Raw genomic sequence first — 144,179 nt, 5'->3', positions numbered from 1 at the left:
GTACTTTGCTCGAGTCTTGATTGATGTGGATCTTGCAGGTGACTTACCACCTTCTTTGATGGTTGAGCGGGAAACTCATTGTTTTCCGATTGAAGTGGTCTATGAGAATGTGTGCACTCATTGTGGGAGGGTTGGCCACATGGTTGACCAATGCAGGTTCTTGAAGAGCTCTAACAAAGAGCAAAATGCTCAAGAACAAAAGGTTGTTAAAAAGCCTTCTCGCATTGGGCGTCAAGAGTATCGTCCCAAGACGGCTGTAAACAATGTTTCTGAGCAAAATTTGGACACTACCCCTCAGGTGCAACACTCCCCTGAGGTTGCAAACCATGATCAGATTACTAAATTTGCAGAAGATGTTCTCACTGAGGCCGTTGACCAGGAACTGGATTGCATTGCAGATCTGGTCATTAATGAACCCATAGTCAACAGGAAGCCTGAAAGTTGTAAAGGCAACATGACTCCTCTTATCAATAAGAATAAATTTGCCATCCTTGCAAGCAAGGAAACTGAAGCAGTGGTTGACATTATTCCTAATGAATTTGCTCCAGTTGTTGGAACAACTATTTTGGCAGACCCTACGGTTCATATTACTGATGAGGATGATGAAGTTGACAGTGATAATGAAATGTGTGATGAAGAGGTGAACTCCAATATGGAGCAAAACACTTACAGTGCCCAACCAACCAACCCCCTTTCTTCACATAGTGCTCAGAGTTGGCATGATATGGTGGAAGAGGAAAATCTGATTGATCTGGTAGATTTACCTACGGGTGCTCCCCCAGGATTTGAACATGTTGCAACTTTAGCCAAGGATGTCTCATTAATTACTGGTCAAGGAGTTAATGAAAATACAGAAAATGGTTTCACACCGGTTCTCTCTAAGTCTCAACAGAAAAAACAAAGACGACAAGCTACTCAAGCTCTTGCTCGTGAAACTCCTTATCCAAAGAGGGACAGAACAAAGAATAAAAAGTACAATCAATGAAGGTTCTTTATTGGAATATTAGGGGAATAGGAAACAATGACTCCCAATCCGAGCTTTCTAATATTTGCCATATTCACAAACCAGATCTTGTTTGCATTGCTGAGCCAAAGATAAAGTTCACCTCAATTTCAGCAGTTTTTTGGTTTTCTTTGAATTTGGATCTTGTTACAACTAATGATTGTGGAGCGGCTCTTCCAAATCTTTGGCTGTTGAAGGGTTTTCATATTCCTAATCCGACGATTATTTCCAACTCTGAACAGCAGGTTACAATTCAGGTTCCTTTTGATAATGATCCCAGTCAACTTTCTTTTGTATATGCTTCTACCTCTTATATCAAACGCAGGGATTTATGGCAAGATCTTAATGCTCTTCGTCCTCAAACGTCTATCCCATGGATGGTAATTGGGGACTTCAATGCTGTGTTAGGATCCCACGAAAAATCAGGAGGCCCATCTCCTTCTCGCCTCTCCTGTGCTGATTTTCAAAGTATGTCAGATACTTGTGATTTTGTTCATCTAGATACTTCCGGTTTGTTCTTTACTTGGTCAAATGGTTGGAGCACCCGTGGACATGTTGAGCTTCGTTTGGACAGATGTCTTTGTGATACCACTTGGTTTGAAGCTTGGCCTTTTACTAGTTGTGTTGCTCTTCCCCGTGTTGTTTCTGATCATTCTCCATTGATTTTCTCTGCTTCAAAACTCTCCCCAAGTGGTCCCAAGCCTTTCAGGTTTCAGTCTATGTGGTTGCAGCATCCAAATTTTCATGCAGTAGTGTCTAATTGTTGGAATTCCTTTCAACTTTGTGGCTGCCCAATGTTTGTTATAACTTTGCAGAAATTAAAGGCTTTGAAACATTGTTTGCGTGATTGGAACAAGGCGGTTTTCGGTAACGTCCATCAAAAGGTTGCTGCTGCTCGTGAAAATTTAGTCAACATTCAACAAGATATCGCGACCCGTGGCATGACTGATCAAAGGTTTGAGGATGAGATTGCTGCAAAGTCTGCAGTCTTAGATGCTCTGAGGACGCAAGAAACTTATTGGAAAGATAGAGCTCGGGTTAAGTGGCTTACTGATGGGGATCGAAGTACATCTTTTTTCCATACTTATGCCAAGGTTCGTGCAGCCAAGAGTCAAATGTCTTCTATCCGTGTGGGGGAGAGGATACTTACTGACCCTTCAGACATTGCAGCACATACTGTGGCTTTTTATCAGAATCTCTATGATATTTCCTCCCCTTCTACAAATGTGGATGAGGTTTGTTCAGTTATTCCATCTCTAGTGACAGACGATGAAAATGTGGTGCTATCTGCAATTCCTACATCAGAGGAAATTAGAAGTGCAGTTTTTTCTATGGATGGTTCTAGTGCTCCTGGGCCTGATGGTTTTTCAGGGTCTTTTTATCAAGCTTGTTGGGATATTGTTGGTTCTGATGTGGTGGAATGTGTTCGTCAATTTTTTCTTCAAAACTGGATCCTCCCCAACATGAATTGCAATTTTTTAGTTCTCATTCCAAAAGTCCCAAATGCTCAGCTTATTACTCAGTTTCGCCCAATTGCCTTAGCCAATTTTCTCTTCAAGATTATACCTAAGATTTTGGCTTCTCGCTTGGGGTCTATTGCTACACGTATAATTTCTCCTCAGCAATCAGCTTTTTTGCCTGGTAGGCGAATTAATCATTGTATTGGATGGTTTCGGAATGCTTTAACTTATTGGACCGAAAGGCTTATGGTGGAAATGTGGGAATCAAAGTGGATATAGAAAAGGCGTTTGACACTCTAAATTGGGATTTTCTGCTCCGAGTTTTAAGTAATTTTGGGTTCTCTCCCACTTTCACTAGTTGGGCAGCTCTATTCTTCACTCAGCAAGACTATCTCTTTTAATCAATGGCTCTCCTCAAGGTTTCTTTACGTGTTCTCGTGGTGTTAGACAAGGAGATCCTCTTTCTCCACTTTTATTCTGTCTTGCAGAGGAGGCTCTTAGCCGGTGCCTTCACTTACTTCTCCAAACCCGTCAATTGAAGCCAATATCTTTTCCCAGGAAATGCACTGCACCGTCCCATGTGTTATATGTAGATGACCTCATGGTGTTTTGTCGTGGGGACAAAAACTCTCTTAAACGGCTGCGTGGGTTTTTTGACCGTTATAGTGCAGCTTCAGGGCAATTCATTAATGCGGAGAAAAGTACTTTCTATCTTGGAGCTAGGTCTCGTCACAGGAAAGGTACAGTTCAACGTATATTGGGTTTTCATGCAGGGCGCCTACCTTTTATTTATCTGGGAGTTCCTATTTTTTGTGGAAAACCCCGCAGCTGCCATCTCCAAATTATTGCCGATAGAGCTAAGTCAAGGTTAATGGGTTGGCAGGGGAGGCTTCTTTCTATGGCTAGGCATACTCAACTTGTGCAATCTGTTTTTCAAAGTATGCTTCTTCATAGTTTTTCAGTGTATCAATGGCCTGCATACCTTGTGAAGAAGTTATCTACATGGGCGCGTAATTTTATATGGTCTGGAAATATTGAGACTCGGAAAATTGTCACTGTTACTTGGACTCAAGTTTGTGCTCCGAAAAAAGAGGGCGGGGTTGGTATTCGTGACCTGACAACTCTTAATTCTGCGGCTGTTTTAAGGTTTGCATGGAACTCTTTCACTTCTTTGAACCAATGGGGTGATTATATGCGAACTCGTTACCCTATATTATCTAGTTACAAAGTGAGCTACCGCAAATCCTCAATCTGGCCAGGTTTCCGCTCTATTGCTCTTCATATCACCCACAATTGTCGTTGGATCATTGGAGATGGTCGTTCAGTGTCCTTTTGGAAAGATAAATGGCTTCAAGATCCAATTTTGGAAATGTTGGGTTTTTTCGACTGGTCAGGATTCAGTGATCTACGTGTGGCAGATTTCATCTCAAATCATTCTTGGCAGTTTCCCTCTTTTTTCCAAGATACCTTTCCAGACTTGTACAGAAAAATTTTAGATATTTGTCTCCCTTTAGACACAGAACCTGATATGCTCATTTGGGAGTCTACAGCCTCTCGAGAGTTATCTTTCACTGATTCTTATAACTTGCTTAGACGACACTTTATTTTGAGAGACTGGGCTTCTACTATTTGGCATTCCTTCATTCCTCCACGATTTTCTTTCTTGGCTTGGAGGATTCTCTTAGATCGCTTACCCACTGATGATAGGCTGAAAAGAGGTGGGATTCCGATTGTGTCCATCTGCCAATTATGCAACAGTTCGGCAGAGTCAGCTTTACACTTATTTTTACACTGTCCTTTCTCCCAACATCTTTAGGGATGGCTGGCAACTCAGTTTGGAACCTCATTTCCTGCTTATGACTCACTGTTGGATTTTTGGGTTGGCTTTTGTCACAAGGGTTTTTCCCCTCAGCTTTATAATTTGTGGTTGGCAGCTGGATTGCTTACTTTCATGGAAATTTGGAAGGCGCGTAATAAACTCAGGTTTGATAATCGTTCTCCTATTTTTTCTACACTGTGTTGTTCAATTATGGCATGGATTCGGCAATTTGGTTCTCTTGTTCCTAGCTACTATAAAGGCGTCCTTGATTCCTGACTTCTTTCTTCCCTTGGGGTGTGCCCCAAGCCCCGTAAAGCGCCCAAGATTCAACGTGTCCTATGGCATCCCCCCCTCCCTCCTTGGGTTAAAGTTAACACTGATGGTCTGGCGAAAGGTAATCCTGGTCCTGCAGCTTGTGGAGGAGTTTTTCGCGATGCTTCTGGGGTTTATTTAGGGAGTTTTTGCCAACCTCTGGGTTGCAATTCTTCCTTTTATGCTGAACTTTATGCTGTTATTGTGTCTATTGAAGTTGCTTTCACTAGAGGTTGGACTACTCTGTGGTTGGAAAGTGATTCTATTAGTGTATTAGCAGCTCTCTCCTCCAATTCTTTCTCTCCTCCATGAGACTTGAGAGTTAGATGGCAAAACTGCCTGAAGAACATTCAGCAAATGCAATTTCGTAGAACTCATATTTTTAGGGAAGGGAATGCAGCAGCAGATAAGATGGCAAACTTAGGTGTTTCAAAACACTCATTTACCTGGTATCCTAGCCCTCCTGCAGAGCTTCACAGGTACTTGCAGGCTGATTTTTTGGGACTCCCAAATTATCGCTTCACAGGTTGCTGAGACGATTCTGTTGGTCTGTCTTTCTTGCCCGCACCTTCTCAGAGGCTTTTATTCCCAGGAAGTCGTGCGCAAAGTTAGCTTCATAAGCATCTACATGCAGGCACAAGCGAAATTCTGGCATATTTCGAGTGTCAAGTTTTCACTTATGTGACTGATTTTTTCTTCTTTTAGATTTGTTCTTGAGGGGGAAGTTTCCCTCTTTCGCTGTTAATTTTGTTTACTCTTGGACGATGTATTTTTCTTCTTTATTATTAATAAATTGAGTTGGGGGACGAGCGGTGGGTTCCCAGAGTGGGGCAGACCCTTCACCTTCGGGTTTGAGGGTGGGACAAGTGCCCTGCATTGTCTGTCTCCGAGGAACTAATATCGCCTAATCCCTTTCTCCTTAAAAAAAAAAAAAAAAAATGCTGTAACTCTTATGCTGGCTGCTAATCCATCTACAGTTTAGATTAACTCAAATGACTATTACAGTGTCACAACTCTCTTGTGTGTTTAGGGATAAATATTGAACCTTTTTGGCTGTTTGCTTGCTTATTGACAGATTCTTCAAAACTTTGAGGATATTTTGCGAAAGAACCAGTTTTATTTAGAGGACAAGAGCAAGCTGAAGAATGCTCTTTCTGGGTTGGAGCAATGCTTGTTACTGCTTCCATTTAACAAGAAAGAAGTTGGCTCATGTGAACAGGTACTTTTTGTTCTCTCAAATTTTGAATACTACCTTCTTTGGTCAATGAATACTGCACATTTTCTTTTATGTTTTGGTAAACTGTGTGCATCTTGCACCGCTTGTTGTCTTGTATGGTGTCATTTCTTCATTCCATGTTACTTCTGAAACTTCTGCTGCCATGCTTTGTTGTTATTAGTGTTGCTGATTTGCTATCCTCACCATTGTTGATCATCATCCTACAAAATTTTCACCAATGAATTCTATATCTATTGATGCTTTACTCTCTCTTACTTTAAATCATGTCTTCCTGTTATGAGAAGTGGGGAAGCTTTATGCTTGTAACAAAAATTTCACCAATTGATCCCTTGTGCTTAGCCCAAGAGGTGAGGGAGGCTGGGCTAATATGTTAGGGTTAGGATAGGTTAAGGGTTGGACCTGAGGTCCTTCCAATATAACTAGTTTTAAAAGTTATACATTTGACTCTCATGATCGAAAAAATTTACATAGCACCTAAAACATGCTCATAAATTGTTTGAGTCTTAATATGTGCTACTTTTGAATGCATTTGGTTTGCAACTAAGCCGAACCTGTAAAGAGGTTTATTGTGATAGAAACTTTTTATTGTAAAGTTAATACTTAATTGACCAAAAAAAAAAATTAATACTGAAAATTGAAGGGCTGGTAGGTATGCATCCAATTTTTCAGGTACATCATTATCTAATCATTTATTTTAAAAGGTGTTGATCATGGTCCAGACATGATACCATGAGAAATAAGATTGTTCAAACATGTCAAAAAAATTTCTTATGTCCATATGCAAATACAAAAAACAGGTGAAAGTTTTGAAATTGTCTTTTATACTCGTTATGTTTATGTCATGCTTTATATTATGCTGATTTCATATCAGACTTCTAAAGCTGGATGAACAATTTGCATTGGGAAAGGGTCTTTGAATTGTGCTTAATGAATTAAGCTTACAACTGTTTCCTTTGTCATGCAAACGGCTTTCTAGTACAGTAATACTTGACTTTTTACTTGATAGAATGATGCTGGACAAGGGATGCTGCATGCTTTTGACCCTGATGTACCTGCAGAATCTGCTGGTATGTCAAATACTTGTGCCTTGTATCTATATAGTGTTATTGATAATGTTGTGCTGATGATTCCCTTCGTCTAGTGTATGGATCAATATGCACTTAGTAGCTGAAATGCTTGATCTTTCAGATGAAGTACTTTATATATATGATATTAGTAGTCTCATAGTCTGCGACTCTGATTTCCTTAGTTTCTGATGCCTTGCATTTGGTACAGTTTCTTACAAGATGAGAAATTACAATTCACTGTGATATTATTATCTATAGTTTGTTCCTTAGTCCTTACATTCTGTTAGTAAGTTTAATTTGTGGGACAAGGCATTCAACTTCTGAGCTCCATTTTATTTCATGTGTTCTGTTTACATTCTATTGGCCTATCATCCTCTCTCTTTCTTTATGTAGGGTTTTCTCTCATCATCCCAAAACTAAAAGACCTTGCGCCAGTTCTAGTCAATTGTTTCCAAGATTTTATTCCTGCAGTACAGACCGGTGCACATCTTGATGTGCAATCATTTGATTGTATGGTGTCTATACTTCACAGTATAAATCATGCAGTCCGGTTCTTTGTTTATATGATTGATGAGGGTACGTCAGAATCACGACCTTCTCATGGGGAGCTTGATGTGGCTATGTTGGGTGGAACTATCTCCTTGACGCTGATGAAGAAGTTACTTGTTCTGTTTCCCCTGAACATGAGAAATCAACTTTCTGAGAAGGTAAAACATGAAGTACTTCTTAGATCTCATCGTTTAACTTGCCTACTTTTTGCAAGTCTCTTGGTTGGTTCAGTGTCACATTCTTTTGAATCTGTTGTATAATCAGTGATGGCCTTCCTGTTTTTAATGGTATTAAAAATCTATAATATCCTCAATATTTCTGTGCTGAGCTACAATGATTGTCTGAATTGTTTGCTATCTAATTTTCTCAAAATTGATATGTTGAGATATATTTAACAATACAGCTGTATATTCTCACCCTCAGTGTTTCCATTAAAACATCAACCTTTAATATTTCATATTGTAAAAGTTGGGACAACTATATTACTAGTGGTATAGCATATTCTCTGTTTGACATGTGTACGTTTTAATTCATCTGTGTTATTTCTTGTATCTCTTGCAATTTCTATATTGTATTTTTGATTCCTACTATTCAGTTCATTTGTATCAAAAGTTCAAAACATGTTGAGGTTTTAGTCGAAGGTTGTAGCATGTTTCCAGAAGTCTTGTATTATGCTGTGGGAGTATTATATTTGGCCAACACCTTGGCAACTCTCATTTTGTTGAGACCTGTTTACAGGAAAAATTTTATAGGATTTGTGCTGTAATATTCTTCTCTGTAGCTCATCTCCCTCTTCGTGAGGAATCTCTATTTCTCTTTACTAGATATTTATTGATTGTTCTTTCTCTGTTGCAACTTAAATAAGTTCTTTTCTGTTTCTCATTGGCAGGATGATGTTACATATTTTGTCCTGGACAGTGTGATGACAGAAATATTTCTGCACTTAAGCAAATGGATCTGCCCTCCCGGTGTTATGTTGGAGAAATTTTTAGAATTTCTAGAGAATGCGCTGCTTGGAAAGGTTTGATCTTGCTCTGTAAAATTTGATATTAATTACAAAATTGCATGCTCTTGGAAAGTTAGGTCTGTTCATTGTACTGGAACCATTTCTTGAAGATACTGATTAATGTGCAATAATCAGATACATCTGTAGTTTAAATTACTAGCATTTTACTCTTCTTCAATCTTTACAGTAATGTGAAAGAGGGAACCCTATGGTGGTACATGTAGCAATATTCATTGTGTTGTACAAGTCACAATTTGCTTGTTTTGTTGTTTCAGTACAATGAGCTCGTGCATTAGCAATGAAATCTTTTCTAATGACAATGTGACAAATTGATCTCATTTTATTAGCCACAATTATCTGTACTTGTGCAATGTATATGAATAGTGTCAAATGGAGCCCCTTAGACCTAAGGACATCTCTCTCCCTTTAAGTACAAGGATGTGTGGGTCAGGTTTGTGCATACAAATAATGGTTTGGTGCTTGTCTAATTTGCCTGACAAAAGCCAACTAAATATGCATGCTGTGTATGATATAGTAATGCAATTGATAGATAGTTATTTTCAAGATCCAAGTTTCAACGTAAAATTATTGTTCTACAATTGCTTCAATAGTTTTATTTATAGAAGATGCATATAGTGTAATTAGTATATCTGGTAGGCAGTAAGGTAAAATGATTACACTGTTTTTGTATTGAGTTATTCTATTGTTATTATTCTAAATGGCTTTTAAATAATTGGGAATTTGTTTGCAGATTTGTAGTGATAGACGCTCTGGTAAAGCAATCCAGGAGAAGCATATAATTTCACTTCTTCCTTTTGTACCGAAACTTGTTTCGCAAGTGGCAAATGACTGGAAGTCTGGTCTTCTTCAGGTGACCTGTCTCATTAGACTATATTATGTTAAACGGATTCCTTTTCTTCACAATTTTTTTTACTTTGATTGTGTTGTTATTTTAGTTTTTGGTTTCAGACAATCAGAGTTTCCTAAGTTGCACATACAATGGTGAAAATTTGAAGTGATGTTAATGAATCATCCTTGGTTGCAGGCTTTTACTAAGGCATTCAAGGATTGCAATCCTGTGTCATCTTTAAAATTAGCTTGTCTTTCCACAATGGAGGAGATGGTTGTTCCTGTAAGCCTTCTATACCTTTCCTTGAATTTCTGCAAGCTTTCTTTTAGTATATTAGATAGAATTTCTAATGCACCAGAAGAAATAAATCAGTCTTTTTTTTCTTCTTCTTTTTTTCTCTGTCCCTCTTTTCTACTCTAAAATTGATTTTGATATTTATTTTTCTTACGAACCGTAGAGACAAGGCATGCTGTACCTGGATCCAAGGGATCCCGAGATATTAAACTTTCAGATTGCCTGGATAAGAGAGCTTCCCATGTTGCTAATCCTGCTGGGTGATAAGAACACGTCCCACTCCCAGGTGAGTATTTAACCTTGTGAAAGAATTACCAGTGAAGCAGTTAGGAACAAATAATTGATTTTTGACAATGTTAAATGCCTGATCTTCAAACAAAAAAAAAAGAAAAAAGTCCTGCTCTGAATCAAATGCTTTTGCAGGTTGTGTTACACCTTTTACTTCGGCTGGGACAGTGTGCTTTCATGAACTATTCCTTTGCATTGGAATATGACAACATGCAATTCTCACTGCAAGAATTTTTCTGCATATATCAAGATGATGGTAAATAAACCATTCCATTAATATTAATCATCCATTCGCTGACAATTAGGCCTCTTATGGTACTCTGTTTCATTCTTGTAGGAAATATAATATATGGTCCTTTTGTAAGGCTGCCCAGAGAATCTCAGGAACTCTCTCTTTGTTGCCTTCGTTATATCTCTAATTTGGATTTGCATATGTTGAGGTCAATAGCTTATTGTTGCCTATGTAAGTTTTTCATCTGCCTCAGTTTGATTCTGGATGGTTTATCAGCTTAGGCTTTGTTATGCTGTAATCAGCTTTTATTTAATGTTGCTTAAAGCTCTTTGGTATTTTCATGCATGGTGCAAATAATTGTGTCCACTTAATATGCAAATTATTCTTGCCTTATTAACATATGGAGGAACCTTTGACATTAATGGATTGACACTCAATTCTCTCAAAAACTTATGGAGGAACCTTGTGTTTCTAATTTGGATACACTTGGGTAGTACTGGTAGTAGTACCAAATACATTCCTCAGTGCATGGGATTTTTATTGGGTGATAGAGCTATCTTTTGCAGCAAGAATAAGGAAAAGCCCTATCTGCTTTAATTTCTGAATTTGAAAGATGACATTCTTTTTTAGGGTAGTACTGGTAGTAGTACCAAATACATTCCTCTGTGCATGGGATTTTTATTGGGTGATAGAGCTATCTTTTGCAGCAAGAATCAGGAAAAGCCCTATCTGCTTTAATTTCTGAATTTGAAAGATGACGTTCTTTTTGAAAATCTAATGTGAAAGTAAAACATCATTTCAAAAATCTTTCTTCATCACTTTTCTGGACCTTTCATGGAAGAATGAAGGTATTTCCTTTCAACTGGAAAAAGTGATGTGTCTTTCAAGTCTTGATGTTACTATCAGTATATTATGTATGATATTTGGTGATAGTGTGTGTAAGATACGATTACGCATTTAAAGGGTAATTGTCTTATATGCTAAAACTATGGAGGAATTATGTGTTCTCTTTTATGCTTTCCAGCAGATATGAACACTGTTGAAGTACAGAGAGGTACTGGCAATATTGGAATACTTTTTGTAATACTTTCTTTCATACCTATCCATATCAGGTCCAGAATTGGAACAGTATGTAATAATTCGAGTCATAGAGATCCTGCATTCAGCTTATAAATCTGGACATATTCAAATTGCGGATCACATTAGTTTCTTCATCACTTTGCTCTCCCGCTTCAGAGTTTTGCCAGGTATCTCTAATAGAAGTTCTTCTTTTGCCTATTTATGTTATGCATATGATTAGCAGACACCAGTCTATTTTTACAGCTTTCATCTCAACTATTTTCAATTATCTATTAGCAATATGGTTATTTGTCTATGTACCAGTTAAATTGTATATGTAAGACATTGTTAACCATTTAGAGCACTACTTTAGAACAAGTATGTCTTGCTCCAAGATTTGGAGAAGGAATTTTGAACTTATGTGTATGGTTTTGAACTGTGTTCTTCTGATTGTCAAAATATCTGATGCCTTAATGTTAATTACTGTGCAACCTACATGCCTGATATATGGAAAAACTAGTTGGTTTCTAAACCTATATGGGTTTTATCTTTGCAGAAAATGTTAATGCTGTTATGGAGAGAGATGTGAATATCTCAAATCGGGGGACTTTTAAATCAATCACTGGCATTGTTTGCTCGTGTCTGTTACAGATGGGCGATAGTTCTCTTGTTTTTAAAATACTAGAAAAAATGGTACTAGATCAAATGGTGAGTTGATGTACATCAATCGCTGGCATTGTTTGCTTGTGTCTGTCACTAATTTGTACATCAATGTCCTTTTAATTTGTTTTTCCTCATTTCTTGACTCTGTTTTGTATTTTTGCTTCAGTTGCAAAACCTTCCGCTAGACAATGTCTGTGCTATGCTTAGGATGCTTATTGCACTGGACTCTGAAGAGACAATAATTTCTGAACAAGCTTTTGTAAGCTTAGTCAAAATCCTTCCGCGATATCTTATTGACATTGTGCATGTAAGTTTCTTTTTTTGTTAAGTGTACACTCCCCTCCCCGTAAGGGTAGAAATAAAACTTGCTTATTTGTATTAATACTTGGTTTTGTGGCATGTGTCACTTATAGGGTTGCAAATATTATTGAATCTCTTATTATTTGCTTTCTCATTAAACGCTCCTTTATCTACATCACAGTGTTCCATGAAAGGAAATAACAAGCATGCACATAGATGACTCTTTACTTTAAAAAGAAATATGTTAATGTTGAAGGATATCGACATAATGTGTGCCTCTACAAACTAGGGTTTAGAGTTGTAATAGGAAAGTACCCTAGGTATACTAATTGTATTCTGATTCTGTTACCTTTTGTGTACTCTGTAAACTCCCTATATAAAGGGCTCCTATTATCAATAATAAACACAATTCTATTCTCCTACAACACGTTATCAGCACGAGTTCTAACCCTAACTTCAGAAGAAAAAAAAACCCTAGAACTTCTTCACTGCCGCCAACCCAAAAACAAAAAAAAGAAAGAGAAAAGCAAAAAAAAAAAGAGGAGAGGTCGACTAACAGCAGCGCCCCCGTGCCCACGTCGAACTGCACCAGCAGCCCAGCCTCCTGCGCAGCCTCCCTGCATCTTGCAACCCGCACACCACTGCTGCCCCAGCCCTCCTCCGATCAGCACACCGCCTGCTTCCCTGCACCCATACCACCGGCGAAACTGCAGCAGCAAGCTCACTGCAGCAGCCCTCCTCCGCATAGCCCAGCAGCCCTCCGCCCTGCCCAGCAGCCCCGGCCTCCTATCTGCAGCAGCCCAAGCCTCCCTGCCTCAGCTTTTCAGCTTTCCTGCCGAGCAGTCCAGCTGCCTCGCACACTCGCAGCCGCCGGCAGCACCGACCGATCTCGACCCGCCTGCAGCAGCCCACTCCAGCAGCCTACACCTCCGCGTCCCCCATCTGCAAACGTCCCATCGCTGCAGCCCAGAAGAAGAAGACGCAGTAGATAACAGAGGAAAGGAAGTAAGAAGGAAGACCAGAAAGAAGAAGAAGAAGAACAGAGGAAAGAAGGAAGAAGAAGACCGAAAAAAAAAGGAGAGGGACCCGGCCCCGAAAAAAAAGAAAAAAAAAGAAGAGAAGGGCTGGGCCCGAAAAAAAAAAAAAAAGGGGGAGGAAGAAGAAAAAAGAAGGGAGAAGGGCAGCTCACCAACTGCCAATTTTCCGACCAGATTCCAGCAATTCTAATTTAGCTACACGCCTGCATCAACACGCGCGTGTATAAAGAATTGTGAAGCAAAACTTCAAATTATCAAGTAAGTTTTTACGATTAAAGTTCCTGCTTTCTTGTATTTAAATTCCTTTTATTTTCTGTATAATATTGGAATATATGTTGCCAAATGATTATGAGTACTTAACGAAGCGGAATTGTGGGGATTCACGCTTAACGAACTAAGAGTGTTCGTATGAACTAAGAGTGTTCATAATTAAACGAACTAAGAGTGTTCGTGTGAACTAAGAGCGTTCACAATGCTTGGACTAAGAGCGTCCGTAAGCATCAAATTGTGACCATATTAAACATCATTGTTGGTCTAATCCAAAAGAGATTCTTGGAAAATGATTTCTTGGTAGTATAGCTCGGGAATCTTATTATTTTAGTTTTCGTGGAAGTTTAGCTCCGAAACTAATATATCTTCTCTTCTTATTTTCAGGATGTCGAATGAACCTAGACTCGACTTTCCCATGCTTGACTCAACAGGCTCGGATTACCACAGTTGGGTAACCGATGTTGAGAACCATCTCACTTCAAAGGGAATTTTACCCATAATCCAGGCACCTAACCCGGATCTTATGTTCAACCGAACATCTACAAAGCATGCTCAAGCAGTTATCTTGATGCGACGCCATATGGACAAGGCACTCAGATTGGAGTATATGTCGATCAAGGATGCAAGAGAGCTATGGGTAGCGCTAGAAGAGCGCTTTGGCAATGTCCAAGATTCCCTCCTCCCTGACTTGAAGGTTCAATGGAACAATCTGCGCTTTGCTGACTTCAAGTCTGTTGCTGAATATAATTCAGAAGCTCTTCGCATACAGTCCATGTTGAGGTTTTGTGGACAACCTGTCACAGAGCAAGAGCTAATTGAGAAAACTCTCTCCACCTTCCCCGTTTCAGCCATTGTGGTATCAAAGCAATACCGTACTGAAGTCAATGCTGGACGGATCACGAGGTTCCATCAGCTTATTAATATTATATCTGTAGCTGAGAAACATGATAACATACTCGTGAGGAATTATAATTCAAGGCCCATTGGAACTAAGAGCGTTCATGAGGCGAATTATAATGCACCCAAAGGAGGGCGCAAGGAGCGGTACCCTAAGAATGGGGGACATGAGGGACGTTTGGGCCCATATAACCTCCCTAACCAGGAAGGAAACCGCAAGTTTGGTGCGGATACACGTGGTGGTAATGCCACACGTGGGAGAGGGGGTCGTGGTATCCCTAGCCGTAATGGTGGCTCAATGGGTTGTGGTGGTGGCACCAACCCTCCTAGGGAACGCCCGCAACGTGCACAACGTGCACCTCAATTAAAGGGAGGCAACCGCAATGATGAGTGTCATCGATGTAGATCAATTGAGCATTGGTTCAAGCAATGCAAGGCAAGCGAGGAACTAGCTGCAAGCTACAGGGCATATAGAGACCTGAGAGAGCAAGAAGTGTACCTTGCAGAAGAAGAAGAAGATGGTGGAGATGTCAATCTCACCATAGAGGACTTCAAAGCTGAAGATGAAATGCACATGGATGCAACAGACTTTGATTAGATTAGTCCTTTTTATTTTTCCAAGAACTTTTGTAATGGCAATTTGCCTTAGTCAATAAATGACAATTGTCTTAAACTCTTTCTTATGTGGCGGACCCAATAAAATGTGATGTCTAGGAAAGTCATTGAGATTATTGGTACTTAAGAGAGTCTTGCTCCACCAACATCTCTCTCTACTTTCCTGGTCATATTTGATTGGAGTTACCAAATGGATAGAGTGACTACAATGTGTCTTACTTTGATTTTATTTTGGATTAGACTCTGGAAACTTTGATGTAATCATTGGCTATTAATAAAGTGTCAATTCTTTTACTTAATGTCTTGGACATACCTTAATTCGAACTTTATAGAGCCAATGGTTTTCATGTGGAAACACATTATAAGAATGGACAGAGTTCCTTTGCATCACCTCTAATGACTACGGACATAAACGAGTATTAGAGAAACTTATGTGTCGCTCTAGTGGGTTGTATGCAACCACTATTTGAGTTATTGAATCCAACTATGTCATGAGAGACGACTTATGGGATTTCGACACATATAGGCTTTGACATGATGATCTATGTATTAAAGACTTTACACGGACATCCATTTTCAGAACGAAGAAAAGTAGGAACCAAGAATTGGTTCGAGGAGCTGCACATGCGCCTCATGGCGCCATGATTGTGCAAAGATAGGCCATACATGGCCTGTGCCGCCTACCCCCTGCGGCAAATACATGGCATTGACGCCATAAACTCCTCTATCTACTTCTCAAGTCTATTGTGACACTATGGCTTCACCAAAACCTTTATTGGTTGATTATAAAGCCCATATTTCGTTCTGTAAAGCCTGTTATTTAGGATTGAGACCATCCTATGCAAAGGAGATGAGGAAATAATTCCATTCTCACAAAGAATCTACGGGAATTCTATGGATTTGATCAACTAACTTGCGGACCATATAGATGTTTTATGGTATTAGTTGATATGCAAACACGATGGTCACGTGTTGTGCCATTATCCACTCGTAATGCTGCTTATACTACACTCCTAGCACATAACATATGGCTACGGGCTCACTACCCAGATCATCCCATTCAGTCAATTTGACTTGATAATGCTAGAGAGTTTACATCGACAGTTTTCGATGACTATTGCATATCATTGGGTATTGATATCAAGTATCATATTTCTATGTACACACCCAATTGGTCTCGCGGAAAAGCCACCATTAAACGACTACAATGGTAGCCCAGACATTGGTAATGCGCACCAATATTTCCGCTTGGGTTATGCAATATCGCATGCAGCTATGCTAATTCGTCTACGACTCATAGCAGCCACTCAACTTTTATTTGCGTTACAGCTAGTGACTGGGTTCGAGTTTAATATCTCGTATTTATGCATATTTGAGTGTGCGGTTCATGTGCCAATTGCGTCGCCACAGCGCATCAACATTAGTCATTGCAACGAATGCATATATATATTTGTTGGACATGAGTCTCCAACTATAAGTCCGCTATGTAGAACCCTTGACAGGCGATCTCTATTTCGCTGGATTTGGGAATTGTCACTTTGATGAGACAGTCTTCCCGTCGTTAGGGGGAGATTAGAACGTCAATGTTCAACAGGAACGACAGGAATTGTCGTGGTCTGTCCCCACTATGTCTCATCTTGATCCCCTAAAAGTGACGAGATCACATATACCTGCTGCAAACATGCCTGCAAGGATTGATGTCCCCACAAGAGGACATGGTGCCACCCAGAGAAGATGGGTACTGCACCACTACCATGGATGGTAGTATGGTGACGCCACAAAGGTGGCATAATGGCGTCATAGGCCATGGGTTCCGCTAGAGAGAGTAGGAGACCCATAGGTTCGATGGATTCTCGCCCTAAGAAGAGAGCGAGTTTGGCACAACTTGATCCATTGATCATTGATACTCATAATCTGTCTCATGAGAATATTTTGGATTGTGGTTATGTCCAAGAGACATCGTTGGGGGACGCCTCAATGTTAGAACCAATTCCTAAGAATATAGAGATCTCTATGAACTACACTAGTGTACATGAGGACGTAGAATTATTGAGACCAATGACATCGAACCTTACTCCGTTGAAGAATGCCAACGTAGAGAAAATTGGCCTAAATGGAAAGATGCGATCCAGGTTGAATTGGATTCACTAACGAAGAGGAATGATTTAGGGCCTGAGATGCCAACACCTCCTAACATAAAACCTATTGACATTAATAGGTCTTCGTTAGATAGTGTGATGAGAAAAAGAGATGGCAATCTCACCTTATGGCGCAAGGTTTCTCACAACGCCCTGGAATCGACTACGAGAAGACATATTCTCTCGTAATGGATGTCATTGCACTCCACTACCTTGTCAGTTTGGTAGTTTCCAAATAACTGAACATGCAGCTTACGAATGTGGTCACTACGTATCTCTATGGGGATCTAGATACGGAATATAATGAAGGTTCTTGTGGACTTTATTTACCCAAGTCAAGTGGCTCTCGACCACGGAGCGCATTTGCAACGAGATTGAAATGCTCACTAAAATGACTACTTGATTGGGAAGGGATATGATGAACTATGCCCACGCGTTTCCATGACAAGTTCCGGATTTGCAATTGTCGCGGTTTATGTTGATAAACATAATTGGAACCCTTGAGAAGTAAGGGAAACCGCTGAATACCTGAAATCCGAGTTTGAGAGTAAGGACCTTGGGAGAACACGGTTCTATCTAGATTCAGAACTTGTATACCGTGTCAATAGACATTTTTGATAAAGTCAAGGATGCACCATGGTCGTCCGCAGTCTTGGCCCTAAAAGGGATCCGTTTCGTCCCAGGGATGATGACGAAGACGTGTTAATAGCAGAAGTGCTTACTTATGTACAATAGGCGCATTATTGTACTTAGCACAATACAAGACCGGACACCTCAATTATTATGAACTTGTTGGCTAGATATAGCCCCGCGCCAACGCAACACCATTTAGATTGGTATAAAGACAATCTTTCGATACTTGAGAGGTACGATTGATATGGGCTTGTTCTATCTCTACAGAGAAAAGAGATGACGGAAGTATGGGATCGGACCCCACAAGGCAAAATGCCACCTTCCGTGCTCCTCCTCCCCTCCATCGAAATGACAACAAGCATTTCTAAATATTGAAATGAACCAAATCCGATCAGAGGATAATGTAGCGGACTTATTTACTAAGTCGTTACCAAAATCCACTTTCGAGAAACATGTAAAGAGCATCGGATTGAGAAAGTTATCCGAACTCCCATGATTGTAGCAATCAGGGGGAGATATTGACATCAGGGGGAGGCATGATGTCTACATGTTCGATCTCGAAGAGTGAAGGACGTGTTGTGCTCTTTTTGTCCTTCGACCAAGGTTATTTTTGTCCCACGGGGTTTTTCTTACCTGGCAAGGTTTTTAACGAGGCAACAATCAAAGCGTCATCACCAAGTTTGAGCGGCACAAGGGGGAGTGTTGAAGGATATCGACATAATGTGTGCCTCTACAAACTAGGGTTTAGAGTTGTAATAGGAAAGTACCCTAGGTATACTAATTGTATTCTGATTCTGTTACCTTTTGTGTACTCTGTAAACTCCCTATATAAAGGGCTCCTATTATCAATAATAAACACAATTCTATTCTCCTACAACATGTTAATGGTATCATTCATTTTTTCCCTTTGATCAAGTTTAGCATTATAGTTTGAGTCTAGTTTCATATCCATATCATTTATTTCTTTATTTTATTAAGAAACAAGATGCTGTTAATAAAATGGAATCGTGCAACATAGAACCAGATGTCCACTTAAGGGAGAAAAATTGTCCTAACTACCTAGAAAACAGAATCAAGGATTTATGTTGTACTTGATTCTAAAAAGATATCAAGACAAACCGTTTAGGAACCACAGCAATGTAATATGAAAAGACAGCAGGATATGAACTCTCACTAAACTAAGACAACACTGATACCCAAAGAGGAGCTGAGAAGAACCCAAAAGATGACGGGCACAATTGTTATTAGATAGTTGTCATTTTGATGATGTATTTGTTGCAGCATGTGGTGCTGACTTATTTCTATATGTTTTTTAATGTAACGTGCTACATGTTGTGCCTTCATGCATACTTCTCCTTTCTATATAATGTTAGGTCCTCTACCTTGTTGAGGTCATAATACTTTCAGTTTTTTGCCTTCTGATGCAGTGCATTGCTGAAGATGATGGGAAGGCCTCTGGTTCCCTTTCCTCGAGTGCATGCTGTTATTATCTTGTTCCTTGCTTTTTCTTATTTGTTAAAAGTCACAGACTTCTGGGTCTTGTGTCGAAGATGTTGGGGTCATGGATAAATGAAAGTTTGTCAATTTTACCTTGCGATCATACCCACTATGAAACAGACATTTCAAGCAGGGTAGAAGCAATCGTTTCAGTTCTTCTCTTGTTGCATAAGGATGACAAAATTTGGCAAATTATGTCTTCATTCAAGGCAGAGATTGACTGTATTTTGCAAAGCATCGTCTCTATACAGGTATTTGAGTTTCCACCCTTGACATAACTTATATGTTCGAATAGTCTTGACAATTTCTTTTTGGCACATCAGAAAGCAGATCCTCAAATATCAAAATTTCCAAATATTATATAGAATGGAAATAAGGGAGCCCTTCTAATGAGGACCACTATAATGGGGATTAGTTGAGGATGTGATGTGATGTGCTCATATTTATGTATATGTTGCACACATAGATGAAGGGATTCAATCCCTAATTGTTGTGTGTCTATCATGTTGAGATCTTTAATATCTGTTTGTGCAGTCCTCAGAGGAAATCAGCGTGACCCTTCAAGAAAAGCACAAATTGAAATGTGCACATGATAGACTAGAGAACGCCACAAGTGCATTGCATGCTGAGATGCAGTCAGTCTAGAAGGACTGCTAGACTGATGTTGTATACGTCCCAAGGTTCCGGAGAAATTTAGTATCCTTGAGCCAGCTAGACTCCAAGGGCTGCAGGGTTTCATCAGCAGGGGGAGCTATGAAAATATCACGTGGCTGCATGGTCCTAATGAAGGGAGAAAAGTGTGGAAGTATGTTCCGTCTGATAGGAAAAACTCAGACCTCGAAGGTTGAAGGGAAACGGTGTGCACGAGGATGCAGGTACCTGAAGCGGGTCTCGTTTGCGAGCATAGCAGAGACTCCAGTGACAAGTTTCCAAGTTTCAGACGATGGTGAGAGGGTAAATCCTGCTAGGGAAGGGGTCAAGTCGAGGTCCCTCTTCAGAGCCAACAGGTGATCGTTGCCTCGGGGCAGTTACACATGGTATTAGCCGACTGAATCAGGGGAGCTAGGACCAAATGCAATTGACTCTGATTATGTGTAACTGCACAACTAGAAGGCCAATAGAATGCTTGTGGGTATAACAAGTTGTGTCTCGGATTGAGATGACTTCAAGGATTGAAGTAGTGATGCGGAGCTCTCCGTCTAAGTCGGGAGGGGGAGATTGTTAGATATGTCCCTCCTTACAAAAGGAAAGCATGTGGGAGATTGATGGGCCAGCTGCAAAAGGAAAAAGCAAAGTGGCTGGAAAACATGCAGAAAACAGGGGAAAGACATGGAAAGTGAAAGCATGAAGGAAAAAGGAAAAGTGGAAAGTGAAAGCATGCAACTATTCCTTTGTTCCTAATCTTTCTCTTGGAGCGGGAGAGAGAGAGAACTGCTGAGCTTGATATATATATATATATATATATATATTCCCCATATCGGCAACATTGAGGTTAGAGGGCAGAAGCACAAAGAGAGTAAGGAGAGAGCAGAAACAATTTCTTTGTGAGCAACTCAGGTCTTCGTGTATAGAAGAAAAAGTGAGTTGTGTGAATGGCTCTTGGGGTAGAGTAATCTTCTAGGTTGAGAGAGGGTGTACAAGGGGTATCCGATTGGATATAAGGGCTCGAGTTGGGTATAAACTTGAGTGCTCGAATTGTGTATAAATTTGAGCGGTGTAATCTTGTCCTTGTGTAAATCTCTCATTAGTGAAGGTGAAACTCTCCGAGGACGTAGGCAAGGATATTGGCCGAACCTCGTTAAATCTTGCTGTCTTCTTGGCTTGCTTATTTCTTATTTCCATCTCTACTAGTAGTACTTGCGTGACGGGGGATTAATTTCCTAACAGTATTTGGTTGCTTTCTTATTCTTTTTCCATCACAGGAAAAGTTTCTGCATGGGATTTGTCCTTGAGCACTCTCAGTTGGCATTCTCTCCACTAACATCGGCAGGAAACGCATTGGTATCAAATTATATTGGCAATGGACATTTCTTGGTGTACAACACAAACAATGTCGTCTCATAACACAGATAAATGGTTGTAGTTGTTCTGTAGGCTGAGTTTTTTTTTTTTGTTTTCCTTCTTTTCGAGGAAGATCTACCCACACTCCAGATCCTAATTATTTTATAACTCAAAATTTTTCAGACACTTGTTAAATTAAAAAAGTTAATAAAATGTCTGTTCTCCAAGTTTTCATTCTCACTTATTTCAGTCTCTTCTGCAACACTAGTTTATCTAGTTCGTCCCTTAAGTTGTTAATTTTTCTTTAAAAATTAGTTATAATCACTCTTCAAGCACTTGAGTGGATTTCTTACATAAAATGATAAAATGATGGATCAACTGTATCCAAGGTTTCAAATTTAGGTTTCGGTTTAAATTTCGGTACTTCAAAATTAAGGAAATTTCAGAGAAAATTTCGGTTAAAAATAAAGAAATCAAATTAATTGCATTTATAAAATGATATTTTTGAATGAAACTTTTATATAGACTAAACTAACCTATAATAAATCTATTTACAATGTAACATCTCTAAAATTATACATTTATAATAGAATTATGATATTTTATATGGACGAGTAATTAACTAGTACTGTACTGATAGGAGCATTTTAATGCGACATTTTAATAATTATTTCCTCATATTTTACTTAGTTATTTCCTTAAATAAATAAATTTTAATATAATTTTTATTTTCTAGGTACCTTGGAATAAATGGAGCTGAAATGAAGAAATGGAGTTTTCCTGGTCCGACTAGGAATCCCAGTCAACGCAGGAATCCTGATGAGGCTAGGAAACCCGAAGGCATTAGGAGACCACATGATGACGTGGGAGATATTATGGGGAATTAAAGCTGATTTTGCCATGGGAAATTATGGAGTTAATGTCAAAAATCAAGAGATGATCAAGGATAATGATGCCATGGAGAGATTTAAGGGAGAAAAAGTCCAAAACAAGTCCAGATTCATTCCTATTTTCACTCAAGAGTATTTTGGCCGAAAATTAAGAGAAAAATCAGATTAAATCTTGGGAAAATCAGCAATAATATATTTGGAAAGATTATGGATTTATTTTGGAGCTTTTTGATTGGTTGAGTGACATGGCAGAGCTGACATGGCATTCTGTGATTGGTCGAAGCTGTGTGGCATGATTGGATAGTTATTTGAGGAGATAAATCAGAAAATAATCATGCAATTAATTCAAAAATAATCTCCCTAAATCAAGGTGTTAAATTGGAGGTTTCTTATTGGTTGGATGACATAGCAGAGCTGACGTGGCGTTCTCTGATTGGCTAATGCTGTGTGGATAAATCTTGAAGACTTGGAGACTAAGTTGCCATCCTCCTATAAATAGGAGCATTCTCTACACAATTCTACACACCATAACACCATCACACAACAACACCACCACAACAAACACCTCTTCATTCAGAAAATTCTCTCCATCCTCTAAAGCAAGCCACGGAGTTCAAGCAAGGCCAAAGGGAGAAGAAGGAGCCGTGACCTATTCCTCCACCATCCACCATTGAAGACTTGCTTTCAAGCTTCAAGGATCACAACGAAAATCATCCATCCTCATCTTCCATCCACGGTTTAATTCGACCTCTACTTTGTAACCTTTGCTTTGAATTTCGTTGGTTTTGTTTTAGTTGACATTCATGATTGAACAAAATTATTATTTCTGGAATTTTTATGATTAAATGAGAATTTCGACTCTTATATTGTAATTCGAGAGTTGCTTATGTGAGTTTGTTTAATTAAATTTGCTTTATAGATATCTTTTGTATTTTAATCTTATGTGGTTCGAAACACTTAGGGTTTTGATATGAATGGTGCTAGGATTAAGAACATGAAATCAACTTTTTGTTTTGTGTAACTTGAATCGAAGTAGTAAAGGTTTTGGACAAAAATCGAATTTAATTAAAGAGGATTGCAATTAGGTGGACTTTTTCATACTAAGTTGCACACTTGAGTTGATAGCCCTTCTATGTGTGTAATGCGTTAAACATGTCATGATTGATTAGCTTTCTAGGGCTTGATTACATGTTTGATAGGATTAATCTTTGTGCTTTCACTTAGGTTAATTAGCATTGAAAAGTAAAAAATGGGAAATTATTTGCTTTCGAATATTTCACATGATCAACTCCTTTCTCATGACTTAGATGAACAATATTAGGGTTTAATCGAATTTGATCATAGTTTCGGTTTTGATCTTTGTTTCTCTCATTCCATTCTTGTAATTATGTTTTTGTGTTTTAATTATTTTCTTAACTTAGTTTATTTTCGAAACCAAAATCAAAAATCCCCCTTTTTCGTGAATATGTATATACTTTGTTTTATTTTTGTAAATAATATACTTTGTGTTTTTATTAATTGTTTAATTGTCCTACATTGACAGGTGTACCCTCAATCTCCGGAATAGAACGATCCCTATTTGCTTATACTACTAATGATATTTTTAAGGTTAAATTATGCGCTTGCTTTTACCGCATCATGTACTAGGTTGTTAAACTAGTGTTTTTATCTGTGTATTGATAATGTGTTGTATATTGATAATGTAAATATGATTTACGTTTTTTAATAATTAGAAAATTACAAGGAGGTGGGGCGGGGCACGTAAAACCAAAACCCCATGAATGAAAATGAACGAGTACAACAAAAGGAATATAAAAGCTACTATGATGTGGTTCGATGTAGCTAGTTGAACTGCTTTCATTTAATATCATACAATACTGCTCCCAAGTACATGAATTTTGGAAATGATTTTCATACTTCATCACATGGTTATTGTATGTGTACGTGTTGTTCCCTTTCCACATGCAATCCATATATCGGATATTGTGGAATTACCTAATATGATGTTACAGTGTATGAAGCATACAATATTTGAGACGCAGCAAAAAGGAAATCATGTTACGGTTGGAGCATTCAACTAACCTTTTTGTTGTATTCAACTTGATTGCAAAAAAAAAAAATCAAAATCAAAATTTTATATTTTCTCTATACAAGTATGAAGTAAAAATTCATTGTAGGTGACATAAAAATTTAACAGAAATTTTAGAGAAATTTCGGACAAAATTTCGGTGTGAATTTTTAAATATATATTGTGTGTGTAGATATTTCAGAAATTAAGAATTTCGTGGAAATGTACGGAAAATTTCGGGAAACATCTGACGGAAATGATATAGCATATGAATTTCGTTTCGGTACTTCAAAATTACAGAAATTACTGAAATTTCGGAGAAATTTAAAACCTTGACTGTATCAAAGATTTTCTGACCTCCTCAAAATAATGGAAAGCCTGTTGGGGGCATTGTTTCTTGTAGCATCGGCCGGCAAGATCCGGTCTTTAGCTTATTGTCTCCAGAGAATATTCTCTTATGGGTGCAGCTATTGTCACCCTACCATTTTCTTTGTTCATCCTATTTGCTCATTACACCCTACATTTTAATTTTAATTATTAAATTTATTGATTTAACCCATTTCTCTTTCCAAAAATATCCTTATATGACATATCTAATTAAAAAATAAATATTTTTAGTGAAACTCTCTCATTTAATTTATACTCATAAAAAAATTAAAATTTATTAAAGTTTCCTAATAAAATCATAATCTGATTTACTCCCATTTTTTTAATTTTTTCTTTCAATTTCAATGTTCTCTATTTCAATCTATGTAAAAAGATTAGTAAATTTACAACTATGATCAATGAAGAATAGATTGATTTTTTTTTGAAGAAGAGATTGATTTTTTTTTTCTTCGTGTTTTAAATTTTTACTTTCGGTGTTCACAAAAAATATTGCAAAGATTTTGATGAAGTTAAAGGTAATGGTTTTGTGAATTGAATAACGAATTAACGATGAGGATGCAACGAAAAGACAAAAAAATAGTAATAAATTCAAATTTGGGTGGAGAAGATAAAGATTAATGTTATCCAATGAAAAATTAAGTAACAAACATTTAATTAATTACTTATATATTTATTTTTTCTTACATATTTGGATTTTAGAAAATTAGTGTACTTATTAATTATTTTACACTTGGGTAATAGTATTTCAATAATTCAAATGTTTGTAGGGTGAACTAAGAAAATGGTAGGGTGGCAATAGCCGCACCCTTCTCTTATTCTATTCATACCATAATCAATGATATTTTTTTTTTACTACATTCCACTTACTACACTGTAATTTTGAGATATAATCACTTCAATCCCTGACTTCTAATTTAAACAAAATGATCCATGCACTCTCAATTATCACCTAAAGGTCCAATTTGTTTAGTCTCTGTCCAAATTGGCCGTTAACTCGCTGATGTGGCAACTCCATCCACGCCAAATCAGCTCGATGGGGCTTATTTTAATGGTGAAATTTCTATTAGAAAAATACATAGTAGCACCGGACAAAAGTTGGAAAAACAAAAAACCCAACTTTTGTAAGTTTCATACAAATAAGGACACGGAGCCCAGGCTCAAGAGGAATGAAGCAGACCTACTCTCTAATCTTTCATGCACAATTATGACTCAAAATAATTTTTTATTAAAATTATCGCGATGCCACTGTGTGGTACGCTAACTCCAATATAAGACCCCTTTCCCTACTTGACTCTCTCTGTCTCCCTCAATTTCAGTTGATTGGCCCCGTAAATCGACTTCATTTTTAACGCAGAGCTTGGGAAGCTTTGCCCTTTCAATTGGCGCTGGTGAAGAAGCTCAGTTCAACTACTCCGACGACCACCTAGGGTTTCAGCGAGTGCTATGACCTTAATTCGGATTCAGTTTGATCTGTCGAAAATAGCTTCGGAGGATGTGAAACTAAGAGAAACGGCAGTCTCGGCAATCGTGAATCTAGCCGAAGAGGCTAAGTTAGCGACTAGCGAGAGAGGGCGTTGTCAAGCACCCAGCCTCGCTGTTCTCAACGTCTGCAAGTCTCTCATCATCGACGATGTTGCCAGTGGAGTGTGAATTCTCAGCGATTCTCATCGACCACCGAAATTGCCTTCCACCTCGACTCCAAGACCAAAATCGCCTTCCACCTCCCTCGCTGCTCAACCCTCATCTTCCGCAGTTCCGCTCGAAATGATGCCGCATCACTGCTCGTCCGACTGGGGCAGGCATTCAAAGACAGTGTCTATTTGGTACCGTTCCCCTTCTCTTTTTTCTTTTTTTTCGGTTGATATTTTTACAAAACGAAAGTTGTGTTCCAATAATTATGATGTTTATTTTAAATTTGATCATCGTCTTCCTCACAGATGATGTGCACCATCTTCTGGTAATTTCAATCTTCTTAACCATTATTCTCCAGTTTTGGTTCCCTTACTATTCTTGTTAATTTAATTAATCGATTCTAATTTTTTGTTTCAAGGATCAATTAAAAGAAGCATGGAAGAAGGGGAAGCGCAATACATACTCCACTATCCTCCCCAAACGGAGAGCTCAGCCCAAGAGAGTACAACACGGCGTATTGTTTTATTGTATTAGGGAGGAGAGGTTGATTTGGATGTGTTTCGATCTCTAGTATTGATATTTGAGACAAGCTAAGGTACTTGTGGGTATCTCATACACTCATTTACAACTATTTGAACAAAAAATTACAATTATTTGAACCAAAATTACAACATTGAGAACAAAAGTTACCATATTCATTTACACTATTTACATATAGTTAAACAAAAATTACAACATTGAGAACAAAAGTTATCAAATTCATTTACACTATCTACATATAGTTAAAAAAAAATTACAACATTGATAACGAATTTGTTCAAAAGCTTGCAACAATGTCGTAAGAGGTGTAATTACTATTATTAGAACTAAGATTACACAAAATAGGACTCAACATTACCACTCTGACAACAAATTTGTTGTCAATTTTGTAAATGTGGGTATGAGATACCCACAAGTACACTAGAATTTCCCTTGATATTTTTGGTGCTTTTGGTTAGCCCTTTATTCTGCCTTGTGTATGAGCATGAACTACAATTCATTGATCTTGTTTAAAATGTGATCTTAATGGAAAGTCCCAAAGCAGCAGCAGAACTAACTTTCTTCTCATCTCTATCTCAAACTAGTAGCAGAGCTAACCTTCATCTCAAAGTAGTTGTAGCTAACCTCGATCTTCAAGTAATAGTAAAAACTTGTCATTTCTTATCCAAGTCTAAAGACATTAGTAGAGATAATCTTCATCTCATCTCCATCTCAAAGCAGTAGCAGTCTTCATCTCATCTCCATTTTCTGTTCAATGCTTGGCATTTGGACCAGAGACTCTGCTTCAGAATCTCGCCACAAGCTCGAAGCTGTATCCGACAGTGCTGGAGCCGCCGCGCTCCATCCACGCCTCGTGGCAGTCCCACGGCTTCCGCATGCCATCATCGAGCCTAAGAATCAGCCACACACTGCGAGCTGGGAGAGGCCACTAACAATGTCACCATCCATCTGAGGATGAGTTTATTCATGTTCTAAGCTAAACCTTCATGTTCTGATTCGATCCTATCAATTGTTGTGTTGGATTTGGGGGAATGAGTGTTCCTTGTGTAAATTACTCCTAATCGAAGTAATTAATTAAATATGTTCATCGGAAGCTAACCATTTTCATATATGTGAATTACTCAGTATAGTGTTCTTATATATGATTATGTAGTTTTTGATGATATATATGATTATGTAGTTACTAGGCATCAATGAGTTTGAGGTCTTGATGATTCAAATCAGGAGGAAGAAGAAGGAAAAAAGAAAATAACTTTTAAGGGTAAATCAATTTTTTTGCTCTCATTTAGTGCCTCATGTGCGTTACACGTGGTCAAGTTAACAACTTTGTGACGAAAATTGGCCACAGGTATGAGTTCAGGTATCATGTTGATAATATTGTATGTTTAAGTTATAATTGAAAGTCCTCTAAGTGTCCAGAAACTGTTAGTATCACATTAATAACATTGTAAGTTGAGGTATCATATTGAAAGTCCGCTAAGTGTCCAGACACTGTTAGTGAAAAAAACAAAAAAAATAATAAATATTTAGTTATTCATGTTTGAAAGTTACAATTATAAATATGTTATTAACCGTTTGACACATGACAACAAAATAACAGTTTGTCTTTGTGTGTAGAAGTTTGTCATTATAAGCATGATTTGAAATTTTTGTGAATGTAGTAGCAAAATAATCATTTGTCAAGGGTTTCTTTGTAGTTTACTAAACTCTTATTACAACCCTGACTTCCTCGCTATTTTTCCTTTTTATTTTTTTATTTTTTTTATTTCCCCTTTAATTGAGATGCTTATTACACCAGAAAAAGTGAAAAAACAATTTTCTGGGCCATTTATTTTTTTGAAGGATTGGACATTGGAAGATCAAATTATTCTGGCAAAGAGATTGAGATGGACACTGGGCAAAAGAATGAGAGATCAATGGGAAATGAAAGAAAAAGAAGTAAGATGTCATGGTGGTGTTGATGTTTCGATTATTTGGAAGCATTACAAACTGAACAAAAACTAATAAAACCCAACAATTAAAGCATGAACAAGAACATTCATCTCTCTTTCTGGGTTCTCTGGAATCCCAAAATCTTCGCTCATAATAAGACGGTTCTAGGTTCACCATCTTAAAACCTTCACTAAACCTCAGTTTTCTTACTCATCCAGTCATCCCTCTATCCAATCCCAATCGCTTGCATCTCTCATTGTCCCAAACTCACTCTCACTCTCACCTTTGCGGCCTCCATCCCTCTTCAATTCTCAAAACCATACTAAACTCATCCGCTGTCCGATCTCGCGAGTATGCAAATACAATAATAAACCAAACTTACTTGATATATGGAATATAAAACTTACGCTAACAAATTTGTACGTCGGATCATATCTTATTCTCTTCCTCATTATTACATGAATGTGGTAGGGGGTTTTAGGTCGAACCATCAACGCCATAAATTTCAACGATGCATGTTCCTTGAGCATTCTAGGCTTGTCTGCTCTGAATACACAAGCAAGCAGAACAAGATCGAGATGAAAATTTGTTAGGAAATCACATTGAATATATATATATATATATATATATATATATAGGTTTGGAAACTGGGCATGGAATCGATAGGAGTGAGTATTTTGACCTCTTTTTTCTTTCACCTTATTGTTGTGTACCTTCGCCATTCGTTTTGAACAAGTTACCAAAAGTGGGATTCAAATGTTTTGTGACCAAAATGGAATTTAAATATTTAGCAACAAAAATGTAACACTAATCAAAATTTAATAATAAAATTTGTCCAAGATTTACTTGTTCTCCAAGAATTTTCTAATGGAGTTGGGAGCTATTCACACTGTGTGTGGGGCCTACATACACAGGGACGGTGTAGATTTAAAGACCCATAACCTAAATTAAATTCATAACTGGAGTGGAGCGCAAGAGCTTCTTCTTCTTTTTGTGTTTACGGTGTTGTTCTCTGTAGCAATATCAGAGCTTCACTTCAAGGTTAGAACTTTTTACAGTTTGATAATTTTTTTATCAGATTGTTTTATTCTTAAATATTTTTTTTCTTCTGTTTCGCTATTTCATACTATTAGTGTTTGGGCGTTTGGCTATCTTCTCTTATGTATATATGAATTTGTGTCTACTCTTTTCTGGAATATTGGGTTGTTTCGAGGGGTTTGATTAGTTATTAGTAATTGATTCTTAGATTATAGAGGTTTGGCTAATTTTTTGAGTTGTTTTTGTTGTTGTTGTGTGAGGTGTAGAGATATAAATGGAAGGCTCTAAAAATGCGTCAAAGAAGAAGCAAAAGCGCGGTATCGACTTCAAGGTAATGAGCTATTTGTGAATGAGTTTACTATGCACTGAAAACTCAACATTTGAATCCTGTGTTTTTTTTCTGTTTGTTATGTGTTTTATTTTGTTGTTTGCAGAAAATAAAGCGAAAGATTGGCAGAAAATTGCCACCGGCACAGAATGCTACAAATACTGAAATTAAATCTAAAGGTATTGACTTTATCCGTTTTTGGATTATATATATAAAGCTATTGTTTGTTGTAAATGTTCTGTTACTACATCAAAGGGAACATTCTGTCGTCTTTTTGACATACATATTATTAATCATGGTGGAAGTCGCTGAAATTTTGGCCGTTGTTTTCTCTACTTGAAAGTAAGATAGATGTTATCCACCAGAATCAATGTTGCTCCTGAATTTTTAGTTCAAGTTCTTGTGGTGAACAAGTATCTGGAATTAAGTATTAAATATGGGTGATTTATGATCAGCAATTGTCCTCCCCGAGCAGAGTGTGGCATCAGAGAAGGCAGGATTAGCAGTGAACAAGAAAGGCTTGATTTTGAATGAGTTTCTTCAACAAACATCTCATTACAGCTCAAAAATCCGTAAAGGTATTTCTCTATTATTTAAAGATTTCATTTTGAAAACATTAACGGTACCTTGTAAAGTATGCTCCTTAGTTCAAAAATCTTCAACAGTGTCCTTATTATCTGCCATTTGGAATCAAGAAGGGAATAATAAAGTAAGGTTGAGAAACCAACGGTGGTAATGTACAACATAAGTTTCAATTGAGTTTTCTTTTCAGCAGCCAAAGAAAGGGTAAAACAAATTTAATGCATGTGATTAACACCTGTATATGCCTAATTTTGGTGGTTAAGATTTTCTCTGCATTTGGGAGTCAATTTTTGCAATGTTTGGATATAGACCACAGACATAAATCTATGATTGCAACCTCTTTTTTTTATTTTATCATAAAGTCACATAGATCGTTGATTATATTATTCTGCACATTCATTTTGTATTTACTGTGTTTAATTTGAATAAGTTATTTTCTTTCCAATACTTATGTCTTTAGGAAGTATATCTGCCACATTTTTATTCTATTGTATCTACTTTTGATTCTAACATTCTAAGTTTTATCTCTTTCTGTAGACTCATTGTTGGGAATTAAGGATTCATTCCTTAAGCATCCAGAAGAGTTGAGGTCGCATAAGTACGCTGTTATTGAAAAACTGCGTGAACGCATTGGTGATGATGATAGACTAGTTCGAGAAACGCTGTATCAACTTTTCAAGTCAGTGATTTTCCCTGGATTTAAGGAGGTAATTTTATGGTTTTCTAGTTTTATGAATGTTTATAAGAAGTAGGTACTAATGTGTTCTACATAAAATATATAAATGTGAAAGAAAGGCAGTTATATTTGATTGTTCCCAACTGAGAAACTTTTGGGTGGTTAGTTATGCTATTTCCTCTTAGTCGTTTCAAAATATATTCATCAACTCATTGTAAGTTTCATCCAATCATTGCCATGTACAACATGTGGCTAAAATTCTACATGGTGGAGCAATAGGTATCTTGTATAATCAAAGCCAGTTCTTCGCTCGGGTGACTTTCTTTCTTATGAGGCCTATTCTTTTGTCTTTCTTTTCTTTTTCTGATTATTATGAATCTTCATACTGTAAACACCAACTTAATAGTTCAAAACATATACATCTCCTTTTGTTGCACATATGGATTGTCTTTTTTTATTTATCATCATCATTTTATCGTTAGAATTGTTGGATTTAACTGACACTTTTTGTTCCTTTTTTTTTCTTGTCCAGGATAATCAAGAGCTTTTTGTTTCCTTGATGATGGCCTATATATTTAATTCAATGACACATTTAGCAATTGATGTTCGACTGATGGCTTTTAAATTTTTGGAGCTTGGTGTTGAGGTTTCGATTAATTGGATGCATTACAAACTGAACAAAAACCAATAAAACCCAACAATAAAAGCATGAACAAGAACATTCATCTCTCTTTTCTGGTTCTCTGGAATCCCAAAATCTTCGCTCATATCATAATAAGACGGTTCTAGGTTCACCATCTTAAAACCGTCACTAAACCTCAGTTTTCTTATTCATCCAGTCATCCCTCCATCCAATCCCAATCGCTTGCTTCTCTCATTGTCCCAAACTCACTCTCACTCTCACCTTTGCGGCCTCCATCCCTCTTCAATTCTCAAAACCATACTAAACTCATCCGCTGTCCGATCTCGCGAGTATGCAAATACAATACTAAACCAAACTTACTTGATATATGAAATATAAAACTTACGCTAACAAATTTGTACGTCGGATCATATCTTATTCTCTTCCTCATTATTACATGAATGTGGTAGGGGGTTTTAGGTCGAACCATCAACGCCATAAATTTCAACGTTGCATGTTCCTTGAGCATTCTAGGCTTGTCTGCTCTGAATACACAAGCAAGCATAACAAGATCGAGATGAAAATTTGTTAAGAAATCACATTGAATATATATATATATATATATAGGTTTGGAAACTGGGCATGGAATCGATTGGAGTGGGTATTTTGACCTCTTTTTTCTTTCACCTTATTGTTGTGTACGAGGCCATTCGTTTTGAAAAAGTTACCAAAAGTGGGATTCAAATGTTTTGTGACCAAAATGGAATTTAAATATTTAGCAACAAAAATGTAACACTAATCAAAATTTAATAATAAAATTTGTCCAAGATTTACTTGTTCTCCAAGAATTTTCTAATGGAGTTGGGAGCTATTCACACTGTGTGTGGGGCCTACATACACAGGGACGGTGTAGATTTAAAAACCCATAACCTAAATTAAATTCATAACTGGAGTGGAGCGCAAGAGCTTCTTCTTTTTCTTGTGTTTACGGTGTTGTTCTCTGTAGCAATATCAGAGCTTCACTTCAAGGTTAGAAATAGGGCTGGGCATTTTAGCCCGAAAACCCGCAAACCCTAACCGGCCCGTCAAAGCCCGACCTGAACGGGCCGGGCCCAATTTTTTTTTAACCAAACGGTTCGGGCCCGGGCCTTGACTTTCAAACAAACGGTTCGGGCGGGGCCTTGTCTTTAAAAACTGTCAAAGCCCGTTGAGCCCGCCATAGATTAAAGGGAACATATGTTCATGTATTATTGGTCCTTATATTAGGCTCAAAATGCTTATCATAGGATCATACACACAGGATTCTAATCTTCACTCAAATACCTAAATCTAATCTTCAGCCTTCATTTCTTTATTTTCTTCTTGGATTAAATTAAGTTTATCCTCCTGAGGTTTTGGAGTAATTTCATGTTAGTCTCTGTCCTTTCAATTTACTCATTTTATCTCCCAAGGTTTCCAATTTCAATCATCCGTGTCCAATTTCAACTATTCCGTCCAATTTGGACCGTTAAGTCTGACTTTTGAGGGCTAAAATGGTCATTTCAGAACAAAAAAATAATTTTTTTTCCTTTATTTATTTTTTTCATTAAATTTTTTTTTTTCAAAAATTTTATTTTATTTTATTATTTTTTCTGTTTTTTTCATTTAATTTTTTTTCTATATTTTTTTATTTATATAAATAATAAATTTTGTCTTCAACCTATACACAATAAGTTATAATAGGTTTATAAAAATAAAAATATACTCTAGGTGGTTGAAAGCCGCTCGATGATATATGATATTTATGATATATATCCGATAAAGAGAAGAATTTTAGGATATATCCCCAATAAAGTGAAGAAATGTCTGTGTAAAAAATAATTTACAGATAAAGTGTAAAATAGTGAAGAAATAAATTCTTTTCATTAAATTTTTTTTTCTATCTTTTTTTTTCATTTAATTTTTTTATCTTTTTTTTTTATATATATAAATTTTATTTTCAACCTATACACCACAAGTTATAATAGGTTTATAAAAACAAAAATATACTCTAGGTGGTTGAAAGCCGCTCGATGATCTACGATATTTATGATATATCTCCGATAAAAGGAAGAATTTTAGGATATATTCCCAATAAAGGTAAGAAATGTTTGTGTAAAAAATAAAAAAATAAAAAAATAAAAAACAGAAAAAATATATATAAAAAAAAAAACAGAGAAAAAAATATAAAATAAAAAACGAAAAAAAATAAAAAATTTCCTTTTTTTTTGTCTTGAAATGACCATTTTAGCCCTAAAAAGTGAGACTTAACGTCTAAATTGGACGGAATGGACACGGCTGATTGAAATTGGAAAGCTTGGGGGGTAAACTGATTAAATTGAAAGGACATGGACTAACATGAAATTACCTCCAAACCTAGGAGGATAAACTGAATTTAATCATTTCTTCTTTCTACACAAAATGACCTAAGAGGAATGCTAGCTACCTTCCCCTTCTACCTTTCCCTTTCAACCTTCCCTACTCAACCAATGACACGTGGATTCCACAACCACTTTAAACTCAATATTTATTACATTGAATAACTAATTCTATTTTTTCCATGTCTACCCTTTACAATCTTTTTACATATATTTTATAACTTTTCGCTGGGTTTTTTGTTTCCTTTTCTGAGTTTATAAAACATGAATCGATAATTTTTGTTTTTCCAAAGAATCCTAGTACCAACTCACAATAAAATTTCCATAAAAAAAAAAATTAAACTCCCAAATTGCGCCCCAAACTGTTTTGTTCTCTCCCTCTCTCTTAATTTTCTATAGTTTCCTATCAATTTCGTTTTTAGTTCTCCATTTCATAATAAGAGTTTTTAATTTGTCCTTTGTTGAAATATTTATCTGGTTTGATTTTGCACTTTTGCTTGATCCTTCTATTCTTCTCAGAGTTTAGTTTAGTTATTTTTTCTTTTCAATTTTTTAAAAACAATTCGTTGTCGATTTTGTTCATATTTTATATTCAGCCCATAGTTTGCAAAAGATATCTCCCCCACCAAATAAATGAAATTGAACGAAGATTAAAAAATGGGAATGGATTTCAGAGTGGATGCTAGAGAAATGGAAAGAGATAAAGAAAGATTTGATTGGACGAAGATTAAAAAAGGGGAATGAATTTCAGAATGGATGCTAGAGAAATAGAAAGAAATAAAGAAAGATTTGAGAGAAAGGGAAGATAGGTGTGAGGAAGTTTGACCTAGATGAACTCAGAAAGAAAAAACCACAACCCAGATTCTCAAAATAACAATTAAAAAATACCAAATTAATTAAAAAAAAAGAAATGAAAAAGAAATTAAACATCCTACAAAGTCAAAGTAAAATATAGAAAGAAAAAAAATATGAGACATTTATTAGAAGGGCAAACAAGAAAAAACTAGAATTAGTTATTTAATGTAATAAATATTAAGTTATTTAAAGTGGTCGTGGAATCCTCACTTTTATGGATCCTCCTGTCCACGCTACCCAAGCTTTTTTTGATGATCTTGCTACTGTAACTAGAACTAGGAGAACTGTTTCTTCTTAGCCTTTTCTGTTTTCGTTTGGGCCTTTTAGGTCCCGCTTGTAACCCAAAAAAAAAAGACTCTAAAGAGAGGCCGCCTCCTTCTCCAGTTCTCTCTCTCTCTCTCATATCACCCATCACGAATAGCAGCCTGACCTGGACAGCCTAGCCGCGCCGCCTGGGTCTCCTCCATCTCCTCCTTCTTTCTCGGTTTCTCCCTCTCGGGCTCTCCAATTCTCCTTTTTTTCTCCGCCGAACGACCTCCGCAAAATCCGACAGCTTCGATCTCCAAGCTCGTCGATCCGGCTCAGAGGCTTCTTACCTACATCGCCGACCACTCTGAGGCTACTCTTGTTAAGGTTTGTATTTTCTGCCCTCCTTGGAACGGCTTTGATTGCTCTTTCTTTTCTGCCCTCCTTATTTATACTGATGTATTGTACATTTGTCAGGGTAAGGCAGATGATCAACTAAATTGGAGATTGATTCAAAATGAGAAGCTCGTGAGGTTGAGGGAAAAGCTCCGGCGTAGTAAAGAACAACTTGTGCAAGGTTCTAGTTTGATATTAGTCATTTTCTATTTTTCTTCTCTTTTTATGGATTTGTTATATTGATTGAGTGAGAGTTACAGGGAAGGCTAAGACTGAGAAGACATCCTAGGATATAAAAGTCTAGTATGGGGTGCTTGAATCGGCCCTCTCTATGGTGCAACACAGTAAACTTGTATTTCATTCCATTATTCAATCTTTGAGATATAGGCTGACTTATAACTTTTTGTATTTGCAGCTAGAAAAAAATCGTGCTGAACAACTGGAGAATTGTATGTCTTGTTCTTGACTTCTTGTATTTGAATTTGGACTTTGTGTCGACTTGCATGTCAAATTGCAGCTTGAACTTTGGATATGGATAATTGGACAGTGTTTTGAACTTAAGATGTTGAAATGAATGAAATCTGGATTATATATATGGGCAGATAGCAAAGTATAAAGCTAGTATTTAGGCCCGAAAGAAAACGGGCCGGTCCCTGTTGGTGCCAAAACGGGCTTCAGGCCCGAACCGTAAAAAACTGGCCGTCCGGGTCGAGTGAAATTTTAGTTGGACCCGGCCCGTGCCCAGCCCTAGTTAGAACTTTTTACAGTTTGATAATTTTTTTTTCAGATTGTTTTTTTTTAATATTTTTTTTTCTTCTGTTTCGCTATTTCATACTATTAATGTTTGGGTGTTTGGCTATCTTCTCTTATGTATATATGAATTTGTGTCTATTCTTTTCTGGAATGTTGGGTTGTTTCGAGGGGTTTGATTAGTTATTAGTAATTGATACTTTGATTATAGAGGTTTGGCTAATTTTTTGTGTTGTTGTTGTTGTGTGAGGTGTAGAGATATAAATGGCAGGCTCTAAAAATGCGTCAAAGAAGAAGCAAAAGCGCGGTATCGACTTCAAGGTAATGAGCTATTTGTGAATGAGTTTACTATGCACTGCAAACTCAACATTTGAATCCTGTGTTTTTTCTATTTGTTATGTGTTTTATTTTGTTGTTTGCAGAAAATAAAGCGAAAGATTGGCAGAAAATTGCCACCGGCACAGAATGCTACAAATACTGAAATTAAATCTAAAGGTATTGACTTTATCCGTTTTTGGATTATATATATAAAGCTATTGTTTGTTGTAAATGTTCTATTACTACATCAAAGGGAACATTCTATCGTCTTTTTAACATACATATTATTAATCATGGTGGAAGTGGCTGAAATTTTGGCCGTTGTTTTCTCTACTTGAAAGTTAGATAGATGTTATCCGCCAGAATCAATGTTGCTCCTGAATTTTTAGTTCAAGTTCTTGTGGTGAACCAGCATCTGGAATTAAGTACTAAATATGAGTGATTTATGATCAGCAATTGTTCTCCCCGAGCAGAGTGTGGCATCAGAGAAGGCAGGATTAGCAGTGAACAAGAAAGGCTTGACTTTGAAAGAGCTTCTTCAACAAACATCTCATTACAGCTCAAAAGTCCGTAAAGGTATTTCTCTATTATTTAAAGATTTCATTTTGAAAACATTAACGGTACCTTGTAAAGTATGCTCCTTAGTTCAAAAAGCTTCAACAGTGTCCTTATTATCTGTCATTTGGAATCAAGAAGGGAATAATAAAGTAAGGTTGAGAAACCAACAGTGGTAATGTACACCATAAGTTTCAATTGAGTTTTCTTTTCAGCAGCCAAAGAAAGGGTAAAACAAATTTTATGCATATGGATTAACACCTGTATATGCGTAATTTTGGTGGTTAAGATTTTCTCTACATTTGGGAGTCAATTTTTGCAATGTTTGGATATAGACCACAGACATAAATCTATGATTGCAACCTCTTTTTTTTTTTAATCATAAAGTCACCTAGATCGTTGATTATATTATTCTGCACATTCATTTTGTATTTACTGTGTTCAATTTGAATAAGTTATTTTCTTTCCAATACTTGTGTCTTTAGGAAGTATATCTGCCACATTTTTCTTCTATTGTATCTACTTTTGATTCTAACATTCTAAGTTTTATCTCTTTCTGTAGACTCATTGTTGGGAATTAAGGATTTATTCCTTAAGCATCCAGAAGAGTTGAGGTCGCATAAGTACACTGTTATTGAAAAACTGCGTGAACGCATTGGTGATGATGATAGACTAGTTCGAGAAACGTTGTATCAACTTTTCAAGTCAGTGATTTTCCCTGGATTTAAGGAGGTAATTTTATGGTTTTCTAGTTTTTATGAATGTTTATAAGAAGTAGGTACCAATGTGTTCTACATAAAATATATAAATGTGAAAGAAAGGCAGTTATATTTGATTCTTCCCAACTGAAAAACTTTTGGGTGGTTAGTTATGCTATTTCCTCTTAGTCGTTTCAAAATATATTCATCAACTCATTGTAAGTTTCATCCAATCATTGCCATGTACAACATGTGGCTAAAATTCTACATGGTGGAGCAATAGGTATCTTGTATAATCAAAGCCAGTTCTTAGCTCGGGTGACTTTCTTTCTTATGAGGCTTATTCTTTTGTCTTTCTTTTCTTTTTCTGATTATTATGAATCTTCATACTGTAAACAACAACTTAATAGTTCAAAACATATACAGCTCCTTTTGTTGCACATATGGATTGTCTTTTTTTATTTATCATCATCATTTTATCGTTAGAATTGTTGGATTTAACTGACACTTTTTGTTCCTTTTTTCTTCTTGTTCAGGATAATCAAGAGCTTTTTGTTTCCTTGATGATGGCATATATATTTAATTCAATGACACATTTAGCAATTGATGTTCGACTGATGGCTTTCAAATTTTTGGAGCTTGTTATCCAGTACTATCCACCTTCCTTTCTCTTGTATGCTGAAAAGGTATCTAAGATTCTACTGTGAAATGTTTTGTGTCATTCTTTTATTAAGATTTTTGCTGGATGTGTTATTTGGAAGTATGCAATTTGAGGATTACTGTTCATGTTTTGGTTATTGACCGTAAATTGTTATATGTTTTCTTGCTCTCATGCTTATATATTTTTTTTCGTGGGATGGAATTTTGGTATATTCTCACCTGTGACAACATTTTTGTTTAGATCATCATGTTTTGAAATAGCACACCATTTCCTGCTAAATATTAATAGAAATAAACGGTGTAACTTTTGGGGCTACGATACTATATGTAAGGTGTTGCAGAATGAAGCCTTATTGTAAAACTATTCAGTTTTTTCAAGGCTCCAGTGGTATGACGTCTGTTTCTAATTCCCAGCCGTTTCTCCTTGGGTTTCATTTGTTTTCGTTTTGCTCCATAAGAGTAGGTTACTGGATTTTGGTAATAGATGTAGGTGTTTAGGTCGTTATTCGAGGTAGAAATGGTGTCGAACTTATTGAAACAAATACTTTTTTGGCATTCCTCATACTCAAAAGGATCGAGTCTTTATCTTCATATGGTATCTTTATCTTTTACTTCAATGTTTCTTTCTTTATTTTCCCCCTGTTTTTAGTCGCTACATGCTGTAACTCTTATGATGGCTGCTAATCCATCTACAGTTTAGATGAACTCAAATGACTATTACAGTGTCACAACTCTCTTGTGTGTTTAGGGATAACTATTGAAACTTTTTGGCTGTTTGCTTGCTTATTGACAGATTCTTCAAAACTTTGAGGATATTTTGCGAAAGAACCAGTTTTATTTAGAGGACAAGAGCAAGCTGAAGAATGCTCTTTCTGGGTTGGAGCAATGCTTGTTACTGCTTCCATGTAACAAGAAAGAAGTTGGCTCATGTGAACAGGTACTTTTTGTTCTCTCAAATTTTGAATACTACCTTCTTTGGTCAATGAATACTGCACGTTTTCTTTTATGTTTTGGTAAACTGTGTGCATCTTGCACCGCTTGTTGTCTTGTATGGTGGCATTTCTTCATTCCATGTTACTTTTGAAACTTCTGCTGCCATGCTTTGTTGTTATTAGTGAAACTTCTGAGTCACCATTGCTGATCATCATCCTACAAAATTTTCACCAATGAATTCTATATCTATTGATGCTTTACTCTCTCTTACTTTAAATCATGGCTTCCTGTTATGAGAAGTGGGGAAGCTTTATGCTTGTAACAAAAATTTCACCAATTGATCCCTTGTGCTTAACCCAAGAGGTGAGGGAGGGTGAGGGATAGGTTAAGGGTTGGACCTGAGGCCCTTCCAATATAACTAGTTTTAAAAGTTATACATTTGACTCTCATGATCGCGAAAATTTACATAGCACCTAAAACATGCTCCTAAATTGTTTGAGTCTTAATATGTGCTACTTTTGAATGCATTTGGTTTGCAACTAAGGCGAACCTGTAAAGAAAAGGGTCTATTGTGATAGAAACTTTTTATTGTAAAGTTAATACTTAATTGACCGAAAAAAAAATTAATACTGAAAATTGAAGGGCTGGTAGGTATGCATCCAATTTTTCAGGTAAATCATTATCTAATCATTTATTTTAAAAGGTGTTGATCATGGTCCAGACATGATACCATGAGAAATAAGATTGTTCAAACATGTCAAAAAAATTTCTTATGTCCATATGCAAATACAAAAAACAGGTGAAAGTTTTGAAATTGTCTTTTATACTCATTATGTTTATGTCATGCTTTATATTATGCTGATTTCAGATCAGACTTCTAAAGCTGGATGAACAATTTGCATTGGGAAAGGGTCTTTGAATTGTGCTTAATGAATTGAGCTTACAACTGTTTCCTTTGTCATGCAAACGGCTTTCTAGTACAGTAATACTTGGCTTTTTACTTGATAGAATGATGCTAGACAAGGGATGCTGCATGCTTTTGACCCTGATGTGCCTGCAGAATCTGCTGGTATGTCAAATACTTGTGCCTTGTATCTATATAGTGTTATTGATAATGTTGTGCTGATGATTCCCTTCGTCTAGTGTATAGATCAATATGCACTTAGTAGCTGAAATGCTTGATCTTTCAGATGAAGTACTTTATATATATGATATTAGTAGTCTCATAGTCTGCGACTCTGATTTCCTTAGTTTCTGATGCCTTGCATTTGGTACTGTTTCTTACAAGATGAGAAATCACATTTCACTGTGATATTATTATCTATAGTTTGTTCCTTAGTCCTTACATTCTGTTAGTAAGTTCAATTTGTGGGACAAGGCATTCAACTTCTGAGCTCCATTTTATTTCATATGTGTTCTGTTTACCTTCTATTGGCCTATCATCCTCTCTCTTTCTTTCTGTAGGGTTTTCTCTCCTCATCCCAAAACTAAAAGACCTTGTGCCAGTTCTAGTCAATTGTTTCCAAGATTTTATTCCTGCAGTACAGATTGGTGCACATCTTGATGCGCAATCATTTGATTGTATGGTGTCTATACTTCACAGTATAAATCATGCAGTCCGGTTCTTTGTTTATATGATTGATGAGGGTACGTCAGAATCACGACCTTCTCATGGGGAGCTTGATGTGGCTATGTTGGGTGGAACTATCTCCATGACGCTGATGAAGAAGTTACTTGTTCTGTTTCCCCTGAACATGAGAAATCAACTTTCTGAGAAGGTAAAACAAGAAGTACTTCTTAGATCTCATCGTTTAACTTGCCTACTTTTTGCAAGAGTCTCTTGGTTGGTTCTGTGTCACTTTCTTTTGAATCTGTTGTATAATAAGTGATGGCCTTCCTGTTTTTAGTGGTATTAAAAATCTATAATATCCTCAATATTTCTGTGCTGAGCTACAATGATTTTCTGAATTGTTTGCTATCTAATTTTCTCAAAATTGATATGTTGAGATATATTTAACAATACAGCTGTATATTCTCACCCTCAGTGTTTCCATTAACATCAACCTTTAATATTTCATATTGTAAAAGTTGGGACAACTATATTACTAGTGGTATAGCATATTCTCTGTTTGACATGTGTACGTTTTAATTCATCTGTGTTATTTCTTGTATCTCTTGCAATTTCTATGTTGTATTTTTGATTCCTACTATTCAGTTCATTTGTATCAAAAGTTCAAAACATGTTGAGGTTTTAGTTGAAGGTTGTAGCATGTTTCCAGAAGTCTTGTATTATGCCATGGGAGTATTATATTTGGCCAACACCTTGGCAACTCTCATTTTGTTGAGAGCTGTTTACAGGAAGAATTTTATAGGATTTGTGCTGTAATATTCTTCTGTAGCTCTTCTCCCTCTTTGTGAGGAATCTCTATTTCTCTTTACTAGATATTTATTGATTGTTCTTTCTCTGTTGCAACTTTAATCAGTTCTTTTCTGTTTCTCATTGGCAGGATGATGTTAAATATTTTGTCCTGGACAGTGTGATGACAGAAATATTTCTGCACTTAAGCAAATGGATCTGCCCTCCCGGTGTTCTGTTGGAGAAATTTTTAGAATTTCTAAAGAATGCGCTGCTTGGAAAGGTTTGATCTTGCTCTGTAAAATTTGATATTAATTACAAAATTGCATGCTCTTGGAAAGTTAGGTCTGTTCATTGTACTGGAACAATTTCTTGAAGATACTGATTAATGTGCAATAATCAGATACATCTGTAGTTTAAATTACTAGCATTTTACTCTTCTTCAATCTTTACAGTAATGTGAAAGAGGGAACCCTATGGTGATACATGTAGCAATATTCATTGTGTTGTACAAGTCACAATTTGCTTGTTTTGTTGTTTCAGTACAATGAGCTCGTGCATCAGCAATGAAATCTTTTCTAATGACAATGTGACAAATTGATCTCATTTTATTAGCCACAATTATCTGTACTTGTGCAATGTATATGAATAGTGTCAAATGGAGCCCTTTAGACCTAAGGACATCTCTCTCCCTTTAAGTACAAGGATGTGTGGGTCAGGTTTGTGCATACAAATAATGGTTTGGTGCTTGTCTAATTTGCCTGACAAAAGCCAACTAAATATGCATGCTGTGTTTGATATAGTAACGCAATTGATAAATAGTTATTTTCAAGATCCAAGTTTCGACGTAAAATTATTGTTCTACAATTGCTTCAATAGTTTTATTTATAAAAGATGCATATAGTGTAATTAGTATATCTGGTAGGCAGTAAGGTAAAATGATTACACTGTTTTTGTATTGAGTTATTCTATTGTTATTATTCTAAATGGCTTTTAAATAATTGGGAATTTGTTTGCAGATTTGTAGTGATAGACGCTCTGGTAAAGCAATCCAGGAGAAGCATTTAATTTCACTTCTTCCTTTTGTACCGAAACTTGTTTCGCAAGTGGCAAATGACTGGAAGTCTCGTCTTCTTCAGGTGACCCGTCTCATTAGACTATATTATGTTAAACGGATTCCTTTTCTTCACAATTTTTTTTACTTTGATTGTGTTCTTATTTTAGTTTTTGGTCTCAGACAATTAGAGTTTCCTAAGTTGCACATACGATGGTGAAAATTTGAAGTGATGTTAATGAATCATCCTTGGTTGCAGGCTTTTACTAAGGCATTCAAGGATTGCAATCCTGTGTCATCTTTAAAATTAGCTTGTCTTTCCACAATGGAGGAGATGGTTGTTCCTGTAAGCCATACCCTTTCCTTGAATTTCTGCAAGCTTTCTTTTAGTATATCAGATAGAATTTCTAATGCACCAGAAGAAATAAATCAGTCTTTTCCTTCTTCTTTTTCTCTCTCCCTCATTTCTACTTTAAAATTGATTTTGATATTTATTTTTCTTACGAACCGTAGAGACAAGGCATGCTGTACCTGGATCCAAGGGATCCCGAGATATTATACTTTCAGATTGCCTGGATAAGAGAGCTTCCCATGTTGCTAATCCTGCTGGGTGATAAGAACACGTCCCACTCCCAGGTGAGTATTTAACCTTGTGAAAGAATTACCAGTGAAGCAGTTAGGAACAAATAATTGATTTTTGACAATGTTAAATGCCTGATCTTCAAAAAAAAAAAAAAAAAGTCCTGCTCTGAATCAAATGCTTTTGCAGGTTGTGTTACACCTTTTACTTCGCCTGGGACAGCGTGCTTTCATGAACTATTCCTTTGCATTGGAATATGACAACATGCAATTCTCACTGCAAGAATTTTTCTGCATATATCAAGATGATGGTAAATAAACCATTCAATTGATATTAATCATCCATTCGCTGACAATTAGGCCTCTTATGGGTACTCTGTTTCATTCTTGTAGGAAATATAATATATGGTCCTTTTGTAAGGCTGCCCAGAGAATCTCAGGAACTCTCTCTTTGTTGCCTTCGTTATATCTCTAATTTGGATTTGCATATGTTGAGGTCAATAGCTTATTGTTGCCTATGTAAGTTTTTCATCTGCCTCAGTTTGATTCTGGATGGTTTATCAGCTTAGGCTTTGTTATGCTGTAATCAGCTTTTATTTAATGTTGCTTAAAGCTCTTTGGTATTTTCATGCATGGTGCAAATAATTTTGTCCACTTAATATGCAAATTATTCTTTTGCCTCATTAACTTATGGAGGAACCTTTGATATTAATGGATTGACACCCAATTCTCTCAAAAACTTATGGAGGAACCTTGTGTTTCTAATTTGGATACACTTGGGTAGTACTGGTAGTAGTACCAAATACATTCCTCAGTGCATGGGATTTTTATTGGGTGATAGAGCTATCTTTTGCAGCAAGAATCAGGAAAAGCCCTATCTACTTTAATTTCTGAATTTGAAAGATGACGTTCTTTTTGAAAATCTAATGTGAAAGTAAAACATCATTTCAAAAATCTTTCTTCATCACTTTTCTGGACCTTTCATGGCAGAATGAAGGTATTTCCTTTCAACTGGAAAAAGTGATGTGTCTTTCAAGTCTTGATGTTACTATCAGTATATTATGTATGGTATTTGGTGAAAGTATAGTGTGTGTAAGATACGATTACGCATTTAAAGGGTAATTGTCTTATATGCTAAAACTATGGAGGAATTATATGTGTTCTCTTTTATGTTTTCCGGCAGATATGAACACTGTTGAAGTACAGAGAGGTACTGGCAATTTTGGAATACTTTTTTGTAATACTTTCTTTCTTACCTATCCATATCAGGTCCAGAATTGGAACAGTGTGTAATAATTCGAGTCATAGAGATCCTGCATTCAGCTTATAAATCTGGACATATTCAAATTGCGGATCACATTAGTTTCTTCATCACCTTGCTCTCCCGCTTCAAAGTTTTGCCAGGTATCTCTAATATAAGTTCTTCTTTTGCCTATTTATGTTATGCATATGATTAGCATACACCAGTCTATTTTTACAGCTTTCATCTCAACTATTTTCAATTATCTATTAGCAATATGCTTATTTGTCTATTTACCAGTTACATTGTATATGTAAGACATTGTTAACCATTTAGAGCACTGCTTCAGAACAAGTATGTCTTGCTCAAAGATTTGGAGAAGGAATTTTGAACTTATGTGTATGGTTTTGAACTGTGTTCTTCTGATTGTCAAAATATCTGATGCCTTAATGTTAATTACTGTGCAACATACATGCCTGATGTATGGAAAAACTAGTTGGTTTCTAAACCTATATGGGTTTTATCTTTGCAGAAAATGTTAATGCTGTTATGGAGAGAGATGTGAATATCTCAAATCGGGGGACTTTTAAATCAATCACTGGCATTGTTTGCTCGTGTCTGTCACAGATGGGCGATAGTTCTCTTGTTTTTAAAATACTAGAAAAAATGGTACTGGATCAAATGGTGAGTTGATGTACATCAATCACTGGCATTGTTTGCTCGTGTCTGTCACTAATTTGTACATCAATGTCCTTTTAATTTGTTTTTCCTCATTTGTTGACTCTGGTTGGCAGTTTGTTCAAAAGTTATGCTTTTCTTGTTGACTCTGGTTTGTATTTTTGCTTCAGTTGCAAAACCTTCCGCTAGACAATATCTGTGCTATGCTTAGGATGCTTATTGCACTGGACTCTGAAGAGACAATAATTTCTGAACAAGCTTTTGTAAGCTTAGTCAAAATCGTTCCGCGATATCTTATTGACATTGTGCATGTAAGTTTCTTTTTTTGTTAAGTGTACACTCCCCTCCCCCGTAAGGGAAGAAACAAAACTTGCTTATTTGTATTAATACTTGGTTTTGTGGCATGTGTCACTTAAAGGGTTGCAAAATCTCTTATTATTTGCTTTCTCATTAAACGCTCCTTTATCTACATGACACTGTTCCATGAAAGGAAGTAACAAGCATGCACATAGATGACTCTTTACTTTAAAAAGAAATATGTTAATGGTATCTTTCATTTTTTCCCTTTGATCAAGTTTATGTCAGATTAAGCTAGCGTTATAGTTGTTGTTTAGTTTCATATCCATATCATTTATTTCTTTATTTTGATAAGAAACAAGATGCTGTTAATAAAATGGAATTGTGCAACATAGAACCAGATGTCCACTTAAGGGAGAAAAATTGTCCTAACTACCTAGAAAACAGAATCAAGGATTTATGTTGTACTTGATTCTAAAAAGATATCAAGACAAACCGTTTAGGAACCACAGCAATGTAATCTGAAAAGACAGCAGGATATGAACTCTCACTAAACTAGGACAACACTGATACCCAAAGAGGAGCTGAGAAGAACCCAAAAGATGACAGGCACAATTGTTATTAAATAGTTGTCAATTTGATGATGTATTTGTTGCAGCATGTGGTGCTGACTTATTTCTATATGTTTTTTAATGTAACGTGCTACATGTTGTGCCATCATGCATACTTCTCCTTTCTATATAATGTTAGGTCCTTTGGCTTGATTTTCTTAGGTCCTCTGGCTTGTTGAGGTCATAATACTTTCAGTTTTTTGCCTTCTGATGCAGTGCATTGCTGAAGATGATGGGAAGGCCTCTGGTTCCCTTTCCTCGAGTGCATGCTGTTATTATCTTGTTCCTTGCTTTTTCTTATTTGTTAAAAGTCACAGACTTCTGGGTCTTGTGTTGAAGACGTTGGGGTCATGGATAAATGAAAGTTTGTCAATTTTACCTTGCGATCATACCCACTATGAAACAGACATTTCAAGCAGGGTAGAAACAATCGTTTCAGTTCTTCTCTTGTTGCCTAAGGATGACAAAATTTGGCAAGTTATGTCTTCATTCAAGGCAGAGATTGACTGTATTTTGCAAAGCATCATCTCTATACAGGTATTTGAGTTTCCACCCTTGACATAGCTTATATGTTCGAATAGTCTTGACAATTTCTTTTTGGCACATCTGAAAGCGGATCCTCAAATATCAAAATTTCCAAATATTATATAGAATGGAAATAAGGAGCCCTTCTAATGAGGACCACTATACTGAGGACTAGTTGAGGATGTGATGTGATGTGCTCATACTTATGTACATGTTGCACATGATGAAGGGATTCAATCCCTAATTGTTGTGTTTCTATCATGTTGAGATCTTTAATATCTGTTTGTGCAGTCCTCAGAGGAAATCAGCATGACCCTTCAAGAAAAGCACAAATTGAAATGTGCGCATGATAGACTAGAGAACGCCACAAGTGCATTGCATGCTGAGATGCAGTCAGTCTAGAAGGATGTCCCTACCCCCAAGTACCTGACTGTGAGTCTTCTATTTCATCACCATCTTCAATTTTCTCACGCTTGTTGAAATTCATTTTGTTATTTAATTAGTTCATTTTGGAATTTAATGATTAGGAAATTGGAAGAGAACAGATGGTAAATATCCTCCTGAGAGTAGTTGGGAAGTGGCTATGGTCGTTTCAATCTGCGTCAATGATTCAGCTTAGCTACTTACTTGAAGCCACGGAACGGGTGCATGTCTCCGGGATGCACTTGTCTTCCTCACTAGTGGAAGAACAGCATACACACCTAGCAAAGTTTTGGGGTTGAGAGTATGAGGCTAAATCAGAGCCTCAAATCTCATTGTGCAGTTATGGTGGGTGTCAAATTTTGTCGTAGAACAGCTTGAAACAGACTTATAGTTGTCAAATTTTGTCGTAATATACCTCTCTAAAGACTCCTTGGGAGCTTTTGGTCGGAACATTTTGTATCAGTTTTGTTTTAATTAGCTCCAAAGATAACAAATAACAAAATCAATGTATCAGAAATACCAATCTGTCAGTAGATATCAGCTTACCGACTAGTATTTGGGTCTAGTAGTAATGCATTCCTCTTCAACAATGTTGGTGGAGGTCCCAAGCTTGACTCCCTCCCCCTCTGATGTGTGGTTTGCCATGAAAGAGCGAACAAATGGAGGTGGTTCAACTGGTAACAAACGCAGAGTGACTTGGGAAACTTTAATGTTTCTATCTACTATGCAGAGTATGAGTAGATGCAGGATTTTGGGTAAACAAAGTTGAGTTTTGGGTTAATCACCTGAAATAACCGTCTTTAGATAAAATAACCAAAAGTTAGTTAGATCACCCAATTTTTTTGATCAAATAACAACTCTCATATAATAACTAGTCTATTGTGAGTAGAATTCACGATCTCTCACTTACCGAAGAAGAAGAGACCACTCAATGTGATACAGTTAAGTGCTCTGAAATTTCCTCGTTTATGAACTAAAGATACATTAAAGTATGGTAACGAAATGGGGATGAAGAAAATGCCCAGGACCATGACCCGACCCGCTAAAAATTGAAAGGCTGGGCGGGAAAGTTAATTAAATTGTCTGCCCAAAAAAATTTGGGCGCCAATTCAAAGTAAGCGACTAAATAATGCGTATAACCCAAAATTCCAAATTCCTCTCGTCCATTCATTGATGCGATGCAATCAAAGATCAGTGCCTTCTTCAAACCCTCTTCTTCTTCTTCTTCTGTTTCACCCAAACCAGCAGACCCACCTCCCATTTTCGACGACGACGGCCAGGAATTGAGCATCTGGGAAAAGAAGCAACACCAACAATTCTCCACCTACAAGCGAAGAGCTCCAAACCCACCAAGGTATCTTCTTCACCCACTTTTCATTTCATCTTTAATCGTTATTTGTGTACTTGGGCTTGGTGTTACTTTGAATTCGGATATTTAGAATATTGGGTTTAATGTAGTTTCTTAGATTTCCCTTTTGTATTCGTAATCAGAAGTGAAAATTTTACTGACCCTTTTTGTTATTTTGTGTATGAAAGGGGTGGGAGTGAGTGTAGTTGGGATAACCAGTTGGCAAAGACACCCATTTCGGATGTCGACTCTCCCAAGCCTGAATCGACAGTATTGGGAAAGACAGTGACCAAGAACAAGAAGAGAAGCTATGCTCAGTACCATCTAGACTTGGGTCAGTCTGACTTTCTTCTGCACACTTGTTCCGCATGTGGCGTCATGTATGTGACTGGAGATGAAGAGGATGAGAAGGCTCACAAGGGATTTCACAATGACTATACCCGCGGAATACAATTCAAGGTGCAAATGCTATGAGTTGTGTGTGTTTGCATTAGATTTTTTAGGTTCATTTGGGTGCTTGTTATGTCGAGTTGCTGACTGAGTTTTGCAGGGTTGGTGCAATGAGAGGGTTGTTCATTCGCTTAAAGTGGGAGGAGGTCGGATTCTTTTGGTGTTGGATGGTGATCCTCCTGCTCAGAGGAACAAGGTTCAAATTCTTGTTGTTGATCTAATGTGGAGGATGATTTACAATTGTTAGTACCTTGGATAAGTGGGATAGCACAAAGGAAGCTCAACAATTAGCTTAATAGGACTAGTATTTTATTGTGGCAGGTTGAGAAAGTTGTGACAATGATGGAGACTGAGCTTGGCAGTGGGTGGATTCTGCCCAAGTTGTTTAAGGTGACTATCAATCACTCTTACTTGGTCCTATTAGAAACATGCTAGCAGGGTTTTTGTTACACCAAATGGCTTAGAATTCTTGAAGTACTATTCATTTCTGTGTTAGTTGTTGAAATTTGAATATTCAAGACTTGTTCTTGAACGATTACAAAAGCAGTCATGACCTGTGATTTAAAGCAATGCAAATTGCTATGTTTCCTAAATACTTGTGCTTTCCTCCGCCATGTCATTTGAGTCTTTGGGTTTTTTTTTTTTTGGCGTATTATGCATTTATATTCTTGCAATTTATAGTTGGTAAACCATCTTTTCTGACAGTTTTAGTGGATAAAGAATGGTTTTGTATCTCTTTTTCTCTATGTGGCATGATTTTGTAGATATCATCTCCATTACAATTTTGTCTCAACCTTTTGTTTGCAGGTGTATCTGTTTGTTTTGTCCGCAAGAATTGTAGGCTGTCTGGTTGCCGAACCTATAACAAAAGCACACAAAGTCCTATCTTGTGCAGTTGATGGAAGCTCAAGTTTTGCTAGTACGGCAACAAAGAAAACAAAGTTAACTACTCTCCAGTTTGGGGAAATCAAATTTCACAGGGAAGTCATTAGAAAAGCCCCTTCTGCTCCTGAACCATTGAATGAGTGTTTCACTGGTGCTATCCTTTGTGAAAAGGAAGCAGTACCCGCTGTCTGTGGCATTAGAGCCATTTGGGTCACTCCAGCTAACAGAAGAAAACACATAGCCACCCACTTATTGGATGCCCTGAGGTAACTTAAACACTCCAAGTCCTTGATTTTAATTCTCTTATGTGCTCTTTTGGAGGGACTTTTTTATTTATTTTCTTTTCTGATTCCCATCAATTGTATGATATCTCAAACTCCCAAGGAACAAGGTCCTTGGGAACTAGGATATGTTATATTTTTCTCTTCTGCAAGACTGCAATACTGGTGGTATATGAGTCCATCTCTGCCCTTTACAACACTAAACTAAAAGATTGATTTACTCTCTTGATGCATTTTTCATTAGCATTTGGTTGCTTTCTTATTCTTTTTCCATCACAGGAAAAGTTTCTGCATGGGATTTGTCCTTGAGCACTCTCAGTTGGCATTCTCTCCACTAACATCGGCTGGAAACGCATTGGTATCAAATTATATTGGCAGTGGACATTTCTTGGTGTACAACACAAACAATGTGGTCTCATAAAACACAGATAAACGGTAGTAGTTGTTCTGTAGGCTGAGTTTTTTTTTTTCTTTCTTTTTGAGGAAGATCTACCCACACTCCAGATCCTAATTATTTTATAACTCAAAATTTTTCAGACACTTTGTTAAATTAAAAAAGTTAATAAAATGCCTGTTCTCCAAGTTTTCATTCTCACTTATTTCAGTCTCTTCTGCAACACTAGTTTATCTAGTTCGTCCCCTCAGTTGTTAATTTTTCTTTAAAAATTAGTTATAATCAGTCTTCAAGCACTTGAGTGGATTTCTTACATAAAATGATAAAATGATGGATCAACCGTATCAAAGATTTTCTGACCTCAAAATAATGGAAAGCCTGTTGGGGCCATTGTTTCTTGTAGCATCGGCCGGCAAGATCCGGTCTTTTGCTTATTGTCTCCGGAGAATATTCTCTTACTCATACCATAATCAATGATTTTTTTTTTTTTTTTTCCTACATTCCACTTACTACACTGTAATTTTGAGATTTAATTACTTCAATCCTTGACTTCTAATTTAATCAAAATGATCCTTGTCTCAATTATCACCCAAGGTCCAATTTGTTTAGTCTCTATCCAAATTGGCCGTTAACTAGTTGATGTGGCAACTCCATCCACGCCAAATCAACTCGATGGGGCTTATTTTAATGGTGAAATTTCTATTAGGAAAATGCATAGTAGCACTTGACAAAAGTTGAAAAATTCAAAAAGAGTTCTTGACCCAAAGTACTAAAATAGATTAAAACTATCACACTTACCCTATCAACAAAATTTTATTCTCACTAACATAATTAAATGTAAAATGATAATTTTACCCTCTATATAATTAAAGAATTACAAATGCCTCTCTCTCTCTCTCTCTCTCTCTTGGCCAGTGCACCGCCTTTAGCTCCGGTCTCTAGTCTAGATGGTTGGCGGCGAGACAAGGACGTCGATGGAGGTGATACATCGGCGAAGGTGTAGATCCACGACGACCTCAAATGCCGCTTCGTCATTTCCCAGCAAAACGAAGCAGAATCGCGTGGAGACGACGGCCAAGCGTTTATGGTCGACAAGCTCTGCAGGCTCCTAGTTGAGGATCTCCGGCGCGAGGTCCGCCGTTGCGACGTTTCGATTGTGTAAAAAATCATCATCCCTCTTTGTATTGAGATCTGACTGTGGGACGTCGTCGTTTCAATGGTCTTGGAGATCTGATTGTGGGACGTCATAGTTTCAATGGTCTTGGAGATCTGAGAGTGTGGGTTTGTATGTGTCTTTTGTGTATTACAAGTCGTTGGAGCTAAAGGTGAAGAGGATGGAGGAGGAGGACATAGACCAAAGCTTGAAGGCTGCGGAGGAGGAGCAGTCGGCTCAAGCCTCGTCTCTTTTTCTACATGTGTAGGGCTCATAGTTGCTAGTTCAATTCGTTTTGATTACTGAGTCTTCTATTGATTGAAGGATCTGTAGTACAAGCTATGCTCGTGGCTGGTGATCATCTTCTGTGCTCAATCACTGATCAATATGAAGAGCATTGAAAACGACCTCAACCAGATATCTATGGTCATGATAGTTTAGCATTTTCTACCTTTATTTGTGATTTAATGATAATCACTTCAAGTTGACTAATGAGAATGAAAGAAAAAAAGACAAAAAAAAAATTTATTGGGTGGCAATAGACGTTTTGAGTTGATGTAATCTCCTTGTTTTTTTTCTTTTTTTTTTCTTTATGTAATCAAAGTTTTATTTGTCTAAATTTAGGGAGATTAGTTTTCATTCTAGCGACTGAAAGTCCTATTAGGGGGCAATACATGGTTGATAGTCGTCTATTAGGGGGCAATAGACGTCTATTGGGGGACAATATATGTCTATTTGGGCAATAAACCCTTTCCGGTGAGATTTTCAGAAAATTTGGTGGGCGGCGGCTAGTGACAGGAATCCGGCAGTCAGTGACCGAAATCCGGCTATCGGTGACAAAAATCCGACAGTCGATGACCAAAATCCGGCGATCGGTGACCGGAATCCGGCGAAAGTTGGTAGATTTTTGCGGCTGGTGACCTGGCTCCTGTGAAGTCTCCTATGGTTTCTCTCTCTAAGTAACATAGGGGTAAGGGTAAAATGATATTAAAAAAAAAAAAATCTTAATGGGGTATTAGGGAAGACCTCTTTAGAGTGTTTTGGGTAAGAGGAAATTAAAAAAACTTAATTGGGTAAGTGGAAAAAAAATCTCTAGAAATGAGGTAAATGGACAAAAACCCAACTTTTGTAAGTTTCATACAAATAAGGACACGGAACCCAGGCTCAAGAGGAATGAAGTAGACCTAATCTCTTATCTTTCATGCACAATTACGACTTAAAATAATTTTTTGTTAAAATTATCGCGATGCCACTGTGCGGTACGCTAACTCCAAAATAGGGGTTTTATTCCCTTTCCCTACTTGACTCTCTCTGTCTCCCTCCTTAGCTATTTTAGAGAGCATGTTTAGCTTTTTATCTATTTTAGGAGCTGCACCAGACTCCTAAGTGGCTCTCCATTATAACTTTTAGCTATCTCGCTCCTAAATATAGAGAACGAGATGAGGCTCTCTATTACTTTTGAGTTATTTTGTATAAATTATAAATATATTTAAACTATTTAATCTTCATTTAAAAAGTAATATAAATTCAAAATTAGCTAAAATAGAGAGTATTGATATAGACGTATTTCTAAATTGGCTAGCTAAAATGACTTTTTAGCTATTTTGACTAAAATTTGATTCAAAAATGGCTAGCATTGCTAAAGATGCTCTTAATACCCAATTATGTTTTTTTGTTTTGTTTTTTTTAGACTATTTTAACCTCACCCCTTTGGTACATAGAGAGAGAGAGAGCTCTATAGAGAAAATGGAAGGGAGAGAAGTCATAGGAGACTTCGCCGGAGTCCAGTCACCGGCCGCCGGATTTTGGATATCGGTTGCCATATTCCAGCTACTGGTTGCCGGAGTCCTATTCCCGGCCGCCACCCACCGAACTTCTCTAAAAACCTCATCGGAGGTCCACAAAGAGGTCGTTGGAGATCTCACAGGTCGCCGCGCAATAAACCTCTATTATCCCCCAATAGACATCTATTGCTCCCCAATAGAACTTTCGGTCATTGGAATATAAACTAATCTCTCTAAATTTAGACAAATAAAACTTTGATTAAAAAAAACGAGGAGATTACATCAATTCAAAACTTCTATTGCTCCCCCCCCCCCACCCCCAATAGACCTTTAACAAACCAATATTGCCGCCCAATAGCCCTTTATTGCTCCCCAATAATTTTTTTTTTTCCTTCAAGGCCGTCTGCCCTTATTTTACTAAAAAAGAAAAAGAAAAGAATAAATTGTAGAAAGAAAACAAGACAAAATAGATGATGGAATTCTTTTAAAGCTTTGCATGTATAGAATATGACTAAATTGTAGAAAACTTTTTTTCTTTCATTCTCCTATAGTTTACTATAAAAAATAAAAAATTGATTTGGCCACTGAAAAAATACTCTGGGCACCAAATTAGAGCAAACACAGAAAGAGTACCGACTTAGAATTATGGAGACAACCTCCCCCATCTGTAGCCGATCTGCAGAAAAAACATTCTCGTGAAATTCGAATCTCACAAGGATCCGAGCCTCCTTGTTCCCAAAAAAGGAAGAGAACATTTTCGTGAACAAAATGCCCATTGTTGTGTCGAATTGTTCTTAGGGTATCAATGAGATCAAACGTTAAGGGTCTGAGATCGGATCTTGAACACCGCATTGGTCATAGCAGTACTCCCATGCTCGATCGAACACTGATTGGAAGCCAGATCTCGCCGTGAAAGGTCGCTGGAGCCCGAGGTTGAAACAACGGCGTTTGGAGAGCCCTAGGCTGTACTCGACGCAGTTGGAGGTAGCCGGCCATGTCACCGTGAAATTTTCTTCGGCCCTGGAGAGAGAGAGAGAGAGAGAGAGAGAGAGAGAGAGAGAGAGAGAGAGAGAGAGAGAGAGAGAGAGAGAGATGGCATGCATGTGATTCATTAATTAGTTTGAAGGCGAAGTTGTCATTTTACTTGAATTTGGGTGAGTGGGAATGAAAATCTATTGTTGGGGTAAGTGAGATAATTTTAGCTTATTTTGGTGCTTTGGGTCAATGACCCTTTATTTTATTTGGTTGTTAATCTCCTTTCGGCTTCAATAGTTGGGCTTGATAAATAAATGGAGACAAAAGCCAAAATTTTACTCTCAGAATGCCCCATTTTTTCTTTTTGCACGAGCTCAAAGTGTGGGAAGGAAAAACATCCTTGATCAAATTACTCAACAAAGAATTCCATAGCAAATCAGGTTTTATTTGCACAAGGATAAATTGATATTGTATTCCCCATTCAAATGAGAACAATACTATAACAAAGTTAAGGGTTAATTAGACACATAAATTAATAATTTTTTATTCGATAGGTTGATTTTTTTTTTTTTTAGTAGAAGAATGATCTTTATTGATAAGGACTTCGCTTGAGTTACAGTCCAAGGCTAGTACATCGAGGATACATTCAGGGGGATGATCCCTCCAAACATGACTATCATTGTCATCAAAAGCAAGACTAGCCAACCTGTGTGCCACCATATTGCAGGTCCTAGGAGCAAAACAAATCTGTAGCTCTGGTTTGGATTGTAATATAACTCGAATGTCAGCCATGATTGCTGCATACGGTAAAAGATCCCATCTGGGATTGTTGAGGTCCAATGTAGCCTCAAGGCAATCGGTTTCAATTATAGCTGGTTGTCCAGGAAAGGCACACATCAATTTTAATCCCTCATTGACAGCTAGCAACTCCACCTGTTTAGCACTTTCCACATATTGAACTGGTAGTGTAAATGAAGCTTTGAAATTGCCTTGTGAATCTCTTAAGACTCCACTAAGTCCTCCCTTGGTTTGATGTGGTAGAAAACTACCATCAACATTGAGTTTCCAATTACCTTTGGTGTCCGGCTGCCACTTGTGCTTGCGTCTTGAATCTTTGGTTGGTTGGGTTGCTGATCTTGCTTTCCGAAAATCTTCCAACTAGGACAGTGCAGCAAACATCATTTCATTATGTGATTGAGAAGTACCATGCCAGAGCATGTTGTTTCGGTTCTTCCAAATAGCCCAAAGAATCATAAGGAGTTTGTCAAAGACATCTTGTTGTAGAGTGGTTGCCATGTCTAACATCCATGCCTTAAAATCCATTTTCGGTGCCATATGCTGCTAGAAATTAAAAGGTGGTGCAGAGAGAATAGCTTGAGCTGAAGGACACTTACAGAAGATGTGAGTTATGTCTTCAAACTTGGTCGGACAGAGGAGGCAACTAGTGTCCCCAGTAAAGCCTTTGTGAAGAAGAGCAGCTTTTGTGGACAGCAGATTGTTGCAAGCCCTCCACTCAATTATTTCAACTTTACCCAAGATTTTTGACTTCTAGAGTCTCTTCCAGAGAGGTTTGAAAGGGTCTCCTTGTGATGTGGAGGCCATGGTTGTACTCAGGACATGTTCTCTTGCTATCCAATAAGCGGACTTGACAGAATAGAACCCCTTGTTTTCTGGTTTCCAGTAAACTCTATCTTCACTTGTTCTTGCACTTAGAGGAATATACATAACTTTCTCAGCAATGTTACCTGGGAAGATTGAATGCACAACATCATACTTCCACATTTTGGTGCCTGCATCAATTAAATCTGAGACCATTTCCACTTCTGTATTGCTAGGCCTATGAATTTGTTATTGAGGACAATCCGGTATCCATTTGTCTATCCAAACATGTGTCATACTGCCATCTCCAATTCGCCAATGCACACCTACATTTAGAATTAATCAACTTTGCAAGATGCTTCTCCAAGAGAAAGAAGGGGCTTCTCCCAACTCAGCTTCCCAAAAGGAAGAATTGGGATAATATCTAGCTTTGTATAGCCGAGCAATAAGAGATGTGGGATTCGAGATTAATCTCCATCCTTGCTTGGCCAACATTGCTAAATTGTATGCATGCAGATTCTTAAAACCCATTCTACCTTCATTTTTTGTGAGGCATAATCTCTCCTAACTCCTCCAATGAATTTTCTTTTTTTCCTCTGTGTCACCCCAAAAAAACAAGGCACATAATTGATGTATATCATCACAAAGCCCTTTAGGCAGCAAGTAACAATTCATGGCATATAATGGCATAGTTTGAGCAACAGCTTTGATTAGAATTTCTTTACCTGCATTGCTGAGAATTTTGGATTTCCAACTTATAAGCTTTTTTGACAATCTCTCTTTGATGTACTCAAATTTTGCAGTCTTTGATCTACCGACCCTTAGAGGAAGGCCAAGGTACCTGTCATGCTCCTGAACACATGTGACATTAAGAATGGAGGCTAATTCTTGCTGTTTGCTAGCATGAACATTTTTGCTAAACACCACACTCCTTTTTTGAAAATTAACCATCTGTCCAGAGGCTCTTTCGTAGACATTCAGTATTCTTCGGAAGTGAGTGCATTCCTCAACATTAGCAGAGCCAAAGAGGAGGGAGTCATTAACAAATAACAGATGATGCAAAGTAGGAGCTTCTGGACACATTTTTAGTCCAGAGATTATATTGGAAGAAGCTGCCTTGGATATAAGTGCTGACAGTCCTTCTGAACACAAAATGAAGAGATATGGTGACAAAGGGTCACCTTGTCTTATTCCCCTGGTGGGAGAGATTACTGGTGTAGGCTCTCATTGAATTTAAATTGAGTAATGAACTGAAACAACACACTTCATGATCATGTTTATCCACCGAGGCAAAAAAAATTTGTTAGAATGGCCTGCAGAAAATCCCACTCTAGCCTGTTATAGGCTTTACTGATATTAAGTTTGAGGGAGAAAAAAGCTGATTCTTGATTTCGAAGCTTGTGCATGAAATGTGCAGCTTCTATGGCTACAAGAGTATTGTCTGAGATTAAACGTCCAGGTACATACATACTTTGTAGAGGAGATATGATCTCAGGTAACCAACACTTTAATCTATTTGCTACTACCTTAGAACAGATTCTGCAAATAACGTTACACAAAGCAATTGATCAAAAGTGCATGGCCACTTTCGGGTCTTTTATCTTCGGAATCAAACATAAGTGTGTATAATTTGATTCATCCCACATTTCCCCACTAGTAAGGAAACTTCTGACAGCAGTACAAACATCAAAACTTACCACACTCCAATACTTCTGATAGAAGAAAGGTGTCATGCGATCCGGCCCTGGACTCTTAGATGGGTGCATTTGAAAAACTGCTTTTTTGATTTCATCATCAGTGTAGGGTTTGGTGAGTTGTTCATTCATAAAAGGAGTTACCTTGACTGGTGTAGCATTCATAACTTCTTGTAGGGCTCTTGGATCAGTGCCTTCGGTGGAGAAGACTTGTGTGAAATACTTCATGAGAAGACGTTGGATTTCAGAAGGATCAAATTGCCAAACACCATGCTCATCCTCCAAACCACGTATGGTATTTTGACTTCTTCTATTGCTAGCTCTCCTATGAAAAAAAGCAGAGTTCCTGTCCCCATCCTTGAGCCAAATTGCCCTAGACCTCTGGCGCCAATACTTTTCTTGTAATGCAAGTACACTGCTTTGCTTCACATGGAGAGTTCGTTGTTCCTCATATTGCTCAGGAGAGTAAGGCTGCTTCATGAGATCAAACAACTTCTCCTGAATCACCCTCAATTCCCTTTTTTGCTAATCAAATTCAGTTTGGTGCCATCGTAATAATCATTTGCCTGCTTGTTTGATTTTGTAGCCCAGTTGTCTGAGTGCATTGCCTGTAGTTGTTGAAGCCCACTCTTGTTGTATAATAGCATTGCAATCTTCATTACCATACCATATTTCTTCAAACCTGAAGCGACGAGCAACTCGTCGATGCAAGTTGTTTTCTGCGTTCACCTCTATGAGGAGAGGACAATGATCAGATTCAATAGGACTCATGGTAATGACTCTGTTGAAGGGAAAACGAGCTCTCCATAGTGGTGATTGAAAGCCCCGGTCTAATCTTTCTTTTGTAAATTTATTGCTCCATGTAAATCTACACCCTGTAAAGCCCATGTCTATAAGTTCAGATTGAGCCATGGTGCGGCGGAACCTTGCCATTGCTGCTGTAGATCTCAGTCGGCAGCCTGACTTATCAGCAGAGGACATAACCTCATTATAATCACCAGCCATGAGCCATGCTAATTGACAATCCTCCCTAGCAAGCTGTTGGATCAACTGCTAGGTATATTCCCTCTGTCCTCGATCTGCCCAGCCGTATAAACCAGTGAATCTCCAAAGTTCTTCACCTGGTTTTCTAATCACAGCATCAATGTGATGCGCTGAAGCAGAACGTAGATCAACATGTGTTTCATTATTCCAAATTAGGGCTACACCTTGTGATCCCTCCTGACAATCGAAATAGATGTTATCATGAAAACCAATACGGTGTGTGAGCGAGTTAATCAACTCCTTTCTTGCTAGGGTTTCCGAGAGGAAAATGAGACATGGTTTTTTGGCGTGGACGAGATCAATGAGGGCTTGTTGTGTCTTAGTGTTCATAATACCCCTGCAGTTACATACAAGGATGCTGCCTTGGAGCATTTTGAATTTGTTGCTCGCTTTTTGGGCGGCATTGGTGGTACCACACAGAGCAGAACGCTCGACGGCACTTAAGGTTTTTTGATAGGTTGATTTCTTGATCTTGATGAATCGTGAGATAAATTTTTTGGACTAAATCCTGCTTACTATCCTGTACTTTTTGGGGATAATTACTTCAGTCCCTCAACTTTGATCTAACTTCAGCAAATGATCCCTACACTCTCAATTTTCACCCAATAAGTCCAATCTGTTAGGCCTTCGTACAAATTGGCCGTTAACTAGCTTACGTGGCAAATTCATCCACGCCAAATCAGTTTGGTAGGGCCATTTAGATGGGAAAAATACTTTAATTGTCCATTCTTCCAAATCAGGTCCGTTCAAGTATATTTTTTTGTTATTAGAAAAAATGTTGACAATAAATATTAAGGACTGAAATCACCTAATAGGTGTTGGATCACTTGCACTGCCGATACACAGAAAATTTTTCCTATACACATGGGTTAAAGAACATGAACAATTGTTGACATTTTTTTTCTCTTCTGTTGGTGAAAGCATCTCCACTACAGGAGGAATAAAAAAAGAAATAAAAAGAGAGATAAAAAGATAAAGGATGATAAGAGAGGAAGTCAGGGTTGTAAAGGGAATTTTACCATTAAAATATGCCTCACCGAGCTAATTTGGTGTGGAAGAAAAAATCTTAACAGTTACATCCAATTAGAAACTACACGAAAGTTGCCCCTTTTTTATGGGGTTTTACCCATCACAGAGATGCACATAGAAACAGAGCGAACTTTTCGGGGCTACCCATTTTTTTCAGAAGGAGTACATTCAGCAATCTGCTTAGATTTGCTATGTTAGCTAGTTAACAGCCAATTTGGATGTAGACCTAACAGATCAAACCTATTGGATGAGAACTAAGAATGCAAAGATCATTTTGATGAAATTAAAAGTCGAGGGACTGAATTGATTAGACCCAAAAAGTATAAGATAGTAAGCATTATTTAGTCCAATTTTTTTTTTCTTTATGATTTTATCAATTATTTGATAATTATTAAACTTAGCCTCAGTAGATTTTTCATTACTGTTTGGGTGAGTACGAATATTGTTCTAAGCTTTATAATGAGCGAGAATATCAAACCACATGTGTTGAGCAATGGTGTTTTCTGCGAAATTACTAATTTTTTTCTCTTTGCCATCTTGAATAGATTATGAGTTAGTAATCAAAAATATGATGAGACAACAATGTTCTAAAAATCCCTTTAGGCGGCCACCTAGGTCTCACATAGGCACTAGGTGGTGGGCAACCGTCTCAATTAGTCTGGGCACCGCCTAGGCGGCCTAAGTTTAAAAAAATCGAAAAAATATTTATTTCATTTTGTCAAATACTTCAAAATAACTTCTTCTTCTTTTTTTAATTAAAGAGTTCATATCATTAATATGACCCTGAATCATGGGCAAAGAATAGTATAAGGAAGACTACTCTATTTAGACAATGGTAGCGCAGAGTAGTCTATGCTAACAAAATCAACTCGCCTCATAGGCAATCTATTCTATCTGACTCTAAACGCCGAGCACGCCATTATGGTACGTTAAAGCCAAATACTTCTACAAAGACTTATAGAGAATGTTCTACTAGCATAGACATTATTTTAAATAAAACAACTAAACAACTACAAGCTCCTTCCTTTTAGAAGGGTCAGATCTTTCGATAGGCCCTAAGAACCCAAACCTGAGACCAAACCCAACATCCCAGTCCCAGGGACGAGCAAAAACAAGAGAAAAAGCCCTAGACTGCTTCTGCCAACCCATTGCCACTGCTGCCAAGTTTTTCGGTGGTCGGCCCTTCCAGCACAACATCAACACCACCTTGCCTCTGTAACCAAGCCCAGATCAACAGCCTAAGATGATCAGCGTTGGATCTGATTGAAACTAATTCCACATCACAGAAATGATCTGCTGACAACACAGACCCCGAATCCCGACTGCTATTGCCCAAGACAACCGCAATTCGCAAACACCTCTATCTAAGAGCCCTGCAAGCACCAATCACCCGGATCCCTGAGCTCCGCTGTCGAAACCACTGCAGACAAACTAGCCAAATCGAATTCTCAAACAAAACACCAATCAAAATAGACCATTTAGATTGAAAAACCTATTGAGCCCACCGTAATCGCTCCCTCCTGCGAGGAAGAAAGGACCAAGACGGGTCCTCTGTACTCTAGGAAAAGGCTGCCACGGTCACTGGCTACTAGACAAAACCCTAGCAAAGAGAGTTGGCTAGTCTGGATAGGTTTTATACAGTTAAAATAACTTTTTATTTTTAAGTGTTCATTATATGCTTAACCTTTTACTATATCTTCAATCAATTATACTACTAATTAAGTATAGTTTTTTATTTTCTTTTAATTGCACTTATTTATATGTTAAATAATAAATAAAATTAAAATAAACAACTGCCTAGGCACTAGCCTAAGCCCCACCTAGGTTTCTAGGCACTAATAAGCACCTCCTCACCCCCTGTCTATTGCCTAGTGATTTTTTAAACACTGCGAGACACAATTGCAAGTGTTGGTTTTTCCACTGAAATATTTTCTTGTATTGTTTAGTTCATGTCATTTTTCATGATGTTTTGTGCAGTTGATTGAGTTCACTTGATTTTTCATTATCATGTTTCATTATGCTTTGTTAGGTTTGATGCTTTACAAGGTGTTATTCACTAGGCTTGACCCTCTGTTGGGTGTATTTCAATCCCCTTATAATAATGAAATACAATTTCACATGGTTGTTAAATTGAATACTCACATTATGGTCGAGGTTCAAGGGATCGATTTGTTTATTTTAGTTTTTCTTGCACTTAATTTACCAAGTTAGTTCATCATATTGCAAAACACAATATAAGTCACTTGTAGTAGTAAAAATTTCATGAGTTAGAGGTAATTTAAAATGCCGGAAGAACCTTGAAGTCATTTTTCTTAGCGGGATGGGCAACTTTCCATCCACCACCTCTCTGACTTCAACAGATTGGGCTGTTGGAAAATTTAATATTAAGTTATTTATTTTCCATAATTTGTGGATGAATAATTTAATGAAAATGTGTGAAGTTGAATAAATGTAAAAGACTATGCAATGAGAAGTCATGGCTGTCCTCAAAATATAACTTTTGGTGAAAAGTCATTTCTCCTCCAAAAGTCATCTTACATCTATAAAACACTTACTACATCATCTTGTGAAAATAACTTTTTAATTCATCTTTCCTCCTCTCCTTTACATACGAGTCTTTCCTAATATCTTGAAAACCAATTAAGTCTTTTCAAGAGAGAGTTCATACATAGCCTAAGTTCACTGTTCTTGAGGTTTGGAGTGCTACTACCACAAGAAAAATATAGTTGTACGAAAAGATTTTATGCGTATACCTTAAAATGTAGGGTGTGTGGCTAAATGAATTTTAGTCAACACAAGTAGTGAGTCTTGACCAATTGACTTGACATGATAACAACAACTCTCCAATGAAATAAGTTCATATATTGAATTTGATTTGCAGTATAATTATAGACAAATTAGTGGGCCCAATTATTTGAATCAAAGTTTAACTAGAGAGTAAGTTGATTATCGAATGGAATGAGATATAAGCCTAAAACATAAAGTTGCCATCATGGATACCCAACCTAGTTGATTGGAGATCTCAAGATCTAGGTTCAAAGGGACAACTAAATAGTGGATGACTTTGGAGTAGCATTGTGGAGATAAATCTCCTACCCATATCCTATGATGAAACAATGCATAATCTATTAGGGTAAGCTTTGCTTTTAATGGTTCCTATACCTTGATTTTTCAAGTGGGGTATTGAAGGATACTCTTCATAGGAAGCCACCTATATGAGTGCGAAATGAGGCTGTTTCTATGAGAATTTTGAAGGCTGAATTCTCTAAAGCACTCATGAATACCGAGTGTTGTCCATGGCCGGAAGGACAAAACCGTAGAACTATATGTGTACGAAAAGATATTTTGTGAATACTATTGTCTTGGTTTACATAAATGGCTTAATAGTTCAAGACATCACGTTCACTAAGTAGCTAGCAAATCTGATGGTATTTCACTAAGGAAGGTTCAAAGCCAAAAGCTAACTATCCCGATGCGATATCATTTAAACCGAACTCTCTCATATGTCCGCGCATACCATCCTTTGAAAGTTTCCTCTGTAACTAATTACTTCATCCATGTGGGGGATTGTTGGAAAATTTAATATTAAGTTATTTATTTTCCATAAATAGTGGATGAATAATTTCATGAAAAGATGTGAAGTTGAATAAATGTAAATGACTATGCAATGAGAAGTCATGACTGTTCACAAAATATAACTTTTGGTGAAAAGTCATATTTCTTCCAAAAGTCACCTTACATCTATAAAACACTTGCTACGCTACATCATATTCTGAAAATAACTTTTCAATTCATATTTCCTCCTCTCCTTTACATATGAGTCTTTCCTAATATCTTGAAAACCAATCAAGTCTTTTCAAGAGAGAGTTCATACACAATCTAAGTTCGCTGTTCTTGAGGTTTGGAGTGCTACTACCACAAAAAGAAGGCCGTTGTATCCTGGGATACGTTTGCCTTCAAAACCTTTAAGCACCGTTGAGGAGGCAATTTCGTCTTAAGGACATAGAACCAGTTCTAGACTCGACCAAATTTATTTAAGATTTTTTCTAACTTCTATTGATTTGCTTTGATTTGAATTTGCTTTCTACCTTTTACGTGATCTGCATAAGTGATCTATTAATTTCTTATTAAAATAGCAATTAGATCATATTTTTGCCAACATGGGCAACGATTTCTTTGGCGTCTTAACTAGTGCCTTATTTATTGCCTCGACTGTGGCAGCTGAAGTAACCATTGGTGTTGTATCCAACACTTTTAAAATACAAGCTCTCATAGCTACTCTCTTTCCATTCACTTGGATTTCTTTAAAAAGTCTTCAACCATAGAGATGTCTGCAGCAATCACCTTCGTGGTGTTTTGAATAACAAAATTCATATTTGATATTTCAGAGTCTATGGTAATTATTTGCTCCATCTTAAAGGTTGTTCTTTGGTCCTCCTTGTGCCTCAATCTGAGGTGCTAGGGCTTGATTTATGTCAGTTTGTTGTGGTCTTCAGTGACATGATTGGTTGGGTGGAATACCAAAAGATAAGAAGAGACACACGCCAGTCCGAAGATTGTAGAGGCCTAAGGCGTACAATCATGATGTAATATATATATTTTTTTGATATGACCCAAGAAAAACAGAAACTAGGTTGCCAAAAAAAAGAATAAAAGAAACTTGGATGCAAAAGGTCAGTGGTAGGATTCAAACGCTGCTAAAATGGCCCATTGTAGATAGTGTTGCCACTGCTCCACCTCAAAGCAGTTTTAACTTTTGTACAAATTATGTATATATATAAATTCAGATCTCCGAGATCTATCGGAAGCCGGTAGCCTGAGACGGCTGCCTCCAAGGGCTGGCTCTAAAGAGAAACAAAGTTGAAAGATGAAGTGAGAATTTAGAAGACGAGAGAAATGTCTATAGAAGATGAAGTGAGGAATGATAAGGTGAAGAGAGAACCAGAAGCAAGGCTCAACATCAAAATTTTAAAACCAAAACCTATGCAACCAATTTTAAACAGTTATAAAAGTAAGTATTTGTCAAGTGAATGACGTGATCGAGAAACTTTTTCAATACAGAGGCGTGAGAATGAGCCTCCCAACCCATTTATCAAATTAAAAAAAAAAAAAAAATATATATATATATATTTTTCACGTGATTGAGAAAATTTTCCAACACACAGATGCGTTAAATACCCTCAAACCTCTCTGGAAACTATTTATTTGACCTAGTCTTAAACAGCCAAAATAAATAAATAAATGAAGGAAAAAAAGAAAAAGGAAAAAAGATTATATTGCAGGTATGAGCCTGATGATGACTTTTTATGTTTCGAGTCTCCTGGCTGCGAACACGTAATAATTGCGGAACAGTAAAAATTTAGAGTGAAAATGTCAACCGAACACAAAATAGGGAAGGCAGAGACGAAGACGACCGACTGTCTTTCCTGGGTTTCGGGGGTATATACACTCAGACTCACTCCCCTACACCTCTCTCTCTCTCTGCCCTTCCTTTCCTTACACACTGTAACCCTGAAACCCTAAAACACACTGTAAACCCAAACCAATGCTACTATTCCTCCTAATCACAAAATTGGGGCTTCAGCACACCAGGTTAGAGCTTCAATTCCTTTATTTTTCAATGCTTCCTTAGATCCCTTTTGTTTGTTTTACCAGCATTTTGTGTTGTTGAGCTGAAACCCCAAGTGAACGTTACGTTGATTTTGGAAACGGCAATCATGTTTCCGGCTATTGTTTTCGGTAATTGGTTAGGCTCAGGTGGTAGAATGATCTATTTCTAGTCTTAGTTTTGGATCAAAACTGAGGAAAAAAAAAGAAGAAGAGGTAATTGTTCTGTGGCTGCCAAACTTTACCAATAGTTAACTGAAAACTAAAGAGCTATGCTGAAAGGGTTTCTTTGTTAATGATTGAAGAGATTAGGAATCACTCTTAACACGATTACCTTGTAGACAATCAGTTAGTCCTTGGTTCTGTATCTGGGAAATGTTTGCTTACGTGTTTTTAATATGATAAATATTTTCAGTTGATCCAGCTTGTTTTACAATCGCTTTCGCTCGGATAAACATGTGGAACTCTTTCTAGTCAGCCCAGAGAGGACAATACAGTTGTTCATACCGTTCGGCAAACTGTCATGGACACTGAAGTTTTGGCAGATGTTGAAGCGGAAGACAGGGAACGTCACGGGACGGTAGACTCTGAATCTGATAAAGGTGTAAAGCAAAATGTAAATGATAGTTTTGCAGGGAGAGAAATAATTGTACAGGATGAGGATGGGAATGCTAAACCATATGTGGGAATGGAGTTCGAATCAGAGGATGCTGCCAAGGCTCTCTATGAGGCGTATGCTAGGTGTGCTGGTTTTAGCACCCATGTTGGTCAGTTTAGTCGTAACAAGCCTGATGGACCAATAGTGACATGGGAATTTGCATGTTCACGAGAGGTGTTCAAAAGAAAGAATGTTGAAAGTTGCAATGCTATGCTACGCGTAGAGAGAAAAGATGCAAACACTTGGGTTGCCACTAAGTTTATTGAGGACCACAACCATTCGATGGAAAGTCCAAATAAAGTCCATTACCTTCGACCGCGTAGACACTTTGCAGGTGCTACAAAGAATACAGCTGAGACTTTGGATGTCACTTCTGATGCTTATGTCTCTATGGATGGGAATCCTGTCCCTTATGAACCAAATCGTGGAGGTAGGAGCGTCTCTCCTGTTGAACAAAATCGCCCTGCAAGGAATTTTGGGCCTACTAACTATACAAGGCCTTCTAGCCGGAAGAGAACGCTTGGAAGAGACGCTCAAAATCTTCTAAACTATTTCAAGAAGATGCAGGCTGAAAATCCTGGATTTTATTATGCTATACAGCTTGATGATGACAACCGCATGACTAATGTTTTCTGGACTGATGCGAGATCGAGGACCGCTTACAACTACTTTGGAGATGCTGTAATATTTGATACAATGTATCGACCAAATCAGTACCAGGTGCCGTTTGCTCCTTTTACCGGTGTAAATCATCATGGCCAGATGGTATTGTTTGGCTGTGCATTACTTCTAGATGAGTCTGAGTCTTCCTTTACTTGGCTGTTTAAGACATGGCTTTCTGCAATGAATGATCGACCTCCTATTTCTATAACTACCGACCAAGATAGAGCAATACAAGTGGCAGTAGCGCAGGTATTCCCAGATGCGCGCCACTGTATATGCAAGTGGCACATTTTAAGAGAAGGCCAAGAAAGATTGGCTCATATATATCTTTCTAATCCTTCCTTTTATGGAGAGCTGTATAGCTGCATCAACTTTTCAGAGACAATTGAGGATTTTGAATCGTCATGGGTGTCCATTCTTGATAGATATGACCTTCGGAGAAATGATTGGCTGCAGGCAGTGTATAATGCTCGAAAGCAGTGGGCCCCAGTTTATTTTCGTGGGACTTTCTTTGCTGCAATTTCCTCAAATCAAGGAGTTAGATCTTTCTTTGATGGCTATGTGAATCAACAGACTAGTGTACCTCTGTTCTTTAAGCAGTATGAAAGGGCTCTGGAGCATGCATTAGAAAAAGAAATAGAAGCAGATTATGATACAATTTGCACCACACCAGTACTGAAGACACCATCACCAATGGAACAACAGGCAGCTAGCTTGTATACAAAAAAAGTATTTTCCAAGTTTCAGGAGGAATTAGTTGAAACTTTTGTCTATACTGCAAATAAGATAGATGGAGATGGGCTTGCCAGTAAATACAGGGTTGCGAAGTATGAACATGATGACAAGGCTTATATAGTCGAACTAAATGTCTCAGAGATGAAAGCAAGCTGCAGCTGTCAAATGTTTGAATATGCTGGCATCCTCTGTAGACATATTTTGACTGTCTTCACGGTCACCAATGTTCTTACCCTTCCATCACATTACATATTGAAGCGATGGACAAGGAATGCCAAATCTTGGGTTGGAGTAGATGAACAGATCTCAGATCCGCAAGGTGTTGAGATACTCACTGTGCGGTTCAACAATTTATGTCAGGAAGCCATTAAATATGCGGAAGAAGGGGCAGTTGCTGTAGAGACTTACAATGCAGCAATGATTGCTCTACGAGACAGTGGGAAAAAGATTGCTGATTTGAAGAAAAATGTTGCTAAAGTTGCACCTCCTAGCTCTCAGGGTAGTGGAAGTATTCAGGAAGAAAATATGAAAAAAGCTTCTTTGCCATTTGGTGAATTGGTCCCCCCATTGTGGCCTTGGCAAGAAGCATTGCCACATCGCTTTAATCTTAATGATGTCGGAGTTCCTGTTTCTGATATAAATCAGCCTAGCATGGCGGGCTCTATTCAACCCGATGGTGGGCATCCTGATAATACGGTATGAGGATTGGAGGTTTGGTGGTATCCCTATTACCATTTACTTTGGGCATGCATTTTCTTGTACCTGAGCTTTAGAGATTGCTTATTTAGAGTTTTTTTTCTCTAAATTGTTCTGTTGATTGATTTGACTTTCGATTTGTAGGTGGTTTATACTTGCTTCAAGTCCATGACATGGGTCATAGAAAATAAGAATTCAACATCAGCTGGAAAAGTTGCTGTTATTAACTTGAAGGTATACCACGTCTTTCCGTGAAGGTGGACAAGTGGTTTTTACTTTCCTGTTCTGCATCGGAGCTTTCTTAATTTAGACTTGAGGATATATTAAAATCTTTCTAATCTCATGATACCCTTATCATGATGCGAAATGCGTCTTCAGTTTGGAAGTGATTTATCGTCATCTATAACCTATTATATATAAATCAAGTTTCTGCATATTCTTTATGGACAAAATGATAATCATTCTTTAATAAATTTTCAAGTGATTAATTATTTAATAATTTCTGAGTTTCGATAACTGGCATCTGTAGCCAGACACTAGCCCTTGTCATGTACCCTAGAGGAAAAATGGTCCTCGAAGGGACCGGAAAAAAAAAAAAAAATCATGGTGACAGGTTGCTATTGTATTGTTGGTATTCTTGTCTTGCTGTTATAATGTTCGTTTTTGTCTGCTGCAGCTGCAAGATTATCGCAAGAACCCGGCAGGAGAAACAGATGTACAATTTAGGGTAACCAGGGTTACACTAGAGCCTATGTTAAGATCGATGGCCTACATTGGTCAGCAACTTTCTGCACCAGCCAACAGAGTTGCTGTTATCAATCTCAAGGTATGCCACTCAGATTTTTCTCAGGAATTTTATATGCCTAAATCTTTTCACTTTCTGTTTTCCTTGTCTTAATGTAAATGTTAAATTAATTGGTTTTTGCCTTAATTTTGTTATTGTACTTGGCATCAAGACTTGTATAGCAAAATTTTCTGATCAGTAGACAGGTCTGAAATTAAGAGAATTGTGCTGTCTACAGTTAATGTAGTTTGGAAAGAGTTTAGAACTGAAGGCTTACGGCTTAATGGGCCAGGTTTAAGGGATATGCTGGCAAAGGGAAATATGGACTGTCAAGCAAAAGGAAATATGGAGTGCCAGGTTTAAAGTTGACAAAGTTAATTAGCAGGAATTGTCTGGCCTGTGGCCTGCGTATTTTGGGCCTATAGAATGACTTACCCTTGGGAAATGTTAGGGGATTTTGGTTTAAAGGTTGTAGAAAAGTATGCTTTTTAAATGAAGGTTGAAATATTATGTTTAGGGAGTTGTGCTGGGGCAGTGAAAAATGTCTTGAGAATTGTGTCTCCTATTGTTCTTGAAATTTTTTATGCTAATTAATGGTCAGTAAATTTGGGGTCTTAGAGTATGATTTGTAGAAGTTCATGCAACTTGATAACAAGGAGTAAGAATGAATGCAAAGAAATTTAAAGAACACAGCAGCATTAATGCCTCCTAGGTAATTCATACTGAAGAATATAGACTACCACGTTAAGGTTCAAGTTGTTTTCTCCCGGTCACCTGGTGATCTAGAAATTCATGGTCCCTAACATTGGAGTTAATATCATGGGTTGAGATTAATTGTTTAATGCACTTAAATACTATCATTTAATCTCAACCCTAATGTTAAAATCAAAAGGGCAGGTTACCATGAATTTTTGGTAACCAGAGGGATACATTTCCGATGAAGATTCTGTATAGGGCCTAATGTTCCTGCTGACTGAGAGGATGTACTTGGATGATGGGAAGAAGTTTAGAGTTAGATTCTTCTTTCTGGGCTCTGTTCGTATCATTTTTTATCCTGAAATGACGAGGTGTTGGTGTAGACGTTCCATTCGCTGTAGTAAAATTTGAGAATTAAAGGGAGGCTTTTGGTTACTAGATATAGGGAGGTGGTTAAAATAGTGGATCAGCTTCTATTCATTGTTCAGGTCCCTGGTAAAGATGGGTTTATATTCTATCTGAAGGGGACGTAACACGATTGGATTGAAACAGTGAGGTTATTTACAACTTTTTTATGGACTAAATGGAAATTGCGGAAATTTGTAGAAGTGGCACATGAGCCGGGCCTATTTTGAAAACTTAGAGGTACAAATTGACTAAGATGAACACAAGGGGGGAGAGGGGCAATTGAAAAATTCTCTATTCCAATGAGGGTATTTCGGGTATTAATCTTAAAGAAATTTTTTAGATACAAGTAATACAGGTACAATGCACCACAGGTCCGCCTAAAGATCACTCGACGAAACAATAACAGAAGAAATAGATATTAATGGACTACCAGAAACAGCTTCGATAACCAGGCAAATAAAGCCAAAATAAACTGAAGCTTCCCAGTGCACTTTTTTCACCAAAATGACCCAAAAGATTTTTATTTCACCACAATTTCATAAAACATTAGCTTTTCAATCATCTAAAGGATATATATATATATATATATATATATATATAATTTTTTTTTTTTGAAAGGTCTAAAGGATAATAGTGTAGTCTCAAAAAGAAGTATTATAGTTCTCAATTAATGGAGAAGCACGTGAATGAGGAATCACATAAAAGTCTTGTGTGGTTGTACCATAACTTCAAGGGGACAAAGCAATAGAGAGGTGCAAGAGGTGGTGTAAAAATCCCAATTGTTTAGAAATTTCTCTTTTTAGAATGAAATTTATGTATTTATTTATTTTTTCCCCAGGTGCATAGTGTTTTCAGACACCTCTTGCACTTGTGAGGGGATAAGTGCATTTAAACTTAGGCAATATCACAAGTATTTTACTCTCCCATGAGCAATAGTTCAGGTTAGTATGTATACTTCTGTCAGTACTGTAGCCTTCCATGGAATGGAAACAGGAATGAGCGGGTAGATAGTCAATTTAAGGGCTACAGTAGGATTTGCAGACAAAGTATCTGATGGAGTTGAGTTTCCAAGACCTGCTAGCTACTCTGGTAAAGTGACATGTTCAATTGGAGACAAAAGAGAAGAGAATTGAATGGCTCCAGGTTGTTTATGGCTCATGATATTATGGGAAACTTTAAACAGACGGGTTGCTAATCCTCAGCAAGGGGTTAAAAAATCAACATGCAGGTCATCAAAAGATATCTCTAATGGTTACTCTTCATTCTTAGCCTGCTGGAAATCTTTATTGGAAAATGAGGAGAGGTTGAGGTCTTGAGGATAGTTGGTTGGAGGAAGATTTGATGCAATTGTTGTTTCCTATGCAATTGCTACCTTGGTTGCACCAGGTATTAAAAGATAAACATGGCACAGGATTTGTGGATTCTTTGTTACCTTTTTAGGCATAAAGTTGAAATGTCGGTTTTAGAAGAACTCTGAATAACTTGGACACAAATGAGCTTTGCTCTGTTGCCAGGGTAGTTGAGATGGCCAAACCTCCTTTGTACAAGGGCAGAGAGAAGGGCCTGGAAGTCAGAAGGTTCAGGGATGTTCTTTGGAAAGTCATATTGCACGTTAACTGTTTCCCTATTTGTTGTAGCATGTAATTTAGGATATTCGAGGACACTTGCTTTGTTCTTTTGATTATACAGGGGTTTTTCTTCAATAATAAAAAGGAAAGTTGAAAGTCATGCATGTTTCTGGAAATTGAATTCTCAATCCAAAGGAAAGAAAGATAATGCGAACTGATTGGCTTGCGATAAAATCCTAGTTTTCTCAATTATTCTTTCATGTTTATCTACTATGGCACTATTTATATCCATAGTTTCAATATGAAATGAGGAGGTTTTTCAAAAGTTGAACAAAAGGATTTTTTTCCCAACTTAGGGATCTCATGTGTTCAACTTTCATCATATTTCTATAGTGCTGTTTTATGGTTTCTTTTTTATTTTTTAATTTCAACTTTCAAATGTTATATCTACATAATTGTGGTTTCTCAGCTTCAAGATACAAATACAACATCTGGAGAAACAGAAGTCAAGTTTCAAGTGTCCAGAGATACACTAGATTCCATGTTGAGATCAATGGCTTACATCCGTGAACAACTATGACATGTAAGACACTATCTTCAGTAATACGTAGGATATTATATGTTGTCATGATTGAATACCTTACTTATATGCAGTCTACTTTTTCTTTCATCTGAGGAGCCATTCTGTCCACTTTGCCCTCAAATTTCTGAACTGAGTTCCTATGTAATTGTTTTGCTTATTTGTATAGTGGACGTTGTTGTTCCTGTGATGCTACTTCGTTGATAACATACACAGAATTAAGAAAAGCGGAGATGACACAATAACTTGGATGAGAAGTACACCAGAACCAAATCACACCTTCAAACTAAAAGTGAAAAAATCCCATGCATTTCAATAATCTTCTCAAAGTATCAATCACAGTTAACTGCTCTAAAGGGTATATCTCTGAAATAGCTTTAATTAAGATGCTCATCTGCAACATGGTTCTGTATGATGTACAAAGCACATTTAATAATTCTGTGGACTGGACTCAAGGTTATCTTACACACATGGGTTCCACTTCTCTGTTTTAGCTTAGTGATGCTCAGTGATAGAGTGAGAGTTGAATGGTGACTGTTACATGGAGAAAATTCAGTCATCGGGCTCTCTTAGTTTGTTAGCAGTAGATTTGTTATTGAGAGAACATGTTATACACTTGATTCTTGTATATAACTTCTATTTTATTTAAGAAAATTAGTTTCACTAACAACGAGTTGAATGGCCGTCTTCTGCTCTTCAACTCCAGTTGACTACTATTCTGCCACCTCAAGATTTTCCCTAGTTTAATGTCATGCCTTCAATGAATAAAAAATAACCATGATTTGAACAAATGGTCCGAATTTATTGCATTTCAAACGTAACACTCAGGAAGCGTGTTAGATTGGGTTATTACTCATGGAAAGGTAACAACTACCTGTGACATGGTTCCGAGGAGAAAACTGGGTCTTGTCCTTCCCCTTGTCGATGTGTAATGGTTGTGATGTTGAAGCATTGGTCATACCAATGTCCGGTTGCATTAGCTCTGTTCAAATCGCAGGGAGTTTTACTCTCTGGGTTTTGTGGCCATGTTGTGAGATACACGCTTTTTGGACAGAAGCATTGTAATAGCTTTATATGGGTCATTTGGTTGGAGAGAAAAGAATCCGTGAAAATGTGAGGGGGCCGAAGCTTTTGTGGTAAAGGATTCAATCATGGGCATCAGTTTCCGCAGAATTCAGAAATTGTTTCTACTGAAATTGCAATGCTCCTGTGGTTTTAGCTCTTTGAAGTCTGCATGCTATCTGTGGATTGATTTTGAGATGTAAAGTAGAACATACAGGTAGCAAAGTTGGTGGACATCTTGTCCTCTACGTTGTACTTTGTATATCCAATCTTGTCCTCTACGTTGGACTTGGTAAAAGTATGTTTCATTTCTGTGTTTTCAAAATCAATCTGAAACTAAAAGCTTTAAACGCCTATGTTAGTCTCTATATCCAGGTCCCTATTTTATTTTTTTTTTTGGTTGCAATATATCCAATGTTTTTGTTTTTTTGATGCAAAAAGAAAGCACAGAAAACAAATCTATCTTGCAGATCAAAGTATTTTGACATCAGCCACCAAAGCTTTGATTCTCCAAGGAATAGTAACTTTCTCCAAAAGACAGTCGATTTTAAATTTTAGTAACTTAAAATCATCTTCCACCCAAGTTTGAGAGAAATTATAAAATTGAGTAGTATGGAGAGCTTCTCTTGGAGTAGTTGCTTCAGCCACAAGAACATTGGCATTTGCAGTTCTTTTTGAAGCTACAAATATAGGAAGTCCAGCTGTATTTCTGAAAACCAAACCTATGGAAGCAGATCCAGCTTTAATAGAGCCATCAAAATTAATTTTGATCTTGTCTTGATAAGAAGGTTCCCACTTAATCTGAAAGCATTTAGAGACTCATATTTCTTAGGATTAACATTCCAGTAGTTTGCTCCCAAAGTAGCAGCCAGTTTTGAGTAGGGGAATGAGCCAACTGTTGGAAGATCAACTTATTCTTAGAAGGGTTATTATCACAAATGGTACCTGAACTATACCTCAATCTTATCGATGGTACCTGAACTTCAATTTTGATCACAACCAGTACCCGAACTTTTCGATTTCATTTTAAATGGTACCTAGAGCCACCTTCGGTCAATATTCCGACTAAAAACAGTATGTGAGGCGATCATAGTGATGATTTTTGATGATTTTAAGGGTTGCGATCATATATAATGATGATTTTTTGGTAATAGACTTGCCTTGAACTTGAATTTTTTTTTTTTTTTTTTTTTTTAGATTTGGCTTTTTTGGCTTGAATAGTGACCGAAGGTGGCCTTAGGTACCATTTAAAATGAAGTCGAAAAATTCGGGTACTGGTTGTGATCAAAATTGAAGTTCAGGTACCATCGATAAAATAGATGATAAGTTCAGGTACTATTTGTGATAATAACCCTTCTTAGAATGTCAAATGGTCCGAGAGATGACTAAGATCTGAGCAATAGATTTTTGAGATATATTTGGATTCTGAAACAAGGAAAGAAAGCGTCATTCCAAGCCAGAGGATTTGGAAGATTAGTAGCTAAAGACCAAACAGAATAAGCAAAGGAGCACTGCATAAAAAGATGATTAGAAGATTCAATAAAATTATGACAAAAAAGACACATAAAAGAAATATTATGGTTATAAAGAGATAATTTATCTTTAGCGAGTCTAGTCTCAAGTTTTTGTCTTAGAAAGATCCAAGCAAAAATTTTAATTTTAGGAGAAATATTGAGTTTCCACATTTTTTTTTCCAAAGTTTTCTTTGGAATGAGCTTGGGCATGCTGATCTAATAACCAAGAAGCACTCTTAATAGAAAACTTATTTGATCCAGAGGGACCCCAAATGAACTTGATCATCTGGAATATTATGAACGGGTAAGAATAGATAAAAGTTTCAGAACAATATCCATAGGAAGAACTTGTAAAAGTTCTTCTTTATTCCATTGAAAGTTTTGAATGAAATGAGTTACCTTTAGATTCCAATTAAGATTCTATCTATTATATTCGGGCATAATAAGATAAAGAGGGAAGGATAGAACCCAATTAAACGTCCAATAATATATCATCCCCATTAGGTAGTTCTCATGCCTTCTAAAATGGACTCTCTAGAATCAAGAATACCTTTACAAGCAAGAGAATTGGTTGATCCTTTATCCACATTCAGTAAATGAGCATAATACTTAGCAGAAACTAACTTAATATCCACCAATTATGGGGTTTAGTCAAAACTTTCCGAGCTAATTTAGCCAAGGTTGCCTGATTAAACCAAGCTGCTAGTCTAATACCCAAACCACCTAGAGATTTAGGTAAACAAGCTTGAGTCCAAGCCACAGGGGTAGACTTAGAAGCCCAGAAAAAAAAATTACATTGATTATCCAAGGCTGAGGTTATTTTCTTACGGCATGTGAAACAGGATAAAACATGGTTAGGCATACCAGATAAATTAACTTTGATTAAAGTAAGCTTACCACCTCTGGACGACGTTTTTGCTCTCCAACCAGCCTTTTTTTTTCCCTGCATTTTCAAAAGAAGATTACAAGTATTAATTTAGAAGGAAGAGAACATGGCAATTATTTTATGGAAGAATTTTTATTTAATTTCTTCTCTTATTTCAATATCATGATTACAAAAAACTTATATAGACATGTTAAGAACTTTCAAGAGCTTGACTTCCACACATAATTATTCTAACATTAAACAAACAATCAGCTACCTGCACGATTATAATAGTAGTAGCTAATTATTTTGCAACTCAAAAGACAATAACTGACAGCAACCTTATTCTTAGAAGGGAAAATTTCACAAATGTTCACTCAACTATGACTCATTCGACACTTTGGTCACTGAAGTTTCAAATATATCACTTTGGTCACTCAACTATTACACTGTCAATCACTTAAGTCACTTTGTTAATTTTTTTCATTAAAAAAAAAATACTCTTTGGGTGACTTAAGTGATTGACAGTGTAATAGTTGAGTGACCAAAGTGATATATTTGAAACTTCAGTGACAAAAGTGTCGAATGAGTCATAGTTGAGTGACCAATTGTGGAATTCTCCCAGTTAGAAAAACCAAGAGTGCTAATTTGGTTTAATTAACCAACAATGCCTCCCTTAAACCAAATTTTGTTTTCACACCCAATCTTGCAACATCTCTCTTGAAGACTTATCCACCAAGAGCCTTTGTATAATCTCAGCCATCTGATCATCTGTCTTGCAATACTTCAGCTTAATAACTCCTTCATTCACCAGCTCCCTTAAAAAAATGATACCGCATAGGAATGTGCTTTGTCCTCCCATGAAACATTGGATCTTTTGCAACCGAAATTTTGGAACTATTGTCAAAAAAAAATGTTGGTGGAGTTCTTTGCTTATGCTGCAAACTTTCCAGAATAACTCTCAGCCAAAGAACTTGACATCCTGCATAAGCACCAGCAATCTATTATACTTCGGTTGTAGAGAGAGCAACAATTGGTTGTTTTCTTGAACTCCATGAAATTGAACCACTTCTAAGACTAAAAACATAACCTCAAGTGCTTTTGTTGTAATTAATACTTCCTGCTGTCAGTATAGCCAACAAGATTCATTGGAACATTAGCTTGATAGAATATACCATTGTCAATGGTTCCAATAACATAATGGATAATTCTTTTTGCATCCTCCCAATGATTAGCATATGGTTTCTCCATGAATTTGCTCACTAAACTAACTACATACATGATATCTGGCCTTGTCGTTGTTAAGTACATCATATTCCCACCAAACTCAAACATTGTGGAGTTCATAGACTTTCCTTCACCATTTTTGCTTAGTTTTAATCATGTAATGAATTGTGTTGCTACTGAATTTGCATGCTTGATTTGAGCGTTTTTCATTCGCCTATCGCATAACAATCAACACGGTCATCAAAGATGGGAAGTATTTACGTCCCGATTCATCGTATCTCGGGATTACGAGCTAGCTAATAATCCAATGGCTCTAGGTCACTAAAAATCATTTGCACAAACAAATAAAAATAGAAAAAAAAATGGCTAAAGAAGGCACCAAGTCTCATTTAAGCTTGACTTTGCATCACACAAAGTCACATAGACGGCCTTGCATTGAGCAAGTCCTAGATAGGGCCTTGAAACCCACAAAAGTGCTTGTAATGCTCATGCCGACATGGATTTACAAATAAATGTAGTGGGAAAGTCACTATGCTTTTGGATTTTCATAATTCAAAAAATAAGCTAACTAACTATGACATAAAAAAGATAGATAGAAGGATGTGATGCATCACATCAAGGGTCACCATGGAATTCAAAGTTCTCCACACAAATCCAAATTCATATGGAATGATGATGATTAAATCAAAAGATGCTTCAAGGATTTCCATTTAGCATTAGGAGGTCGAACAGAAAACTAAATTGATTGTCATAAAATAGTAGTCAAACCCTAAGAAACAAAAAGAAGAAGAAATACTTCGATTTTGTCTACCCTATAATAGTCATAAATCTCATGCCTTGTTAAGGTCATAAGTGCTTAATACTAAATACTTTACGTTATGACAATCGATTGTAACACACTCTAGCAATCATTACAACAAATAATAAGGCCGAAAAGAGTACTTGTGATAACAATTACCCTACCCAATAATTCTGAATACTATTATGACAATCAAGGGTAATAATACTCAAAATTGGGTGATTGGAGAACCAAAATCTAAAGAAATCCAAATGGAAATAGAGATATGCAATGAGCAAATTCCACCATACTACTGCCATAACTTAAAATAAAATATAAATTCCCGAATTCAATATTCCAATTCCAACACACCGAACATAGATTAAGGAGGGAAAATCCTAAACCACACATCTATAGTGAGGAAGTTAAAGTAGGAGTACACAAATCATATGAATAAATATCAACTTTATTAATTCCTCATCAATCCATACAAAACTAAACTTGGGTTTAAAACCATGAGAGCTCACACACAAATCTATATCAATACACATCAACCAACACCATAAATGATAGGAGCATAAAATGTGACATTTATAATGTTTGAACCCTATATTTTGCTAAGTTATTTCCTTTAACTTGATCAATTTAACTTAGTTAGTGTTTTACAGGTAAAATGGAGTCTCAAAGTCTAAAAATATCTAAGGAAAGCACAAGTGGCGCAGAAATGAAGAAATGGAAGTTCTCCCAGTTTGACTAGGAAAAGAAATCCCAGTTGGAGTAAGAGTCTGAAGCTGACTTGGACTAGGAGTTCTACTTGAACAAGGAAACCCAATTCTACTAAGATAAGGAAACCTAGTGTGACAAGGAGTTCCTGTTGGATAAGGATTACTCAAGAAGGTTCTGGAAGAGTGTAGAAGCATCTCGGGAAAGAAGTTTGTATTCAACTAGGAAACCTGATTACATATGGAGTTCTACTTGCACTAGGAGTCCTGTGGAAGCTAGGAGACGTCATGGAAGATTCAAGAAGCATCAAGAAGTGGCGTGAGAGTCATGTGCAATGCATATGCAGTGCAAACACCAAGTAGACACGGATTTGGAATCAAAAGGAAGAATGGATTTCTGATTGGAAAAGGATTGAGCAATGCCATGATTTTCTAGAGTCTTCCACATGATTCTTGACGTCAACTCTTCAACAAGGGCAAGAAGGACACGGATTAGAGATTGTGATGCCACTTTGATGATGTGGAATTATTTTATTGATCGAGGTATGTGTCAACCAATCAAAAAATTAGAAGGAAATCCCGAATAAACACAAACTAGGAGAATCCAATTGGGAACGTATTGGGAGAAGCCTTGGACTTCCCCCTATATATACTTAGTGTATTTGACGTTCCAAGGTTACATTCTTTTCTCCACAATTTCTGTTTCTCACTTGTTCTCTCTAGTTTTCAAGTTTTTCACAATCTTCAAGGAGCTTTGCTGTGACCATCCACCTTCCTTGTCGTGATCGTCACTTGTGCACCACCTTGGAGCTGCTTTGGATCTTTGGGACGTGATCAAGGGTTGTTCATACCACCTCTTCCATGTATTTTTCACTGTTTAGTCTTTTTGTAGTTAGAAAATCTGCTTTGGAATTTCTGTTGTGCAAAACCGAAATTATGAGTTGACAATATGATTTTTGGATTCAATTTTGATGTTCTTTTCAATGTTTGATGTGTTTATGTGTTCTTGATCTTGGTAAGTTGCCAAAACTATGGAATAATAATAATCTGATTTTGTGTGAACGCATGTTAACTATTCTCTTGGTTCGAAACATAGGAATACTTGCATGTAATTGGCTAGTAATTAGGTTTTATGCTTTGTAAACCCTACTTCAATAAAGTAGCTTTGAGTCAAAATCAGATTATGCATGTGATGAATTGACTTGCTTTGAGTGCTTGGATTTGCATGTTTATCAACTCTTTCTTGGACTTAATGATTTGAAAACTGATTTTCAATGCAATTGCTTTGATTGTGTGATGTCTACTTTTCGAAATATATTGTCTTGGTGCTTTGCTAATTCAATTGATTAAAGAAAGAAAGTTTAAAGGGACATTGGGTGCTTAGATCTTTGTTTCTTGGTTGATAGTTTTCCATGGTAACTAATAAAGATTAAAGGATGCATGAATGGATTGATCAGGAATTGTTCTTGATGAATTTTTTTTCAAAGATTCTTCTTTTTCCACTTATGTATATAAAAATATTTTCAATCTTTGGGAGAATAGTCACTTTGGTCACTCAACTATGACTTATTCGACACTTTGGTCACTCAAGTATCACACTGTCATTCACAAAAGTCAATTTGTTGTGAGAAAAAATGCCCCTTGGGTGACTTTTGTGAATGACAGTGTAATACTTGAGTGACCAAAGTGATATATTTGAAACTTGAGTGACCAAAGTGTCGAATGAGTCATAGTTGAGTGACCATTTATGAAATTCTCCTTCAATCTTTTTATTATTTCTGAAAATTTCGAGTTTTGATCTTAAACCACACCCCCCCTGTTTACGGTTTTGTGTTTTTGTACATGTGTAAATTGATTTAGGTTTTCTAGTATACACGTTAACATAAATAATTAAGTATATAATATGAAAATAATGTAAAGAAATCGTAAATAATAGTTTGGGAATTAATCTATTGCCGAAAATTAACTTGGTGTTCTGTAGGAATTGTTTTGGTGGTTTTTAGGGATGTGTTGTGTGTTTTTAGGGATTTTGTTTCCTACTTGTATTTGGTTTTCTAATTAGTGTATGACTAGTAATCCTTGCTATATATGGATTCGTAATGTGACTATAACTTGTAAAATGTATATAAGTAAGAGTAGGATTTCCAAAACCCATTCTAACTTGTATTTTTCTCTCTAATTATGAATTGTATGTCTATATAAGTGTTGTATTTTGTTGCTTTTATATCCTTTGCTCTCTACTTTCATGTGAATGTGTATGATTTTCTCTCTAATTTCGTATATTGCATGTAAGTATCTTCAATCCCCGGTTTGAACGATCCCTGCTTATTCTATACTAACAATGTTTCTTTTCAGGTATGGGATTCAGGGTACACCTATAATTGCATAAACAAATAAAGAATTAATATAAGTATAAAATATTATTTACAAAAATAAAACAAAGAAAAGAGATAAGAACAATAACAAAACTAACCAATTCTTTCTCAATGAAATAGTAGCTAGTTGATAAAAATTAAAAAATCAATATGAAGTTGAATTCATTCTTCATGGTTACTGTCTGAATCTTCCTCATCCGAAACTTTGTCTGGCTCTTGCTTATTCTTATTCTCTAAAAATGCAAATTAAGATAAAAGTATTAAAAACTATAAATTGTCGACCTCCCAAAGCTTCAAACCACATCTCAAATAATCATAAAAATGTTGCCTCTGTCTCATCTTGTAAAAGGGCATATCCAAATTGTATGGATTGGAAGTGATGGTTTACTCTAGTAAATGGGGCAAATGGCATGTCATACTTTTTTGTCCGATATGTTACATCAAATGTCACTACATCACCAAAATACTGATACGTTATCCTTAATCTAGAATCCACCCAAAAAAAATGTAGTAGCTCTACCATCTTTATCACGCTGGATAGCATAAAAGAATTGTGGATTTTCTGCTTGCTTTTTCGTAAAGTAATTAAGGATTGATTGTGCATCTTCATATAACAACTCTTTGTGCCTCATGTTCCTCAAATGATTATAACAGTCCCTATTATAGAAACCAATATTGTGAGCACCACCAAACATTGATGGAAATTTACTGATTTGTAAATTTTCTTTATGAAAAGCTTATGTTTATTTTTTGGGCTAAATACTGGTTACTACCCTGTAGTTTGGGTTTGAAATCAATTCAGTCTCCAAACTTCTAATTTCATCAAAAACACCCCTGCATTATTATTTCTCATCCAATAGATCATTCCATCAGTAGCCCGTGAATTGAGACGTTAACTCATTGACGTAGCATGTCAAGTCAAGTCAGCTCCTATGGGTCCTGCATACAAGGAAAAATCTCCAAATTAGCGCTGGCTCACTTTTCCACTTAATTTCACCCAAAAAAAAAATAGCACAGCACTAGCTATTTGCAAATTGTATTGTCTTATTAGCTTGGTCTCGTCATTTTTCTCTCGGGGCATTGAAGCTTAGACCTCCTTTCTCTTATGCTATGTGATAAAGCTCAGACCAAGTTAAAGAACTTATTCTTTTGACAAAGACTAAATTAAAGAAATCAGAAGATGAAAAATTTGGCTCTGGTACTTACTATATGATAATTTTTTTTCTTTAAGTGAGATTAATTTGAACTGGAAAGTGGCTTGTTATAAGAGAATAGGGAAGAAAAGAACTTTCTTTCGACATAACATTACAGAGGAAGAGAGAAGAAAGAAGATTGTTCAACAAACAAGAAAATCTAAGTCCCAATTACACTTAAATCATAAACATGACATAAAAAGAGTAATATATAACTCCATAGTTATCCATCTGGACCCTTAGTTTCAACTAAAGAAATCTCAGACCCAAATTTCGTTACTAGGGCAAGTTTATTGAATACCATAAACTTCACAACCAATTCTATGCCTACACCCTAAGTTGAGTTGTTTTTAATACTATGTCGACAACAAAAACAAGATAAGTATGTACCTGTATTCTTGTTGTAAGTATTGTTTAGTTCCAACAAGCTAAATAATTGAGATAATAGAGATGAGAGCCTAGAGTTGGAGAAGACGTTCTTCTTTCAGCGTCGAGTGTTTGTTCTTCTGCTTTTTTTTTTCCTTTCTTTCTTTTGATCACGTATGTTAATACCTCTTATATAATATGCTAATACTACCAATAAAACAAGACTAATTGCCAAATACTCACCAGCGGGGGCCTACGGGGACCACCGCGATGTGACCGCTCAGGTTTACCCATCCCCAGCGTGGACACACTCCAAGGAGAGCATGCCTCTCCCACATATGAAATGAACAGGACTCAACGTCTCCCAGCGCCTATGTAAGGTCAAAAACCTTCCACAACAGGTAAGTTCTCTAATCTAATTCTTCTCTCAATATTGTCAGCCTTTACTGAATTAAGCATTGGAGAGTTTTAGGCCAGCAAACCCGGTTTCACTTTGACTTTTGTTGTGTTGGACTAGACAAACCCGAGAAGAGGAAAACTCGAGACTAGACAAACCCGTGATTCCAGACTCCGTCAACAACTAGCTCTTGGAGGACCACGGAAACAGCTTACGTACTGTACTGTTCTTGGAAGTTTAATCTAATTATAATTTTTGACTAAAAACATATAATGCCATGTCATTATCTACATTACTTGTTGTTGTGTTGACATCTTTCAAACAACAAATCTAGACCATTGAACATTTTTAAATCTAATGGCTCACAAGATGTGTAAAAAGTTGTGTAGAATATGATGTACTATGATCCGGACCCAAGTTGTATATATCATACTGAGAGCAATTCGTGCTCTAGACAAGTTCGTGGGTTAGACAAGTTTGCTGCAACATTCAAACCTTTAGGGGAATTGTTGGAAATTTGTAGTTTAAACTTAAATTTAGTTGTTATATTTTTTTTGTACTGATCTATTGATGAGTCATGGCCTTTGAAGTTTACTTTAGGAATTATCATTTTATTAGCACAAGTTTTTTTTAAATTATTTATTAAATCATATGTCCAAAATTATTACTGTAAAATTCATATTGTAGTTTATGAGTGCATTAATCTTTATTTTTATATCAAAAGTTTATGAATGCTTGACAAGGGAAAGAAAAAAAACAATTCATAATAAGAAGAAAAATGTTCAAACTAACAGTATTGGCTTGTGTTATATCATAATTTACATATATATGCATTTCCCTAAATATTGAATTTAACTTATTTTTTAGTCTATTTTTGATGTCACTACATTATTTTTTTATTTATCTAGGAATATTGCAAGGGTGATAGAAACATCCATTTTGGGCTTGAAGTGAAGAATTGGAGCTAGGAAGAATGACAGTCAATTGTGGAGCAAAATGTTAAATTCTAAATTTCGGCTAACCACCACAAATGGTGGCCCACCACCACTCTTGGTGGTAACATGTATTTTTCAGCTATTTTCATGGAGGAGCAAGGAGGAGGAGTAAAATTGTACTTTTTTTTCCTTGAATTTGGAATTTGTTACCACTTAAACTGTGACGACTTTTAAATTTATAATTTTAAAATCAAAAGTTATTATTGAGAAATTTTTATCAAATTTTAAAGCTCTTGAAAAATATTTGAATTTTGAAGTTAGTCAAATTTTATTTTTTGAGGTTGAAAGTGAAAAGTAAAGGTCTCCACGAGTTAGCAGCATTTTTCAGATTCCTAAGCTATTTTTAATGTTTTTTTGAAATTTGGAGAGAAATTAAATAAGTTTGCACATGTGGCGCGTCACTATTGGTAACTGCTTACTTGGGGACCAAGAACAGCAGCTGCACATGGTGCAAGCGTGTGTAGGAGATGCTTGACATGTGTTAGGTAATGGTTAAGGAGAACACGACACATGACATCCACTTGTCAGTTTTATGTTAATAGCTTGATATATGTTCCTGTTTGGATCTCTCTCTCTCTCTCTCTCTCTCTCTCTCTCTCTCTCTCTCTCTCTCTCTCTCTCTCTCTCTCTCTCTCTCTCTCTCTCTCGTAATCCTTCTCCTTCCTGTATCTCTCGATCTCTCAATCATGAACAAGGTAGTAGATCCAAAATCCATGCAGATCCCCCACTATCGATTTTGGATCTGCTCCGATGGTGAAGTTTCTGCTGGAGCATCAATCTTAATCGAGTTTGGATCTGCTCCGATGGTGAAGTTTCTACTGGAGCATCTGGAGAAATCGATTTTCGATCTGCTCCGACGGTGAAGTTTCGGCTGGAACATCAGTCTTAATTGAGTTTGGATCTGCTCCGATGGTGAAGTTTCTGCTGGAGGATCTGGAGAAATCTGGGTGTGGGATATTAGACGGGTCTTGCTGGGCCGTTCATTGCGAGAAGAAGATTGCTGGAGTATACACCCGCCGCGGATGGGTACTATACATTTTACCTTTTCTCTTTGTTTTGACTACTTTGTGTTGAAATTGGAATGATTTTGATTATTACAAATGTGACAAACTTCACTTTGTAGTTGAGGAATGAACTAAAGTCATTCCTAGGATGAGTGTTTACGTCATTTGGGTTGCTCTCTAGCTCTTTTAATTATCTCCTTTTGTGTCTGTAAGGGTGTGTTCTGTGGCCCTCATCATGCTTGTAGCGAGGTGTGAGTCAAATAGAACATGACAACCACTGAGATTTGTTCAGAGTTTGTCATCCTTGAAATTGATTGTAGGTTCTGTAGAAATCTTATGGTAAGGACCTTCTTCTCATCTTTCTTTTTCTTCTTTTAAATCTGTGTAATCTGTTGTGTTCATTAAGTGAAGAGCGAAGATCGGAGGTCTAGAAACATCTATTCGATCTTCAGCATCACAGCTCCATGCAATCATCGATCTACCCATGAAAGGTAATCATCAATCATTTGGTCTTCCCTTTTAATCTTCGTCACTGGACTGGCTTGAGGCAGGCGAACAACAGGGGCTAGCAAGAGTAATTGCTTTCGAATTTTTTTTTCCAGTTTTTTCTAATCGACTGAAGCTTTTGGATTGTTATTTTTTTGTGGATTTGTGGTTTAAATCATAATTTTTTTTTCAGGTCTTCGAATTTGCGGTTTATCGATTTCCCAATCTTCAAACTTTGTTCTTTAGCACCATTTTGACCGTTCATTCATCAAGGAGAGTTTCAAATTGGATTGGGCTTTGTAGAAACAAATTGACTAAGGTATATACATACAACACTTCTCCTTAATCTATATTAGTTGTGTTAATTTGTGCAGGATGAAGTTTTTGTTGTGTTTTTCTTTTGTTAATTGATTCTTATTTGATTCAGTTGTTCATGCGTGGAATTTGGTTTTGTTGTGTAGTCTGTGCTTTAGGTTTTTGGCATCATTTAATGTGAATCTGGAGGTCATGGTGAGGAATGAAGATATGGTTATCGTCTTTCTCTGTAATTTGGGAACATATCTCAAGGCGACTGACCTTCATCATCAATTTCCCTCCAACCATTCTTCAAGGTTTGTTTGATTTTTTTTTATGAACATTTTTTTTATTGTTTTGATTTTTGTATGGTACTGGGTTTGGGGGGTTTTTGCTTAATCTACAAATATGGAACTGAGTTTTACATTTTCCGAAATTTTTGTTAAAGTTTGGATTTTTATCAATATGAATTGTTTGAATTGGTTTTGGGTAGGATTTTGATTTTGAAATTGATACTGTGCTCATACTTATCTGTCTCTCTACCACACTTCGATTTTTGGCGATGTTTATCTTTGGTTATTATTCTGTGCATATTATTACAATAGACCTATCCAATTTTTCTGTGCCTTTTGTAGTTCTTGCACATTTGATTTCATTTCATGTTTTGGTGTACTCCTTTCCCCATTTCAGTTTTCTTCAATTGTGAGGAACTATTTGTGATTGAAAGAACACTTTTTTACCATCTGCGAACTGTAATTACAGGAAGGTTACTAAACAAAATTGTTAGCGGGCTGGATACTTAACATATTGTTTGCAGAGAAAAATAGAGGTATGCATAACCCATTATCCAAAACCTTTATCAATCTGCACACAAATGGTGACTTTTGTTATTTGCCCAGGTTGGAGAGTTTGTCTCAAACACAAGTTTTATATGTCTGTTTTTTGCATCTGAACACCATAGAATGATATTCTAAGAACATGCCAACCACTGGGTTTTGCATGCTAAAGCTTTCAAATTTGTTTTTCTTCTGCTCTTCTTCATGTTCTTCTTTCTGCTTCTTTCATTAAATAAAAACTAGAAAGAAAGCAAATAGATGACAAAAAGTCACAAACCAAAACCTTTACCAATGTGCACACAAATGGTGACTATTCCGAAGAATGATATACTAACATGACAACCACTGGGATTTCGGATGCTAAAATAGTAAGGTATGAGCCACTTGAAAATAGAAGATCGAGCATTCCTTTTGGTTTTGGTAGGTTTAATACCTACGCAGTTGTAGTCGAAAAAATTAATTGTACCGATCTCAAAATTTTCAGTGAAGTTGCAGACTTTGGTTGGCTAAACATGGTAGGTATTCAACCCTTCATGTAAGATCAAGGAAATGGTCAGTGTTTTAGTAGATTCAAGCGGCTTCATACCTTCCTGTTTCCAGTTGAACAAAGCTTGCTCGGAATTCCTGGGGATGAATGTTCATAGACAATTAGCCTCTCATTTCCCTTTAATCAATAATCTGCAAGTCCAACCAAGTGGCGGACTGTAGTAAGCATTACAATCAGATGCTATATTATTGTTCTTCAGGTTTACGTGTAATTTAATCTTTACGTGTTTATTGGATTCTATGTAATTGTGATGGTTTGCTACTACATCCCATTCTGGAATTCAGGTTTTCCTAATAAAAATGGCCGGGAATGTGATTTTGTTTCATACTTTCGCATAAATCTAATACAGGAGAATCTGGGCCCAGAGAATGTTCATTCTTGCTTTGTTAGTCATGAATCAGTTTGAGGGACGGTCTCAAACCGACTATGACATTCTCTGTGCTTTATCGTGTGTAGAGGAGTAGCATTATAACAGTGAAACTATAGTATTTGTCTGTCAACTAACTGTTGAAATTAGTTAATTTTTGATGTGATTTTATTCATGGTTTAATATTTGATCAAATGGGTCTTCAGGAATTGAGTTGTGGGAGTTCAGTATTTGTCTATATTGAGTGTAGTGTTTGATTTGGTTGAGATTATCTAAATTTGGCTAATCGCGGATAAAGGCTTGAGGTTTTGTTTTCAACTTGAACTGTTATGCAAGTTTGATCAAATGGATTGTGGAAGGTGATTGTGATACTACTTGCTTTGTTTTGCTATTTGTTCATAATTCATATAGAATATTTGATTTGCTTGAGGTTTTGTAAATTTGGAAAATTGAAACAACAAATCCCGCGGCAAAGCGCGGGTACCATTGCTAGTGGAACATAAGTAGAGCAAATGAACTGTAAAGACATTTTGGTTGAGTTTTTACTTTATACTGTTTGGTACTTTGGTTTAATATGCAGCTGATTTGCTATAAATGGGAGAAAATGATGGATTAATTTTATGATTTTGTTCTTCTGCATTTGCAGGGGTCCATTCAGATGCAATTATCATGATCGAAACAGAAAGAGGAAGACTTTGAGAAATACAAAGGTAAGGCATGCTTATGCAGATTTCCAATTAAAGTTTGAGTCCTTGAATTGAAGATTTAGTATTTTTTTTTAATTTTCAGGTCTGGAAGATTTGGAATTTATATAAAGGGGTTCAAACCAAGTGAGTCTTCTCTGACCTGTATCTTTGGTTTAATTTGGTTTGTTAGATAAGTTGCCAGATTGATGCAGAGACAATGAGTTTGGGTACAAGTACAATGGCCAGCAGTGACTAAGTGAGTTCTTATCTTTGATATTTCTCTCCTTCATGATTGATATAACTTTTAGTTATCTTTTGAACTTCTCGGAGAAGAAGAAGAAGAGAGAGATGGAGGGAAACAAGAGGCAGAGAAGAGAGAGGTAGAATTTTTACATTGAAGCTGCTCAGATCCCATCATTTGTTTACATATAATTCTGTGACCTTTTTTCTTTAGGTGCCACATGTTGTGTGCAAGTGATTGGGGGTGTTCAGAGTTTGGTTTTTCATTTAATTAGTTGCTGTCTTCTTTTCTTCTTTGTTTTGGAAAAATGATGTGGCTTTGCTGAATGCTTATGGTGGAATGCTTATTTACTGTTAGTATTCTTAATAATTCATGCTCATGGTGCAACCTGCGATATTAATTATTGGAATTGGGTTATGGTGTAACATTGAAAAAGGGTGATATGCAAAGCCATACATGATATATCAAATTTTTTTTTTTTTTGATGTCTTAGGTTCCGGATGCAACTAGTGACCATGAAATTCGGAGGGAGTCTGTAGGAGAAGAAGGGAATCCAGATTCAAGCAGTGATAGAGCAATAGATTGAGTTTCAATATGTTATTGCATATTTTTGTTAAGTGTTACTCTTGGTTGTCTTCATTAGGTACTTGGTTTTGGGCATAACTTAATTTGTACTTCTTCTAATTACCTATACTGATAGTGCAACAACTTAATTACATTGCAATGAAATAGATGAGTTAATGAACAATATGTGTTGTGTATTAATATTTTTATCCCATTTTTGGATATTGCAACAATACAAGTTTTGTTAAAAAAAAAAAAAAACAGGTTGGCTACAAGCATCGGTGAATTGCCGTAGCCAAGAATATATTTCTATATAACACCACACCGAAGCTATGGCAACGAGACCGTAGCAAAATTTGCTATTGAAAAATTGGCGGGAAGCAAATTAATTTGGCAGCAAAAAAAATTGGCGGGAAACAAATTTGGTAGGAAACAAATGTTGGCGAGAAGTAGTATAATTATCTTAATATTAATTATGCTGCGACGGAAATTTGCCGTAGTATATTTTGTAATAGCGACGACATTAGGGGTAGCATGAAACCATCGCAGAGTAAGTGTCGCAAAGCTATCTGCCGTCGCAAAAGTGGTCTGCGATGGCATTTTGCCTTGGCTAAAGATATTGGCGACGCCACCAACGGCGTCAGAAGCTTTGCCGTAGCAGAGCCGTCACAAATGCTTTTTTGCGACGGCAAAACAGTTTTTAGCTACGGCAGGGTGCCGTGGCGATTGCAATTTTTTTTTGTAGTGCACGATTGTCAGAAATAAGGAAGGGGGATCTCGGGAAAACTTTTTATGATTGGATATTGATTTTATGTGCTTCGTGTATATGTTATTCTGGTTAATATTATTTTGAATGATTTCTTTGATAATATTTGAATTACATGTACTGAATGTATGTTAATCAATGTAACTATGCATGTTTCATGGAGGTGGTTATTCATCAACTGTAAAGGAGTTGGGGGAAAACTATGGTTATTTGGTGATTGTGGGAATTATCTTTTGTGTAGTTAGGTCTGAACATTGTAAGGATCAAGCTCAAGCATGCTCGTGTGCACAATTAGGTTTATAATATCGGCGGTATAATTGTCGATATATTTGGGTGACTTGGGCTTGGAGATCAATGTTTCGGACAAGATGACTAGCAAAAGAGTTTGAGGGATCTGATTGAGTTAGGGGGTTAATTTATATGTTTGTATATTCAAGTCACAGTTGCACAACTGTAAAGTACATGGTATGAGACGTGTAGACTTGCTTATTCTGATATATGAATTAACTGGTATATAAATGGAGTTGGATTGCATCATTGTTTTATATGCATATTATAATTGAAATACATGATTATGTTATCTTTGGTCAATCATCCATGAGGTGATTTTATGTCCCCATTGAGCAGCTGGTTGAACTCACCCCTTAACAGATTTTGCAGGTGTGGAATCAAGATACTAGAGCAAGAAGTTCAGATATGTATATAATGTCAAATGGTTTGGGAAACTTGTGTTTTCTTTATGTTTATTTGAAATAACGAATGAGTAGTAGTGTACTACGTATGATAGAAATTATGTAATATATGTTTCTATTGGAATTTTGAAATCTTATTATCTAGTTGTTAGTTTACGATTAATTTATTTTTTTTGTCACATTTTGGTTATAGAAAGTTTAGTTCTATAATCAAGATGTGATTCACACCTTAACTCGAGATTATAATATTAATCTGAGTCAGGGCGTGACACAAACATTCTTCCTCCATGCTTCTTACAATGTTATAGCTGCTCTCTTTTGCATAATATCCATACTCCATAACCTCCATCACCACCACCACAACTACCATCTTCCACCACCACAAACTCCATCTCCACCACCACCACTACTCCATCACTACAACTTAAAGTTAGCCAAAGAAGCATCATATCTTTATCACCCTTTCATTCATCATCAACAAGAAATTTATCATCCATCCATCTATCAAGGAGGATTCTAGAAGCATTTAAGGATGAAAACAAAGAAGGATCTAGCCATTGATTAGTCAAGTTTCAACTAGTTCATTCTCTTCTTCACTCTTTAATTTACCATGATGTATTTTATAGATTTGATGCTAATTTGTATGATAATGAGTGAGTAGTTACTTTGCTAGATCTAGGGTTGAAAGCCTTAGCCAATCTTGTATGGATTGATCCTTTCACTAGTTAAGTACTACACCGAAGAGGGGTTACTTGATATCACAAAAGAAGCATGTCTCTTGTCATACCCAAGAGGGATGGAAGAAGAGAAATTGGTTAATTATTTTAGCATCATTTATATTGAAATTTATCAATACTTGCAAGGGATGTTAGTGGTAGACAATCTAAATCTTAACGTTCATCCATTAGATCACTAGTTTAGTTTAGAGTAATTTAGTTTACATTTGAGCATCTAGTTGTTTACAATTCAAAACTATCTTCAAAAACCAAAATAAAATCACTACTCTATATTGCACATACTCACCACAAGCTTAGATTTCATTGTGATTCTAGGTTTGTGATTGTACATTTGCATATTCTAGCTCTCCTTAAATTCACACCATAGCTAGTGAAAAGAATCCAATCCTCGTGGGTTCGACAACCTTTCTTAAATCCCTTAGTATTATTTGTACTCCTTATACTTAAGGGTGGCTATTTGGCCTGAAATTTTTTTTGCCGCCATTGTCGGGGATATACGGTTTAGGGTTTTAGGCGCTTTTTCCTGGGATTAGAGTAAAATCCGATTCCTAGCTCTGTTTGCCTTTGGAGAAGCTAGAAGTTTCACTTTTCTTTTGTAATGTGCTGTTTTTAAAGTTTTTTTCTTTTTATTTTTATTTATAGTTACTAGTCCTTTGGGAAGCTATAGGTACATATATAATTTTTTTGAACCATGGATGAATGAAACTAAGGATGAAATGATCCAAGGGATTTTGAGCACAAAGCTGTCATGGTGAACTTTATCAACAATTGGAGCCTTACACCCAAAGTCACATATTTTTCAACCATATTTGTGCCTTGTGTGGATCTCCACAACACTCACCTCTTGAGTGTGTTTTGATATTTGAGTACCCGAAATTCATGCAAGAGTATGAGTACGAATTGAGCATGCATCAAGAAACTATGGCATCCCAAGAAAATCCTCAAGAAGAAGAAAAAGATGAGTCTCTAAGATCTCTACTTCAAAAAATCATTGCCAAGATGAAAGCTTCCAATGTAAGAATGGAGGAAGGGATTGATCAACTCAAACTTCATTATGCATTAGAGCAATCATGTACCACCTTGCAAGAGCCACAAGTTTTCCTTGATCAAGTGAAGTCAATCTCAAATGAAGAATTGTATATTGAGCATCATGAGCAAGAGTTCCTTGTTCAAGTTTGAGATGATAATGTAGATATACAAGATCAACCACTTGGTTATGGAAGCCGTCATGACAGGACCCGCCCCGGATTTCACACTGAAATCCGAGGTGGCCTTACAGGGTCCACCTCAGAGATAACTCTACCGAGAATTGGCCGAGTCACCCCTAAAGTGGACTACCCAAAACATTAACCCACAATAGAACAGAGCCAAACGAAGAAGTGCTGAAGCTATTCGTCAACTAAGCCTCGAACCATGTACGCCCGACCTCAACTAATAACGCCTGCAAACTGGGCATTAGAAACCGAAAGGCTCAGGGGAAAATAGACGAAAAACGTTAGCGTGAGTGAACAAAAATAAACAATTTAAAAGAAAAAGGATTTCATACTTTCCCACATTTATTCTCTTAAAAATCTGATGCATGCAACAATAAGAAAACACATTTAGCTTTAAATCCAAGAATTTCAAAACGATAAACTGACTAGCCTCGCTAGTCACAACATTCGAAAAATATATCGTAAAACCGAAATCTTGTTTCTCAAGAAGATAAGACCAGTCCTACTAGTCAAGCAACGATAAGATATGGGGAAGAAGTATCACCATACTAAAGAAGGGAGCCTCCCATGCTCGGGTCGGAGTGTCCCATGCTCTGCTCAACTCACCCGCTAACACATAGTAAGCGGGGAGGAGTACTAATAAGGCTCGACTACACCTACGTGAGGAGGAGAACTAAATGATGACCCAGGTATGGTGGGTAAAAACTATTCAAATCCAGTAAATCTACAAGGCTTCCCCATAAGTCCCTCAAATAAAAAAAATAAAAAAAAACAAAAAAAAACACGGGTACGATTCCCAACTGTACCCAGAAATTTTCGTAAAAAGTCACATAAATCAACACGCTAAACGAATAATTAGATCAATCGTTTCCTCAACAAAAATTCCATTTTCGAAAATCCTTCAAAATTATCAAATCAACGAATAAAAATACAATATTTAAATCTGGAAACAATTCATTCTCGAAATCACTTTATAATATTTCATAAATCTCATAACCCAATCAAATCCGAAATCACTTCATAATCCGAAAATCAAAATCACTGCCGATAGCAAATCATCATATGCTCAAAATATAAAAGATGTTAATTAAATAAAGCATTACTTTAGAGAAATAAATGCATGCATCAATATTCAAAATCAAACGTCCACTCACAGTACTGGTTGGCGACCACGCAAACGAGTTCCTTCGTCAAGCGGTAGCTCTATATATCGTCCTGTACACAAGTACACTTCCATAAACGACAATTCGAATAAATAATTACGAACCTCAACGAAACCTGAAAATCCTTATCTCCATTACTTCTCAGATTCAACCCAAATCACACCCATAACACCAATTCTTCGATTTACATATTCCACAATGAAAACGAGGGAAATCCGACGGCCGGATTTCCCACAATTCAATCACAAAACTCCAAACTTTGGAAAATCACAAACAATTCCAAACTCCTCCAAAATTCACCAAACTTCACATACAAAGCTCTACAACATTTATAGGATTTAATGGGCTAAAAACTACAATCAAAACACTGCCCTACACGCTGCAGCCGCAGCCGCAGCCACCGCCACCAGCTCCGATGGCCACCAAACTTTGGTAGAAGCACCTACTCAACAGACCCAACAACTTTCTCAATTGAGACAAAGTCAAAAACTGAGTAGAAGTACCTCAACAGTTAAGGAGAAGGTTGAACACGATTAGTGAATAGTGACCCAAAATTTCAAACCTTCAATTCTTCCTTCTCGTGTCAAATCGTTGTAAAAGGTGCAAGGAGCATCATCTACGTCCCAAGGCGCTTCCAAAGGACTAAGGTTTGTCGTCTGTAGTGGCCAGAATCGGGAGAAACCGGCATTGACCTCAATCTGCTACAGTGACCATCCTCTTCTTCTCATTGCTACACCTTCTACAGTTCAAATTAAGCTATCAAAACAACCCAGAAATGAAGAGAAGGAAGAGAGCTTTCCAACGATATCTTATACGTCAAAATCCGTCGCCGGATGAAGGAGTTATGGCCGGAAGATGGTGAAGAGGTCGGAGAGGAAGAGAGAATCGGGGAGAGAGGAGAGAGAGCTCGGTAAGTTTCCGAAAATGAAAACTTACCACAGTAACTCGGCTATTTATAGACAAATTATCATGAACAGTAACTTTACCTTTTCGCTTATAACTTTCGCATACGAACTCAGATTTTTACGTACCACATATGCACGCACTCGGTTTAGCTTCCTATACAACTTTCATGAAGAACATTCTCTCAAATTTTATTCCAAACAAAAAGTCAACTTTTAGGGCCACTAAAAGTATCGAAACAACGTAAAAAGTGAAAGTAGTTGTCGTTTACAGTCCAAATGACTAGTAGACGGGTAAATTGAGATACGGGACGTTACATGTCAAATGAGCAAAGAAGAAATGAAGTCCAGCATTGATGGTTTTGTGCATTTTTGTGAAGCAAGGGGGCTTGTTGTCAAAGATAATCTTGAAGAAGATGAAGAACACTTTGAGGACAAAGATGCAACAATTGAAGCCATGCACCATGATCCCTCCACCAATGAGTTCAAAACTATTCAAGGTGAAGAAAATTCTTCCATGCATTGTCATGAAGAAGTGTTGAAGAATCAAGGATTTTCCTTCCTCCACCATCAAAGGAGCCCCCTCAAGAACTTCCCAAGGAGCAAGATAGAATATTGAACACTCATGTTCACAGTGAGAGTATTGAGATCAAGGTATTTTTACCTCTCAATCCACCATATAAAACTCAATACTTCTGTGATGAAGTGAATGATTGGAAAGAAAGTGGTACACTTGTTCACAACCTTCCACCTCACTAGATCTCACATATCTCTACCACCTACTCCTTTTCCAAGCATCAAGTCCGCATCAACTTTGAAGAAGAAGTTAAGAAGGATACTTGAAAGATCCATTACAAAGAAGAGGAAGATCAGAAGAAAGTTAGCCACACCTTTGGTCAAAAATTGGAGAGATCATGGATTGCTTTTGTTCTTGCCTCTATAACAAATCAAGAAGTCCTTTGACTCTAAATAAAACGGTGGTCTTGCACAAGAATTATCCTCTCTAACAAGTGGTGGTAACCTGAACAGCTAGAAGTCCTAAAAAATAAAGCCCTACTTGGAGGCCAAGCATGAATAAAAAGTCTTTGAATAAGAGAAGAAGATGAAGAAGAAGGATGTCATTTTTGATGCAACACCAAAGTTATGAGCTTGGACTGCAAGGCTTTGATGCCTTGATTGTTGGTGACTTATGAAGAGTAATATGGTCTTCAAGCGGGAGCTTTTCTAACTGTTGCATTTAGTTTGTGTTTTGTGTTTACTCATTTTGTTTTTGTAATTGTGTTAATTTATTTTTGTTTTGTGCTTTTGTACTTTGTGCTTACTTGTTTTGTTTTAGTATTTATGTTCAGTTGTGTAGTTTTACTCATCCATGCTTGAATGTTTCATTGAGAAACTTTTAAGAGCATCATTTTAACATTGAGGATAATGTTAGATTTAAGCGTAAGGGAAGGAAACCTTCGTTTTATATTTTAAGTTATATTTTGGTCCAAAACCTTTATAGTGCCTAAAATTTAAAAATTTGCTAGTTTGGATCATTCTTGTGTTTTTAGTTGTTTATTGTGTTTAGTTAGTGCCTTCCAATACCAATAATGAGATTGAACTTGAAAATGGGCTAGAAAGAATGTTTGGGTCTTATGAGCTTTATGTTTTCAAAATAAATCATTATGGATCAAGTGTTTGATCTCATTTATACCTATATTTTTCATATCAATATATTGAAGCCAGAGTAGCATGGTAAGACTTGTGGAACTTGAGCTTAATTGAAGTGCATGTATTGTTCTAAGCACTAATTTCTTCATGAGTAAATATCTCATTTGCTTTGTATCTCTAGAACTTGCTCCATATCTTTCAAAACTCTTTGTCTCAATTTTACATCTTGGAAATAATCTAGGTAATGGGGAATCCACCATGGGCAAATGAATATGTTCCAAAAGATTGAATATCATTAGATTGTCATTTTGAGCCTCTGTGTAATTAGCCTTTCAATTCTTCACACCATAAATCTCTACCCTCTTTTTTTTTTTTTTTTTTTACGAAATGAAATCTCTATCCTCTTACCCTTCTAAGTTTTCTTAATCAGTGCACAATCAAAAACCCCATCAATGTAGTAAGAGTAAGTAGGGTATCGTTCTAAGCTGTGGATTGGGGGTTGTAAACTCCTGCAAAAGACATTAGTTAAATTAACGTATATAAACATGGTATCTAAAAAATTTACTAGAAAATAGGGGGAGTTTAAAGAGTTTGTGTTCTAATTTAACTAATAAATATTATACAAGTGACCAAATCAAATCATGAATCAAATAGATAAAGATGGATGGAAGACGTAGAGATGAAATTAACTACTCACTAACACGTTAACGAGGCATCAAGTCATCAATCACGAATCAAATATGCCATAGCAAGAAATCAATCAAGAGTAGAGATGAATGCATACAAAGTCCTTATTACTTCCTTTAATTAAATTAACTAGATGAATGCACCATAGTTAACCCTATTAAACATGCAATGCACACTTAACGCAATAAGCACATAGAAAGTTTTATTGATTTAAGAAGAATACACAAGTTAGAACACTAATCAAGCATGTAAATCTCTTTATTGATATACCTAAGGAACTAAAGGTTTTTCACTTAGCAATTAAGATCTAGAACGCTAGCATATCTTAATTTGAAATCAATCATGCAATCAATTCCTATAGTTGATTATCTATGTCATGAGAAAGAAGTTGACCATATGAAACGTTAGTAAGCAAATGATTTCCCATATTTTACTTTCCTTGAATAATTAATCTAAGTGAAAGCACCTAAATTAATCTTATTGAACATGCAATTATAGTCTAGAGAGCTAGCTAATCAAGAATACATTCAATGCATGAAGAACAAAGGAAGGATGTCAACCAAAGTGCACAACCTAGTATAAGAAAGATTATCTATTTACAATCCTCCTTAATTGATTTCGACCTTTGTCTAAAGCTTTTACTACTTATGAAATAGGTTCACAAAATTATCAAGTGGTTAACCTAAATCTAGCTCCTAAGTTGGCCACCAAAACACACACACACACACACACACACACACATATATAATTTTTCTGTAATCTAAAATCAATTAAGCAATTTCACATAAGCAACATAAAAACCAACTATAAAGAAATCGTAAGTTTTATTCAAGCATAGAGACGGGTTTTAAACTTTTCCCTTAACGTTATATGTTAACTAGAATCCATAACCCAACGAATCAAACCAAAGAAAAACTAAAAGTTTACAAGGAATATCTCACCGCGAAGGATGAATGATGAACTTGTAGACGTTGAAGCTTGAAGATCTTGAAAGCAAGGCTCCTCAAGAGCTACGGCAAAAGGTGGAAGGATGGCAACTAGGGTTACTCACGGCTTCTTCTTCTTCTCCTCTTTGCTTGAAGACGCATAACTAGAAGACTAGAGAATGAAACTGATTTATTGTGTGTGAAAAGAATGAAAGAATTGATGAGACTTGACATTAGAATGGTGTATATTTATAGGGTACGGCAAGCCTTAGTCTGAAAGTCTTTTGGATTCTTCTTTTGATTTCTAGGAATTATCTGATTGATCCACACAGCTCCAACCAATCAGATAAATCCATGTAAGCTTTTCTGCGTGGTCCAACCAATGAGGATCTTCTAAAATTAAGTAGATTTGTACCATGAGTCTTTAAAGAAGATAATATTGCCAAATTTATAGAGATATTTTCTTATTTAAACTCCTAAAATTCTGCCAAATAGGGGTGTGAGCAACAAGCAACATATCTAGACATGATTCCATCCTTTCTGCATGTTGTAATCTCTTAAAACTCTTCAAGGATGGCGTCAAACCCTTATATAAGTCTCTAGGACATCACATGTGCAATATTATTTGAAATATGAAGCATAAATTTGTCTATGGGCTTCCCGATGTGATTTGGCCTCAAAACAGAAATTCCTGTCAAAAGTTAGTTTCACCCGCAGCTTGACCTTCCTGTACTAAATCAGCCATAACTTCTTTTAGAAAAATTATATTGATAAGCCATAAAAAGCTCTAGAAACTAGATATTTGAGGCTTTCCAAAAACATAAAGAACATCATCTAGCTCGTCCTGAGCTGCTCTTAATGCTCTGTCAAAGTTGACTGACTTGCAGAGGCAGATTTCTTGATTTAGCCTTTCATGTTTCTTTACTCTTAGTGCTCTCAGGTTTCCTAGCCTCATTAGAAATCCTTCTGTCTTCAGGACTCCTAGTCAAACTTCACATGAAATGTTCTTGAACCTTTCGGAAAATTCTTTTTCTTTCCTAGTTTAACTGGGACTCCTTGTGTCATTAGGATTCATTTTCCTGATAGGAGTAGGTTTTCTAGTCCAACTAGGACTCTGCATTTTTCGACATTTTTCTTCATTTCTCCAAACATGTTTCCTATTTGACCCAGAATTTCTACTTTGACTGGTATTCCTAGTCGAACCAGGAATTTTTGGCTGGACCAGGAATATTCCATTTCTTAATTTTTGCTCATTTCTGCGTCCCTTGTGCCTTGCATTTCCAACGTCCCACATCCTTCTCATATGTCTTTAAGCGCATTTCCTTGTCATTTTCTCTGATGTACCTAGAAAATATAAACTAAATTAAAAATGATTAAGTAAAGGAAATAACTAAGCAAAATATGGGGAGTTAACTATTAAAACGTCGCATTAATATGCTCCTATCAAATGCCCCACACTTAGCTTTTGCTAGTCCCATAGCAAAATCAAAACAAAGAAACTAAAAACAAAGACTCAAACTCAATGAAAATTTAAAGAAACAGAAAACAAAAACGTTACAACATACAATGACTCTATTGCCCTTCAACATTTTGTCTAAAAAATCTCATACCTTCAAGACACAAAGAGTAGCACTAAACTAAGAATCAATATTTAAATATTCGAGAGTTAATTCATATATATAATTCACATATAAATAAGTACGACTTGGTTGTAACAATGGTGATGGGGTGGAGCTCAGCATGTCTCAAACAAGTATGATTCATATCCTCATAAGGTATATCCACTATTTCTTCTCTCAGATCAAGGTATATTCACTATTTGTATCATTATTCAAGGACTCATCACCAAAGACCATGATCATCGATCTCCTCTGCCACTAGAATCGGACCATCATTCTCAAACGGTGTCGTATCAAGCAATAACTCATCCTTTGAGAACATCAATTCCATATCAAAAAAGACAAACTCCTCATCATCAACCAATAACTCATCAGCAAAAAAGATTAAATCCAGATCATTACGCATCAACTCATCCATGAGAACATCTCAAGTTGAATTTGAGCCCTCTTCTTCTTCTTATCAAGACCCAGTTTTTGCTTTTTGAAAGACTTGGTCTTTCTCACACTACTCCGCACTAGTCTCATCCTTGTTGAATCTGCAATTTCAAAGTGAAATTACGGAGGATACAAGTTAGGGCCATTGAATCTAAAGAGAAGGTTGCCTCATTTGCCATCTCATGTATGTTTGATAACTAGTAGTAGCCATTAACCAAACCTTTGGCATTGTGCTTGAGAATGAGGTGCTTTAATAATCTTAAATTTCTGAAACTAAGTGCTCAACTAGGCTATACCCACCAAAGGCTTCAAATCTCTCGCACCCAAAACAACAGGTTTGATTAACCCAAGAACACTGGCAGTTCCATCAGAAAAAGAACAGAATAGAGAGAGAGAGAGAGAGAGAGAGAGAGAGGAGAGAGTAGATTGAGCAGCGAATGAAGAGAAGAAAAATATAATAATAAATGATTAGAAAATACAATTATTCTTCGATCTGAGAAGCCACCACATTGGCGCCACTCATTACTTGGAACGCGGATCTCACCATGATTCATGGATTTCATGAGGTGATTCATCTGAGCACTGGGTCCAGATTGAAGGAAGAGAAGAACAGTAGGAAAAAGAAAAAAAATAGTAAAAATGCTTAGAAAAAAAAAAAGGGTTAAGACATGAAGAGACGAAAATACCCCTCATTATATGCCACATGGCACGCATCGTAACGGAGCTAACAGCTCCAGATACAAAATTGGGTCGGGGTAAGAATTTTAGATACCAATCTGATATTTTTTAAATTTGAGGCACGAAAGTTTAGAATGGCCGAAATGTGGGACACTGTTGGGGTTATTTTCCCTTCTAAATATGCAAAACCTTTGGAAATATATCTTGATTGATCTTTGAATAATTTTAACAAGATATAGAGAAGGTGTGTATTAACAAGCTTCCATATATTGGTATCATTTAGTAAAGCCCTCAATCATTCTTGCTGAGAGATGTTGCCTATCAAAGTATTAATTTGAACTCAGATTCGGCTCATCACCGAAGGAAAAACACAACATTAATTTATTCTGTGGTGGCTCTTCATTGTTATGCCATGGAGTGTCGTGCATGATCAAAGAAAGGAAGGTCCTTGTTGCAAAATCCAATTGTTTTCTACGGTGGCTCGTTCTAAATTTCTAGCAATCATATATAAAACATCAATTAGGGTTGGAAATGGTAAAGAATAAAAATACTAATGGCTGATATAGTAATTTTAACTATATTATATGACAAGTAGATAAATTGATGTAACAATATTTGATGATATGAAATGTCACATTCATACTCAGTTGTGTAGTTACCGTTATTACATAAAAATCTTTAAATAAGCTTTCTCATCCAGATTATTTGTATAAGGAAGCAGTTAGAGTTAAAACTTTATAAGTAATAAAATTACAAAGATTTTAACTTTTCTGTCTCTAAAATAGAGATTTTGTAAGAAATTAATGGAGATACTCTAAATAAGAACACACGAATCGCTTGAAGTGTAGCTTGACAATTTGACATATTCCTAAAAATGAATCGATGATGAAAAAGTAGCAAGGAAGACCAGTCTCAATAGTAAGAAGTACAATGTTAGTTTGTTACTGTTGTGTTTTACCAAGAAATGACAATTATTTACTTGTTTTTTTATGACTCGCCTAACTCTGACCGCAACCAATCTGTTCCTGGTTTTTCATGCTCTGTCTTTTCTTTTTCCGGATGCCTAACATGAAAGACTAAATGCCCCAACTTTACGTACAAAAGCTCCTTTGAAAAGAAAAGAACGGACTCGAAAAGAGCCTCATCTACTGTCTAGTCAAACGTCAACTGACAAACACTTTCATGTGGTTCTCATTTGGCCACTAATTCCAGTCCAATCCAATATATTGAACCCTGCAAAATATCAAAGGCAATGGCTTGTAGTGAAGAGGAGTGGAGTAGAGGGGGAGGGGCCAGAGCAAGTTCATTTGTCTGCGTGCACTGAATTTCAGGCCAGCCGCCCATTTTGGCGGTATGGCACGACAAAGAGAAAGAGAGAGAGAGGCACTGACCAGTCAGTCATCACTTGCTTTGTCTATAGTGCAGAGAGCATATTCTGCACATATTAACTGAACTGGTTCCAAGTTTTATCGTACCAAAGCAACAAGAATCTGTGGCCAATAGTGATATTACTGCATGCAGCGTTTTATTCGGTGAAGGCTTTACCATTTTTTTCACCCCCCATATTCTTTTCACCTCTTGTGTCCGATCTTCTAACCAGCACTCACGCTCCTCAATAGGGTGGAGGGTCTCATATATATATATATATATATATATATATGTCATCTCTGTTCTCACCAGATTAACGGTGAAATAGAGTAGGGCATGCAAGAAACATGGTAGAAATTATCACAGAATAGCGGGCAGAAAGAATATCCTTGGAGATGGAAAAAGAACCGTTGAAACCAAAAAACCAAGACATGATGAAAGAAAGCATCATATAAATAAATGTCTCTGTATATAAATAACACAACAATAATACCTGGTTGCCAATATTGACCTTGGGAACCGGAAAATGCCTCTAACAAAAGCACTGATTGCCAATCAGCTAGGTTGGGATTTTCCGGTCCTTTTTATTGGCCTACTTAACCAACTATACTGAACAATAAACTTGCTGTGACACACCCCCCAATTTCTTAGGATCTAACAAGTCCGGGGACATATATAACTATATAAGAACTAAGTAACTAAAACCTTAACAGAAAGATAAAGAAATACTGTGTATAGAAGATGAACCGTTTCCCCCCATAATATACAGACTCATCCATATATTGGAGAAGCCGACATAAAACTTGTTCAGATGTACCAAAACGATGATGCAGCATCTTGCTTCAGCAGTGAGTTACCAACATTATAGTCCGGCGATGCCAAGCTAAACTGAGATCCAGATCCAAATCTCAAGTCAGGAATAACATCATTCGGATTGTTACCAAAGGCAGAATCAAATACCTTGCACTGATCAAACTGAACTTCAGGCGATGGGAAAACTTGTTGAAGCATGGGCATCGGTGTTGGTTCAGGCACATTGTTACGATCCATAACCATCCCTTGACCATAGAAGTTATCATTCACTGGATACTGAAATTTTGCCTGCTGGTGGTTGTGGTCTTGTACAGCATTGAGGTTGCCAGGATTCGGGCTGTGCTGAGTATTGCTATCATAGGATGACATAAGCTCGGATATCATTTTCTGCCCATCATCTGCAAGTCCAAGTCCTGAAACATTGTAAGGGCTTGTCTGGTTCACCTGTTGTATAACTGCTGGCTTAGCTTGAGCAACTGGTAGAGGGAAGCCTGCAGGTTTGTCATTGTCAAGCAAGTTTGGCATTGCAAACACTGGTGAAAAATTATTCCTGTATGGGCAACTCATCTGATGATTGTTTCTAGCAGTAATGTCACAAAAGCCCCCAATGCGATAATCACTATATGGGCATTGCAGGAATTCACAGGTGTAAACCTTCTGATTAAGCATCATTTGTGGCTCTTCAGCCTGCTGCTGCTTCCTCTTCTTACCAAAATCCGAGTTGGTCTCAATAAGCTCTCCCTTAATCTGAGGTCTTTGTCCAATACTTCCCATATTGAAGTGATTCAGAAGAGGTTTGCAATCCTCAACTTCAACATTCTGTTCATCATCATCAACCCCTTCAACATCATAGTCACTGGTACCACTGATTACGAAAGATCCGCTCCCACCAGCAGATAAAGGTGGACACTTATCAGGGAACATCTTCCTGGCCATAACTTCCTCCTGGTGTATAATGGCCAGCCATGTGGCACTTTCCTTAGCAGTCATTTTGTCCTGCAAACATTTCGACTGACGAACAAGCTTGCGGATCTTGTTAATATCAGGTGACATGTGCTTTATCACAGCTGTGAGAACACTGACCTTCCATGCCTTCTTCAGATCATGAGGCTTCTTGTATGGGGGAGGTCCCTGATTGGCCAAGTTCAATTGAGGCCACCATTCCTCATTACCAGTTGGCCACCATGGTGGGGAAACACCCTTCTCCAATGGGAAACGCCTTTGGGGTGGGTCACAGTGCTGCATCAGGGCTGACAAAAGTGAACCAAGAGTGGTGTCCTGGAGCTCCTGCAGGGTGTGTGGAGTGGATGCCACTGAAATGCAGTCTTCCATCAAACCAGGGATTGAATTATCTGCCTGATATTTGGAAATGGCAGCTGGGCCATTACGATCAAATCTTACTTTGTCCTTCCACCATTCTCGAAGATTGTCAGAGGCACCACTCACTGGTTTTCCTTTTTCAGGTATAATCCCATAAACAAAACCCTGAGCTTTACAAACTTCCATCATTTTCAGCATATATTTCAGGATTCCATCTTGTGCCCGTGACATCTTCTTCCTCCGAGCTTGTTCCTGTGATTGGCGCTGCCTTGCATTGTCAGCTCCTTCCTTTCCCTTATTTTGTTCTCTAAGCCGCCTCAATAGAATCCGATCTCTCCACATCCTCCTTTCGAGCTCATCAACATCCATTTCTTCATCACTATAATCCTCCTCTACAGTTGCCTCTGGTTCTTGCTCTAGAACCACCTCACCTACGCCAGCAGCAGCTGAAAGGAAATCAAGATTTCCACAGAAACCCATTTCCTCAAACATCCCCATTTCGCGACGACCGAAAGAACAACCCTGATTATATAATTTTATAGTAATCTGTTACTTAGATGCCGTCCCTGTCAACCTCTTACAATCAATTTCAATCTTGCACACAGTTACCCCAAGAAGTAAACGAATTGTATTTGTTCTGCAGATGAAATAAATTACAAACAAGTCAGTTAAACAAACAATTATCACAAATGACATCAGATACAGTGAACTACCAATAATAGCTCTGGTTCAATGAAAGAAAAAACTAGGGAGAGTATGTAATTCCATAAATATAATTAATCAGAACACGAAAGTAATTGATTCAATAAGTAGAAACTCCGTAAGCATTCACACAGACCACAAATTAAAACCAAAAAAAGAAAGAAACATATACAATCCAATAAGGAAAAGGAAAGCAGAACAGATCTCACTGTTTTTAAATCTAACATGCACACGAAAAAAGAAAAATAGCGCGGCATGCAAACCAGTAGTAAAGATGAGTTTCACAAACAAGTAAAGGACCCAAAATATCCAACAGCAAGACAGACAGCAGGAAATAATTACAGTAGACACCAAATTTGAGCAGCAAGTAAATACCCTCCAATATTATTAGCAGAAATTATAGAACCATGGTTACCCAGATCCATTATTATCCGGATCGATTCATTTTCTTTCACAAAAAAGTGCTATGATTGAGTACAAAACATTCCTAAGTTATCAGATTTCTCGGCTTACACAAGCTGCAATATAGCTTATAACGCAGGTTACAGCAAATTTTCCAGCTATCTAAGCAACATAAATTCAATCGTTAATTTTTTTTTTTGTCATCATTTAATATAAAACCTGAAATTCAGGGTAAGTCTGCAAAAACGTCTTTTGGATCAAATATCTGTTCAAATCCAAATCTATAGAGAGACAAATAACGAAAACGAAAGAGATCAAACTCAAAACAAAAAAAAACTTAATAATAATAACAATGAAGCAGACGAACCAAAACCAAACAACAACAAACGAGAAACAATACACATAGGACTCACAGAAGAACAAAACAGTAGTTACATATAAATGACTCACAAAGATCAACCCTCAAAATCCATCAAAGAAAATATTCACATAGCATGTAAAAAAGAATATGTATTTATTATTAATTAATGGTGTAGACATGAGGAATATCAAATGAATTAAACGAGAAGAAAATGAAGGTACCAGATTGATAATGAAGCCACTAAAGCTCCTGACAGCAGTCTCTGATTGCTCCTCTCTTCTTTGCTCACAGAGAGATACAGAGATACAGAGAGAGAGATGAAAGGACAGTTCTTTTTAGTGGGTTTTCTTTTTCTTTTCTTAATGGAAGGACGAAGAACAAGAAAAAGAAGAGAGAGAGAGAGACGGGGGTGACTGCAGGGACAAAGCTAGGTGGAACAAAGCTACTACAGTATCCAAATTTCTTCTCTTTAGAGAAAGAGAGAGAGAGAGAGAGATGCAGAGAGAGACAGGGGGAGAGGGTTGGACTTATTATTTAACCAGGTCTCTGGTTACGTTTTTAACCGTGGTTGAGGCGTGGGACCTTTCGTTTTGGATATGGGAGACTTTTATAGGCGTTGGGTTTCTCCTCTGTGTGTTTGCTCACACCCAAGCCCTTGGTGCTTTCACCAAACACCCTATTCAACATTTTCCCTTATAAGAGAAAAATACACCGAAACACATTTAAGACACTTCGAGATACTATTTTTTTTGAATCAATCTTTTTTGTTCTATGTGGCGCTCCTATCTTACAGAGCGATGACAGTGTGAGATTTTATCACATACCAACAAGTTCTATTTCTTTTTCGTTAAAGTCTGATATGGTACATAAAAAAAAATTTAAATTAATAAAATACCGACATCAAATTTATATTTAAAACGCATGGCTTACGTGTACTGAGTTTATTGAATTTATCATTTAAGATTGTTCGGTAATAGTAATGGTAAGAACTAATGATGGAACCAATGCACACGCAAAGAAAAAGTAACCTCAGAATGAAGTAATAACTTAAATAGTTGCACAAGATTACGTATAGTTCCTTAAACATTCGGTTCTATTTTCAAAAGAGAAATTAAAAATTAATTTGTGACTTAAATTGCATATATCCAATTTAAGGAGTCCATTGAAAACAAAAAAACATAAAGTCTGAGATATTGTTGCTTGAATTAGCTATTTGTAATTAGGGCTTTTGGTTGGTGGACAACGCCGTTTGGTCTTAAGAAATGAAGCACCTGAATTTCGTAGAAGGAGGCCAAATGGCTAATTTACATTATTACTATAAAAACGAATATTAAATCATAAATGGCGTTGTTATTAATTACCATAATACTCTTTGCTGACTTTCCATTTCCTAAAATTGGGGTTAAATCAGGCATAAAAGACAACAAATTTGGTTGTATATTGTGATAGCATAGTGCATTAAAAATGGGAAGACTGAGCCCTTCATATTTGGACAAGTAATGGAAGCACATGGTGTAATTGTAAATTAATATATAGATAAATATCCATCCATCTATCTATCTCTATCATATTTGTCATCATCACCACCATAAAGTTTGTGCACATGTGACTTACCTACATCATCACATAAGTCTGGACAAAAGTTCGGCAAAAGTTTCCAACTCTACTTTCTTTTCATTGGTTGGTTTTATAGCACTTTTTTTTTTCTATTGTAAAACTTTTTTTTTTTTTTGGGTCACTTTTTAACATCTTAGGGAGGTGTATTGTATTTGGATTTGTACAGACTTTTTTTAAATGACAGACTTTTTGAAAAGTCCACAGACTCTTTAGAAAGTTGATAGACTGTTATGGATTTCTTAAAACCATTGATTTTAGCAATAGACTTTTATCGATTCATGAAAATCTATATACTTTATTATGAATGACTTCTACAGATTTCCTAGGATGTACAAAATATATTAAAAAAAAAAAAACAAAAACAAAAGACAAAAAAATAAAACAAATGCAGCTCAAACACAAAACAAAATAATAACTAGTTGTCTCTTCAATGCTCAAGTATCTTATAATAGAAATTGACTCAAATAAATGATTGTTAGTCTGTCTAGCGAGTTTGTTCTCATTCCTAATCTCCCAACAACATAAATATACAATATAGATCACTTGATGTTTATGTTAATTATTCTCATCAATTTTATTTTCGCCGATTAACAAATATTGTAGCAATATTGGTCAATGTCTTAATCTATAATCAATCAATTGAAATTCAATTGTTCAACCTTTTTTTGAACCATAATATAAATTCAAATTAATGAGAATAATTAATTAATAAGATAAAATTTAGTATGGTTCAAGGTCTTTGGTGTAGACCACAATATTTGAGTTTTAGGGTTTCATAAATCATTTTTATTGCTATTAAGGTTCGAAGTATCACAACTGGAAAAAAAAAACAAAAATCACATTCAACAACTACAATGAACATGTTGGGTATCAAAAAAAGGTTGATATCATAAAAGATTAGAATAAAGACAAAAAATTAAGAAAGAGAGATGATAAAGGACAAACTTCTTTGTGCTTAGAGAGAAGAACTTTGATAGAATTTTTTTTTTTTAAGAAGAAATTTTGATAGACTTTTTGAAATCTTTGGTCTAGAGGCTGGAAAATTATTGTAATTTGGTATGTATAGTTAACACTACAAAGTCCATGATTATCCATAATTTTCTAATTCCATAAGTATGAATGATATTTTGAATACCTCTGTACTTTTATTCATTTTTAAAAGTCCTAATTGAATACCCCTAGATTTTGGTGGAATTTATGAAGTCTTTAAAAATCCTAATTGAATACCTCAAGACTTTCATGGATTGTTAAAAGTCTATATTGAATACACCCAGACTTCTAAATTCCATAGATTTATTTAAAAGTTCCATTAATTCCATATACAATACACCCCCTTAGAGCAACTCCAACAGCTTCCTTATAATTTTTGTATTATAGAGAAGCAAAAGTCAAACCTTTAGCCTATTTTTCTTCTCCAACTCCAACAAATTCCCTAATTTACAGTAATCTATAAAATCTCCATATTCTTCTTTAAAATTTTGGAGTTTGCTGTAAATATAGGGAATTTGGTTTTCTCTCTCCTCACTTTCCCTAAAATAGAGATAGTTATAGGGAATCTGTTGGAGTAAAAGATGCTTATTTTTCCCTAAAGTAGAGAAAAATCAAAATATAGGGAATCTGTTGGAGTTGCTCTTAGTAGGGAAAAAGAAATTATCTGGAAGATTTAACATTTATTGAGATGCTGTACTTTTATAATTGTTACCTTTTGTATTTTAATGTTCAGATTCTTTTTCTTTTTTTTCTACAAGAACTATGAAATTTATTATTCACATAAAGCTGTTTGTCATACCAAAATTATGTCAAATAAATTTATTTGACCTACGTACCAATCACTCTAGAAAATTTAGTGCTCTACTAACACATTTACTCACTTGGCATGCATATAAAAATTTAAAAAATAAAATTAATAAGTTTTCTAGCTCTTACTAAAACAAATAAATTTATATACTTTTGGAATATTTATAATTTATTGAAATACTGTACTTTTAAATTTGTTCCCTTTTGTATTTTAATGTTTGATTTTTTTTTCTTCAAGTACTATGATAAATTTGATCTACCTACCAATCACTCTAGTAAATCTACTACGGTTCGTCCACGGAGGGTGAGTCAGGGCCTAAGATAAGACTGAAAGGCGTAGTCGATGGACAACAAGTGAATATTCCTGTACTACCCCTTGTTGGTCCCGAGGGACGGAGGAGGCTAGATTAGCCGAAAGATGGTTATCTTAGCATGTGCATGAAAATTAAGAAAAAAATATTAATTTTCTAGCGCTTACTAAAACAAATCGAAATACAAGTGTACTATACATTAAAAAAAAAAATTTGAATCAATTGACAACTCTTTATTAATTAGGAGAAAACTCCTTCTCAATTACATCCAGAATAAAAACCGGGGAAACAGACACCCAAGTAACATCTTGAGAAAAAGAATGAGCATAATTAGCTAATTTATGGGCTACAGACTACAGTATTAGCCTGACGATAAGCATGAGTAAAATAAGAACTCGGGATCTAAAGGAAATCACAGATAATACCATCATACACACGACCCAAGGAGAAAGTATGGGGGATGACGCTCTAGTTGACTGCTTGAACAAATACCAAAGAATCCGTCTCAAAGATGACCGGAGAGAGTCCTTGCTCTAAAGCATGTGAGACTGTCACCCTCCCCGCCAATGCCTCAACCTGTTCTGCTGAGAAGACATTACGAATTGTTCTGTAGAACCCACCAAAACAAGCACCTGAAGAGTCTAATGATCACTCCAATTATTTAGTAGAGTTATCAAAGGAACCATCCATATTAATTTTCAACCAACCATCAGAATGAGCTTTCCAGCCTTGCAGTCATCCCACCCCCACACCCCGTTATGGGGTTCGATTATGAAAACGATAGTCACAAAATCAGGCATTCAATCCAAAAACCAAATTAATCTCTTATTGTAGTACTCTTACCATCCAAAACCCGCAAATTACGGCCCTCCAAACTCCCCAAATAAAATACACAAGCAGAGTCCAAGAGTGTTCAGGAAGATTATTCAAACAAAAAAGAAGCCTATCACCCAAAGTTAAAGCCATGCTATCCACACCCTAACACGCACCAAGGGCTTGATGCGTTCTGAACACTTCATGTGTAAAAGGGTAGCTTTTACACAGGTGTTCCACACTCTCCCCCACCCCCCCCCCCCCCATCACAGAGAACATAAGAAGTATTATCCAAGACCACAAACTTCTCAGCTAAATGAGTCTTGATTGGCAAAATATTGTGCAAAATCTTCCAGATACAAACCGTGGCAGAGGCTGGCATCTTCATTTTCCACAGTTTCTTCCATAGTGTTGCAGGGACATTCACATACCGCTCTTGCAGTTCATGAAACCCCTAAACCAGCATTCTATAAGCACTCTTAACTGTGAATTTCCCCTTAGAATCATAAAACCATACCCTCCTATCCTCCACATTCCTCAAACTCAAAGGAATAGAAAGAATGAAAGAACTATCTTCAGCTTGAAAAATCTGATTGACCAAATTGACATCTCATTGCTTGTTAATAATTAAATTATTAACCTGATGCACCTAAGGATATAGCGGAGCTGCAATAGGAAGAAAAGAATGAGCTCATGGTATTTAAGGATCAAAACAAATAGAAATATCTAAACTTAAACCCACCTGCCAGCAAACACCCTCACGTAACATACTCATAACCTCAAAAATGCTCATCTAAGAATAGGATGGGGAACTATGAGCCTGAGCGTCCTACAAGGATGATGTAGGAAAATACTTTGCCTTGTAAATCCTGTCAATCAGAGATTCTGGATTGTGTAACACTCTCCATCCTTGTTTTGCAAGTATTGCCAAATAGAAAGCACGGAGATTACGGAAACCTAAACCCTCTTCCTGCTTAAGTTTACAAAGGGACTCCTAATCCTTCAGATGGATCATGTTTTTATCTTCTTTACTGCCCCACCAGAATCTAGCATAAATCTTCTGAAGATCATCATAGAATTTTTGGGTAAGCAGAAAATAACTCATAGCATAAGTGGAAAGTGATTGGGCCACTACCCTAATCAATATATCCTTACTAGCCCCATTCCCCAATCGCTCCTTCAAATACTGAAAAGTAGCTGTACGTTCCCACCAAACATAGGTAGGAAGACTTAAGGTATTTCTTGTCGCATTCCACAACACCAATGCCCAATAACTCAGCCAATTCCTCCTATTCTGTCAAGGTAACATTTTCACTAAAAGTGACAGAATTTTTGTGAAAATTGACCTGTCCGTTTAATCTCCAAACAAGCCTGACTAGATGCCTTCGCATAGAGAAGACTATCATCAGTGAAAAGTAAATGATTAAGTGCAGGAGCATTCTCACAAACTGAGATCCCTGGTAATCGCCTAGTGCTAGCACTCCGAAGAAACAATGCAGATAAACCTTTGACCCCCAACAGAAACAGATAAGGTGATAATGGATCACCTTGTCTCAGTTCTCTATAAGGGATTACATTTCCCTGAGTTTCCATTACACTACGAAAGCATACATGAGCGTCAAGATGCATTGAATAATCATATCAATCCAACTCTATGCAAAACCCATACGCTGCATGACTTTCCTCATAAAAGACCATTCCATACGATTATAAGCCTTATTCAAATCTAGTTTAACTGCCATAATTTGTCACTTACCCTCTTATTATGTATAAAATGTGCCACTTCATTAGCAACCAAAGTATTATCCATAATAAGCCTGCCTGGAATAAAAGCACTCTGGTATGGAGATATAATATTCGAGAGAATCTCCTTAAGTCTACTAGGAATAACCTTAGAACAAATCTTATACAATGCATTGCAAAGTGTAATAGGTTGCAAATTAGGCATATGCTCTAGACTATCCACCTTAGGAATGAGACAAATATGAGTGAAATTTATCTATATGAGGAGCTAATCTGAATGGAGGAAGTTGAGCACTACCTCAGTAATATTTGATCTAATGGACTCCCAATAATGCTGGAAAAAAAAAAGGAGGCATCTCATCAGTCCCCGGGGACTTAGTGGGGTACATCTGAACAAGGCCAATTTCACCTCCTCCTCACTATAAGGATGAGAGAGCTCAATATTCATGGCAAGTGTCACACAAGGCTGGATAGCCTCCAAAGTCTCATCCAGAGCTTCTAGGTCAACCTCAAAAGCAGTGAACATCTCCTCAAAATAATCAGAAACAATCTCTTCCAAACCTTGATCATCTTCCTTCCGATTACCCTCCTTATCAAACAAACTCATTATGGAATTCTTTCTTTTTCTACTAGTTGCACGACAGTGGAAGAAGCTTGTGTTCCTGTCACCTTCTTTCAATCAAATTACCTTCGTAATCTATTTCTAATATGACTATTCCTATGAAAGAAGACTTTGTAGGAGGCATACCAACCACTGCTTTTCCTCCTGCAACTCCTGACTGCTAGGTAAACCCAAAAGGACTTCCAATCTACCTTGTATAGCTGTCATCTCCTGTTGTCGGCATCCAAATATCTCCCTTTGCCAATGCTCAAGACCTATGCTCATATTTTGTATTTGGACTAAATATTGTTTAGTCCTTGAGTTTTTAACCATAAAACACTTCAGTCCCTGGCCTTCTAATTTCACACGTTTAGTCCCTATGCTTCAAAATTTCAGATCAATAGGTCCTTGCCATCTAAAAGTCGCGGCGAAATGTCTATTATGCCCTCAGTTTTTTTTAAATTAATTAAATTTTTTTTTTGAAAAAGAATTTTTTTCCCTTTCTTTCTTTCTATTTGAAAAAATAAAAAGAAGAAAAAAAAAATAAAAAAACAGAAAGGAATAAATTTATCATATCGTCAATATATCGCTCCGTCTTCGAGTGAAACCGGACCTGGACATTTTCATTCCAGAGCAAAGCAAGACCTCCAGAATGACCTATAGTCTCAGTACTCAGTACAAATTAGACGAAGTGAAACCCAGATCACTGTGCAGGTTGGCAGTGCATTCCTTTGATCGGATCTTAGTTTCGCACAAAAATAACATCGATGGTCGATGTAGGGCGATCAAACCCTTCAGTGCCCTTCGAGTGTTGCCATTACTGATTCCTCTACAATTCCAGCTAAGAAGATTCATCTGAATATTAGAGAATTTGCTAGAAAGATGGTCGTGAAATCCCTTTCCCCAACCCTAGCAGATGGCTCTAGGTTTTTAACAAAAATATGCAAAATTATAGAAAGGCAACAATATGAATAAAGCTTAAATTCAAAATTGGGTGGGTTATGGATATATGATCCGAACACCAACCCTCACGTTAAAAAGTAATCAAGTTTTTTCATTTCTTGAGAGACTTAATTAGGCGGTGGTGGCTTGGTAGTGGAATTTTCATGCCTTTATAGTTTATTTTTGCATATCTTTTTTGATATATATATATATATATATATATATATATATATATATATATTAGATCCTATCCAGAGTGAGGCCTCGCTCTAAAATTAAAGTGCGAGGTTGGAGTTTAGGATCACTTTTCGGTCTCATATCCACATCTCAACCGTTCAGCTTTTAGGTACTAATGTATAGATCATCTCTGCAAAATTTCAGCCAAATTAATGATCTTTAAGATATCTAACTCGCTTAAACCAATGGAAGAACTAAATTTGTCCAACCTAAACCGTACTAGCTTTAAGGCAGTTGTAAACGCCTTAACGACCATCAATTTGACTGAAATTTTGCAAAGATGATCTATACATTAGTACCTAAAAACTAAACAGTTGAGATGTGGATATGAGACCGAAAAGTGACCCTAAACTCCAACCTCGCACTTTAATTTCAGAGCGAGGCCACACTCTGGATAGGATCTATATATATATATATATATATATATTAACTGAAGAACTTAACTTGTATTATATCATAAACGATAGCTACAATCGTTAATAAGGACATCCTTATTAGTAGGAGCTAAACTTAACCTAATAGGGTAATGTGAAATCCTAATGTATATAGAACAAATCATAAGTTGTCAAAATATTTGTTCTAGTACATATTTGAAGCTCACTTCTTGAAAATAAAATAATAATGCAATTACAAGTTGTTGTAGATTATCCTCATCCCAGAAAATCAGATGTGCTGCTCACCAATGCACGTAATTGTGGTGCTCACCAATACACACAATTATGGTGCTCAAAATACATTAGTTCAATTGAGACTCACAGAAACAAAAAAAGAGTATATAAACACCATCAGTTTGCAGGAAAAACTAAAATATCATAAACACAACACTACAGGAAAATATGTCATTTACGGTCCCGCTGGAGAAGACGAGGAGGGAAAACTGGGCGGTAGGGATAGGGTTGCGAGTGGAGGAGGAGGAGAAGCGGCAATGGTTTTAGGGTTTCGGGAGCGGAGGAGATTTTGAGAGGGAGAGAGTAAGCCTTCTATCTCTTTCTTTTTCATTCGAGAGGGAAGTTTAATATTTGGCCAAAAAAATTGGCTCTTTTGCAGAATCACGGCATTCAGAACAGCACGTGCACGCTGCACGCCTTTAATGAAAACAATATCACAAATCTAATGGCGCGCATACTGCGCACACCGTAAAAAATGTAATTGAAATGCATCATCCACGACGTGCTTTTATTATTTGTCGTATATAATACTCATTCACGACGCGCATGCACACCGTAAATATCGCGTCGTGAATGATCACTTTTCTTGTAGTGCAAAAAAAGAATTTAATCCATTTTTGATACCCAACCACCACTATGCAGTTGGCCTCCATATGAAATAAGTATCCTTCATTATTAGGCTAACCCGAAAATTGCAAGTAGAAGAAAGTTATCTCCAAACTTAAGCAAATGGATTTGGGTCATTCCTTTGGGATCCCAGATATAGAGCGTTAGAGAATATTAGCCTAATTGAGGTTGAGGCCCAAATCTGAACTTGCATACAACAAACTTATAGAACCTGATAAAGTGACTATCTGAGTTCATAACATACATTCCCAATAAATTTATCCCAGTTCTAGTTCTCTTCTACTCCAAAGCAACTCTCTATAATGAAAACTTGCAAAGGGTTATACCAGAACATTACAAGTGGATCACCCCGAACAAGGCAGACAATTGTAGTTGGAAGCTAACACTCTTGGTGATGTAATATGAGCCATAATCATAAGTTTCCTGGCCAAATAAGAAGAGAAAATGAAGGCTTAGGGCTGACAATCACTTGGATAGACACTAAAGGCTGACAATTAATTAAATGGATCAGACATGAGAGTTCTAGTCGAAGCAACACTCCAAATTTAGAAATCTGAAGCTAAATAACTATCTAGCCCTTCATTTATACGTTGACATGTAAAGATCATGTTTAAGTTGTATGAGATGAGGTAAGTATCAGGTATATGAAATTTGAATTGGACCTGTTTTGGACCCGATTTAATGGACAAAACCCAACTCTGACTCAGGTATTTGAATTGGTAAGTATCAGGTATATGAAATTAAACTGGATAGTCCTTATTCTTTCTAATTCTCACACAACATGTCCAAAACATGTCTAAAATGACTATTCTACCCCCAAGATCCTTTTTATATTTTTTTCTCTTTCTTTTTTTCTAATTTTTATCTCTTTTTTATTTATTTTTTTCTGCTTTTCTCTCTCTCCCTCTCCACATATCGATCTTGTCCTCCTCACTATTCTTTATAATTTTCCCATCTCTTTCTAGCTTCTTCTCTTTGCCATAAATTCCCAAAATGATGGCAGCGCTGTGCCTGGAGAAGCTTCAAATTGGTGAAATTGTAGATGAAGATCTTCTGGACCATAACGACGACGATGCGGTCGCGGCGGCGCTTGACGACTTTGACCTCGAAGTGGAAGGAGAGCTCGCCAATTCAGCGGGACTTGTGGTCGTCCTAGATCATGACCTTGTTGGGGAGTAGAGGGGGTCGGGGCCATCGCCGACGATGGTGAGGATGTTGCAGCGGAAGAGCATCTGGACCAATCCGACAGTGCCGCGTGGGCTGAAGTCGCGGCGGAAGATCTCGCGAAAGGGATCGCAGTTATAGATGCGGAAGCCAAGGTCGATGCCCTCGGCGAAGCAGCTGTGGTCCTGGTTGAAGGAGAGGTTGAGGAGCTGGGCCGGGGGAAGAGTGATACGCTTAAAAGCAAGCGTATAATTTAACCCTGAAAAATGTCATCATTAGTATATGGTAAATAGGGATCGTTCTAACCGGGAATTGAGGGTACACCTGTCATTGTAAAACAAATAAAGAATTAAAATAAATACAAAGTATAATATTTACAAAAATATATACAAATAACTAAATAAAAGGGGGATTTCAGAATTAGGGTTTCAAAAATTAAAATAAATAAAAGAAAGAAAATACAAAAACACATGTATAAGAATGAAATGTAAGAAACAAATATCAAAACCAATTCCATGTAATCAAATTTGATTCAAACCCTATAATTGATCATCTAAGTCATGAGAAAGAAGTTGATCATGTGAAACATTCAAAGCAAATGATTTCTCATATTTTACTTTCCTTTACTAATTAATTAATCTAAATGAAAACACCTAGATCAATCCTATTAAACATGCAATCAAAGTCTAGAAAGCTAGCTAATCAAAACATTTTCAACGCAAGAAGCATAGAAAAAGGTTATCAACTTAAGTGCACAACCTAGTATGAATAAGTTCACTTATTTGCAATCCTCTTCAATTGAATTCGACCTTTGTCCAAAGCCTTTACTACTTATGAAATAGCATCACAAAACTATTAGGTGAATCGTTTACCTAAATCTAGCACCAATTACATGCATATATCCTAAGTTGGCCACCAAAGAACATAAACATATAAAAGTTTTCTGTAAAGCAAATTCAATCGAACAAACTCACATAAGCAACTTAGAATCACAATTATGGAATTCAAAATCTTTATTTAAACATAGAATTGGGCTTAAACTTTGCCCTAAACGTTATTGTTAACTAGAAACAAGTTCCTACGAATTCAAACAAGGAAAACCAAAAGGTTACAAGAAAAAAGATCGAATACACCGTGAGTGGAGATGGAGATGGAGAGCTTGAATGTTGGACTCTTGAATCTTGGAAGCAAGTCTTCAAGGTGGATGATGGAGGATATGATCTTCATGGCTCCTTCTTCTTCTTCCTCTCCTTGCTTGAAAACGCAGAACTTGAAAACTAGAGAATGGAGAGAGGGAGAGAGCTTTCTGATGTTATGGAAGTATTTTCTGAATGAGAGAATGTGTGTCTAAAACGTCAAGCTAGGGGGAGTATATATAGGGGACGTGAACTTGGTCTCCAAGCTTCATGAATCTTCTTTTATTTTCCCAAAGATTTATTTAATAATTCCACACAGCTTCCACTAATCACGTAGCACCATGTCAGCTTTGTTGTGTCACCCAACCAATTAAAAGCCTTTAAACTAAGTTCATAATCCTTTAATATATATAATTGCTGAATTTCCAAGGATTATTTCTGATTTTATTCATCATTTTCGGCCAAATATCTAGGGATGTACCTAGACAACGTATCTGGACGCATTTTGAACCTTTTCTCCCTTAAAATCTCCATGACCTTATCTTTAACATCTCCCCTTGATTTTCTCTTGATTTTCATGGCAAAATGCAGATTTTATTCCTTATTTTCGTCCAAAATATATTGAGGGGTTTTAGGAACGAATCTGGACTTGTTTTGAGCTTTTTCTTGTTGCACAATCCCTTGAAACTCTCCCTAGAATATCTCCAACGTTTTTCCTTGATTTCTTCTTGATTTTTCACATTATTTTCATGATTTACCATGGCAAAATCAGATTTAATTCCCAAAATATCTCCATTACGTCCAACAATCCAAAATCACTTGGGCGTTTCACCATTTTGCCAAAATCCACATTAATCTTGAAGATTCTTGGGCTTCAATGTGTCATCTCCAATCCATAAGGTCTCCTAGTGCCTCCAGGACTCTTCTCTCAACATCATTTTTCTTCATTATTTCGACCATACTTCCTGGTTGGCTTAGGAGTCTTGCTTTGTCAAAGTTTCCTTTTCTGAACAGGGTTTCCTGGCTGAACCAGGAAAACTTCATATCCTCATTTCAGCTCATTTTTGCACCCCTTGTGACTTATCTCAGCTCTCTCTAACGTTCCCTAGCTTTTCTTTCTCCTTTTGAGCTCATTTCAGCTCATTTATTCCAAGGACCTGAAAATAGAAACTATTACTAAAAATAGAAACTTTCTAAAAATAAGAAATGGAAACTTTCCTAAACTAAAATGGAAACTTTCTAAAAATAGGAAATAGAAACTTTCCTAAACTAAAATGATTTATTTAAGGAAATAACTAAGTAAATATGAATTAAAACGTCGCATTAAAATGTTCATATCAAAGAGTCGGAGTCAGAGTTGGGTTTTGGGCCGGGAAGGGACAGTAGGAGTCGTCGGGGGCGCAGTCGGAGGCCATTAAATTGGGGACCGGGAATTAAATGGGAGAGAAAGGGGAGGCAGTGGGTGATGAAGAAGCGGCATGGGGTGCACTTGAACCAGAGGCGGCGGAGCAAGTGTGGGCCGCAAGTAGAGGACATGGGCTAGAGATCTCGTAGTCGGAGTTGGTGGTTAAGTTGGGCATCGGGGACTGGACGGTGACGAAAGAGGAGGAGGGAGGAGGTCCTTGAGGAAGGTGTAGGACTCAAGCTTTTGAGGGACAGAAGCTCCAGGTTGAGCGGCGGAGCTTCCATGAGGGGTGGAGGGGGCCCACCAAGCGCTGCAGAGTGGTAGTGAGTGTGGTGGATCGAGTGGATAAACTCAAGGTCGGCAAGGTCGGATATGAGCTTTGGAGGGAGGGAGGGAGGGAGGGAGGGGGAGAGAGAGAGAGAGAGAGAGAGAGAGAGAGAGAGAGAGAGAGAGAGAGAGAGAGAGAGAGAGAGAGAGAGAATAAAAATAAAAGAGAGAGAGAGAGAGAGAGAGAAAAATTAGAAAAAGAGAGAAAAATAAAAAAATGATCTTGAGGGTAGAATAGTCATTTTAGACATGTTGTGTGAGAATTAGAAAGAATAAGGATTATCCAGTTTAATTTGAAAAACGAGGGACTAAACTGTTTTTCAGAGAAAAATTTGAGGAGTAACAAGTATTTAATCCAAAAAAAATAGTGTGTGCTGTTGTTTAAAGAAAATGATGACTGCACCACATCTCGATATTATTCGAGGTTCCTACTTCCTACATGTGCAGCACTCCAGCTGTTGGAATTAAGTTGATAACATTATAGAATAGTGCAATGCACGTAGTACCGCGTCTGCCTACCAATACCCATGTAAATTCAAGCATATATGCTTCCATTTCCTTTTATATATAAACACAAACACCCCACCAGCCCTAATGCAATCCACAAACAGAAAGAAGTAGAAACACAAGAGCATAAACAAGCATGTCTTCCTTCAAAGCTTACGGCAAAGTCAGTGAATCCGACCAAGCCAAGCTTGATGCTCGTCGCAAGACTTGCAGGAGAGTCGCCATCATATCCATTTCCTCCATAGTTCTTGTCTGCGTCGTAGTTGCCGCCGTGGTTGGAACCGCTACTCATAACTCCAAAAAAGGTGACGACAATGGCAAAGGTACGCTTTCCGCTTCCGTCAAAGCCGTTTGTGACGTGACATTGTACCAGGACTCGTGTTATTCTAGTCTTGGTCCTATTGTCAACTCCAGCAATTTTAAGCCTGAGGATTTGTTCAAGTTGTCAATTCAAGTGGCAATTACTGAACTGTCCAAAGCTGCTACTCAAATTTCCGATCAAGGGCTTTTCAAAGGTACTGTCACGGACAAATTGTCTGTGGCAGCTTTGAAAAACTGTGGCGAGCTTCTGAGTCTTGCCTTGGATCATCTCAACGAGTCGTTGTCCGGGGATGGTTCCTTGGTCGAAGTGGTTGAAGATCTTAAAACATGGTTGAGCTCTGCAGGAACTTTCCAGCAGTCATGTGTAGATGGGTTTGAGGATGCAAAAGGAGATCTAAAAGCTACCATTGAAAAGTATCTCAAGACTTCTACTGAACTAACTAGTAACAGCCTTGCCATTGTCTCTTGGATTTCGAAAGTAGCCAACTCTGTGAAGCTAAGGCGGTTGCTGAGTCACGATGGTGCCGCAGCTAGCCATGGCATGCCGGAGTGGCTGCACCAGACAGACCGCAGGCTAATTGAAAGTTCAGATTTGAGGAAGAAGGCCAACATTGTTGTGGCCAAAGATGGGAGTGGCAAGTACAAGACAGTAGGTGCTGCACTGAAGGCTGTGCCGGACAAAAGCAAGAAGAGAACAGTCATCTACGTGAAGAAGGGTGTTTATTTCGAGAATGTTCGAGTGGAGAAGTCCAAGTGGAATGTTGTGGTGGTCGGCGATGGAATGACTTCAACTATTGTGTCTGCCAGCCTCAACGTTGTGGATGGAACTCCCACCTTTTCCAGTGCAACATTCGGTAAGTTAATTTCCGAGACTCATTCTCCTATAACAAGTATTCATTACATTCACTAGATACTTAAATTTATTTCTAAAGGAAAAAAAATAGAAAATGGACCACATTCATTTTCACTGAACACATCAGTTGATTACAAAATCTAATGATACTCGACCAAGTACGTACATGTCATCTCTCACATCATTTGGTCAATATATAATCACTCTAGGATTACTTGTTTTACAGATAACTTAAACTCTTGATTCTCTGATCTTTGTTTATTAAAGATGCAATCAGTGTTTCAAAACAAACAAAAAACAGATGCGATCAGTATAACTGATTGGAATAGAGTTTGTTATTTGCACCATGTGTTTAGCAATTAACATGCATCATCAACAATGCAATGACACCTTATTCAATAGTGCCATCTGATTTTGATTTTTGGCCTTGTGTGCAGCGGTATTTGGTAAGGGATTTGTCGCCAGAGACATTGGAATTCGTAACACAGCCGGAGCGGCCAAGCACCAGGCGGTGGCACTAATGTCGAGTGCTGACCAAACGGTGTTCTACAGATGCCACATTGATGCTTTCCAGGACTCGCTCTACGTTCATGCCAATCGCCAATTCTACCGAGAATGCAACATTTACGGAACAGTTGATTTCATTTTCGGAAACTCAGCAGTAGTCCTCCAAAACTGTAAGGTGTTCCCCAAGGTACCAATGGTTGGCCAGCAGAACACAATCACGGCACAAGGCAAAATCGACCCCAACCAAAACACGGGAATCGCATTTCAGAACTGCACCATTTCGCCTTTTGGAGACTTGTCTTCGGTTAAGACTTACCTCGGGAGACCTTGGAAGAATTACTCCACAACAGTGTACATGCAAACATTCATGGGAAGCTTGATTCACCCTGATGGATGGTTGCCATGGGTAGGCACAACAGCACCTGACTCCATTTTTTACTCCGAATTTCAGAATTTCGGACCTGGTTCTGTGACAAAGAATAGAGTTAAGTGGAAGGGCTTGAAAACAATAACCAGCAAAGTGGCCGGCAAATTTACCGTGCACTCATTTCTTGAAGGAACCAATTGGATCTCCGATGCAAGTGTTCCCTATAAATCCAACCTCTGACCATTTGGTGGTCTTCATGAACAGGATTGTTTATTTGTTCTTTCTTTTTTCCTTTTCCTTTATGATCATATATGATCACTGTTTTGTTTCGCTTCCTATACTTTTACAGTTTTACGTACCCATTTTTTGGCAGTTGTCAATGAAATCACAAATATGAAAGACGAGTTATATAATTATGAACCCTGTACGCTTGTTCCTCTCGCATGGAAGGGGAGTGATTACATTTTGGGACCAACAGTCTTTGAAATGTTAATTATTGTTTATGTGTGACATTAATATTATGACACCAGGTTGATATCCTGCACACTTAATTACTAAAAGCTCAAGTGGAGTGTGAGCAGTGGCATACCCAAAAATCCTATCAAGGAGGGTTAAGAATATAATCAAAATAGCTTAGTATATATCTTTAGATATAAAAGAATTGAATTTTCATAGTAAATAATAAATGATAATTTTATGGCTTTTTCATATGTTTGCCTTTTGCGGCTTCAATCCATTGGAATTTGGATAATTTACTAAAACGTGAACAACAAAATAATAATGAAGAGTCATAAAATTTGGAAAGAGGTAGAAGCATCAATAAAGACTTTACGTGAAATTAACTAGAAACATCACATAATTCCAACATAAAAGCTGAAGTCAGAAGGGTCAATTGACCCTCTTTGACCACCCCTAGCTCTTGTCTTGAGTGTGAGTAAACTAAAGGCTCAAATCTCTACTAATGTTATAAGAAAACAAAACAATAAATAACTGAGAGATTATTCAGAGCACCGCCATGCACTTGCACCAACATAAATGAATGGTTAGATTGCATTAAATACACTTTTTGTTTATTAAAAATAAAGTTGATAATAAATATCAAGGGTTGAGATTATTTTATAAGTGTTGGGTCACTTACACCGTCGGTGCATAGAATAATTTCCATAAATAACTAGTATTATAGTGGCATTACTGGAAAAATAAGGTTACATTTAATTAGAATGATGGTCACAAATACCTTTCATTAAGGTTAATATAAATCAAAAACAGAACAAAGAAAAAAGAAATTGCTAAATACAGAGTTCCAAGGCAATAAATTTAAGACCAACAAGTCTTTAATTACAGAGTTCCACTAAATGCAACTAATGAACAAATTTTTAATTTTTTTTAATTTTTTTTAATAGAATACTTCAGTTAATTCCCAATTAAACCTGGAGAGAAGGGTATATCTGTGTCAGGCAACCAAGTGTCCCCCAATGTGAAGTTGAGCACTGTAAAATTGAGAGCTTGTGTAGCGTTCATGAGACTGTAACCAGGCCAATGTACTCTCATACTAGTATTAGCTCCAGGTCCATGATTCTCAAACTCACCATAATATAAGGTGTCTAATCCAACAGTCCCATTCCATTCCAACCACCCAACAGCACTGATCAGAGGGCCAATATAAGACTGCATGATCACAGTCCTAGAGTACACCTTCCAAGGCCTTCCCAAAAAATTTAGAGTTGAGTTCAAGTCCATTGCCAAGTCTGGTGCAGCTTGAATAGTGCAGTTGTGGATTGAGATTCCCGTGTTTTGATTCGGGTCAGTTCGTCCCTGTGCAGTGAATGCGTTTTTCTGGTTCGGCATGGGTTTTCGGGCGTACAAGTTGCAACTCTGGAAGACGGCAGCAGCATTGCCGAAGATGAAGTCTACAGTTCCGTATATGTCACATTCTTTGTAGAATTGCCTTAGAGAATGTGCATATAGAGTGTCTTGATACCCTTCGAAACTGCATCTATAAAATGTAGAGAAGTCTGCATTGTTTCTTACAGCCACTGCTTGGTGCTTTTCTGGACCTGCGGTGTTCTTGAAGGTAACATCTATGGCCACAAATCGCTCTCCCGAAACAGCTGCAACATAATTGTTAAAATTATATATCTAAATCTCCATTGTTCAGATTTGTCAATTTGTTATACGAGCTAGTTAACCACATTATGCGGTTTATAGCTTATAGGTCGGATATTGGTAATTAGAAAAACGAAAGTAGTAGCTAGCCAGGTAGGCATGTATGTACCACTTACCAAAGGTTGAGGAATTGAAAGTAGTCCAGCCATCGACAAAATTGTGTTTTCCAGTAATGATAGTCTTATTAATTCCATCTCCGAGCAGCATTATGTTCTTCTTATATTTGGGGACGACAACATATTCCTTATAGTGCCCTTTTCTTGCATAGATTACAAAATATCCATCTTCTGGCTCTGTGTTGTTAGGTGCAAACTCAATGGCAGCTCCAATGGAAGTGAAGTTGTCCGTACCATTTGGACTCACAATGACAGTGTCATTAACTATAATGCCACTGCTCTCCATTTCCTCCAGAATTCTCTCACCCCTCGAATTTTTTGAAGAACTCTTCCTTAGACCCTGCAAGATCATAGTCATTCATTTTTCGATCTTCCTCATATATCATTTGCTTTTTCTTTTTTTTGGGTGAGAGTATATAACTTGCACATGCCATATATAATTTTATTTTTTTTGGTAAAAACATATTTATACTATTATTAAGAGAAGAGACCTTGTTAATTAAAACTGAAAATTTTGACAGATTTAACCTGGAAAGATTAAAAAACTTTGAGAAAAAATAAATTAGAAGAGTAAATATGACAATTGTAAAATAGATTTTTATAAGAAAATTAAAAATAAATGATCCCACAACCCCTATTTTTCTCTCTCACTATTTTTTATCTGCAATAATTATTTTATTTCATTTATTTTAAAAAAAAAAAAAAAAAAACTATTACACATGTAGAGTATGTATGAAGAAGGCTAGTATTATTTATTTTTTCTTGATATTGTATAATATTCTAAAAACGTAAACTCATAATTAAGATTAAAAAAATATATAATACAATTCATTAAAATGTGGAAATGTCTTTCATGCCATGTCTAAGTCACATGGGATTACTTCTATTCTATACCATGTTATTGTGTTGAACCACTAATCAAAACTATTGGTCAAATAGTTTTAATTCCACTTTGATAACAATGAAAAACAAAAGGGGTGAAATTGTTATCTTGAAGAGTATTTTATTTTTTAATTTTTTTGATCAAGGTGAGGTAGTGAGACATCTCGATCAGTTACGTTAGCGAGTTAATAACACACCCACCCACCTAATTAGTATAAAGATCGAGGTCCATGAAAGTATCTCAAAAAAATTAGACTAATCTCCCACCACAGGCGCACACGTACCTGAAAAACGTTCAAACCTGCTGGCCACAAACTCGTTAAAGTTTATATTCAAATGCTAAGACATGAAGTTTCATGCTAGGCCGCTCAACCAACCTTAACTCATATACCCACACTCATTAGTAATTAATCTAACAGTGTAACATGGTACGGTCTATAAATTTTTACTCATGGTGAAATGTCATTGATTGACCGTCAAGAAATGGGTACAAATGAATATAGTTAGGTTATGAGTTACATATGACGGGTGGTGCCGTGCTTTAGTTGGTGACAGTGAGGACTGAGGATAAGGGAAAGGCCATGCTGACCTGATGTGAACGGTAGAACCGTAGAAATGCCTCTCTCTCTCTCTCTCTCTCTCTCTCTCTCTCTCTATATATATATATATATATATATATGCACATGTCATGACCTCAATTAAGTGGCCAGCTGTCCCAACCACTTGTATCTCACACCACATCAAACAATTATTGATAGGTTTGACTTTCCTTATTATTCACATTACGTAGTTGACTCATCACTCAGTATTCAGATCTGAATTTACACATACATGGTCACACGAAACTAAGAATGTTTAATTAATCTAAGATCTTGGTGGACCGCACGCACCTTCTAATTAATCTACCATCTAATCTAGTATGTATCTATCATCCACATTCCCTTCCTATCTAATTCTGATGTAAACCTCATGGGCATAATCATGGACGTGCCACTCTTCCGGTTTAAGAATTAAGATCATAATTAATTACTACTTCAAAAAGACATTTAGGCAACTTTTTATCTTTGTGGACCGGGTCAATTTTTTTTTTTACCATCTCATTACGTGTCGACAGGTCGAACTAAGTTCACACGGCTTCAGTTCAACTCTCAGTTTTATAGAGGAAGGAAAGCAAAAACTATTGTCTACTATCAAAATAGCAAAGAAAGAAATATACAAAATTTGGACGAGCGAAAAAGTAAATCGAAGTCCTGCTTAAAAAAGACTCCAACAAAAAAATCTTCACATATGCTAGTAATTCTTGATGAATTTTTTTTTTTGGATATAATTCTTGATGAATTTTTGTTTGTGCTATATAATCCTCCTTTACTGGATTTCCCTCCTAAATTTCTAATTATTAATTACGCTTCGCTGCCTTAAAATTTCATATAGTTGCATATGGATGAGTGTATGACAGTATGATGCAAATTTAAACAAAACTATATAATTTTTTAAAATTTTTCTACAAAGCTAGTTATATAGGCGCCTCAGCTACCAAATGGTCCAGATATGCTACAGAGTTTCCAATTAAATAATACCACGTACTATGCAAGATTTAGGTAAGAGGGCTCTGGTGAAAAAGCAAGCACACGTACCTCGATGAATGTTTCAAGTGGCTCCCGGATTTTGTGACCCTCATGAGAAACAAAGCCGTTTCGTTTCTTATGCTTCTTGAGGTTTCGAGCCAAAGAATGAGTGACCAACCCAAGCGATACACTGTAGAGCTGCGTGGCATTGGACAAGGCTACCGACACGGGACTCGTGCTAGTGTCGACAATGCTGCTCTTGGCCACAACCAGCCCATCGTAGCAGGTCTGCTGGTTTGTCACTATCCCACTCAGTAGAGTCTGCACCTTGTCCACCATCTCCTGGTTAAGCAGCTCGGCCGACTTGAGCTCCGTCGAGATGGCCTCCAAGTAGTCGACGTTCAGATCCGACAACTGCTGGCAGTCCTTGAAAGCGTTGGCCTCGGCGTCGGTCATGGAGGAGGAGCGTTTGTTGTGGTGGAGGAATTGGTCGAGGGCTTTAGAGAGTCTTTGTGCCTTTTTGAGGCATTGCTTGATGGAGAACTTGCCGTAGTTGTAGGGGTCGGAGGGGGATGATCTGATGGTGGAGAGAATCGAACGGCAGAGCTTGGGGTAGAGGGTGGACTTGCACGCGGCGGAAGCAGAGGAGGAGGGTGCTGGTGGCAACTCAGCTTCGGCCGAGAAAAAGAATAGAAGAGGAACAACAAGGAGGAGGAACAGCGGCAAGGATTGTGGTAGTCTCGGCATCGTTTATGAATCGGTGGCTTTTGGGGGGCTCTATGAGTATTGTGTTGTGGTTAATGCATGGTGGATTTATGGGGGGTGTTGGGGGATAGATGGATGCGCGTGAAGTGAAGAAGAATATTATTATTATTATTATGAGCAGAGTGGCGGAAATGGGGTTGGGTGTGTCGGTTTCATCGGTCGCTATTAATGCAGAAATATGGTATGGCAGCTGGGAACGTGCTACTCGTACTTCGTTAGTTCAATGCATTATCATTTCACTCTACTGTATCAACCTGTTGCTGCATGTTTCAGATCAAGGAAAAAAACAAAAGTTGCTGCATGTTATATTCCTCGCCTGGCCCCGTACATTATCGTGTTGGGTATATTGATGAAATAGGAGAATGAATAAAAGTATATTGATAGAATGAGAAAAATATGGAGAAAAATAAAATAGAAGAATAATTTTGAGATACGACTTGAGTCGTTTCATTAAAGTATAGTTTGTCCTCACTCAATGAATTTGCTAAAAAGGTTTTTGGCAAATCACTTCCAGGCAGTGGCGGAATCAGGATCCAAAATCTGTCTAGGCTAATCAGCAATCAGTTAAATTAGATTAATTTCTCTATAATCTATATATATATTTTTTTGGTACAATGACGATAGCTCACACAGCTTTCTATACAATGACAATAGTCCCATAAGAAACCAAGCAGTATCAGTAGAGGTATTGAGAGTAAGTAATTCATTCCACAATTCAAGCTGTTTTTCCTTTTGAGGATACATTTATAAAAATGTAATATACCAGCGATCAGCAATTTTTAGGATTAGAGAAGCAAAAAAATGAATATAATGAGGATGTTCAAGAACAACTGAAATATTATAATTTATTTCATTCCAAAGTAATGTCAAGCCACCACATTGCCCATCCGCTGGAATACAACAAGCATTACCAAAAGGAAGCTTAGAAACTAGCTTATCTGAAGCATCCCTATCGAGTCTAGTATCCATTAAATAGAAAACATCAAGAGCAACTAAAGAAGATAGAAAGGTTGCTTGAGGGACAAAACCTGACCGTGAACAACCACGGAAATTCCAACTTAGGATTTTCATTCTAAACTATTGAAAGAAGAAGGTTCTGCATTGGATTCTTTAATAGAGTCTCTGCCTCGTTTACAAGGACTTATGAAGAAAGATCCAAAATAAGGAGTCACATAATCTTGACTAGAGGTATGTAAATTTATGCTAGAGTTGAATCGGGAAAAACAAGTACACCATAAGCCTAAGCTTGTAATATGCAGATTAACAAAATTAAGAACAAACACTCAAACAGAGAGCCAATAAAATTAACTGAGCAAAAGTAAATGACAAACCTAGCCTTCACGAACATTAATTGATAATTATCCAAGCTGAAAGAGAGAGCACAGTGACCAATTGTATAGGTAAGAACTTGAACCCAACTCACCGTCATAAGTAAAACCCAATTGAAGGCAATGGGGCATCTACAATCCTCAAAGCCAAAGAGGCGCAGAGCCATCAAAGAGTAGAAATAACCTCAACCAAATGGATATCGAAGAGATTCTCTGGACCAGTGTTGCGTCTGATTCCAAAAACCCCAATTTTCCGTTGTTGTCATGCCATATTGTCTTGGTCTCCTCCGCAAAAAAACTGATGATCGAGAGATTTATGATTTGGTTCTTCAAATTGATAATCTCTAAGATAGAATTGATTGAAACCCGGCCAAGGATCTTTCCATTTGATCACCAAAGCTACCCAGAATACATATACTTAGGGGTTTTTGGGTCAAATTCTTGTCTAGGCTGCAGCCCAGATAGCCTACCATGTGGTTCCGCGCCTGCTTCCAGGATACAACAAATAGGAAATGGAGAAAATGAAAATTGAAGAACAACTTTAGGGTATGACTTGAGTCGTTTCCTTAAAGTGTTATTAGCCTCCACTCAATGAGTTCTTGAAAAACTACTTTCAGAATACAACAAAATTTTGGAATCTTTGATATAGCATAATCGAAGAATTCCCTTAGAATATATTAGAAGAAAATTGTATGATTATAAGAGAAGAAGAGGGAGAAGAGAGGAGTCCATTGAATGATTTGATATTGAAACTTGCGGCATGTGCTGTTGTTTATATAGAGATTAAGAGGTGCTAAAGGCACCAATAGGGTCAAAACTTTTCTTCACCGGACAAAATGATACCCAACTTTCAAAAGTGATCAAAATGATACCTAAATTTTTAAAAGTGATCAAAATGATACCTAAATTTTTAAAAACAAATCAACTTGATACCCAACTTTCAAAAGTGATCAAAATGATACCTAAAGTTTTAAAAACAAATCAATTTGATACCTCGGTTTAATTTTTTGTAACTTTTTGTTAAAATTGATCACGTGTGGTGCAGTATTTTATGGGGTTATAATAATATTTTACACAAAAAACTATTTTTCAATTATTTTTATTTTACTTTGTTAATTCTCTTCTTCTTCTTCTATCTCTGCCTCTCTCTCTCTTCCCATTTTTCTTTGTTTCTTTAGAAGTTGGGAAACATCCGAACTTTATTTGTTTCTACGATTGATGGTAGAATTGAAATTGAATGGAAGATTTTTTTTTTAATTCTATAGAAGAAGAAGATTGGGTTATAGATGATTGATGGCCCTCTGACCACAAATCACTTCAATTTTTGTGCTTGATTTTGCATTTGATTTAACAAAGAAGTTAAAAAAAAAGGGCTAAATACTGACTACTACGTAGTTTGGATCCAAAATCAATTCAATCTCTAAACTTCTAATTTCATTAAGAACACCCTTGCACTTTCAATTTTGAACTAATAGGTCCAATTTGTTAGTCTTCAGACAATTGAGTCATTTAACTTATTGACGTGGCTCATATATGGCCTATGTTTTATGATGTGGTGTTGAGGTGGCCTGCATAGTCAATTTTGGAGTGAGTCATACGTACTATTAGAAATCTATTAAATAAATAGTTTTTCAACAAATAATCCAACTATAACTTGAACTCATAACAGAATATTAATGAATTGGACCTATTAGATCAAAATTGAAAATACAGGGGTGTTTTTATTGAAATTAGAAGTCCAGGGACTGAATTGATTTTGGACCTAAACCACAGAGTAGTAACTAGTATTTAGTCCTAAAAAATAAACTGAGGTATCAAATTGATTTGTTTTTAAAACTTTAGGTATCATTTTGATCACTTTTGAAAGTTGGGTATCAAGTTGATTTGTTTTTAAAAATTTAGGTATCATTTTGATCACTTTTAAAAATTTAGGTATCATTTTGATCACTTTTGAAAGTTGGGTATCATTTTGTCCGGTGAAGAAAAGTTTTGACCCCAGTGGTGGGTTTTACTCTAAACATAATTGATAAAAGGCATGTACCTTTTCATAATATTATATTGTCTGTTCATTAATTATAATCAGAGATTATGTATAGAAGAATGCTAGCAACCTTCCCCTCCAACCTTCCATTTTCTACCTTCTCCATTCATTTCTCGCCACGTGTATTCCACTATCCCTAAAAATCAAATAATTAATAGGCAAAAAAGACACATTTTGAATTTCCCTCTCTATCCCTATTTATCTTCACCTGCATTAATTTTCACATTTATCCACTTCTTCTTTTTCTTATCTTCATCTGCATTAATTTTCACATTTATCAATTTCTTTTTCTTCTTATTTTTTTTCATAATTTTTTTCTTTCTATTGACATAAGCATATATTCTCGTGTATTAGCGATCAACAATCCTGCGTTCAATTTCTTTTTCTGCTTTCAATTTTACCATCATAGATCCTTAAAGACTTCTTCTTTGACATTGTCACTGCCATCCATGTTTCTGACTGCCATTGCTCAACAACATAACTTTGAAGCAATGGAACATATCTAGAAAAATTGTCAATGCCGTAAAGGAACCGTCAAGGAAGTGGATAAATGTGAAAATTAATGCAAGTGAAGATAAATAGGGGTAGAGAGGGAAATTGAAAATGTGTCTTTTTGCCTATTAATTATCTGATTTTTAGGGATAGTGGAATACACGTGGCGAGAAATGAATGGAGAAGGTAGAAAGGGAAAGGTTGGAGAGGAAGGTTGCTAGCATTCCTCTTATGTATAATTCAACCATCTCACCTCTTCAATTAATTCTATAAAATATTTTATATATATAATTGAAATCTCCAACAATCCTTCCCAATTTCAATTTATATATATATATATATATATATATATATATATATATAACTTTGCTCAAGTGCGGATATCCGCACCAAAGAAAAAAGGTATGGATTTCCAGTTTTGACCCACTTTTCGATCATATTTTCACATCTTAACCGTTCAGTTTTTAGGTCCTAATGTATAGATTACCTCTGCAAAATTTCAGCCAAATTAGTGATCGTTAAGGCATCCAAAACTGGGATTTACACGAACGAACTAAATCTGCCAAACCGGAACCGTTTGTGTATATTGTTGTAAATTGCAGTTTTTAATGCCTTAACGATTACCAATTTGGCTGAAATTTTGTAGATGTGATCTATACATTAGGACCTAAAAACTGAAAGGTTAAGATGTGAAAATATGATTGAAAAGTTGGTCAAAACCTAAAATCCGTACCAAAGAAAAACTGCGGACGTCCGCAGTGGAGAAGTGTTGTGTATATATATATGAAACTGACTTAATTCTCTAAGTTCAATCCTCCAAAAATTATAGCCATACATATATGATCACGCATACCAGAAAGGTGCTTTTCGAATTAAACCTTCAATTAGTGTAAGTAAGTGAAAGTATGAACAAAAACTTTGGTGGCCTCAGCTTAAACCAAATCCTCTTATGTTAATTCCAGAATTACCACACACATGATCATATTAAATTTCCTTAAAGAAAATTCTACTCCTATTAAGCACTATTATGGCCTTGTGATTCATCCCGGTTTCATGAACATTTACAAGATAAAACCCGGTCAACTCTTTGTAGGAGTGGCATTATTTCTTATGTTCATCTGGATGAGGTTTCTTCCCATTTCCCCACTACTATAGACATAAACTATTAACCTCATTAAGAGAAATTAACTGATCCTCCTCAACGTAGCAGTTTTGCACTGATCATCTTGAATTAGGCTCTGTAATTAATTTTCAATGCTTCTATAATCACATACAGTAACTTGTTATTACCTATTAAACTTTTAACCAGAGATGTTCTAGAGAAAGTCAAGTTACAATTACTAGTGATTTAATTAGGTATAGGATTTAGCCCCATTCCACTAGATGTTTTAACTACTAAATCTCTTGAGAGTACTTTGGTAAACGGATCCGCCAAGTTAATACTCGACTTAACATTGGTAATATTGATAATTCCATTTGGTATCAATTGTTAGACATACTCATGTCTCAAGCTAATATGTCTAGTGTTATGCCCGTACCTAAACTTACCTGTTTACACTACATTTGGATGGTGAACGACAATCATCGAAATCTTCACTTTTACCTTTGTTTCAATGATTTTAGGGGTGTTAAAAGTTGACTTTTCGTTCAGTTCAAGTTTTGAGAAAACTTCTTTCTAGAAAGTTGTAGAGGGCGTTAAACCGAGTTCGTGAACATCTGGCACACTAAAATCGGAGTTGTAATGAAGAAGTTATAAGGGTTTCAAGTTAGTGGAAGTTTTGTAATTTTTTTTCTCTAAAAAGTTGATACTATAGATAGCAGCTTCTCTTTTTGAAAGCAACCATTTTGAGAACCTTTCAGAAACGGAAAGCCTTCCCCAAGAACCCAGAAATTTTCCATCCGACGCCGGAAAGTTTGTGGCGTCTCCACCGCTTCGTCCGACCACCTTTGGCCATGAAATTGGTACCAATATTTTCTTCTTGAAACGAGCTTTCCAATGATATATGTCTTGCAACCTCTTACTCACCGTATGAAATGAATAGAAGGAATAAATGTTCCACCCTTTTCCAGCATAATTCTCAAATTCTAACCAACTCCAGTCAAATTAGACATTGAAACAAAGTGTGCTTTGTTCGTCTTGTGATGCTCTACAAACCCACCAAATTTTCCATCTCAATCCAACCCGAGGAAGATGAATTTCATATTTGAGCTATTCCGGCCCCAAATCCTTTCCAGGTAAATTCTAGCTTTTAAACTTAAAATTGGACTTTGTGTTAGTTGAGAAAGTTGTTGGGGTTGATGAGAGGATCATGGTGATGAAATTTCATGACCTAATTCGGGGTTTAGACAGGTGGTGCGTGGGGCCACTCTCCGCCACTACCGGCGGTGCGTGAAGACGCGTACCGGGTGTTCTGACCATCTTTGTTGGCTTGTTAGGTAGAGCTCTGCTTAGGAACACATTAGTATGATTTTCGTAGCCATTGAAGTACTTTTTGGTGAGCGATAAGAAATTTCTAAAACTTTAGAAATTCGGGTTTCGATTCAGGAAGATCCCACTGTTGGATCAACTGTATTTTTCGAGAGGTTGTTAGAACTATTTAGTCAATTTAACCTATGAAGTTTGAGGTTGTACCAACAAATTATCATTTAGTGGTTTCGGTTTTGTTATCATTAATTTAATTTCAATTCTCAAAATCCGTTATTCATGATTATCAATTTGTTCAGGACGACGTATAGATCGAGCTCGAGGAGAAATTCATCGGATGACTGTCATAGCCGCGAATCTATGAGTGGACATTTGTTTTTAAATTATTTATGCATGCATTTTTACTTTTGGGAATTATTTGTTATGCGATTTAATTTATTATTTGAATTATTGAGATTTTATGATTTTATGATTTATTGAGATATTGACTGTCCACCACATTCATTCCTATTGTAGGTTATATGTTTATCCTATTTATATCCTATTTCAATTCTGGTTTAGATTGCTCTAATTACCTACATTGAATATATTTGTATTTTGAGTAGATTCAAACTTATTGCAATTGTTGGGGAGTTGGATATGAATTGTGGGGAGCAGATAGGCTCCAGGAGATGAGGATGGATTTGATCACTGATGAGTGTTATAATGTTTTTACAAGTTTCGGGTAGTCCACTTTTTAAGAGAAGTTCCGCTAAATTTTTGGTAGAATTTCTTCTAAGGTAGGCCCGTAGAGCCACTTCTGATTTCACCCTGAAATCTGAGGTGGTCCTGTCATCTAGAATTTCTATTGTATACTTTACTATATGCTCTAGACAATGTAGTCTCACTATCGCAGTACAAAGTAATGGATGGCATCGATTGTGACCACAACACTATTTCCAATAACAAATCTCTAAGCCATTCTGCTTCTTTGCCTGCAGCTGCTAAAGCTATAAATTCAAATTCCATTGTTGAATGTGCTATACATGTTTGCTGCTTAGAAGCCTAAGAAATCGCTCCTCCAAAGAATGTAAAAATCCATCCTAATGTTGATTTATTATCATTAGTTGTCACGCCTCGAATTTCAAATAAAGAATATTCAAATCTGAAACGCGATAACTCAACATCACCCAAATGCTTAGAAATTTTTTTCATTTAATCTAGGCAACAAAACAAATCGAGCCCACAAATGTCAATACTAACTCGTTCTCTAGAGTCACATATTACATTACCAAGTGTTTACATAAACTTGAAAGCATCAAAGTAAAATATAAACGCTCACTAAGAGCATACTACAAATAGCAGTACAATAACAAAATAGGTTCTGAACCTAACACTGTTGCAACAACAAGCTGCAGTCTCAACCTTGGTTGTTCTGACCTGCAGGAATAACTCATACACCAATGGAATAGTGTACCGGGTTGCAACAACAAACCAGTAAGCTTTTTAAGCTCGTATGAGTAAAGCTCAATTGAAATAACTCAAATCAACACATGCTTATAGTTTTCTCAACTTATGAATAAATTAAAGCAACAACATTTAACTCCACAAAATCAACTTTTCAACTCAAGTAAAACAATCACACAATAATGATTCGTTTTCAAAACTCGACATCCTTATCTCTTAAGGATAACATATGTCACTAAAGTGACAAAATCATATTATTATAACTCACAATTAAATAAGAAATCAAGTCCTTGGACAACTAAAAGAATGAATACACTCGAAACTATATTTTAAAACGCGTATTCATGAGTCGTAAGTATCCTCCTTGTTACTCCCATGACATACAATGGCAGACAGACTAGAGTTATAACTGAATCATAACCATAACCCGGCCAAAGACATGGTTTCCAATAAACTTCCCTCGGTCACTACTATGACCCTCAGCCTCCACAGACCAAAACATTCAAAGAGGTCACTCAAAACCCAAAAATGTTACACCACAATTCAAAGTACTCTTTCAATAAAATATAACTCAACATTACCAATATTAAAAACCAAAGGAGAACTTTAAACTTTAAAGATGGGTATTCTATTACAGTAAATTCAATCTTAAGAAGAACAATACATCTAGTTAACCTGTAACAAAACTTAAAGATAGAAATAAATAAACTTGATTCCCACACCAGTGACAATCTAATGTATTTCTGTTGGTTGGATTTGTGAATCTAACCCTATATAGTTTTCAACAAGATAGAAACAGCAAAACAAGTAGTTCAAGTAAACAATTTTTTCAATTCAGCAAATACACAAATACTACCAGTTTGGAACCCTAAATTAGAAGATGAAAACAAATTAAAGGACTGAAATTTATCAATAGAAATAAAATAAAAGGGAAGTCTTGGGGATTTTACAAAAGCTATGCATTCAAATCGTAACCTAATCAAACCAACAATATTACAAAACTCAATCAACACTCAATTTTTTTTCAATTAGACAAATTGAAGAACCGAATCTTATATTCACTACTAGAAATTTCCCCATTAGCACCTCTTTTTTTGCCACTAAAAATCTTCAATGTGATAAATGAATAATTTCACACTGATATAAACAATCAGTGGTTTTTTTTTTTTCGTCATTGATCATCAGTTTCTAATGTATACAGTACATACAAGCAATTAATTGTTTAATCCCTACGTCACTGATAACGGTGTCAACAAGGAATAGTAAGAATACTATAAAGCATTGTTTATGTGATTCAATACTGACAGAATGAAAAAGTTGGTATTTGGCAATTTTTCACACTATTGCATAGCCACCAATTCTAATTATGAATGTAATATAATATAGTATTGTACGTCTTCTAGAAGCTTTGGCATGAGTTCTAATGAATTTGGCAACATATATGCAGCTGGGAAGCACTCAATGAAGGTCACTTACAATATTTCTTAAAAACAAATTACAATTGCATTTCTACTAAAAATAAAATTTCATGAAATTAACTAAGAACACCATAAACAGTTTTGTCCTATCTTAAACACAAGAGCAGAACTTCAACGTGGCAGCACTGGTGATTTTGAAACAAACTATTGTCCTATAGTTGGAGATCATGGCTCGGAAGTTGCAATTTGCACCCACTGAGAAAAAGTATAACCAGCTGTATTGACAATGAAGATAAGATGGCAAGATTATGAAATTGTAAATCTTTCAGATACCATGTTCAGAACACAAATTCTTTGCAAAAGTAAATGATGGGAGTGTGAATGAATGGTAAGAGTGGCTTATACCTCATTCTTCTTGAGAAACATGGTTCTTCGAAGTTCCAGCATCATTTTTAAGAAAAGAAAACCAAGATTGGGATCACTTAGCAGAATAGGGTACCATTTTGAACATGAGAGAATCTGAACAAACAAAAATGTCAATTTGCATAGGCAACACATGTAGAACATGAAACAATGTTCTTAGGCTAGCCGTTATGAACTAAAGGCATAAGGAACATAATTGATTCATGACCAGAACTTCATCAACAAGAGTACAAAATATGACATGAGATATATAACGTATTTGTACAATAAGACATAACACAGCAAAAATTAAATAATGATAGAAGAAGAAAAGGAAAAAAGATAACTAATGGGAAGTACACTTATCCCCCTCATTTATTGGCATCAACTAAAGACCAACCATATCCATAATCAAACCTTACTTCTTATCTACCCTGATATGATGTGTAACCAACAAACAGACACATTAATTAGTGCCCTTTATTTCAAAAATTATATTACTGAACTATTGACTGATTTAGTTGGTGCAACAATTAACTTTACCAGTTCTTTTGCCTTACCAGACCTTCCCAATATATAGCTAAAGGCAATCCCATTTACATCCATCAAACTTACCTCCCTCTTTGCTTGCTGTCATTCTTCCTTCTCCAGCCATGTCAATCTCTCCACCTGTGAAACGAAAGGTAGTTTTCTCTGATCAGGAGGAAGACATTGATCACAACCCTTTCCCCTCCCTTGAAATGTCTGTTTCAGCTTTTAGCTCCACTCCTCTGCTACCTAAGCTTATGAATCTCAAACTGCAACCTAAAGCAAATCAGCTAAGTCCTAGATCCCCCATTAACCCTCTATATGACCATATAGGTTTTGAAGTGTCTCCATTTCCACAACTCCGTCGTCGAAGTACTGCCACATTGAATGGAGGTCAAGAAAGTTTTATTAACCACAGACTCCATAGCACCCTTAACAAGAATGGTGCCCTAGCTGGTGATGATTGTTTTTCTAGCTTGCCAAAAAGAGATGGTGTGAGCAAAGAACCCATGAACACAACATCTCCATTGGGCAATTTAGTCATTTCTACTGAAAGAAAAGCACCTAAAATACTTTTCCCAAATCCTACTACAGGTGAAGGCTATCCAGATGTGCCTGGCACACAAAGTCCAGAACCTGTAGGTAACTGGAGGTTTTAAAAATGCACAGTTGGTGATTTAGAATCTCTTTTTCAAGTTTCTATTCCTGTTATGTATGGCTGTACTCCCGTTATCTATGTTTGTATTCATGTTGTCGTATGTTATCAGTTATGTACTTCTAACTTGTGTATTGCTATAAGAAACTATGGAGTTTGACCTGGAAATATGCTCATAATATTCCTTCATAATCCTATTAACTCAGAATGACCCATACATACTTAGATTTTGATAAAATAATCAAACTTGAGATTTTTCTACTATGTCTAGCATGTACTACCAATACCTGAGAGTATAGGTTGAATACCATTCAAGAAAATAGATATGGCTAGCAAGGGGGTCATCTCCATGGCATCAATAACCTGTTGGTCACTTGTAAATAGCTTGCTCAATCCAACTTTGAATATCAGCATAACAGCATTGAACACTATGCTAATCAGGATGCTGGTCCCGTTCACTACAAACACCCATTTGGCCACCTTTGGAGGACCACCACTTAGCTCATTACTCACTTGAACACTGCATAAGCCAAATTGTATTATCAGCAACAACCTTCTAATATATTTTTGCGAAAGAAGCCAAGATTTGTCACAAACCTTGCTGCAACAGAAAGGCCTAGCAGAAATTGCATGTCCTAGTTCATGTAGTTCATGCTGGAATCATCATAGAATACGATACGTTAATAACAATGCATGTTAAGCAACTGATCAAATTGACTGAGCAAAATATAACATATAACAGATTGGAATGGAGTCCAGTCAAGGTGTAGGGTTGGCTACGACCCCTGATATAACCACTAATCCTTGAAAATCAAAGCAATAAATAATGAGTTTAGCTTATGTTAGACTAACAAAATATAGAGTAATGTTCTTCAAATGAGTACAAAACATGAAGATGAAAAAAAACTAAAAATTAGTGTTGGCTTATAGCCTTATATGATTCAAGTTGAAAAAGCTGAGCATGTAATTCAAAACCAAAACTAGAGTAGATGAACTAGATAAAGTACAAGCAACTTTACATGATTCAATAGCCCATATGAAACTTTGCTGGATATAGGAGCCAACTTTTACGTTCTCATCCAATCTATGTACCACAATCTAAAGTGGGATTTGCAGGATATATAGTAGTCTAGTAATCTAGTGTTTCCTTCAATAATGGTAAGAAGCTAGGTAGAATAATTAACACTAGCAATATATATAACCAAAGTCAAGTGATAGAATTGAATAAATAATGCATGATAAACATCACGAAGATACAGAGGAAGGAGAGTCGTGTCCCGCACAAGGGTCACCAAAATTCTATGATATCAAAGTCAATCCCCAAATAACATTCCCAATGAGTAGCCTAACCTTACTATATAATAGTACATGTGAATCCAAAACTAGATGAGATCCGTATTGTGCCCACCTTATTATCACTAGATTCTATTCTAATACCATTATGCTTAATCTGCAATTTGACATTGCTGCTATTATAGTGTTCCGCCAATCAACCACTATGAAATTGGGGTAGTTAGCTGTCAAAGTATTTGCTGATCATGATCAAATGTAGAATGTCCATAAAATAGAGTAATGGATTTTGTTAAGTTCTCTAACATACGAGCTGGAATAGTGAGCAATTAAATGTATCGATTGGACAAAAGTTATAGAATTCAATCACATGATCTGGATAATTGGATAAAGAAGATACCTCAATGCGATAGGAAAGAGCCTCAATACTATAGGCCTTTGCTCCAAAAGTTCTTCAATGGCGGCGAATGAAAAGTCACGAATCCGAGAATTTTACCATGTCTTCTCCGGAGGTTCTAGTATGGCTAGTTTGTCTTTCATCTGAAATAGGTACCATAGAATAAGAATTCTTGGGAAAAAAAAATAAAGACCAAAACCTTATAGAGTAGCACGATTCCTGAACTGGATCTTGGTTGCGTACCTGACTGAAAAGTGTATACTTCAATGGGTTGTTCATACTTCATATATTGCAAACCAAAATTCGAGCGGAGCGATGGGTTTTGACTTGCGATGGGTTGTTTATGTGCCGTTCAACGATGCCGTCCGCCTTTACATCTGCTGATCATGGTTAGCTATCGTATGCTCAACGGTGAAGTAGATAGACTTCCTTGATCTTCAATGGTGAAGTAGATAGACTTCCTTACAGTTAGCTATCTCGATGCACTCTCCATTAAAAACACCACTGAAGTCTGAAATTAAATCACAACCGTGGATTTTATTTTATTTTTTGTTGACTTCATATCAAAACCCTTATTGCAGATTCTTAATATAATATATCAATTATATCGGTAAACCAAAAATTTAAAAAGAAACAAATATCACTCTCTCTATCTGTACTTTCCATCCATCACTCAAGACCTTTTTGCAATAGAAGAAACACACCCTCAGCTGCATCGGCCCTTTACAAAAAGGGGGAAAAAAAACCATTGGAAATTTTTGGTTACATATCGAAAGAGAGGAAGAAACCCTTTTCCCTTAATACCTTGGATAAGCCTCAGTTGTTTGTGATCGAGAAGGACACTGATTCTCTCGGTATGTAGTTTACTACAAGTTTTCTCCTGAAATCTACGAAAGGTACACTTCTATGACCTATCCATTTAGCACTCATTTCGTAGAGCAATCAATCTTAATTGAAAACATATAACATGAATTGGAGTTGATTTTGTGAATTTGGCAAGGTGATTGCAGTCTGCGCAAAATGGATAAAATCTGGGTGAGGTTGCACCCTCTCAGTCCCGAATTTTAACACTGGCCTTTCAAGATTTCTTAATCACGCATTACAGGTGACATCATTTGATGGTATGATAAAATGTATGTGTATTGAGTGTATCAACCAACTCTGGCAAAAGATAGAGGTGGTCGAGGAACACATATCCGTGGATGGGATGTTAGACTCATATATGAAAGAGCATTGGGTGTGGCATGGTGAAACATTTGAGGCATGGGTTATAGGAGGCCAAGGTCTGCATGAAGCAACAGCTGTCCCCTTCAACACAGATGGTGAAATTGAATCCCTTTTAGATGATTTTTATCTCGGAGTACGTGACAGCAATGAGGACCCTGCTAATGTCAATGCTCCACCTCCACTGCCCCCAGATGATGTGTGCCGCTTTTATGAGCTATTAGAAGAGGCAAATAAAGAGATCTATCCTGGCTGCCAGAAGATGAAGAAAATGGAGTTTCTTGTTAAGATATTTCAGCACAAGTGTTTGTATCGGTTCAGTGACGTGGGTCTCAATTCGTTGCTTCAGTTAATTAAATTTATTTTACCGAAGGGTGAGACATTGCCAAAAAATATTTATCGTGCCAAGAAGCTGGTCATCAAGTTTGGGTTGACATATGAAAAGAATGACGCATGTCCTAACGACTACATTCTATATAGGAAGTAGTATAGTGGACTTCACACTTGTCCTGTTTGCGGTGACTCTCGATATCAAAGTGATGATGGAATAAAAAAAAGACAAATAGCTCGGAAGGTGTTAAGATATTTCCCATTGGCTCCTAGATTGAAAAGGTTGTATATGTCTCGTCATATAGCAGAAGATATACTTTGGCATGCTACATCTTGCTCATATGACGGCCACTTGCGCCATCCTGCATATTCAAGAGCATGGAAACACTTGGATAAAAAATTTCCAACTTTTGGTGGAGAAATGAGGAATGTAAGACTTGGGTTAGCTACTAATGGATTTAATCCATTTGGACATATGAGTATATCACATTCCACATGGCCAGTATTGGTCACGATATATAATTTACCTCCGTGGTTATGCATGAAACAACAATTCATTTTTATGTCGTTACTAATCCCAGGGCCTCAGGGTCCCGGTAATGACATTGATGTCTTCTTCGAGCCATTAATAGACGAGCTTAGGGAATTGTGGGATAATGGTACAGAAACATATGATGCTTTTAGTCAAGAGACCTTCACGATGCGTGCGGCTGTAATTTGAACCATCAACGACTTTCCAGCACATGCAAACTTGTCAGGTTGGAGTACTAAGGGGAAGCATGCTTGTTCTGTTTATAACAATAATACAGAATCAGAGTGGCTTAGTCATGGTAAGAAGCACTGGTATCCTGGTCATTGTCGATTCCTACCCATGGATCATTTCTTCAAACAACAGAAACTATCATTCAATCTGTCCACTGAATTCCGCACACCTCCAGTCCCTATGACAGGCCAACAATGTATTAGATGTTTGAGCACCCTACATTTCCAGTATGGTAAACCACGCACACCCAGAGTTGGTGAGAAAAGACCTCGTGCCCTACTTCCAGCCGTTGACAGTCCTTGGAAGAAGTCTAGCATCTTTTTCAAATTGCCAAATTGGGAGCATCTTCTAATCAGACAAAATATAGATGTCATGCATGTTCAAAAAAATGTGTTTGACAATGTGGTGGGAACGTTAATGGGGATTCCGGGTAAAACTAAAGATTCGTTGAATGCTCGCTTAGATTTGGAAGGTGTGGGGATTAAGGAGAACTTGTGGCCTACACAAGACAATGGTAAATTGCCTATGGTTGCATATTCAATGTTGATTCGGGAGATAGAGCTATTTTGTAAATTATTGGCAGTAGCTGTGTTACCTGATAGTTTAGCCTCTAATATTGCACGTAATGTGCATGTCAAAGAAAGAAAAATTCATGGCCTAAAAAGCCACGACTGCCATATTATCATGCAACAACTGCTCCCATTGGCAGTTAGAAATGCCTTGCCCCTGCTGCAACAAAATTAATGTTGGAGTTAAGTCGCTTTTTTAGACACTTGTGCAGCAAAAAAGGTACAGAGGAATCATTTCATATACTCACAACCAAGATTACTCTCATACTATGCCAAATGGAGAGGATGTATGTTTCCACCAGCAATGTTTGATGTCATGGTTCATGTAATGATTCAATTAGCAGAGGAAGCTGCCCTTGCAGGTCCAGTCTATATGAGATGGATATTTCTAATTGAGAGGTTAGTTATTTGTACTTAAAAAAATTAACAAAAATGGCGTCACTTGTGATGTTTGATAATATAACTCTATATTAAAGAGGTCTGCTTAATTTCTTGTAATTGTTATTTATGGTAATAGGTACTTGCATACACTAAAAGACTATGTTCGAAACCGTAATCGACCAGAGGGTATCATCGCTGAAGGGTACATCATAGATGAGTGTATCATTTTATTCGATGTACCTAGGAGACACGGACACTCGTCTGAATCGGCCCAAGCGCAATGCCGATGGAGTATATTGGGAAGTGGAAGGTGGCCTTGATTGTTTTAAAGGAGGTGGACGGTCACTTGGTGCTGCAGAATTGTATCAACTTGACAATAAGGAGTGGGAACTTGCTAGCCAATATGTGTTGACCAATGTTCTAAAAATCGGCCTAGGCGGCGCCTAGGGGCTAGGCGGCAAGGAACCGCTCCGATTTTGGCCTAGGCGTTTCCCTTAGGCGTTGGGCTACTAGGCGGGGAGTAGGCGGGCTAGGCGGTGGTGCTAGGCGGGGACTAGGCGGTTCTAGGCGGGGACTAGGCGGTCATAAGCCCTAATTTATTCTATATTTTGACTATTTTTATATTTATAATTAATTTTTAGACTTTAAATATTGTCATTTATATTATTATATGTCATTAAAATAATTTAAAAATTAAAAAAAAAAAAACCGCCTAGGCCCCTAGGCGCTAGTCCCTGGGTCACCTCCCGACTAGCGCCTAGCGTTTTTTAGAACCTTGGTGTTGACCAACACTCTAGCTTCCAAGTTGGAGCAAAGGTATGTATTAAAATGTGGGAGTAATTTCACTATAAGTATCATTCACTAAAAACAGATGAATAATAATAGTCAATCATGATCATCTAGCATCAGTGAACATTTCCATTTTGGTGTTTTATTTTGTAACCTATAATATATCAGATTATTCAAGTATCATTCACTAAATTCAAATGTATTAGTATGTCAATGAGGATCCCAACATTAGAACCTTTCCTTTATGTTGTTTGTTAGGTGTGTTATCGCAATAGACCAGTTGGACTTTTATTTGATGAATTGGATTTAACTTGCTCTTTTACAAGATACAAAGATATAAAAGAAACATGCTATTTAGTAATAGTTTTACAAGGTCAAAGTAAATAAATTCTAACATGCTGCTGCAAGTGTTTAATTCTTTTATATATGAAAAATCAGTTGTTCTTATGTTCAATTTCAAGATTTAAATGTGTGTAGTTCAGTGTGTGGTTCCTATATGAGCCAAGTCTTGGGAAAATACACTGATTCAAGATTTACATACCAAGTTTTTATACAGAGTTTTTACTAACTTGGAAATTATTACTCCCATAGAGTTCTGATATGAACCATGTTTTAGTCCTTGGAATTTTCTGTTCACTTTCCTTGTATAGGGATGTTTGAAATACATACCAAATTTTTATACAGAGTTTTTACCAACTTGGAAATCATTACTGCCATAGATTTTTGATATGAACCATGTTTTAGTCCTTGGAATCTTATATGTTCACTGTCCTTGTATAGGGACGTT

At 36.7% G+C, this 144,179-nt stretch overlaps 7 protein-coding genes and 2 long non-coding RNA genes across 18 annotated transcripts; 7 read left to right on the top strand and 2 right to left on the bottom strand.

Moving 5' to 3' along the window:
* Positions 1-6,837: 6,837 nt before the first annotated feature.
* On the top strand, positions 6,838-27,696 carry LOC112203486. Its single transcript, XM_040505411.1, has 15 exons — positions 6,838-6,898; positions 7,431-7,605; positions 8,337-8,468; positions 9,205-9,324; positions 9,499-9,585; positions 9,761-9,883; positions 10,021-10,141; positions 10,223-10,348; positions 11,230-11,364; positions 11,733-11,884; positions 12,006-12,146; positions 19,157-19,477; positions 19,761-19,861; positions 19,907-20,233; positions 27,519-27,696. The coding sequence occupies exons 2-15, from the start codon at positions 7,462-7,464 to the stop codon at positions 27,694-27,696; spliced, it is 2,208 nt and encodes a 735-aa protein (XP_040361345.1). The 5' UTR covers positions 6,838-6,898; positions 7,431-7,461.
* A 2,284-nt stretch (positions 27,697-29,980) lies between these two features.
* On the top strand, positions 29,981-30,566 carry LOC112190571. The gene is made up of 3 exons (XR_002932455.2): positions 29,981-30,045; positions 30,149-30,221; positions 30,518-30,566. It is a non-coding gene; the product is annotated as an uncharacterized LOC112190571 (long non-coding RNA).
* A 4,938-nt stretch (positions 30,567-35,504) lies between these two features.
* LOC112194473 lies at positions 35,505-48,011 on the top strand. Of its 6 annotated transcripts, none has more exons than XM_024334724.2 (24): positions 35,506-35,806; positions 35,897-35,996; positions 36,076-36,149; positions 36,231-36,264; positions 36,822-36,886; positions 36,988-37,060; positions 37,357-37,459; positions 38,001-38,170; positions 38,673-38,822; positions 39,590-39,733; positions 40,738-40,798; positions 41,194-41,507; positions 42,237-42,368; positions 43,105-43,224; positions 43,399-43,485; positions 43,653-43,775; positions 43,909-44,029; positions 44,112-44,237; positions 44,988-45,122; positions 45,491-45,642; positions 45,807-45,947; positions 46,761-47,081; positions 47,361-47,501; positions 47,597-48,011. In XM_024334724.2, exons 6-23 carry the CDS (start codon positions 37,031-37,033, stop codon positions 47,469-47,471), a joined length of 2,541 nt encoding a protein of 846 aa, XP_024190492.1. In that variant the 5' UTR covers positions 35,506-35,806; positions 35,897-35,996; positions 36,076-36,149; positions 36,231-36,264; positions 36,822-36,886; positions 36,988-37,030; the 3' UTR covers positions 47,472-47,501; positions 47,597-48,011. The 6 variants fall into 6 exon arrangements, with proteins under 6 accessions (XP_040372906.1, XP_024190492.1, XP_024190498.1 ...); XM_024334711.2 differs by having other exon boundaries at positions 35,507-35,806; positions 37,337-37,459; XM_024334715.2 differs by lacking the exon at positions 36,076-36,149 and having other exon boundaries at positions 35,507-35,806; positions 37,337-37,459.
* Positions 48,012-48,205: 194 nt separating this feature from the next.
* On the top strand, positions 48,206-51,030 carry LOC112182348 (protein CHROMOSOME TRANSMISSION FIDELITY 7). Its single transcript, XM_024320832.2, has 6 exons — positions 48,206-48,846; positions 49,029-49,299; positions 49,391-49,486; positions 49,612-49,680; positions 50,098-50,441; positions 50,736-51,030. Exons 1-6 carry the CDS (start codon positions 48,671-48,673, stop codon positions 50,875-50,877), a joined length of 1,098 nt encoding a protein of 365 aa, XP_024176600.1. The 5' UTR covers positions 48,206-48,670; the 3' UTR covers positions 50,878-51,030.
* A 14,461-nt stretch (positions 51,031-65,491) lies between these two features.
* LOC112193552 (protein FAR1-RELATED SEQUENCE 3) lies at positions 65,492-73,150 on the top strand. Of its 3 annotated transcripts, XM_024333748.2 has the most exons (6): positions 65,492-65,720; positions 66,151-68,487; positions 68,632-68,721; positions 69,164-69,313; positions 72,413-72,526; positions 72,693-73,150. In XM_024333748.2, exons 2-5 carry the CDS (start codon positions 66,259-66,261, stop codon positions 72,521-72,523), a joined length of 2,580 nt encoding a protein of 859 aa, XP_024189516.1. In that variant the 5' UTR covers positions 65,492-65,720; positions 66,151-66,258; the 3' UTR covers positions 72,524-72,526; positions 72,693-73,150. The 3 variants fall into 3 exon arrangements, with proteins under 3 accessions (XP_024189516.1, XP_024189507.1, XP_040372591.1); XM_024333739.2 differs by lacking the exon at positions 72,693-73,150 and having other exon boundaries at positions 72,413-72,618; XM_040516657.1 differs by lacking the exons at positions 65,492-65,720; positions 72,693-73,150 and adding an exon at positions 65,769-65,951 and having other exon boundaries at positions 72,413-72,618.
* Positions 73,151-84,599: 11,449 nt separating this feature from the next.
* Positions 84,600-89,226, top strand: LOC112186954. Of its 3 annotated transcripts, XR_005804601.1 has the most exons (8): positions 84,614-85,043; positions 85,235-85,512; positions 85,701-85,826; positions 85,969-86,118; positions 86,564-86,630; positions 88,198-88,261; positions 88,428-88,493; positions 88,972-89,226. It is a non-coding gene; the product is annotated as an uncharacterized LOC112186954 (long non-coding RNA). The 3 variants fall into 3 exon arrangements; XR_002930941.2 differs by having other exon boundaries at positions 84,600-85,512; positions 88,428-88,617; XR_002930942.2 differs by having other exon boundaries at positions 84,605-85,512.
* A 13,085-nt stretch (positions 89,227-102,311) lies between these two features.
* Positions 102,312-106,002, bottom strand: LOC112189927 (ETHYLENE INSENSITIVE 3-like 1 protein). Its single transcript, XM_024329319.2, has 2 exons — positions 105,699-106,002; positions 102,312-104,649 (listed from the first exon to the last, which is right to left on the bottom strand). The coding sequence occupies exon 2, from the start codon at positions 104,508-104,510 to the stop codon at positions 102,687-102,689; it is 1,824 nt and encodes a 607-aa protein (XP_024185087.1). The 5' UTR covers positions 104,511-104,649; positions 105,699-106,002; the 3' UTR covers positions 102,312-102,686.
* Positions 106,003-119,490: 13,488 nt separating this feature from the next.
* Positions 119,491-121,684, top strand: LOC112182401 (probable pectinesterase/pectinesterase inhibitor 46). Its single transcript, XM_024320890.2, has 2 exons — positions 119,491-120,547; positions 120,984-121,684. The coding sequence occupies exons 1-2, from the start codon at positions 119,509-119,511 to the stop codon at positions 121,658-121,660; spliced, it is 1,716 nt and encodes a 571-aa protein (XP_024176658.1). The 5' UTR covers positions 119,491-119,508; the 3' UTR covers positions 121,661-121,684.
* Positions 121,685-122,714: 1,030 nt separating this feature from the next.
* LOC112179251 (probable pectinesterase/pectinesterase inhibitor 25) lies at positions 122,715-126,990 on the bottom strand. Its single transcript, XM_024317616.2, has 3 exons — positions 126,219-126,990; positions 123,703-124,042; positions 122,715-123,531 (listed from the first exon to the last, which is right to left on the bottom strand). Exons 1-3 carry the CDS (start codon positions 126,894-126,896, stop codon positions 122,834-122,836), a joined length of 1,716 nt encoding a protein of 571 aa, XP_024173384.1. The 5' UTR covers positions 126,897-126,990; the 3' UTR covers positions 122,715-122,833.
* Between the last annotated feature and the right edge of the window lie 17,189 nt (positions 126,991-144,179).

This window comes from Rosa chinensis, chromosome 1 (assembly GCF_002994745.2).
Source record: "Rosa chinensis cultivar Old Blush chromosome 1, RchiOBHm-V2, whole genome shotgun sequence".
In the NCBI taxonomy this organism is placed as follows: Eukaryota; Viridiplantae; Streptophyta; class Magnoliopsida; order Rosales; family Rosaceae; genus Rosa; species Rosa chinensis.
The sequence above is the reverse complement of the archived record's forward strand: the minus strand, read 5'-3'. Positions and strand labels throughout refer to the sequence as shown.

Excerpts from the sequence above, each read along its gene's own strand:
- LOC112203486 (XM_040505411.1), top strand. The coding sequence starts at position 7,462 with ATGATTGATGAGGGTACGTCAGAATCACGACCTTCTCATGGGGAGCTT. Across the intron at positions 11,365-11,732 it reads CCGCTTCAGAGTTTTGCCAG|AAAATGTTAATGCTGTTATG; the intron begins GTATCTCTAATA and ends TTATCTTTGCAG. Across the intron at positions 19,478-19,760 it reads AAAGCATCGTCTCTATACAG|TCCTCAGAGGAAATCAGCGT; the intron begins GTATTTGAGTTT and ends CTGTTTGTGCAG.
- LOC112194473 (XM_024334717.2), top strand. The coding sequence starts at position 36,830 with ATGGCAGGCTCTAAAAATGCGTCAAAGAAGAAGCAAAAGCGCGGTATC. Across the intron at positions 43,486-43,652 it reads TGGAGGAGATGGTTGTTCCT|AGACAAGGCATGCTGTACCT; the intron begins GTAAGCCATACC and ends TACGAACCGTAG. Across the intron at positions 47,082-47,360 it reads AAAGCATCATCTCTATACAG|TCCTCAGAGGAAATCAGCAT; the intron begins GTATTTGAGTTT and ends CTGTTTGTGCAG.
- LOC112189927 (XM_024329319.2), bottom strand. The coding sequence starts at position 104,510 with ATGGGGATGTTTGAGGAAATGGGTTTCTGTGGAAATCTTGATTTCCTT.
- LOC112182401 (XM_024320890.2), top strand. The coding sequence starts at position 119,509 with ATGTCTTCCTTCAAAGCTTACGGCAAAGTCAGTGAATCCGACCAAGCC. Across the intron at positions 120,548-120,983 it reads CTTTTCCAGTGCAACATTCG|CGGTATTTGGTAAGGGATTT; the intron begins GTAAGTTAATTT and ends CCTTGTGTGCAG.
- LOC112182348 (XM_024320832.2), top strand. The coding sequence starts at position 48,671 with ATGCAATCAAAGATCAGTGCCTTCTTCAAACCCTCTTCTTCTTCTTCT. Across the intron at positions 48,847-49,028 it reads AGAGCTCCAAACCCACCAAG|GGGTGGGAGTGAGTGTAGTT; the intron begins GTATCTTCTTCA and ends TGTGTATGAAAG. Across the intron at positions 49,300-49,390 it reads CCCGCGGAATACAATTCAAG|GGTTGGTGCAATGAGAGGGT; the intron begins GTGCAAATGCTA and ends TGAGTTTTGCAG.
- LOC112179251 (XM_024317616.2), bottom strand. The coding sequence starts at position 126,896 with ATGCCGAGACTACCACAATCCTTGCCGCTGTTCCTCCTCCTTGTTGTT. Across the intron at positions 124,043-126,218 it reads CACTTGAAACATTCATCGAG|GGTCTAAGGAAGAGTTCTTC; the intron begins GTACGTGTGCTT and ends ATGATCTTGCAG. Across the intron at positions 123,532-123,702 it reads TTTCAATTCCTCAACCTTTG|CTGTTTCGGGAGAGCGATTT; the intron begins GTAAGTGGTACA and ends ATTATGTTGCAG.
- LOC112193552 (XM_024333748.2), top strand. The coding sequence starts at position 66,259 with ATGGACACTGAAGTTTTGGCAGATGTTGAAGCGGAAGACAGGGAACGT. Across the intron at positions 68,722-69,163 it reads TTGCTGTTATTAACTTGAAG|CTGCAAGATTATCGCAAGAA; the intron begins GTATACCACGTC and ends TGTCTGCTGCAG. Across the intron at positions 69,314-72,412 it reads TTGCTGTTATCAATCTCAAG|CTTCAAGATACAAATACAAC; the intron begins GTATGCCACTCA and ends GTGGTTTCTCAG.